The sequence below is a fragment of the Pollicipes pollicipes genome, unplaced genomic scaffold (genome assembly GCF_011947565.3).
Source record: "Pollicipes pollicipes isolate AB1234 unplaced genomic scaffold, Ppol_2.1 Scaffold_3087;HRSCAF=3621_pilon_pilon_pilon, whole genome shotgun sequence".
Classification (NCBI taxonomy): Eukaryota; Metazoa; Arthropoda; class Thecostraca; order Pollicipedomorpha; family Pollicipedidae; genus Pollicipes; species Pollicipes pollicipes.
Window position 1 is genome coordinate 20162139 of NW_023596225.1, and position 126266 is coordinate 20288404.

Consider the following 126266-nt stretch of genomic DNA (forward strand, 5'->3'; position numbering starts at 1 on the left):
CCGAGCGTGATCACTCGGTCTCATGCTACTACAGGAAGTCACATTCAGACCCGGCAAACACGACACCCGCTAATTGGCCACCCAGTCTTAAGTCAGTGTGGGGCATGGAAGCACCCAGTCCGGGTCAATTCGGGACATGGTGTCCAAGTCTCGGTTCAGCGCGAGGCGAGGCAGCGCAGGTCTCACAATCTCACCAGCACAGGGCTAACATCAACGAAGTTTCAAAAGTAACATATTTGCACATTTACTAAAATATTACGCGGCTTTGCGTGTGATCTGCATATCAAGTTATGGGGCATACCTGCAAAAGTCAGTTTGCGCTGTTTTTTATCCGAAATGTGCGCCGGCCCGACGAAAAATTTCCGATTAGGAGCGCCAACGTCCAGCCAGACAGCTATCTGGACGCCGCGTCTCTACGCCCTAGCAGCGGGGTCAGTGCTGAACTGCCACCCGCTATCACCAGGCCCATGACACGGCCGCGTGAAGCACGGATCGCCAGGCACGTGAGCATGGTGTGTTTGTGACAAAACGCCTGCATTGTAAGTACACACCAAAACAATGCAATTCCAACGCGAGCCCTGTACTCGGTCTGTGGGACCCCGCCCCAGACAAAACGTAAATGTATATCCGAACATGCATAGGTGTGCGAATCACGCGATATGTGATATCCAGTCCCCTAAAACACGCGCACGCCATACTCAGAAGCCCGAGATCCGCGCTGATTTTAGTGTTAGTAAAAGTGAGAGCACACGGCGATCATAAACAGTCTGAAAAACTGCCCCGATGAGCGTAAACCGCCTCCGGCTGTCGTTGCAGCGCAAGCGAGGAGAAATCGAGGGCACGGCTCTCTGTAGCCTCCCAAGAGCTCACCCCGTCGGTCTTTTTGTCCGCTGGCCGAGACCTACTTTTCCTCCGGTACGGACCGACTGCAACCAGACTCGGAGCGCCAGTAGTCGTCCATAACCGGCGCAGCGACGCTACGGATCGCCGGTTTCGTCGTTTTTGTCCAGGCGCCGAGCTGCCGTGTTTTGCTGGCGTCACGGCTTGCTTTTTGCCGCGCCCTCGTCAACAAAAACACGCCGCAGTCGGCGGCGGCGCGAGCGCGCGCCTCGCGTCGCCCGTCCGCCGGCTGTCGGCGGCGCGTCCGCAATGCGTGACCCGCGGGCGGCGGCTCCGCAGCCTCGCTCAGCGTCGTCAGCCGCGCTCTCGTGGTCCGTGCTGGAAGCAGGCCGTCGTTAACGGCTTCCTCCGCACGTTTGGTACGGCAGTTGGTTCGTGAGGCGGAGATGTCCATGTCGCTTTGGAGATGCAGAAGGCTTTTCCATGATTCGGGTACCGACAGGAAACATCGCACCCGCTTCAGACTTATCGTAGCGAAAAGCGGTAGCGTGGCTTGAAGTATCTACTAGACATTCCGTACACGTAATACCATACCCGGGCTGATGCCCATAATTTCCCCACAAGCCTTGCCAACCCCACCCGTTTCCAATTCCATGTAAGAAACGAGCCCATTTTACGATACCCATGGGTTTATCCAACCCTTCCTTTAGTTCCTTTAATTTTATTCGGTCATGTCACGGGATCTGACTTATCTAGCCCTGGCCGAAGCCCTTTTCCTCTTAGCACATCGACCGCCCTGTACGCAGAGCAGCTTGCTCGCGCTACAATCCTCCTCCCCGCGCGTTCCCCTACACGCCAGCGGCCGTCGGTAATAAGCTCTCCTCTGTTCTCTCTCCTCTAACCTCTGCCTACACAACGTCGCCCGCGGCGTGCGCTATCTTATCGCGCATTCATATCCCGCGTCGGCGAGCCATCCGATTGCGTCCAATCAAACGCCGGCGATTGCCCCGCCGCTGACCTCCCGTCCGTCTTTTTTGCCGCCCCTCCCCCCCCCCCCCCGATGCGTTGCGCGCGCCGATGTGGCCAGAGTGACCATCGACTTCTCGGTGGGGGAAGCGGCTGTGCTGTTAGTGTGCTGAGGCCTGTTATGAACGATGATGGTTAGTCTGCGTCATGTTCGTGCTTGGCCAATGGATGTCTCATCTGTAAAAGTTTAAACGTTTCTTTAAAAAAGCGGATCCTTGGTAACTGGTGAGCCCTTCCCTCATAGGTAGACCAAGAATAAAGTATCCTCTTCCCTACCGGCAAAAGTTTTTACAAACATAAGTCCTGACCGTCAGCCTCGTTCTGGCCTCAAGTTGTTCCAAAATGCTTATACGGGTGGCGTCGGATTTGGAGTAAACGCCAAGCAAAGCCTGTGTTGTGAGTGGCGGAAACCTCCTACCCAAGTTTTCTCGCCACATTTAACGATTTTTAAGTTTGCCTCCGCCCTTTCGCCAGGTACGACTGCGAAGGTTTCCACGCGCCGCACAATGCTGCGGCACGGCTGCCTCATGTTTGGGTTGAACTCGTTGGCCAGTTGCCAGCTGACTTTTCCGTCAGTCGGGCCAAACCCATGCTCTGGGATTCAGATACGTAGTGCCGCAGAATAACGCCGCCAGTCGGCGTCTTTTTCCAGACCGCGGAAGCGACCGAGTGTCGATGATCGCGCAGAAGAAAATTGTCTTCAGAATATATTTCTCAGCTTGCTTTGTGATGAAAACGGAAAATGGGAAAAATACTGGGGACACTACACATCCTCTGAAATGTTACACATTACCAAAATCTCACAAGAAGCCTCAACCCTCGGTCGCTCCCTGGTGCGTACAAGCTTTCAAATATGTGGTTTTCTCAACAACCATTGTAGGTGAATTAAATGTACATAGGAGGAATATCCTACGATTCACTCCCCCCGTCCAAAATAGAAGGGACGTGTTTTAGAAACGGACTACTTGCGTCTCACCGAACTCATCCCGCCTTCTGTACCAAAGTGGTGTGTACCGCTGTATCACATTTGGAGAGGCTCGCCCTGTACACGTTTGCTGTCACAAGGCTTCTGAGGAGAATTTTAAAAGTACGTATGCTATGATTACTTTTTCACTCTCCGGTATGGCCACAAAAACGCCTTAGATTCAAGGAGGTTATGACAGTTTGTAGGAGCCATTGACCTGTCTACATAGCCGATCTCTGTTAACTAATGAGGGTGTAGAATCTTGCATACGTTGTGGTTGAGCTACATCTCAGGCCCACCGGACCAGTTCTTAGTCTATGCGTCGTCGTGCCCGTCTGACTTAACCGGTCATCGGTAGGCGGAAATGTGCCTGGTCCCAATGACCTTCAGCTGAGAACTTCAGCTTGTAAAAACTGGAACATCGCGTTTAACGAAAGATGACATTCAGAACCGGACCACATAGCCTGTCCGTCTCGGCCACCCTGCCCGTTTCCGCGGCCGTGACGACTTCGGCCTGCTAACTGTCCGTGGTTGCAGTCCTCTTTACAGAAGGCGTCAGCATGAAATACCCTCGATGAAGATCACTAATGCAGTGACGAAATTCAAACTTTTAAAGAGATCAAACAAAACTCCAAACTTCCCGGGAATGTTTGGTACTGCCGTAACCTACACTCCTTTGCGCCGCTTCGGGTGGCGGGCATGACACGACCCACTGCTTCCTGCCGGGCCCCCTCCCTGCTCCCTATAAGGCGCTCTCCGGTCGGCGGACACCCATCACGTGCGGGTGGCGGACATGGCACGACCGACTGCTCCCTGCCGGGCTCCCTCCCTGCTCAGAGATCTCTGCAGGGCACTCTCTGGTCAGCGGACATCCATCACGTGCGGGTGGCGGACATGATACGACCGACTGCTCCCTGCCGGGCTCCCTCCCTGCTCAGAGATCTCTGCAGGGCACTCTCTGGTCAGCGGACATCCATCACGTGCGGGTGGCGGACATGATACGACCGACTGCTCCCTGCCGGGCTCCCTCCCTGCTCCCTGCTCCCTCTCCGGTCAGAGGGCACCCGTCACCCTTCAGGCAGATCTGCTGACGGCCGGGCCACGCCCAGCCACATGCACCCGGGCGCTTCTGGACGTGCCGCCCGCCTAGCCCTCGTTTGTGTGACCCGCTCATCACAGCCCCGTCACAGGAGCCGCGCAGATCGTGGACCCTAGCGCACGCACGTGCGACGCTCGTAACGCCGGTCACCAATCCTGTCTTTATTTCACGAGTGAATTAAAAGTACAACAGACATCAATAACTGCGATTACCTCCGAAACAATAAGATATCCAGACTTATCTCAGAGCATTCATTTGCAACTATCACAATATGGTAACAATTACCGAACGCGACACCCAGGGTTAGATAACCAGTTGAGCACTAATCGTTGATATGGAAGCACACGCGCGTGCCTCGGGGCCGAAGGTGGGGGGCGAGTGACATCTGACGTTCAGTCAACACCGGAAGAGACCATTCGCGTACTAAAAGAGAAGACATCGTTTCAGCAGCTCATTGGCACTATAAAGACGACCCTGGCACACTGTCCTGCGCACGGTGGCGCGCGCATCTCTGCTCAGGCGACTAGACACGGGTGAACACCAACCGGCGGCTGGACGGCGCGCCGGCCGCCGCCGCTCGGCGCGAGTGGACATTGCAGGACGGTCACCATCCACCCGGTGAACCGAGCCTCCGGCGAGTGGTTCCAGAGACGAGTACTAAACAGCGTACTAATCGGGCCTAATATCCGTCGATCCCCAGGTGAACAGTCCTACAAATGGATTGAACAGCACGCCAGCACGGGCAAGCTTGGTTTGACTCCATCAGCCCCATGAGAACCACTGGTAACACGACAGTGGGCATGCGGCGCGCGGGCTTGAGCTCCCGCGCCTGGCTCGCCTGCGCCGATTTGTACTATTCAGCTTTGCACTACAGTCCCAGCTAGCACTACGCAAAACAGCGGCGCCCGGCGCCCGGCGGCGGGGCTCGCGCCAGGCCAGCGGCAGGGGGCGAGCCAATCACAGACGGTACCAGAGGGCGCTGCGCGCTCAGCTCTTCCTCTCAAACACCGTCAGCTTGTCACGCACGGTGCCCTCGGAGATGGGCACGCGCGGCTTGGGGCGGCAGCGCGCGCCGCCGCCACCGTCCGACCGCCGGTCAAACAGCTTGCGGCAGTCGGCCACCAGCCGCTCGGGCACCTGGGCCCGCTCGGCCCGCTCGAGCCGCTGACGCGCCCGCTCCAGGCTGAGCCGGTCGAGCGCGCGCTGCCGGCAGCCGAGGCTGTGGCGCAGCGCGCGCCCCGCCGCCGCCGCTGCGCTCGAAGTACTCGACGATCTGGCGGATGTCCTCTCGTAGTGGTCGGGCCGGCGCCGGTCGCGCTCCTCGCCGTCGCAGCCCACGCTGCTGACGTCGTCCGACGAGTCGGTGTACACGGACGACGAGCGCTTGGCGAGCGCCGGCAGGCCGCGCGCCAGCTCCTCCTGGCTGTACTCGGAGAGCAGCGACGCCGGCGACAGGTCTGAGGCCGAGGCGGCGCTCCGCCTCGCCCACGCTGAAGAAGCCCGACTCGCAGGAGCCGAGGCGGCGCAGCGCCGGCTGCTCGCTCACCACCAGCGCCGGCGGCGCGCGGGCCGGTGCCGCCCGCCGCCGCCACCGCGGCGTCCGCACACGGGGCTGGCCGGCAGGCTGAGGCAGGTGGCGCGCGGCGCGTCCGGCAGCGGTGAGGCGGCGGCGCCCGCCGGCCACGGAAGCTCCAGGCACGAGCTGAACAGCTCGCTCCGGTACTCCAGCACCTTGCGGCCGTGCCGGTACCGCTGCAGGCTGTTGAACGGGTTGGCCGTGTCGCCGGGCCGGTAGGCCGGGTCGCGCGCCGCCATGAACTGCGCCACGTCGCGCGGCGCGCGCAGCAGCGGCCGCGGCCGCAGCTCGCGCCGCCGCCACGGCCGCCGGTGCACGCGCGCCTTGTCGCTCGGCGAGCACGTCTCGGCCAGGATCAGCTGCGCCAGGGCGTTGTCAGAGAGCGAGCGCCGGTCTGCCGAAGGACGCGTTGGTCAGCGATACCATGACAACCGCGAACACATTGCACTTGACATTGTGTGGCGCTACTGGAAACGGGGACTACAAACGGAGATAGATACAACCTCACAGAGCACAGATTTGGCATGAAGTGGACACTTTGTGGACGATCCGACACAATCAACTTGTTTAAACTACGAATATACAAACCTGCCAATAGATGGCGCTAGTGCACAGCCACATCATAGGAGAGAACGCACACAATGCCCGAGTTGAAGGAGGGACTCATGCTACTGCCCGCAAAATATCATACACCAAGTACTTCAACGGAGCCACACCGACGGCAGACAAGTAGGACATCACACAGCCCGTGGTCGCAAGATGAATTACAATGACATTCAATGGAGCCGCACTGAAATACGAGACGCTTTCGTTGTCGCTATGACGACATCGGAACAAGCACCATAAATCAGCACAGCGACGAGGCTCGAGAATGAATGTCAGGCCGAAGACATCGGCATGCCGACAGGCGCCAGGCGTCTCACGAGGCGCGAAACTCCTACCTCGAAGACCGCCACCCAATGACAGCGACTGTGTGTGTTTACTCGGCTTCAGATACCGTCCATCAATCCGCCATGCACCCAATCTCCGTATCAGACCACTCATACCGCCAGCGCCGAGTGATGCGTTTATCAGAAGATATCGGGCCACGCGCGCCGCGTCAGGCCGCTCGGACGCTCCCCTCCCCTCCCCAGACCATCGAGGAGATATCTGCACACTTGGCCGAGGTCGCCGTGCCAGAGGCGGTACGAAGTGGACCATTGGCTGACCCCGGGACGGCATGAGCAGGGCACGAACGGTGCCCGGTGTACACTGCCCAGTGGGGAAGCACCAGCTATATGAGAAGGACACGGACGGTGCCCGGTGTACACTGCCCCAGTGGTGAAGCACCGGCTACATGAGTAGGACACGGACGGTGCCCGGTGTACACTGCCCAGTGGTGAAGCACCGGCTACATGAGTAGGACACGGACGGTGCCCGGTGTACACTACCCAATGGTGAAGCACCGGCTACATGAGAAGGACACGGACGGTGCCCGGTGTACACTACCCAATGGTGAAGCACCGGCTACATGAGTAGGACACGGACGGTGCCCGGTGTACACTGCCCAGTGGTGAAGCACCGGCTACATGAGAAGGACACGGACGGTGCCCGGTGTACACTACCCAGTGGTGAAGCACCGGCTACATGAGTAGGACACGGACGGTGCCCGGTGTACACTACCCACTGGTGAAGCACCGGCCACATGAGGAGGACACGGACGGTGCCCGGTGTACACTGCGCAGTGGTGAAGCACCGGCTACATGAGAAGGACACGGACGGTGCCCGGTGTACACTGCGCAGTGGTGAAGCACCGGCTACATGAGTAGGACACGGACGGTGCCCGGTGTACACTGCGCAGTGGTGAAGCACCGGCTACATGAGTAAGAAAACGGCACGGCCGAGGAGCGGAGGCCGTCGGCTATCGGAAGCAGCCGATATGCCGACAAGGAGGAAAGTACACCTGCATCCCGTCTGTGTCACCCGGGGAGTTTGCATGGGAGCCTGACAGCTCAACACTGATAGCTGGGCAGTCCGGCAACGCCTTGCACGTGGCCGGACTCCGCACTGCAGGCGCTACAATTCAGTGGCGTTTCGTTCGGGACGGAGTGGCGAATCCAAGGACAGGCAGATAGAGACTGTTTACCATTGTCCCGCTGTCGCCCTTCCTGACCAACAAGCGTGCAACCGAGCTCCAGGAACTCAAAGGGTCATCTTGCATGAGGTCATAATAACAATACGGGGCTGCACGCGGGTGGTGCTTGAAAGTTAATGCCGGCTCATACCCGACCGACCAAGTCGCAGCTGGCAGAGCGAGACTCAGTCCCGACGAGCAGAGCGAGACTCGGTCCCGATGAGCAGAGCGAGACCCAGCCCCGACGAGCAGAGCGAGACCCCGCCCCGACGAGCAGAGCGAGACCCAGCCCCGACGAGCAGAGCGAGGCCCAGTCCCGACGAGCAGAGCGAGACCCAGCCCCGACGAGCAGAGCGAGACCCCGCCCCGACGAGCAGAGCGAGACCCAGCCCCGACGAGCAGAGCGAGGCCCAGTCCCGACGAGCAGAGCGAGATTCAGTCCCGACGAGCAGAGTGAGACCCAGTCCCGACGAGCAGAGCGAGGCCCAGTCCCGACGAGCAGAGCGAGATTCAGTCCCTGACGAGCAGAGTGAGACCCAGTCCCGACGAGCAGAGCGAGGCCCAGTCCCGACGAGCAGAGCGAGGCCCAGTCCCGACGAGCAGAGCGAGACTCAGTCCCGACGGGCAGAGCGAGGCCCAGTCCCGACGAGCAGAGCGAGGCCCAGTCCCGACGAGCTGACTACCTCCGTCGACCGGAACCCCTAAGATTACCAATGAGGAGAACAACAATAAGTGACGAGCGTGGAGTAAAACCCACAGCAGACTGCCGCAGCCTGGGCCAGCAGCGAGGGGCCCTAGCCACAGAGCTGAACAGTCTCTCAGTCTCTTAGTCTCTCATCAGTCTCAGAACCAGAGACGATGTGCCCGCGGGGGGACGGGGCGCAGCATAAAGGGCACGGGTGTCGTGTGTCGGTGACGTACACAGCTGCCGGTCGTTGGTGGGCAGGACGGGCGGCGCGGCGCCGGTCGCCTGCGCGCGCAGCGCCGCCAGCAGGGTCTCCAGGCGGTGCACGAGCTCGCCGAACGACGGCCGGCTGCTGGCCGCGTGCTGCAAAAGACGGGGCGGCGGACATCAGGCGAGATGAAGCGGCACGGCAGCGCCCGTCGGCGCGAGCGGCTGACACGGACGAGGCAACGAAGGTCAAAAGGGCTGGCACACTAGTCCCAACACAACCAAGGTGGCCTCCTTGCGGAATGACTTGCGCCAGTCGGGGATTTCTTACGTCAGTACAGACGGGACTGCCATTTGTCGGGAAAAAGGCGAATCTCATCGCATGATTTACGGTACAATAGAACACCAGGGACGCCCCATAAACAATTCAGAAGCCTCAGACGCCACACCATACGCTTCTCCGCGTTGAGGTATACGAGCCTCGGCGCAGCTCATCACGAGATAGCGCGCGATACGGGCTAGCCTCCACGTCAGGGGATGACGAGCCGGCCGTCCCGATCCCTACATATCCGGCCGACCGCTTGCCGTGCGGGGTTCCGCGGCAGTCAACCGGTGTTTAGTTTGGACGCCCCCGGGCTGGGCCGTCGGTAGAGTCGTGGGCCCGCTCCCCTTGCGGTGGCACGGCGCCAGAGCTCGGGTCCAAACTGGCCACGGCAGCGTTTACAGTCGGCGGGCGGCGCGGCCACTGGCCCGAACCGCCGCTGATCGTGAGGCAGAATGGTTGCCGGCGTAAGTAGTTTTGTCCGGTAGCGCCCCGAACCGCCCACGTGGTGTGCCGGGTCACCTCCCCACAGCGGTCGCGCCGGCAGCCACCATCCACCACACCCGTAACGCCAGTTAATCCGACTAGCTAACCTCACGCCACCGAGGCCATGCGGGCGCCTGACAGGCTGCTGCGGCAGGGACAGCATCGTCTTTTAAATTGCAAAGCCAAATGCGTGGACAGAGTTTGTACTACTGAGTTTGTGGCGCGGCACCGGAGGGCAACATGCGCCAACGTGGATGGGCGCGGCCGGTGTGGCACGGGAGGGGAGTAAGCGTTCACGCGCACGTGAAGATGGGGCTGCACGGGGCTAAGTAGACAACGACAATGACAACATCCCAAGGCGACTAATCATCTCAGAGTTAACAAATCATTACTCGCTTTCGCAATGATTAACGACGACAACGGGAGCTTTAATGATGATCGTCCCTCCGCTGGTCGAAGTAAGGAGCTTCTCATCTGGTCAGAGGGGCTATTGATCAGACAGACAGACAGGCTGACTCACTGGACGGCCAGCTCAGTCAGCAGAAGACATGCACGCTGGCCAGACAGCCCGACAACAGCAGCCCCACACACGGCTCAGACCACAGACCATTCAAATGATCAGTCAACAATGAGACAAAGGCAGCTCTAAATGACCGATCAAACCCGCTCATACTCGCCCACCTTAAACTGACCACAGACACCGTTCGGAATGAGCACAGAGCCGACCCAAGCTCTTCCCACGGCTCAGACTGTCCAAACAGCTGGCTCAGACAGTTCGCCCAGCTGGCGGCAGACTGACCAGGCAGCAGGTGAAGGCGATCAGCAGCAGTTCGAGCAGGCAGTCCGCCGGGCAGAGGCCGGCGAAGGCCAGGTAGTCGACGCCGAAGGACGGCGTGCGCAGCAGGACGTCCGGGTCGGCCGACAGGCGACCGATCATCTCCAGCAGGATGACGCCGAAGCTGAACACGTCCGCCCGCTGGTTGTACGGCCGGTTGGTGATGCACTCGGGCGCCATCCACCAGAAGGAGCCGACCGTGCTCAGGCGGCTCGGCAGTCTGCCGGCGATGGGGAAAGCGGTCAGAGCCGGCGGACGAGCGTCGACAGACGGGGGCGCGGGCGCCGGAAGCAGGCACGACACGGGGCCGCGACGGTGGGATCGTCACCGGAAGGCCCGGCGACGGCGCCACCGGCCCTCCATCCATCAGCATCAGGCCTCAGTGTGAGTCGCAACCCCTGAGACGTGTTTACAGCAGGCCGGCGCCGGAGGGGCGCGGGCTGTAATCCCCAGAGCAGTGTCTCACTCCCTTCCGGCGTGCCAGACAACAAGCCCTGGAGCTAGGCCGCACTGCAACACGCCTCCGTCTCCTGGCCGGCACACCGGGCCAGTGACGGGGCAGACGTGACGAACGGCCTCCACGCTCTCGATGAGAATAGCTCTCTCAATAAGGTCCCCACGATCAGGAGGGGGGCTGGGTCACCGAGCGGCGGGCAGGACTTGGCCATCAGGACCAGAGAGCGGGTCAGTGAACGACCGACAGCCCCGCGCGATCGGGACAGGCTGGGCCGCGCCGCAGAGCGGCCGGCACGGTCCGAGCCGGCCCGTTGTCGCATGCTCGGACCACCGCGGACACTATCTCGCACCTGGCAAACGCCGTGTCATCGTCACAGGACCGGGGCCCGCTCCCCGCAGTGACTCACACACGGCCGCCGGGCCAAGGTCCCCGGAGGAGGGGGAAGGGGGCTCTGGATGTGTGGTCGGCACGGGCCGACGGGCGCCAGCCGTCCGCCGCCGCTTGGCACCGGCGGAGGCGCAGCGAGACGAAAGGTCACGAGACACAACCCTGGCACGCCGCCAGGTGGCAGGCGTCGGCGGACAGGCTGCCGCAGATCTGCATCCGCGTACGCCTGGTGTTGATGCCGCAAGCGCGGCGTTTACACGCACAGGCGGTGACGTGCGTGACACGCATGAAATGGTCGAGCCAAGAGCAGGTTGAAGAGAAAAACTATGCTCTAATGCGTGAAGGAACGGATAAAGATCAGGCTCAGATCAAATAATCTGACCTATGCATTTAAAGCATACGCTGCCAGTCAACATCTGCTTGGGGGAACGTTCGAGTAAGATAGCGCAAAAGTGCAATTCACGCTAAACACGAAAGATGCCTGTCACCGAGTTTGTTTTGGCACGGAGACCCCCTCATCACCCACAAGAAACGGCTCGTGTTCGCGGCAGTTCCCCCCCGACTTGTTGAGTCATGATGGCGGGCTGGATGGCCGTCATCCACGAGCGCGATGATGACCGACCGATTACAAGTTTTGTCTTGGACCCTCGACAACACATCCAACCGCGTTATTGCGCTCATTTGTGGCGGCAGCGGATGATCATCACCAAGCTTTTAATGTGAACGATGCAGAGCGCTCGTAGACAACGAGGCTTGGGAATGGCGATACTTTTCCATCGGTCGTTCACGCCAGCCTGTCCCGGTGGATGATGCAAGATCTTGGCACTAAGTGGAACCGCTATGGATTTTACAACTTCCACGTAGTCGTTTCACGCGCCAGGGCACGTGACCAAGAACTCGAGAAAATAAACACAGCACCCCTGAAGTTCGCGCGCCGGCACGGCAATCAATATTTCAGACAAATTCGGTCTGGAAATATCACGCCAGAGAAGCGCTGTCCGCCAACTGCACACAATGAGGAGAAGGGAGCCGGCGCCCGAGTTCGCTCTAGAGAAAACACAGATATCGTGCGCCCCTGCCTCGCCACTGCCCGCGGTCCATCGAGCAAGCCGGTCGATGACGTGGTGCTAGTTGGAGGCGTTAAAACGGGCGATTCATATTCTGGTACAATCAGCAGCATACAGGGACTTACAGACCCCCCCGCGCAACAGGACACGGTTCGTGACGCACCCTGCCTATCACAACAAGCGGTCAGCTGCCGGACGCGTCACTTCCGCTGCCGGTCAGATCGCTGACGATGTATCGCGCTGAAGGCACGGAGGCGCTCCCTGTGAGTCCGATTGCTCCCTCAGCGCCGAGGGCACGGCAGCGCTCCCTGCCAACCCGGCTGCTCCCTCAGCGCCGAGGGCACGGCAGCGCTCCTCGTGAGCCCGGCTGCTCCCTCAGCGGGCTAGTCTGTCTGTGGCCGGCGGGCGAGCGTGCCGGGGGCGGAGCTCACCGCTCGGAGCGCTATACACGGCGTCCGATATGGATTACCAGAGCCCATCGAGGAAGAGGTGAGACGTCTCCGAAGTCGGCCTGCCGTGGGTCTGGCACTCGGCCAGCCCGAGATGATTGCTCTCAGATGGGGCGTCATCGCCGCGATGCTTACCGCCGGCGGCGAGTCCTCACTCGGGGGGTGTGGTACTTAAGAGGGCTGGTCCGCCACTCTCACGGAGGTGCGGGGTACTTACAACACAGCAGACGGGGAAATTTGGACGGCGGCGTGGAGACGCAGACACTCAGTGCACACCAGTCATTGGTCGCGTTTCGGGCAGAGCGCCGGACGACCTCGCTATACTCACAGCGGGTCGGGGATGCGGGCTGCCAGTCCGAAGTCGCCGACGACGGCCGTCATCGAGCCGTCCTCGATGCGCCGCACCAGCACGTTCTGAAACAGCCGGCCACCACGTCACGAGCGCGGCCCGGCCGCCACACGGCTGCATCCTTCCAGCACCGACAGCGCAATGGCCGGGCCCTGGATCATTGTGATGATGGCATCTCAACGCGATGTACCATTTGACGACCGCATCTCTCCGAGCGCTACCGTCGCCTCTCGGATGAGCGTGCAGTTGTAACGCTCGAGCTCGGGCGTTGTCAATCAAACATAAAGCAGGCCCATCCCGCGTCTTGCCAAAACTATTCGGCAGCGATACGAACGACCACATGACCATTGTCGACAGCATAGTAGCATACGCCTGAGGACCGCCGACTGAGAGAGCGCGCACAACCCCACGGCTGGCAGCGCCCGTGCTTCATCGGTCACGACACTCTCCGCGAGAGTCACCGCAGGCTCTCGCATAAGTGGCGGCCTCCTTCACACGTCCCGCCTGAGCCCGTCGCCGGCTCCCAGAGCCATCTCGGGTCACGAGTGCGGCCGCCGCGAGTCACGGCCGACGCCGGCCGGCGCGCTCCCCGCCGCGGCCCGCCATTGTCTGCACGTCTGGGCGACCGGGCCGGCGACCTGCCGGACCCGCCGGGCCGGGCGCGCTCCGGGCGGCGGCGGACACGGCGGGGCGCGGCAGCACGCAGTCCGTGACCTCTCTCCGGACCAGCGACGCTATTCGCTGGCTAACGGCCACCGGCTGTCTTCAGTGAACGAGATGTCCCGAACACGACCCGCCGCATCAGGTGCACGTGATACATCAATTTGAGGTCCGCTGAGATGCTCCGGGATTTATCTCGGACTGAAGTGGCCGGATCCCGGCCGGGCCGCCGACGAAGGTCACAGCCTATCTTATCAAACTGGGCAGTCTGCGCGACACAAACCTGCCGACTAACGCAGGTATTCCGCTATCAATTGCAACCCGCATCAGGCTCTGAACAACGCCTGCTCTTATCATCGCGATTCCAACCATCCCAAACAGATGCCGTCATCCGGTCGCTGACCGCCGCCGCCCCAAACACACGGCGCTGGACCGCGCCGCGGACCGTCAAACCAGCACGGCACAAGTGGCGCCCGCCTCTGACGGTCGGGGCGGGCGGACCGGACCGGCGTCGGCGGCAGGCCGGCCGGCCCGGGGCTCACCTTGCTGGTGAGGTCGCGGTGGAAGACCTGACGACTGTGCAGGTAGTGCAGCGCCTGCGCCATGTCCAGCGCCAGCGCCGTGCGGCAACGCCAGCCCAGCGACTCCGGCGACTGCACCAGCTGCTCCAAGCTGCCGCCGTTGATGTACTGAAACGGAGCCGAAACTCAGGCGCGTCGCGCCACGTGCGTGCCTGCGTGTGTGCTAGTGCCCGGAGCGGGGCACCCATCACCCCACACCAGTCGCGTATTCAACAGGGCATGTACGAACGCGATGGTGGCGTGTTAGAAATGTCATGCCGTGTGTCTACTGATAAGTAAAACTCCGAGGATGTGAACAAAGCACATAATTGGGGCCCCAAATCGTCATGCCGCCATTGTACGACAATAATGGCATATGAAACGATCAATTAAACTGATCCGTGTGCACGTGCCATACACCGAATAGTGTCAATGGCGTCCGCCGCTCCCATGAGCCCGGACACTGGCGCGATTACAAAGGCACGACATACCGATACAGCGAGTCTCACATAAACAGAACTGACTTACCGTATCTTGATGATGACAATCTCTCCACCCGGTCCGGGGACATAAACAGCTCCACATAGTGTAACGCCATCATGGCCCACAACGAACGCTGGTTTACGCAACCAACGTAGATTCTCGACTATCAACCACAAATCACGACCAGCCTAAAACCGGTTGTACCTGAACGCTGCGCTTATGAAACCGCCTAAAGGTCGTCACAATTCCACGCCGCCGCGCCGCGATACGCCGCGCCGCCGCGTATGCAGAGCGCAGTGAGCCGGATACGCCGACACGTCTGCAGGCGCCACCGCTCTGCTGCAGCAAGCAGGAGACCGGCGTTCTGCTCGGACTTTACGAAAACACTCGAGCGTCAACCGCAGTCATTCATCGGCCGCATAAATCAGTGACAGGCGAGATCTACGTCGCATGAAAGAGGTAGGGAAAGGGCGGAGAGAAGCCAGCCGGAATGTCCGGCACTGCGAGGCTGGGGGCGACGGTCTCTGAATGGGAGAAAGGGCTCCTCGACTCGAACCTTCTGTCGTTCTCTCGGTCAAGGATCATGAGTCAAGGGTCAGCCCGCAACAGCTCCACGCTTTGGACACCACTCCTGCCCCGACATTCCAGCAGCCATCGCCTCCCAGCACAATTGCCTCCAAGCAGCTATACGCTGCAGGCATCCTCTCCAAAGAAGACGTCGTTGGCGTTGATGATGGGGGCGATGGCCAAGGACGACATGCTAGCGGTCTGCGATGCACCAGCAGACCTATGCTTTCGCTACAGCCGTCCACAATAATGCGAAGCCCTGTCGGGTGGGCGGCCGCCTCCCTTGAGAAAATCGCTATTCACGGTAACAGTGGAAGCCATTGTAACGCAACTGTCGCCCACTCATGCTTCGTTAAAAGAATTCGGAATAATTCACGGCACGGAACAAAGGAGCTGCCTCCTCGGCATTCAGCGAGCGGACATGCGCTGGATGCCAGGGCGAGTCACAAACAGACAAGGGAAACTGGATACAGGGGAGACGGCGGGAGGAAATCACGGGGATGATGTATAAAACAAGAATGCCTGCAAAAGCAATCGTGGAAACGGCCTTTGAAGAATGCTTTAAGGACAGGGTAGGGGCGGAGGCAGAGGCAACTGCAGAGGCAGAGGCAGAGACAGAGGCGGAAGCAGCGGCAGAGACAGAGGTAGAGGCAGAGGCAGAGGCAGAGTGCCCACCAGCCGCTGGGCGCTGCTCTCCTTCCGTGTCAGGCGGACGGCCGGCACGCCAACGCACAGTGCGCGCGCGAGGCACGCCCGGAATGGCGGCGTCGGCTGGGGTGCGTGAGCGGCGCTGGGCGGCCGGCTGGCCCGACAGATGCCGGCGAAAGCCCGCCGTAGAAAGGCCGCCAGCCGGAGCGATCGGCGCTGGCCCAGCCCGGCGCAACGGCAGCCGATCCGATCGCGATAGCCGCAGCGTGCCGGGCCGAAAGTAAAAGCGCGACGTGGCCGATGCACTGGCTGCACGCGCGCGTCACGGCCGGCCGGGCGGGCAAGCACGCGTGCCGGGCCGCGATCACGGCGCCGGCGCCGGCCGCTGATCAGGCTCCGACGGAGCGTGACCTGGTGCGCGGCGACCCTAAACCGCCACCGCCGCCGCCACCGCCGCCGCCGGCGCGGGCCCCGACCCCGGCCGGTGGCGGCGGCACCTGAGGCAGCGCCCCGGGCGGCGCCCGCGGCTCGGCCGCCGGAGAAAGTTGTCGCGCGTGTCGGGGGGGGGGGGGGGGGGAGGGGGGGCCGTGACTGGCGCGGGCCTGCGGGCCGGGCGAGGTCACACATGTCACCCGCCCGCCGCGGGCCGTCGTCAGCCGGCGGCCGGAAGCGTCCCGAGCCGTGACATCACCGTCACAACACGGCCCAGAGACGCGCCACGACAGGACACGGCAGGACGGCCAGCGGTCCCGGCGGGACAGTGGCGCCGCTCCAACTGCGCCAGCCGCGCCGGCGGCGGTCCGCCCAGCGTGCGCGCGGCGGGGGCGTTTGTTTGCCGCGCCGGCGGACGGGCAGCGGCGATGGACAGCGGCGGGCGGCGCACGGCAGTCGCTCCCACCGCCGCCGACAGTGGACACACTTTCATCCCGCTAATGGGCGCCGCACATCTGGCACCGCCCGGCGGCCTAGGTTTTTACCCCGTGCCGAGTTGGCGGTGGAAAGGAGGACATCGAACGGCCCGTGGACAGGCGGCCGGTCAGTCACCGCCACCGCAGGGGCTACTGCGTCACGGCCGGCCGACGGCGCACGGCTAACCAACCGACGCCGCCGGCGCACCGCCCACACTGCGCCCACACACACATACCGCCGGTAAGGGCCGGGCCAGCGCGCGGCTCGTCGTCACGCTTTGAGACGTGACGGGTGACAGACGCGGCCGTATCTGCCGGCCGATCGCCGTCCGCCGTCCGCCGTCCGCCGCCGCCCTCTCGCCGGGCAGCGTTTTGACGGCCATCAGCCGCGCCACGCACGCAGCCGCTATAAAACCGATCTCTCCGCACCACGCCAAGGCCGTTAAACGCACATGAAGCGCGAGTATATCGGCCACAACGGCCCGGCCCCAGCCGCGCACCGGCCCCAGCGTCGGGGGCTGGCGACGCTGAGAGTCGGGCCAAGCGCAGGCGCGTGCCGGGCGGCGGCAGGTGCCCCCCCCCCCCCCCCCCGCAGCCGACCTTGCCCCGATCTCGGCTCGACCCGACCGGGGCGGAGGCCGTGCCGTATCAGGAAGACGCGCCGCCGCCCGCTACATGAATGCATGGAGCGAGGCCGCCGTGCACAGCAGCTACTTAGCCAGAACAATGTGCACTGTGCTGGCGTCGGCTGGGACAGAGCAAGCGCGCTGCACTTACGGAAGCACGGCACGGCGCCGCGAGCCCAGCGCATCGGGACATGTGTAGACCCCTCGGGCGGCGGGCCGCGCCGCACTGTCGGCGCACAATACGCAATCAGCGCAATCTGGTCATGCGAACAAGGCGGACATGCCCGGCTGGCCAATTCACCCGCAAAAAAACGGCCGAGGAGCGTCATCCAGCAGGGCAGAACGGAAGTCTGTCAAGTGCTTGAGGCCGAGACGGCGGCGGTGCCTGGGGCTGAGACGGCGGTGCGCGGCCACACGCCCCGTTCCGGTGGCCGGCGCGTGTTCGCGGCGCGCTCCCTTTCCCGTCCTATTTGAGCCTGCGCGTTCCCGTGGCCGGCGGCCGGATGACGCAAGCCGGCCCGACAGACCAACACCCCGATCGGTGACAGACGACAGCGGCTCCCGGCCGGCGGTGAAAGGTGACCGTCGCGGCGCCGCTCGACGGCGGCCGGGACGCCATCCCCGCGACACGTCTCCGAGGGACGCGCGGCGCCACTCTCCGGCGGGGCGCGCGAGGCCGGGGCCGGCGGGCGCCAGCCAGGCGTGCGGCGTCGCCCGGCGGCCGGCCGGTCGTGGGAGAGCTGTCGAACGTGACGGCGGGGGCGGGGACCGGCGCTGCCAGCCAGCCCGGCACACCGGCCGGCCGTCGGCGAGAGCAGGAAGGCCGGAGAAGTCGGCCGCGGCGCCGGCGATTGTCGCCGCCGGCCGGCACGCACGCGTCGGCCGCCGCGCGAAATTGGCGTCAATGAGGAAGTCTTGCCGCCGGCCGGCCCGCCGGCGGCGTGTCGTGAGGCGTGACGGACGTCGGAGGGGGGACGTGACGGCGCCGGGCCCAACTGGGCCGCCGGCCGGCAGACAACCGACGGCGCCGCGTGGTCAGGCAGACCTCGGCCGCGACAGATGGCGCAGAAGAAACGCTCCAAGTCGGACGTGAGACCGCGAATACGCACTGCTCTCGCCATTACAGGGAAAGTGCACGCAGCATGTACGCTTCAAGACAGCTGTATGGACATCACCTGCTGCACCACCTACAGACTGAAACGGAGTTCGCGATAAAACAAAAGGAGCACGGGTTTACAATGAGATATGAAACCGCCGTCCCACAAGTGTGCTACCAGAGTTGTGTGACATGGCTTACAAGTCACAACGAACCTGAGAAGGCACGCTGCAGCCGACGAAGCCGTCCACTGCATCGGCAAACATAAGTGTCTGTAGGTCACAGTGTTGATAACATCAAGGATGCGAGCGTTCCGCGCTCATATCGCGCTACGCAGAACGCGGTGGATTCGAACGCAGGACCAACGGCACGGCCGGCGGTCGAGCGTGGCTGACGTGCGGGACATGACTCAGCGGCCGCCGCCGGGTGCACCGCCGCACCTCGCACTGCCGTCAGCCCCGACCGCGCCGGCCGATCGCAGGAGCCGTCCCCGCGGACCGCCGCACCTCCCACCGCCGTCAGCCCCGACCCGCGCCGGCCGATCGCAGGAGCCGTCCCCGCGGACCGCCGCACCTCCCACCGCCGTCAGCCCCGGCCGCACCCGGCCGATCGCAGGAGCCGTCCCCGCGGACCGCCGCGCCGGAAACGGCGCACACTGAGGCGCACCGGACCGGTGTGTGGACAGGGCTCTGAGCAATCCATTCCGCATTGGGAATTCCCCGCACAGCGACCGCCGCGGCGCTGGGACGCCGACCTCCAAGAACAGCCCGGCTCTGCTGGCACCTCGTCCGACCCAGCGAGCCGAGCCTGTGCTGGCGGAGGAGGCGGAGGTCGGTCGGGACACGGCACCGGCCCCCGCTCCGCGTGCAGTCGGGGGACGGCGACGGCTCACAGCTCACGGCGGCAGCTCACGGCGTCCGCTGACGGTCCGCCGCCAGCCGTGCAGCCTCCGCGCGCACGCCACCGCGCGACGGTGCCTGCCGCTGGCCGCGGACAGCGTGCCGGGCGCGACCCCTCGGTGGCCACCGCCGGCCGACCGACTCCGGGCGCCGGCCCCTGCACGCCGGCGCGTGGCGCTGATGAATGACTGGGCCGCCCAGATTGCGCCAGGCGACGACGCGGTGGCGGCGGCGGCCGGGCTGCGGCCGCATCACGTTACGGTCCAGCGACACCGTGCTCACGACACCCCCATCCCCGGCCCCGCCGCGCTGCGTGGGCACCGGGAAGCCCCCGTCTCGCGGCGCTAGCCTGTCACGGCGCTCTTGCACAGGGTTGTTGGCACATATCAGCACCAATCAAACCCCCAAATGACAGCCGTCGGATTCACAGCTAGGCAATAGGTGGTCTCGCAGCTCAATTTTGATTCTCTCAGCCGGAACAACCCGGTGAAAGGAAACACAGCTGCAACTGAGGTTCACGAACTCCACTCGTACACGGAGGCACACCGAGAAACGGCTATTACATGCCCCTTTCTTCAACCCTGACCTCGCCGCGTTCCGTGCCAGCGCGCTGTTCCAGCTCCCGTCGTGAGCCACTCCGTGCACCCTGTCAGTGGGTGCGCCCCGCCTTCCCAGCGCCGACCGGCGCGGGTCGCCGGCCTCGCCGTGTCACTCACCTCGGTCAGCGCGTGCAGCTGTCCCTCGTGCACGCACACGCCCATAAACCTGCGGCAGAGGACACAGTGTCAGGGTGCGGGCCGGCTCGACACGGCGCGTGCTGCTCGGCGCCGTCATCAGCGCGGAGCGTCGCCGCCGACGCCGCCGGCCGGCTCCAGGCGACCGATAGCACCGGTTTAAGTCGATAGACGCCACCTAACAGCACCCCTAGCCGCCTGCTGTGAGGTAGCGTTTCGTCAAATATCCGTCCCACTGCTGGGGGTAAGTTTCATTTTCACGGTGCGACGAGCACCGCGTCGCAGAACCATACTCTAAAACGCTGATGGGTACGTTAACGCGACCAGCCTCTTCGTCGGACAGCGCCATACGTCCTCTAGAGAGGACAGGCGCGGAGGGGGCGTGGCAGGGCGCCCGGGACCGTCGGCATGCCTGCCGGGGGAGCTCGGCGTGCCAACGGCGCAGAAGGCGGCCGGCGTTGCCGGGCCGGCGGGGTGCCGGGCTCGCGGCCCGCGCCAGCGCCGGCCGCGCCGCCCCGACTGCCAGCTGGGGCCCCGGACGGCGCTCCGGCGGCGGCGGCGGCCAGCAGCCGGCCGTCAAGCCACGGGCGCATCGAGATAGGCGCACCCGCTACGCCCGTTACCCGTTCTCGGCTGCCACGTCCGCGACCCGTCAGATGCCTAGCACACGGGGCAACCTTCACAGTGTGTGTTTATGTAGGTGCGTGTGCGTGCGTGCGTGCGAGAGAGAGGGAGAGAGAGGGCGAGAGAGAGAGGGATAAAGAGAGAGAAAGACCGAGAGAAAGAGACAGAGGCTGAGAGAGACAGAGAGCGCATAAGAACTACAGCACTCCGACCAGTGTCTCTTCAGATGGACGCACGGGTCGCCGAGTCGCTGTGAGAGCGCGCACGAGTCGTCAGGCCGGGTTGACCCCTCGCCCTCAAACCACCCCCGCCGAGTCCCTAAACGGCGCTATCCATTAGAAAGGCCCACCGACAATAACGTCCGCCATTAGCCGGAACAGCAGTATCTACTTTAAGCGCGGCCCGGCCGGCCGGCCACGTTACGTCGCGGCCGCGGTTACGCCAACAATGGTGTCAGCGCGGGCGCGTTTCCGTGCCTCGCTGCGCTCGCGCGCCACCGGGGCGATTTGGACGGGAGCGCGCGCCGCCCGTTTCCAGGGCGGCAGCGGCGGCGGGCGGCGGCCGCGCTGGCGTCGGACCAGCGGTACAGCCGTTGGGCCTCGTCGGTCGGCTGTCAGCCGGCGCTGGCATGCGCCGCGCCGGGCCTTCCCATGAGAGCGGGGGGGGGGGACTGGTTATTACCTGCCACCTGGCCGGCAAGCCGGACGGCGGCGGCGCGGGGGGCGTCCGCGGGTGGCCGGCCGCGCCGCCGCCGCCGCCGGTGGCCGGCAGGCGCCGCTGCCACCCTGAGCGGCGACGGTGCGGCCGCGGCCGTGCGCCCTGCGCTAGGGTGGGACGGCACGTACGAGGGGGCCACGAGACGGGGGGTCCTGCCCACGATCGTAGCCAGGCTAGCAGACCAGACCAAGGCCAGGGACCGCGACTCGCCGCTCCATTCACGCAGCAGCCACGCTTTCAAAACCGAACGCTTACGGTGTAAGGAGCCGGTCCGGCTGGTTTCCTTATGTTGAGTTTTAAACCAATTCCGATCGTCTGGCATCCATCCAACAGCTATCCGTCAACAGCTCGGGTGATCACTTCCACTCGCACCCGTGACTGCTTGCTCAAGCCCTTGGCAAGTTCTTCCAATTAGCCTCGCGTTCGCTCAGCAGTTCACCAATCCCCGAGCGGATCGGCGGCGTCGGCGCCCGGGACCCTGCCAGCCAGGCGCGACAGGCGCGAGCCACTCGGCCGCCGCCGCCGGAACAACGCCCGCCGACAAAACACTCGGCCGCCTCGCGGCTGTGCCCCGCGCCGACGGTCACCCGGCCGTGTTTGCGATCGTGTCGTCTAAGCGGCGGCGGCGGCGGCGGCCCAAGACGCTGACGCAGCGGCGCCGCCGCCGCCGCCGGCAGTCCTATCGCCGGCCGCGGTCCCGGAGCGTGACCGTGTCGTCACCGTGCCGTCACCCGTGCGTCCGCCAGCACGCGGCGACGTCACCGCCCGTGTCGCGTCGCGCGCCGCGGCGCCGCCGCCCGGCCCGGCTCGGCGCCCGGGACGGTCTCACCGTCGACGGCAGGACTCGCTGCGCCGCCCGGGGACGGGGCAAGGGACTCAAAGGTCACGGTCTCCAGCACTGTATTAGTGGACCACTTGAACCAGCGGCCTGTGGTGTGGGGCGCACGCCACCTGTGTCACAGCTGCGTCCCGGGCGGGTTCAGTGTGATGCAGCGCGCCCACAATCAGCCGAGCCGTCCGCCTGCGTACATACCCGCCCGCCCCGCCACATGCAGCCAGCAGCACGACGTGTCACTGGTCGTCGGGCATCGCGCCGGAAGCCGCCCCGTTTTGTCAAGGCCGGCGCGAGGGCGGGCCCGGCTGGCCACCGGCGCCGCCCAGCCGCCAGCTGGTGCTCGTCTCTCCTCACGCGGCGCGACGGCGTGCCGCCGCCGGACAGCCGGCGCCGGCGCGCCGCTGAATCAGACCGGCCCGATAAACAAACTCTCTACCCGGCCGCGCGCCACCGGCGGTACCTGCAGCGGGCGGCGGCGGCCGCCGCCGCTCGTGCCCCGGTCGCGCTCCACGCTGCCGGCGCGGCCCGACGCCGCACCGGTCCGCCCGCCGGAAGCGGCCGGCGGGTCGAGCGGGGCGCGGCGCAAGGTCGCGCTCCCGTGATCCGGCCGCCGGCGGGCGAGCGGCGGCGCCCGGCCCGCCGCCGCACCGGTTCGCCCGCCGCCCGCGGCCTTGCGAAACGCCGCCGCCCGAAGTGAGCGGAGCAGCGCCAAATGACAACATCGAGAGAGCAATGAACGCCGCCAACAGCGAAGTGGCGAAATGGATCTTCCGCCGCGTCGCTGCGAGCGCGAGAGGACTCTGAAAGAATGCGGCCGGACTAGTGTAACGGTAATGTCCGACCATTGACCAGATCTCCAGCGTTGCCGGCGGCTATGGATTTCTCATGCGCCGCCGAGCGACGTGTAAAACAATAGCGGTTAGCGCGGCGGGAGCGCGAAGCGGCGGCGCTCCACTCCGTGAGAGGCCAGTGAAACGAGCGCGGCCGGCGGCGTCGGCAGCGCCAGGAAATGAAATGGACGCCACGGCTGGCCGGTCAGCGGAGAAACGCGCCGCCGCCGCCGCTGCCGCCGCCGGTCCGCAGCGGGGCTCTGGGCCGTGTCGGCCGGCGGGCGGCGGCGGGGGCGGCGGGCGGCACCCGCCGGCCGCGGACAAAGCCGCCGCCGGCGAGAGTCCGGCGGCTGACACCGGCGACGGGGCCGCCAGGTCACGTCATCGGCGATTCCGGCCTGCCCAGTCGCTGCGCCGGCCGCCTGGGTGGTCGGCGTCGGAGGACGCGCCGTCACCCGCCGCGGCCGGCCGGCCCGACCCGCCGCCGCGGCGGGGTGTCCGCAAACAGCCCCGGCCGGACCGCGCCGGGCCGGGCCGCGGCGAGACGACACGCGCTCCCGGCGCTCCGGCGCGACGACCAGCAGCGGAGCCGCACACTGCGCCGCGTCGCCGTTATCTGGCGGTGTCGGCCGCCGCCGAGGTCGGGTGATAGTCCGTTATCTCGGTCCGCTTCGAGCACTTCATGGTGGCCGCACTCCGCTTGCCAAGTGCACCGCATTTGGAGAAATCAGCCAAATGGAGGTCTTGGCCGCGGGCGAAACGGGCCAAGAGCGCCGCGCGCCAGCCCGCGGCCGTGCACGTGCGCCGGAGCGGGGACGCAGCGCTCGCCGCCGCTCAGCAGCGGCAGCTTATCGAACGGCGATCTCTGCGCGGGTACTGACCCTGGCCTCTGAGGCTGGAAGTCAAAGCGCCGATGCCACGCCGCCTCGCGGCCATGACCTTGCTGCCCATCAGGAAGTCACCTGCGCAGACCGGAAGGCTGGCCATGCTGACGAGAGCTGCCTTGCCCGGCGGCCAGCGCGGCGGGCAGCGTCTGTGTGTCTTCACAGTGTAGTGCCCCAGAGCGCTCGCCGGTCGGCGGTGTCGTTCGGCCGTTCTTTCGCAGACCGTTAGACCGGTGACGCGTCTGCGCAACTCTGAAGTCGTGTCGGGGCTGCGACCGCAACACCGGCTTTTTTGCCACAGCGGTATGAGGTGCCAGCGCGCTGCAGTGAGACGGGGACTGCCAACTGCCGCGGCAGTCGTGCAGTTCAAGTTGACGAACGCATCTCAAGCGAATCGGAGGATTTTGCAAGCCGCCGTGCAGAGGATACGTCATTGCCGTGATAAGCGTTCTTTTAAGATTTACGGTCAGTTGTCGAGGAGATCGGAGCTAGTTTGATCAGTTCGATAAGAGCAGCGGTCTGACAGATGACTCTATCCATAACTGCGGCGGCGGGTCTGACGCTCTAGCTGGGCGCCTCTGCTCACCTGAGGATGTTTGGGTGGCTGAGCTTGTTCATCAGCTGCACCTCCTTGAGCATGTTCGATCGGTTCGATGACCGAAGATTCATCTTAAGTACCATCACTTGACCCGTAGTTTTATGCACGACCTGAAAGGGGGGAAAAACGTCGTCATCACCCGCGATTAGCGCGGCACGGTAGCGCAAGAAAACAACACACAAGACACCGCGCCGCTTTTTGTTCAGCCGTCGCGACATAAAAGAGTCGCACGAGGACACCGCAGGCCGGGCCGCAGCGGACGGAGCGGCAGAGGCGCGCGGCCCTGACCCGGCCGGCCGCCGCCGACACTGTGGCGAGGTCACAGCCGAGCGCAGCCCGCAGCCAGCCTGACCGCCGCAGGTCGCGCCGGGTCAGCCGGGCGGACGACCCGGACGGCCGCTCCGCCCTGGTACCAGGGGACCGGCTGCACGCGCCGCACCGGTCACCTAAGGCTTCACAAGCCTCTGCGTGAGACCTATTCCTAACCGACGCGTCACCGTCTGTTGGCCGGACACTGGCCCTCGCAGGTACAGAGATGCCATTCATCCTGCCATTGGCCGTCAATTTCAGATCTAATCAAAACCGGGAGAAAGTGATTACTTATGGTAAGCCAACTGCCGCGGGATTAACATCGCGGCGTGACAGATCGATCACGGAGCCGACGCGCCTGCCGCTTCTGGCGTCGGAAATAATCAAATGAACACAGTGCCAGCCACTAACGCCTCTTAACCCACGCCCATACTTGCCTTACCAGCAACTGTATGGTTAATTCCGAGCAGATAGACCGCGTGCTAGTAGTATGTGTGTATTACGATACCACACATAACATACACGATCGTTGAATCCGGCCGGTAAATATTTACAGATTTCGATAGGCCCTCGCGAAGCCTTGAGCGTCCCACTCATGCACGGACTGTTGCCTTTAAATCACCGAGGTTTACGACGCCGTTGGCGCGATGTGGACGGCATCGGCGTGGGTGTCAAGTCGGCGCCGGCGTTGATGCGGCCACTTTAGAACACCATCCCAATGCACCAGGGGTTTCAAGTTTGGATGGACCTTGTATCGCATTTGCTTATAGACTCACCGGCATGTGGGCTTTAACAAAGTGGTTGTGCAGAACACAAATTGACTACAGAAAATTCGCTGGCAACACTGATAGTGTTCCGCGAAATCAATTAACGTCTGCTTGTTACCAGCCGCGGATGTTGAAATCCACCATTCATCTAATGGACGCGCCGCTATCGAACAAGACCACCATCACAGCTTAACGACGTAACTCCAACGTCCGGCGCCCATTTCGGGCGCCGCGCTGGCCGGCGTCTGTGTACCGTCGGTCCGGAAACGATCGCGGAGCGGGCCGGGCCAAGACCGTGACCCAGTGGGCCGAGGTCGCGGCGGCAGTCAACAGAGCGGCCGGCGTCACCGGACCACCTCCGGCACGTGCCGGCCGGCCCGGACCGGCACGGCGGCTCAGGCGGAGGCGCTCGCGGGACCAGCCGGCCGGCCGCCTCACGAACGATCGCAAAGCGCAATCTGCGACTGGGAGACAGGCTGCAGTCTGGAGTTTGCGATCTGACGGTCTTCGGTACAAACACCACGCCACGGCAGCGTGCAACAGGGCACGTCCTGCAGCATGCGTGAGCGGCGATTACCATCTCGGCAGGGCCAGCTCCGGCCCGCTGCAGCCTGTCCCAGCGCGGCAGTCTGCGGGGCGAGCCGCGGGGCGGGTGGAGGTCGGCTGCGCGTTGCCGGCGCCCTCACTGCGACCGGCACGCGCAGCCGGCCGGCCACAATGGCGGGGGAGGGCGTGCGGCGCGGCGGGCGGCGCCCGCCACGGCCGGGGGCACGCCCGCGATGGACGGGTCCGCTTTCGCCGCCGCCGCCGCCGGGTACGGCGGCTTGGGGCGGCGCGGCGCTGCACGGCGCGGGCCGCCGACACCACCGGCTCATCCCTGGCCGCGCCGGGCCGGGCTCTCTCCGGCCCAGCCGGACGCGCGGGTCTTCCGCCGTCACGGAACCGGCGGCTAATTGGCGTGGGAAGCGCCCGGCGTTCTCTCGTTTTTTCTTTTGCGAGGAGCGAGGACCCCCGGTGCGTCGGTACAAGACGACCTCGTTGGGGCATGTTTCTCATGATAAACAAGTCCAAGATGTCGACGTATCCGCCAGTGCCAGCACGGGCGCTTGAACTGCACATGGGCACCTTGACACCACACACCTGTACAGCGGGCGAGCTCTGTCTGCCCGACTTAAGCGGAGTCCGACCCTCTCGGGGAATCAGGCGGCGGGCCACTAAAAAGCTCATCTGCTCGCCGCTCACTGGCCGGCGGGGACCGGCCGGCCGACGGCGCCGATCCCAAGATAAGCCCAGCCCGCCGAGGAACGCAGCCCTCTCGTGCCAGCGGCACACAACCTCGAAACGGGACCGCGGCGACCGGCCCACCAGCCGCCACGACCGAAATAGCGACGGCTAACGAACACGGAGAGCCGCCACCGTCGGCGGTAATCGCATCGTCAGCTAGGCGATCGGTGGGTCGGTGCGGCGCTCAGGGAGATCGCAACCCCCGGCCGGCGGGCGACGGCGCCGTCGGGCAGCCAGTGAGCGCCACCCGTTAGGCTTGCGCCGGACAACGATGGTCCCTCCGGCCGCCCCTGGCAGTGCTGTGGCGGCGGCAGACCGTGGGAAGGACGGCCCGCGACGTCAGCACATACCAACCTCGGCCCGGCCCACCCGGACGAAAGCGGCCACGCTCAGCAGCCGCAGACGGGGGAAGTGGGGCTATCGAAAGCTACTGATGCCAGACGCGGAAGACGCCCCCGGCTCGCTTTCCAGACGACCGTTAAGGGAAATGCAAAATCGCTTGCTTCTGCATTTCGCAATGTCAATAGCGAATACGAAAGGCATGACACAAAACAAGGCTCCCGGGTGAACATGCTGCGCCGCGAGAGCGCAGCAGCCCTTTCCCGCGTGGCCTATCTCCTGGAGGCAATCGCTCGCCGCTTATGGTGGCGGACGTGGCCGGGCTCATTCAAGTGGAACAGCTGGGCGGCGTTTCACACAACTCGTTGCTGCTCGGGGCCCGTTATGGCGGCCTTGCGCGCGGCCCCGGCGCTGGGAGCAGACAGCCGCTCCGGCGTCCGCTCCCAGCGCCGCCGCCCCAACGGCGCCGCAGTCACGAGACGTCACTGACCTGTACGGGCTGCACCTCGCCGCCAAATGGATTTGCCGAATTTCGCCACATTCACTGAAGCATTGCTTACAACACGACTGGTTTCTCAACATGACGGGGCCGTACGGCTATGCCAGTCAAGTAATAAATAAACGAGTGTGGAAACAGCACGCACAATCAAACAAAAGCTACCGAGAGTCGCGCACTCGGTGAAAGACTCGCGCTCGCGCACTGATTGAAAGACGGCAGCCATCGCCCGTCGTGAGCAGCCATTGCCACATCCGACACAGATCGCCCGGAGTCCTACTCCCGGCTGCATTCGGCGCGACAGCGTGCGTCTGACAGACCACGCGCGGCCGACAGGCTGGCGCGTGACCGTCAACACCAGGTCACCACCAGGTCCTCCGGCCGGCCCGGCCCCGGCCCGGCCCCGCCCCGGCCCGGCCGAACGACGGCGGGCCCACGGCCGGCGACAGCAGATGCCGGCGAAAGGCCGCCGCCGCGCCATATACGACAGCGGTCAACAACCCGGGCGGCGGCGGCCGGGAGAGCGCACCTGTGCGTCTGACACACAACGGGCGCGCGCGCGCGCCGAGCGCAATGAATAGTAATACCTCTCGCCGGACGGCCACCGACCGGCGGCAAAATGCTTGACCTTCTTCTGTCAAGTGGCCTTGGCTGAAGTGGCCGCCCGGGCTGAGATTCCGACCGCTGTGTTTGGTCTGAGGCCTAATTGAAAGCGTCGGCAGTGAACAATAACTCAAGACGTCACCATTCCGACACTGAGCATTCAGGTACCGGCCTATCGCCCGGCGCTTGAATCTCGGAAACTGTGTCGGCCAGTAGCCGCGGCGATCTCGGCTCATCAGCACCGCCTCAAGAAGACCTGTCCCCGCCCACGCCCACTCCCGCCTGACCATCCCGGCCGCACAGGCTCTGACGCCACCGCCGCAGCCCTGGCGCGCGGCCCCCCTTCGTCTCGCGGCGGCCGGCCGGGGCACGGCGCCGCTGAGGCCGGCCGGCCGGGGCACGACGCCGCTGAGACCGGCCGACCGGGCACGACGCCGCTGAGGCCGGCCGGCCGGGGCACGGCGTCGCTGAGGCCGGCCGACCGGCGGCCGCGAAGCCTCCGGCGCACCGGCGACGAGCGCCATGTGTCGCGGGGGCCGGCAGGCGCGGCGGCACACCGACCCACATGCCGGCCGCGCCGCGGCCGGGCGGGCGCGCGCGCCCGGCGGCCCCCAGCTGCCGCCGCGGCCGGCGCCGGCGCTGGGCGCGCCGCCGAGCCGGGCGGCCGGGCCCGCTCCGGACAGCTGGCTCCGGACTCGGGAGAAACCCCGCCGACGATCGCCGACAATCGCGGCCGACTCTGACGCCGCCGACCGCACCGGCTGGCGAATGAGCGGATACGGCCGCTCTGTTACTAGATCAGACCCGGCTCACCGATCACCGTAACAGCGTGGCGGCAACGTGCTTCCGGTATAAATAGGTGCTGCTAATGGCGTCGGACACCAGCGTACAGCAGATACACAGCAGATGGCTGGTGCAGAGCGGGGCAGGGGGACGCCGTGTACACATTGAGTATTTTCCAACGGAAAAAGGCTTATCGTCTGATCAATGGACTGACAACGGTGAAAAAACAGATGTCATGGGGGGATTACGACACGACAGTTCGCGACTGTGGAGAGCCCCGCTCCACGGGATCACACATGCCGGGATACCTGTCCCACGAGACCACGCATGCAGGGATCACTGCTCCACGAGACGACACATGCCGGGATCTCTGTTCCACGAGACCACCTGCACGGGATGATTGAAATCTAATACCATTTGGTACAGCTCTCAGTAAAAGGACAGCCGATTGGACAAACATCGGCTGTCTCTGGCGGAAAACCGCGTGAGTATCTACTCATAGGATATCCAGTGAGAACATGTAACCGTGACGTCGTGGCAGAACGGCTGTCACTCAGCAGATGGTCTGGCTCACACCTGACCACTGCTGACCCTGCGGCGGACAGCCCGGCCCAGATCTCACCCCTGCTGACCCTGTGGCGGACAGCCCGGCCCGGACCTGACCACCGCTGACCCGGCGGCGGACAGCCCGGTCCGGCCGACCGCTGCTGACCGCCGCTGACCCAGCGGCGGACAGCCCGGCCTGGACCTGACCGCCACTGACCCAGCGGCGGCGCCGGCCGCCACGCGACAGAATGGGTACACGCGACAGATGGGCGACAGGCGCGCAGATGGCATCTCGGCGCGTCCGAGCGCGCCGGCCTGACCGCGGCGTGGCGTGAGCGCGGTCAGCACCGCACGGCCGCCGGCCGGTCGGCGCCGCGCCGCTGCCGGTCAGCTGGAGCGAACCACCGACTCCGTGCCGGGCATCACGAGCGTGCCGAGCGAGCCGCACGGCAGACGGCGCCGCTCGTGCCGCCCAATACCGCCGCCGGCAAACTCGGCGCGCGAGCAGCCGGCTGTGGCGCCTGGATGGCGGCTGGAGTGTGCGACATACTTGCTCGCGGCGTGCGGACGCGCCATCGGGGTGCTTAGTCAGTTTTAAGTGGCTGTGGGCATACGCTGAGACGGCGGTGCTGACTTCCGTCGAACGCCAAGCGGAGACGGCTGGGCCGATGACGGTCGGGTACTTTCACGGACCGGGCGGAGAGGGAACGGCACAGCGTCGATGCACCGCCACCACCCGCCGCCGTCGCGGTGGGCACCGCGCGCCTGACATCACCGTGGGCGCTGCTGACGGAACATCGCGGTGATTTCTCGGGGCCGGTGGGCTGCGGCGGCGGCGGCGGCCGGGCTAGGCCGCGCCGGGCCGGGCCGGGCCGGGCTGGGCCGCGGCCGGGCCGGGCCGCGGCCGTTTGTGGGCCACGACTGGTCAGCCGTGACGGCCGGATCCAGCGCGCCGGGCCGCGCTTCTCTGCCGGCACAATCATCTCGACACGGGGTTTCTCCGAGCGGACCGTCCAGCCCCCTGCTGATGGTGCTTTCCCAGATGTGCGCGATCGCCGGCGTCGGCGATAGCCGACGCCGGTGGCGCCGGCTATCGCATTGTGCCAGAACGGCCGTCACGGTTTCTTTTCTGATCTTCCGATATCTGTGTAATACCTTCTGCTCCTCGTCTAAGCGAATGGACAAGAGGATTGTTCATAGCGTACGTTAAATCCAAACCAACCCAGCCCACGCTATCTCTTGATGTCATCCACGAAATCTGTTCACGCCAACGACCTCTGGATTCGCGACAACCCGTATTGCAGCCATTACAAAGAGAGCAGATTATCCGCAGCTGGCTGCAGGGCGCCCTCCTCCATCACTGGCGTCCCGGCACCTTCCATCCCGCCGCCCACTCCGCGGTGCATGCACAGCTGTCTCTCCCGCCGGCAGCCGCTGTGCAGCCGCCGCCCAGCCCATCAGCTGGGGAGCCGACAGGACTGGCACGCTGCGGCGGCCGCCCTGCGCAAACATTCCAGCGCGCGCGCGCGCGGCCGGTGCGCGCGGCGGAAGCGACGCACGGTTCGGCCATCCTCATTGTCGGCGGCGGCGGGCCGCGCGCCAGTAAACACCTGCACTATCGCGGGAGGCGCGGGCGGCACGTCGCTCGGCTGTCGGCCAGCTGCAACCGCTGGACGGACGAAGGCAGCCGGAAGGAGGGGTCCTGCGAGCGGCACCGCCGGCCGCTCAGGATCGGCCCGGCCACCGCTCAAATCCGGGGCGAGCACCTCCGGCCCGTCGTGACGCGCGGCCGGGCGCGGCAGGCGCAGCGGCGAGCTGTGCGGGCGGGCTTACGTGGCGAGAGTGATCTCAGAGTTGGCCGGCGCACCGCGGTCCGTGATCCCGTAAAAACAATGATGGAAGAGTGAGACCGGATTCCGTCAGAACGCAAATAATCCGGAGGCTACATTCCAGTGTGGTGGCGCCTGAAGATGTTAGCAGAAGCGACAAACAGACAGCGCTCAACACTGAAGCAAAGACGCAGCAGTACCGCTGCGAAATCCCCGAAGAGTCCACTTCAGGCTCAAGCTCACCACCACTACGGGCTGAAAGCCACGCTGTTTACACAAGTGTATGAAGAACGTGGTAACCTGACGCAAGCAACTGACGACTGAAAAGTGTCAGTTGACTCATTGATCGCATAAGCCACGCAGACGGCGGACGGGGGTGGTTTGAGCACAAGCAGCATAAGTGCCAGAGGCGCGACGGGGAAAGCCAAAACGAAATTCAGAGTGACACTCGTCAACAGACAACCCATTACACATTATCACTACTACCCACGCCCTTCAGGGTCACCAGCCAACGCTGCTCGGGCCCGCACCACGTGCCCCGGCCAGGGGCTATCAGCCACATCACTTACCCGGTACACCTCTGAGAAGAAGCCGCGGCCGATCGCCTCCATGGTGAAGTCGTCGAGCCGACTGAGCCCAGCCACGGCCAGCCGCAGCGCCTGGCACGAGGCGCCGGGCGTGCGGCCGCGGCCCTCCTCACTCTCCGGGTATACGATGGCGGGCCGCGCGCCGCCCTCGGGCAGCACGCAGCGGCCCTCGCCGCCGCCACTCTGTCGCCGCTCGTCCATGGCGCGCGGGTCTCGCGCGTCCGCTGCTGGCGGCGACCGGCACAGCACTGGCCGGCCGCCCGGACGGCGGCGCTCTCTCCCGGTGGCGACGGCGGCCGCCGGGGCTGACTCACGCCGCCCGCTGCCCGCCAGAGTAAACAGGTGAGATGTAGGCGCACGCGCGCCGCCATCGGGCCCGAGGCCCAAAGAAACAGGTTAGTCGAAAAGTTCGCCATTGCTCCCTCTAGAAGTCTGGTATGTGTACTAAACAAATCATAGCATCACTTGTCTCAAAGCTCTTCCTGGCATACTCTCATCTGACAATTTAACATGCATTTCAGCTCTAAAAATCAGACAAACTGCTTATTCAAGTCCACTTAATGTGCAGAGCAATTCAGAAATACTTCTGGTGACCAGTTGGAATAATTCACCGGATCAGTTCTTCGCGGGCGTGTAGCTCAGAAACCAGAGAGATTTACGTCTTAGGAAGGGCAGGGCTGTGCACTGCAGCGAATTGTCTTCAAGATAGTCATTTCAGTTAAAAAAAAAACATACAACTGTGGAACGCTCTCCTTAACGACACTTTCGCCCTTATGGCTAAGGTAGCGCGGACGCAAAACACACTTCGACACACAAAGCCGACTTCCTTTTTTTAAACGACTCGCACTTGACGAGATAATCCCTCCGGCACCATATTGAGAGATAAGTTGCATCTTCAAACGTCAGTTGATATCACACTCGGCAATAAGAAAACACCATCGCCACCAACAGCGCGCGCCGTGCCGCCTGGGAGTATGTGCGAGCGAGTAGGCCTAACGGTAGATCGTATTTTCGCCTTTAAGGCCAACGGTACGGGCCCACACAACACACTGCAAAAGCCGAAGGCAACGTTCTTTTTCAGAAAAATCTACACCGGCTATAGAGATGAAGCCTGAATATCACATTGGGCTACAATTTGCGTCTTAAATCATTACAGGGAGTGCCCACCTTTGCGGTTTGTTTCAAAAACATACTCCGGTGAAAACTCAGAGCCAGCCACGTCTACAAAAAAGCGTTGTAAATTGTCACTGCAGCGCCGTGGAGACCATAAGGATATGAATATTGAGTACTCCCGCGTCCGAATTACGGCCGTGTCTAACGTTTTAAAAACAAACTTCCCAATACCTCAATACCTCGGAAAGTACCAAGCATTCTGACCTTGGAGGCGAGGGTTGCAGAGCTCAGGGTTCCACGGATTTCGACGAAACAAGTTCTTAAGAAATTGGGGCCGTTCTCGGTCTTATATCACGGAACATATGGCTGGGAAAAACATCTGCTAATGAGCGCTACACAGGCTGTTTGAAACCTCAAAGGGGCTAACAAATTAGTGGCCCGCTGAGATAATTTGTCTAACAAGCAGTCATCAATACGAGAGAACCACGCGGGTCACCACCTTCAGCTCAAAGTAAAAACATGTCGGGATAATTTAAATTGTTGATTTCAATTACTTAAGCGAGGCTTGATAAAGCCAACCACCACAAAACACCGCCAAGAAAGGCAAACGATCACACATGTACCAAAATGAAGCAAACAAATAACAAAGGAAAACAAATTAGCTCCACACGATGATTAACATGGCGGTTCAAAGTCAGCTTTAATATCAAACAGCGTCGGCGAAAACAAACAGCAATAAGAAAATGAAACGCCTATCCACTCTACTACATCGTGTTCCGCCTTTCTGTGGGTGAACCTGCCACCATCCAATTCATTACACAATCGCACAGCGTAAAAAGACGGCACACTATTTTTGTGGCTCGGAACATTTAACCGCAGGAACGCATGGTGAACGAACGAGCCTCGCATGAGAATGACCATTCGCAAAGCATGAACGACGATGACCAGAAGACGTAAGCTTCAGTCTGATTCCCATCAACCATCAACATCAGCCATCAACAGCTTGGCAGGGCGGCCGACCGTCAAAACCCGAGGATTATCATTAGCATTATCATTATCATTCCCGACGTGCACCTGGTGCCCATCGACAGCACCACCTCGGGACTGAGACTGGCGCTCCGGCCGCCGAGACACAGCTGCTCGCTCCGCGATCCCGGGCGCCAAGAATGTTCCGCGCGTTCCGCACATAACGTCCTAACCAAGATAACTGCACATAACCCGCGTGACGTCACACATCCGATGGCCACTTTTTCCACCTCCCAGATGCCGAAAGCCGACCATTTGATCCAAGGTCCATTTGCCCTTGCCATCCTGCAAGTCAAAACCCATTTTCCCAGCCATTTGTTTCGAGAATCTACGTTCACGATCGCCGGTCCTTAGTTTTACGACCAGAGACGACATTCCAGACCAGTCATCGATTATTGCAAGGGCGGACAAAAACATGCAATAAATTGGAATATTCGTTTCCCACCAGCCAAGAATGTCATATGATTAGTGTCAGTCGGTAGCTAAAGAGAGATTAGTGTCATTCCCGGGGTACTGTGAAATACCTTCCGCTCATCGAACCGACCCCGCACGAGTACATCCACATGCAGTGTGTGTGTGTGTGTGTGTGTGTGTGTGTGCGCGTGCGTGCGTGCGTGCGTGCGTGCGTGCGTGCGTGCGTGCGTGCGTGCGTGCGTGCGTGCGTGCGTGCGCGCGCGTGCGTGCGTGCGTGCGTGCGTGCGTGCGTGGTGGTGTGTGTGTGTGTGTGTGTGTGTGTGTGTGTGTATACACAGATACACTCAAGACTAAGCCTAACAGCCTCATCACTGCTGCTAATGCCATTGTTGATGGCATACACTTCTCCCAGATAACAAGTGAATTCATGACTGGTTACACTTATGGGTCTGTGATAACTTACAAAAGTGGCAACTGGCCCATCCAGCAGTTTTGCAGATCCCTTCACCAACTTAAAGAACTAACTGCAAAGGGTCTTAATGGTCTTCTGTCCCCATATCTTCCCATGTCCCAGAGATTATCATCAATGGATGAATTTGCTGACATCATGCCATCTCATCAACCTTATTGTCTGCCAGCCTCTCTAGATGTTAAAAATAAATTTAAAAACACTCCCACTGATGTGACCATATCCATCATCATCAACCTCATATACAATTATCCTGAAATTCCTACTCTCAAAATGTCACTGTGCCTTCTTGGACATTTCCTTAAAGCCTGCACACTGTTTCACTGGCCTGAAGGATGAATGTATTGCTGAATTGGGGGTGTGATAGGCTCTTCTCCTTGACCTTCATTCTCTATATTTCTATGGGGGCATGTAGAAGCTGACATACTACAAAATGACAACATAAGACCAGACTTTACTGTTATCATGTACACAATATATTTGCAGAGGTCAGGGACACCGACAAACAAGAACATCCCAAAAATGCATTCAAAGAGCTGTATGGCTTGACATTCACAGCAGAACTAAGAATGAAAAATTTAGCACATTTTCTTGGTGTGAATGTTAATGGTCAATAAAAGCAATTTGGAAGAACTGTATAGCAAAAGCAACTACACAACAGACAGTGCTTCCATCCTAACAGTAAATGTCCCTACAGACTACCAATTAGTGTCATAAGATCATTCCTTGGATATGCATTCAAGCATTGCTCTGCTCAAACAGGCTTACATTCAATACTGGTATGAATCAGACAGATCTTGCTGAACAATTTTTTTTAAAATTTGACATTGAAAACAAAATACAACAGCTTATGACAAGACACTTTGATAACAAACCATGACAAGACCAACAAACAATCAGTCATTCAACTGTATCATCAAAATCAAATGGCATTGCCCACAAAGAAACAAAAAAAAAACTAGGAAATCATCTCTTGACATGTAAGAGATCAGAACCATAGAACTTACATTTTCATCTATCATCACAACAGAAAAAATCCCAAACTTTCTTATGGGAAACAGTCCTGACAAACCCAGCATGCTTCAATGCATGCATGACATGTATCATTCAAATGTAGCCTAGAAGGCTGCAAACTTTGGACAATACACTACACTCGCCTAACCACAACACCACTCTCACCATGTTTGACAATACACTTAGGCAACAGGCAACTCTGGAACATGTGGTGCAAACATGACAGGAAATTAACATCAAAGTATCCACAACAACTGCAACAATGCTGCCACTCTTGGAAGTGCAATGACAGAAGATGCCTCCTATTTAGAATGTATTTATCAATAAATTCTCTCCAGCCTTACACAAACAAATTCTTGCGCAGCTCTTGGGTTAGTTAAGAGGAAGGCATTAGCTACTGTACATGTGATTGTGGCTTTGTCTTTGGAATGTTTTCATTACAGTTGTAATTTATACATATCCAAGTAACAATAGCAAATTTTGTCCAGTTAATACCAAAATGTTCTTCGTGTAGTCATGCACAACTTCATCCACAAAACTTAAAACTTGTTGCTTGATGACAAGATCTCCTTACAAACATGTGTGAAAATATGTATGCTGTTTGATGACCTAAATATGGCAGTTGCATGGTAAACAAGAGACGAAAATGGACACAAACTTCCCGTTGCTCTAAACTCACCTAATTCTGAAGCTAATTGATATCCAGATAAGGCCACAGCACTGATGAAATCATGAAACCTGAACTATACTTGCGAAGCACCACAAAACCATATCACACTAAAAATAGCGCCACCGACGCGTGCCACCCCCGCTCTTGCACACAATACACCAACACAGATATTTACAAAACTACTAGATCCCATTGGCGCAGATGGGACGACTAATCCAAGGCATGTCACCACCAAATCCATCGTTGCTGCCGACTGCATGCCATTTTAGACCACTTCGTGCTTGTGCCAATTCTCCTGGAATAGACGAGACACTAAAAGCGAAATTTTTACAAGACCTGTCCTTCCATTTTGCTATATTTGGAATCATTTGATGTTAGCTTACACACATCGCTCAGCATTTGTAAAACCAACTTCTCCAAGTCATTAGAGTAATGGTACATTAGTTCCTGCAAAATCCTATGAGAAGTAAGATGGCAGCACTTGACAGGTGAGCAGGTGGCACCACCTGACCAGCGCTCTTTTATGGTATCAGGAGCAGGATCTACTCGGGTTTGCAAGACCAACACTGCCCGGCATGATTAATCAATAAATAGGCATAGGAATTAAGTGCAAGTATAAAATGACAGGAATTAAGGGTACAGGTCAGGGCGCGGAAACTATGTTCAAGTTCGGGCGGTTAACTCCAAAACGTCAAAATGGGCTTTCTAGGACAATATATTGGCCTCCCCTATAAGGCCTGAATGGGCCCTCCACCGTCAATAAGAGACCGTCTAGAGATCAGAATAAGCTTCTACAGGACAGAATGGGCCCTCAATAGCCAATGATGGTCCTTCTGCAGGTCAGAATAAGCCCTCTACAGGCTCAGATTACCCTCTTGGTCAAAATGGACCTTACCTATGCCAGAATGAGTCTGACAGGTCAGGATGTACTTAAACAGGCTGATATAATCTCTTAAAAGTTTATAATGGGTCCTTCACATACCAGAGCGGACCTTTCACAGGCTCGCCAAGTTGGGGGATGCTGTCCCCTAGCTTTCAAGCTGGGGAACGAGCTGCTCCCACGCCCCCCCCCCCCCCCCCCCTCCTCGGTTTCCGCATCCTTGGATCCTTGGTACGGGTGTGTGGGTGCGATGGCTCCCCACTTTAAGAGAATGCTGGGCATTAATCTTAGGGGAACGCATTAAAAAGACTTAACTCTAAGTTTGCTTTGGAATCCAACTTTCTGAGACGCTCCCTCGCCTTTGGCGCCCAGCGACCTCCACAACGCTTGCCTCTGAGTAGCCGTACGCAGCGCACCTGAAATGCACAGGTTCGTTGCCCGTCGACGTGTTTCACGCTAGGCATAATTACGCCAGTGTTGCTGATACTGAATCAAACAACGGAGCCAGCCAGGTCCAGAAGCACTGCTATAGTCATCTTTTCGTTTGGACATGTGAGAATGCTGAACGACTATGTCGAGGCAATAATTTTCGCACTTTGAGCCAAGATTCAGAAAACTGCAAATAATGTGCATGGCAGTCGTACTCCCCTCAGGTAGTTAGAATCAAATTTAGAGATCGAAATTTATTTAGAAGTTTATTTAGAAATTTAGAGTCGAAATCAACCCTACGCACCGTCTGGGTCGGGATAAATCCTGCTGAGGCAAAACAAAGCAAGCGTCTGTTGTTTGAGCACCATGTGCCGTTGCCCCCCCCCCCCCCTTTGACAGGTGGTGAGAACACGCACGGGTTGTGGGGCACCGAAGCGCGAGATCTCGGCTCCGGAACCGTCACGGCCCGAAGGGAACGAGGGTGCTCATGCAAGGCAGATATGCCGGTGGCGTAATACGCGGCACCGCGCCGCGCAAGCGCGCGGTGACAGAAGCGGAGGCCGCGGGCGACGCTGCGGTATCCGACGGACGCGCCAGCTGATATTCACAAGGTCAGCTGTTATCCGCGCCACGTCCGGAAGTCAAGCGTCGCGTGGCTTCATTGCGCAGCAGCGTCTGTCCGTATCGCCCCAGGGCGGGGCACGGAGAGGCGACCTGTACAGAGCCGGGTGGGTCGCGTCCCACACATGTAGAGCGACGCCCGTCAGTACCGACACAGCGGCCGGTACATCGCGCGGGCACGGTACCGATACCGCCAGCACAACATGGAGTGTTCATGTTGACCCGGCAGGATCGATGCGTGAGTCCCCAGCACCAGCAAGCGTGCCGTCACGTGACGACAGCCAGTCCCAGCACCAGTTAGCGCGCCGTCACGTGATGACAGCCCAGTCCCAGCACCAGTTAGCACGCCGTCACGTGACGACAGGCCCAGTCCCCAGCACCAGTTAGCACGCCGTCACGTGACAAAAGCCCCGTCCCTAGCACCAGTCCGCAGTACCAGTCAGCATGCCGTCACGTGACGACAGCCCAGCCCCCGCAAACACGCAGTGTCGAGCAGAACTCAATTTATTGTAATGCCAAATCATGTCGGACGAGTGTGGACATGGATGAAAGAGCGGCGGCTGCCGGGCGCCTCGGCGGCCGTTTGTGGGTGGGACGAGAGATTGGGCGGCCGGGGCGCGTGAGTGCCTGTGCTCCCAGACAGTCCGACAACACCATCGCGACGGCGGCACGACTCGCTGGCACCGCCGCCACACGGACGGCCAGAGATGGCGGACAGGCTCGCTGGCCCTGGTCCGGCCGGTCGGACGCGCCTCTATTGCCTCTCCCTCTACCCCCTTCCGCTCTCTCTCTCTTGCTCTCTTACCCTCTTGCGCTCTCTCTCTCTCTCTCTCTCTCTCTCTCTCCTCTCTCTCTCTCTCTCTCTCTCTCTCTCTCTCTCTCTCTCTCTCTCTCTTTCTTCCTCTCGCTTCTTCTCTCGTTTCTTCTCTCGCCTCCTTCTCTCCGCCCTCCTCTCTCTCTCTCGCTTCTCTCCCCTCTCTCCGCTTTCTCTCCCTCTCTCGCCTCTCTCTCTCCCTCTCACACAAACACACGCATGGACACGTCGACAACAACCCAGGCGGCCGGACGACATTCTGGCATCACGGAATGAACGGCTGCGCCTGGCGACCTGACGGCCGCGGACCGACCGGCCCGCCGACGCAAAACAAGACCACAGCGGCGCACGCGCGCCACACGGCATCACAAGAAAACTCCCCCGCCCCCGAACGCAGAGCATCACCGAAACGTGCGCAATCGAATTAACCTGATTTATCGCCGTGTACAATGTCACATAGATAAAACGCCCAGCCGCGCCACAGGTACACACGCACACGGAGCGGGTCGAGCGGCGGGCGCGCGGGCGGCGCGCTGGGGCCGCCTCCTCGGGCGGCCGCACTGACGCCGTCGCCGCCTCCCAGCTCAGCCGGCGACGGCCCGGCCGAGCCGCCGCCAGCGGGGACGGCCGCGCGCACCACGCGCCCCGCGACGGCCGACACTTGGCGGCGCGGACGGACTGACTCTTCTCCGACGCCCGGCGGCGCGGACGGCGCGCCCCGCATCCCTGCGAGCCGCGGCGCGCGGCCACTGCGGCGCATCACTGCAGGCGGGCCGCTCGTATGGCCCTGCCGACCCGCCCGACCACACAGCTGTCCGTCCGGGCGCGCCACGTAACATAAACCAGGTTTAAAATGTCTCCTAGATCTATCCGAGCGCAGAGTGGCTCACATCCAGCTCGTCGTCGCCCCTCTGGCTGTGGACACGAGCGGCGGCGTCAGATGCGGAAGCGTGCCGACGGTTCGCCGCGAACGCAACGGAGCAAGCGAAATCCGCAGAGCGGTCGGGCAGGGAATACGCACCGCTAGCTGGGTACGAATGGCCGTACATGATGACACAGTGGGATTTTCGGAAGCAGTGAAAATGACGACGTCCGGTAAAAGTCAGTGACAATACATTTTACCCTACATTTTGGGGCACTACAACCGATTGCGCATGATAACGAAACATCTGAAAGGAATGCACGACAACATGGATAAAAAAACCAAGACGTCGATCAGTTAAGAGAACATCCGGCGCCACTGAGGATCACTGGGTATGTGTCCAAAATGTCAAGAGGCACACAAACATTCATGCATTACATTTCGATAACAAGCAATTGCCATAAACTTGACCACAAATTATGTGCCATGGAAAACAGCCTGCAGTGGACACCATGGTATTTTCGAGAATCCCACACAGCCACGAGCACTACAGCCACTGCAGCTGATGTACCTCAAACTAACCCGGTAAGTGAGACAGGTCAACTTCAAACATGACACATCCCTGCTAATCCGCTGTGTATCGAAATCACTGGTGTCATCCCACCGGTTGGCATTTGTTTTCCTAGCTATATTGGAGGCGAGGCGGGAATATAGGGGGGCAGCTATATAGATGGCGGAACGAGAATACAGATGGTCAGCAATAAAGGGGAGTTCAGTGCAGACATCTGCTTGGACCCCAAGAAAACACCCACGCCCAACGACTGCCAAAGATGGCGAAAAATCACCGATACCACGAAATCCTCCAATAAAATTAAGAAAGTAAACTTGGACACCGCCGGATCCTTCCACGAACCGCCCTGCCGCCGCCGCCGTCTCGAGCCACGTGGTCAGCGGCAGCGCGAGCCGACTTACTTGCGGTACCTGTTGGGGTCAAGGGTGTGGTGCGGACGGCGCGTTGCAGGCCGGCGGCGCCCTCGTCGCCGCCGTCGGCCTCCATCTCCTGGCTGCCGGACGCAGTCGGCGGGGGTTGTAGTTGAGGAAGTCCCAGATCAGAATGGCTGTCGTCGTGCGAGCTGCTGACGATCTGGAACTCGTCGAACTGCAGACGGAACACCCTGCCCGTGTGTTCCTGCCGGGCGGCGCCGAGCGGGTCAGGTCAGGTCAGGTCAGGCGCGGGCGGCAGCCGATGGACGAGACACGCCCGTCACAGGACGGAGGTGAGGGACCGCAGGTGAGCGTGGCGGCCGGTGGACGAGACACGCCCGTCACAGGACGGGGGTGAGGGACCGCAGGTGAGGGCGCAGCCGGTGGACGAGACACGCCCGTCACAGGACGGGGGTGAGGGACCGCAGGTGAGGGCGGGCGGCCGGTAGACGAGACGCGCCCGTCACAGGACGGGGCGAGGGACCGCAGTGAGCGTGACGGCCGGTAGACGAGGACAGGCCCGTCACAGGACGGGGGTGATGGGAACGCAGGTGAGGGGGCGGCGGCCGGTGGACGGGACCAGACCCGTCAAGGACGGGGGTGAGGGGACCGCAAGTGAGGGCGGCGGCCAGTGGACGAGACACGCCCGTCACAGGACGGGGGGTGAAGGGACCGCCCAGGCGAGCGCGGCGGCCGGTGGACGAGACACGCACGTCACAGCACGGGGGTGAGGGACCGCAGGTGAACGCGGCGGCCGGTGGACGACAGGGCACGGTTAGAAGCGACACTTAATGCAGACCAGATTCGCCAACGCTGGCAAACAAACCAGATAAGAAGTTCTGACGCAAACAGCAGGCGGTGTCATATCCTCTCACGCGGGACGTGTTTCCAAAACATGCTGCCTCACGCTGGGCAAAAAAGTGAGCAGTATCATTCCTCTCGGGGAATACTACTGTCCAAACAAGGCTTACTTGCGTAAACCAAACACTTTCCGAACAACGATGGACAACGACCTCACGACGACGAGCGGTCAGATACCACGGGTCGGGTGACACAAGGGTAGCAGACAAACATGCACAGAAGGCGCCCTCTGTTCACAGGTGCGCGCGCGCCGCTCGCGTCCTCCCTAGACCAGCCAATCGGTGTTCCACAGGATGGCGGGCGTGTTCATGTCACACGCGCCTCAGGCATGGCTGTGTCCAGGGCCACGCGGAGCCATGGCCCTTGGGCACAAAGCTCGCGGCTGTGACGGCCACTGACTGAACTGGCGAAGACCAGCACCATGCTCCACCAGACCACGTCACAGACGGGGACGCGGCTCTGGCCATCCCCTCACACCCGTCCGATGTTCCACGGCCACCATGTCCGCATCTCCCGCGCCGGCCGTGCCGCACGAGACCGACACTTACCACCAGAAGTACGGAAGGGCAGAGCGAGCCGACAGGGCCTGCGCGGATTCAGCGCCGCTTGCAGGTCCCACACCTTGATTTTCCTGTAACAGGGCAGAGCGGCGTGTCACACGCACCCCCGGTCTCCGGGGCGACGGCCGGCACACCAGCCGCCGGACGGGACGGCACGTTCTCCACTGATCGCGCAGTCGAACGGGTCGGGGACTGGGGCCGGCGGCGTCACAGGCGGGGCAGACGGGTGGGCGGGCGCGGCTGTATCAGGAGCCGCCGGCGAGCCGCCCGTCAACGCCGCTCGGGTCATCACGGACACCCAGATAGTTGAACAGTTGAGATTGATTCCCAGACAGATCAATGGCAGACTGTCTGCCAGACACGTCGTGCCGGCCGCGATAACCAACGACGGAAGGGAACCAGCTCAATTACCGCTCACACCCGGCACGCAACATCCCGAAACGTACACCACAATCTTTCTACCACAGAACACGAAGAAACGTGTCATGAAGCACGAGCGAGCCGGGCGTCAATCCCGGACCAGGTGAGCCGGGAGCGGCTCACTCAGTAAACGGAAGACTCCACCCGTCGTTACGCGCCGCTGACAATCCGCTTCGAATCGAACCGGATTGCCAAGCGCACCAGCCTCGTCGTGGCCCTCCAGCACGCGGCAGGCAGTCACCGCCGAACTCACTGTCCCATAGCCTGCGCGCCGGGCCGGTTACACGTCAGGCCAGTGGGAGGGCGGACGGGACGACCCGGCGGACACGCTGCCCTCCGGTTGGAATCGTCCGAGAGATACACGCCAACCCGGGGGCTGGTCCGCGGGGGTTCCGCAGTCCGTCCAGCCGGGTCATTTGGAGGCGGGGGGGACCACCTGATCCCGACCCCAGCCGGGGAACCAGGCGCCTGCGCAAACTGCAGCCAGCCTGCACCGGGCGTGACGTGTCCGCCGGCAGCCACAACAAAACAGGAACGGCCAGAGAAAACACGCCATCAACTCATAACGGGTTTCACAGACATCGCTACGCTTCACTGGGCGGCGTCGGCATCATGGGCCGGGTCGACGTCACCTGGCGGGTGCGGCGCTACCGCCGCCACTGAGTGCGTTCACCCTAATGCGAGCAAAGTCCCCAGCGCCACCCCGTCTGCCGGCGGCGGCCAAGGTCGCCGGCCGCCTCCGGTGGGCGGTCGTCACGTTTCGTCACGACTTCGGCATCTACATCACATCTCATACGATCACATCCGGGAGCAGAGGCCGCTCTGAGCGCCGTCGCTCGCCGAGCGATGCAGACGCCGAGCAGGCGCGTACCCAGCAGCAGCTCACGAGTGCCGGCTCAGTTGAATATCGTGGCGAGCAAGCCGAATTCCCGCCCTGTCCAAACTAGACGGCGGCGATCGACACTTGTCGACGTGATAGCAGCGCCTGACGGGGCCACGCCAGCGCCTGGGTACGGCCGTGCCCGCCCCCGCCCGCGGGCGTGGGCCCGGCTGACCTGATGGTGTTGTCCGAGCTGCGCTGACCACCAGCCGGTCGCGGTACTGCAGGCAGGCGATGCCCCTCTTGTGTGGCCCCGACAGCGTCCGCACGAACTCGCACGTGGAGTGTTCCACACCTGGCCGGCGAGCACGGTGTCAGACGGCGCCGCCGGCCGACGCCGGCCGGTTTGCGCAACGGGGACGGATCTGGACAGAGGCCGGCGCCGCACAGATGCGCTGACAGAGCGTGACTGAGCGGTGGAGGGGCTGGGCCGCCGTTGCACCACACTCACCCAGCGGCCGTATGACACTGGCTTTGTCACTGTTCGTGTCGACCGATGTCACCGGTCGACGCAATGAAACCACACCGCGAGACGTATTGGTAACGGCAGAAACAAGGCGAGTTCACTCTAATCGCACCTCCGGAGCCGGAGGCCCGCCCCGCCGCTGCTTCCCCTCCTCGGGAATCAGAGCCCGCTCCCTCCCCCCCCCCCCCCGCAGCCAGAGCCCCGCTCCTCCCCCCCCCCCCCTCCAGCCCTCCCTCCGGAGCAGAGCTGCCCCGCTCCGCCCCTCTCCCTCCGGAGTCAGGGCCACTCCGCTCCGGCCCCACTGAACCCCAGTCACACGTGTCGGCCTCCCAACGGCGGGCCGGCCCATCACATGCGCGGCCGCCTCCCCCAGTCCCTCCCCATCGCGCCCCCTCGGCATCGATCGGCCGGCCGGAAACGCTCGGCGCCGGCCGCCGTGACCCCATTCGAGGGCGGCCGCCGGCCCGGGCGCGCTCCCACCTTGATGGTGCGGTCGCCCGACGCGCTGACGATGTACTTCTCGTCGAAGTCGACGACGTTGACGGCGGCGCGGTGGCCGACCAGCACGCGGTGCAGGTTGATCTCGGTCGGCGAGGACCATGTCCCAGACGGCGATGGAGCGGTCCTGCGGGCGAGCCGGCGTCGGCCGTCACTGGGCGCTCGCTCACATGACACGGTACGCGTGCGGAGACACGGACAGGCGTCGCAGGCTACTCACGGGTATTATCGACTCTGATGATGTTGGGTTATGCAGTCAACACACACAGATGACTCAATATTCCCACGCGTTACTGGCGCCCAGGCTGAAGATAACCATCGCCTTGGTTGAGGTTTTGAAATATTCAGGGTATGAATACCCGAGCATTCCATTAGAAAATTAGGCATCATTGCCACCAATGCATCTGGGTGAGCGCATGCCAACCGAGACGGATACCCAATCACCCAATTTTCAAATGCGCTGCGGATTGTGAGAACATCAGAACAATTAAATAAACCACTGCCGAAGGCCAGTTCGGGAATCCATCTCTTTTTGCCGCGTATACACGTCAGACAACCTTCAAATACTGAGCCCGGCGGAAAAATACACGATATATGGGTAACACATTTTGTTATTCCTCCCAAATCCCGGCAATGTTAAAATGTTATGCCATTAACACGACCCTTGTCGAATTTCGGACGAATCAGCCGTCCACCGACATCGTGTCCCAGTTGTCTCTCCAGCAATCCAGCCCACTACCAATGAATCAGAAGTACCCGATGTGATTTGCGCCAAAGATATCAGCCGATATAATTTGCCCCTCGCGCCCAAAGAGCGTCAAACTTCCAGCCAGCTTCGGACCATTTTGCAACTTTTTCGCGCCAGCAACTATTTTTACAACTACATTGGTGTCTTTCCGGCAGGCACTAGAATACTCTGAACATTGGAAAGTTGTTGCGGCATTGGAATACCCGTCGACCGCATATTTCGGCTCCGAGTAGCCGCCTGCAGTCGGGGCCACAACGTTGCCAGCAGTGGCGCCGATCCCGGGGAGCACGAGTACAGGAGACGGGTGTCGCCGGCGGCGCGTCTGGTAAGCCGCACCTCAGTACGGTCACACAGCCACGGCGTAGCTTACAAACACTAACACACGAACCGTACCAATTCGTAACTTGCACAAATTGCGATCGCATCTGTCGATTCTGGAGGCATTTATAACAGATCGCTTCGGGTAAACTACGTTGTTTTCGGCGTACGAGCCCATGCGGGCGACTCAATGTGCGTAGGTTCGTATGTTCGCCTTCTGACACTCAACACGGGTCAGACGGGAGGGGCACGCCGTCTCTGGCCCCAGACGGCCGAGAGCGGCACCAGGAGGGTCATCCGGCCGACACCTACGCCGGCACCGGGGAACCGGGTGGATCCGCAGACGGCACAGCCGACACCAGGACATGTGTGCAGACCAGCACCGGCCGCACGTCACAGCCGCGTGGATCCGCAGACGGCACAGCCGACACCAGGACATGTGTGCAGACCAGCACCGGCGGCACGTCACAGCTGCACGGATCCGCAGAAGGCACAGCCAACGACACCAGGACACGTGCACAGACCTGCACCGGTGGCACGTCACAGCCGCGTGGATCCGCAGACGGCACAGCCGACACCAGGACACGTGCGCAGACCAGCACCGGCGGCGCGTCACAGCCGCGTGGATCCGCAGACGGCACAGCCAACGACACCAGGACACGTGCACAGATCTGCACCGGCGGCACGTCACAGCCGCGTGGATCCGCAGACGGCACAGCAAATGACACCAGGACACGTGCACAGACCAGCACCCACGTCGCAACCGCGTGGATCCGCAGACGGCACAGCCGACACCAGAACACGTGCGCAAACCAGCATCGGCGGCACATTACACATCGCAGCAGCGTTTGGAGCAGACGTAGGCTATTGCCTCAGGTGCGATACAGCTGGCGCGATCGGAAAACAGCCCGCCGTAGCTGTTGGTCCAGTACCATGTGGCCCAGTAGCGGACCACCCTACGCGCCGACAACAGGCCCCAGCACGCACCCAGGCATATAGAGGAGCCGCCCAACGTGAACTGAGAATCCCTCGGCAACCGGGCATAACGCGATCACCCCCCGGGCGAGGCAAAAAACGATAACCCAAACCCTGCCCCAAACGCCGCTACGCTAGCCGCCGCGACAGACCGGCGCCCAACACTTCAACTGATCTCAACTAACAACCCAATTCGCCGATTTTCATTGTCTGAACGACACTCGACACCGAGTGTCCACATTCAGCCGTCGTCCCCCGCCCTCGGCCGTAATGACACACGCTTGAGCAGCCCCTCCGCCGGAGGATCACGACCTCCGGAGCGCGTGACCCGGGCCGGCCGAGCGTGACTCACCTTGGAGCAGGTGACCATCATGCCGTGCGCGAAGCGGAGGTGGAGCACGGCCTCGCAGTGGTGGATCAGCGTGTTGACCAGCTCGCCCGAGTTGACGTCCCAGACGCGCACGGTGGCGTCCGAGGAGCCGCTGATGATCACCTTGTCGTCGTATTGCAGGCAGAGCACCGAGCCCGTGTGGCCGGTGAGCACTTGCTGTGGGCACGCCGCGGGGGCTCGGTCAGGCCGGGGCACCGTGCGAGGTGAGCACCTTCTGCTCAGCAGGCGCGCCGGGGCTCGTCTGTACACGGGGGCCGGGAGGTGAGCACCTACTCTGGAGGCGCCGCCGGGGGTTCATCTGTACTCAGGGGTGGGGAGGTGAGCACCTCCTGCTCATCAGGCGCCGCCGGGGCTCGTCTGTACCCGGGGCTGGGGGAGGTGAGCACCTTTTGCCCTGGAGACGCCGCGGGAGCTCGGTCAGTATCGGAAAGCGATGGGAGGTGGGCACCTTCTGCTCATGAAGCGCCGCGGGGCTAGATCAGTACCGAAAGCGGTGGGGTGGGCACCTTCTGCTCTAGAGACGCCGCCTGGGCTCAGTCAGTACCGGGGGGGGGGGGGGGGGGGGGGAGCGGTGGACACCTCCTCTGGAGGTTGCCACGGGGACTATGTCAACACCAGCGAAGCCAACACGCGGCGGATGGGAATGAGGCGAACCCTTTCAGTGGCGGGTTGTCTGGGCGCCAGACATGTGGACAGAGACCTGAGACAGACGGCGCGGGTGACGGAGGTGCAGCCAGACACCGCACGTGACCGCCACAAGCCAACTTCCCAGATCGATATCTTAACCGTACGGCAGCAGCGGGCTTCTCCAGCCAGTGCTGACGAGTGGCAAGCGTTTGGAAGCTGGCATGCTTATACGGCTGACCGTGTCAACAAGAAGGTGCAATAATTCATAACCTTTGTCGGGACTGTGCCAGCTTCCGGTGTTTAGACAGGGGGATCCATTGTCTTAACGAGCGTGTGCACAGTGATGGTCACAGCGATATCCGGCTGCCAATCTCGTGTTATGCTCGAGGGGTCTGTTGTACGCAAGACACCACGCTCTGGGTGGAAGGGCCGATCCAGTTATGCGGCCCGTGAGGGCGGCGGCCGCCGAGCAGCCCACCTTGGTGCACTGCAGCGAGTCGCGGTCCCACATCTTGATGGTGTTGTCCCGCAGGCCAGAGACGATCTTCTTGTCGTCGTACTGCAGGCAGTAGACGCCCTTGGACGTCTCCGAACGACAGTTTATCCGCTGCAGGTTGTGCTTGCCCGTCCTCCAGTTGTTTTCTATACTCTGAGAACGCGATGGTCAGCGAAGGGTCAGACTCCCTCCCACAAACTGATGTCGCATGGATCGTGACTGGCAACAATAAGCTGCTAGCTAAGGCGAAGAGCAATATAAGGTATCGACCATCGCACGGGCCTGGTACATTACTACATGCGGGTGGCATAAAAGTTGCTGAAGTCGCGGCCAAGATGTTTTATGGAAGCATGCTGGCGACACACCACGATTTTCACACGATCACAAATATGTTTTTCTTACCTCAATGTCTTTAATATTTTGGGGTATAGTTTCCTATATTTCTGATGATCTGGAAGTGCTTGGCCGGGTTTTGGTTTCCCTAAGTATTGCCCCCTGAAAAAGAGCACAGTTCTCAGAGCCACTAGTTACACATGAATCAATGTGCGGCAGCAACTGATAGCGTACTATTGCCGGGCAGTCAGTGAAGTCCATTTCAACCTGACCACGGAATTGAACAAAGTGCAGGCAGTAGAACCCGCAGTCAACTGTTCAATGGCCCAGAGCTGTAGGACAGCCGCGCATTTGAGCGCGGACAGCATCACAGCGAGTCAACATCAGGAGCGGGAAGTGGAGGTGGGGGGAGGGGGGGGGGGACGTACCATCCTCGCCGCTCGGCCAGGCCCTTCCAGAGCGGGTCGGTGCGCACTTCTTCTCGATGAGCTTCTTCCAGAGCATGCCGTCGCTGATGACCCGCTTCCACTCCTTGCAGACTAGCTCGGCGGCGCACAGCGACCGGTCGTCCAGGTACGAGAGGATGCTCTCGGCCACGTGGTCCAGGCCCTTGTCTGCGGCGGAGCGCGGCGCGTGGCGTGCGTCAGTGAACCGGCCGGCACGCGCGACGAACGGCCCCACAACCCGGGTGTCGACACAGAAACTGATCTGGATCCGGCAATGAAAGGACGCTACGACTGCCGAGGCGTGAATGTTGGCGGAGCTCCAATAGTGAATGCTTTATACTGCACACGCAGACGAAAAATATCGTATCAGAATTGATTACGCCATCAAAACACGGCTGAGCTGAACGCGAAATGAAATGAACCGAATATGACGGAACAACTCAAATCTGCCAAACAACAAACACCTTGATGCCAAATTGTCCATTCCCACGAAATGCCATCATTCGGAACAACATCACACATATGCTGTACATGTAGCCATTTATCCAACGGCACAGCAGGTTGAAGAAAAGTGATGTTCCTGTGACACAAGGCGAACCCGAGTGTCACTGCACTCGAGTGACATCGGTCGCCACTTTAGTTTCCATTATGTGCTGCTGTCAGGAATATCATCACACCTACATGCTCTTTGCAAGATGGTTTGAACTTCAATGTCGAGCGACTTTTTCGGCACAGTCAAATAAATATCCCATTGAGATACCCGGCTGCCTTCAAGATCACCTGTGCTTTATTCCAAGGGGGGAGGGGGGGGGGGGGGCAAACGATATATGTTGGCAGGTGGCCACTACGCTGTTCGTTTGCTGGCTAACCGCACTTCACTCGCCACAGTTACATCATTACAAGTCAGAGACCAAACGCCATGCTACGCTGCGGATTTCGGGACCGTCACTCACGGCGGCTTGTAACAGCTGGCCGCTGTGCAGCCACTGGTGCGTGGTGGAGCTTTGGTGTTGGAAACCTCTCACCAGGAAGCCACGTGTGTAACGATTCATCATTAAGCAATTATTCGCGCATCAAGTTTCTTTGCGACACACGTTCACCATGAGAAAAACGGTCTGCAGTCCAACACGCTGCGATGTGTTTACCACGCTAAAAATCAAACCGTATTACCATCATGATTACAGAATGCAAGACGGGGGCTCCCAACTCACATAAAATTCCCGAGCCGCCACGACTGCGGCGTCAAACCGGTTTCACGCCATGAGCTCTGCTGCACATGTGACACGAAACAGGTGGCTCTTTTTCGCCCCAACCGTAGTTCGCTATCTAAATGCACCGAAGCGACAAACGATGCCATACAACAACAATTCGCACACACAAGTGTCGACGAAATCCGATACCCATCGCACCTGTAGCAGCCAGCCTGCACAGGGGGTAACGGCCTGGCCTAGCCAGCGTTTCGAGTACAGGGCATGTCCTTGACAAGCCAGCCGAGCGTTCCGCGGCTCATTCCCGCCCCAGACAGACACACGACGATGACAAAAGACAATGAATGCCCTTCGATCAGGAATGGGGACGAAGACGGAGGCCATGCATGGCGCCGGTAACGCCGGCTGAAAACAGCTCCTGGGAGGACAGCCTTTCGGCAAGCCCTGGCCGACATACCCGACTTCATATGGCATGCGCAGAGACCCGACCTTCCGCTGCATATATAGAACCTCATTTTCTGGCAGATTCCGAGCACAAAGAAACTCCCAAGATATTTATCCACCCGGAAATCTGGCAGCTCAATGTTCGAAATGGAGGGCACTCGTGTCCAACCTCATCTGCATGCAGTTAATCGTCCGGTCCTGATACTGTAATCGCAACTTGCAGAGCCGTAATCCTGAGTTACCGCAAACGCAACACGGAAGTCTCCAGCTCACACTGTCATTTCGTCGCGTTCTAGCCTCATCAAGGCGTTCACGCAAAACATAGTGCTAGCCAGGTGATTCCGACCATAGCTTTCTGGACTTTGCCTGCAGGTACGACTGAAAAAGTTTAAATTGCCGCCTTGCAGATGGCTGCAAAGACCGTTACTGAACACCACGCCGCCATCCCTGTTTGTGCTTTGCTTTCCTGTGGTACGCACGGCCAGCACGTTCTGGAAATGACCTGTGCAGAGGCTTGTTTGTGACTCACCCACGCCCTACACCGCACGGAGTCCGCGACAAAGCAACGCGAGCAATGCTCCCTATAGCCGAGGGGTACGCCAGTGCCTCACAACCTCTCGGTCGTGCTTGGTTTCCAGCCACGCACAGGATCTCGGACCCAATGTGCGGCATACTGTTCGGTCTCCGTATGTTAACAGGTTGTGACAGCGTATAAAAGCTATGGACCGGTACCCCCCCCCCCCCCCCCCCCCTCCCCTTGACTCTCCACGGACGATAAGGTCACCGCCTCGGGTTGGCGTCGCCCTGTGGAGCTCTCAACGGGCTTCCGAAATGTTTTTTTTTTTTAGACCTGCCTTGAGCGTGTCAAGTTTCGATGCCCGCGCCTCCATACTCTTTACGTCATATGTGAAGTTTGAAGGCCCAGTTGTTACTTCAAATTTTCAATATTTCCCCCTGCCCCCACCCCGCCTCCCCGCCTCCCGCCTCCCCCCCCCCCCCCCCCCCCCCGGCTGTCGTGGAGTCCTACACACCTCTAGGCGTCAAATAGCCTTCTTGTTTGCCTAAAATGCGCTTGTCTAAGCAACGCTCCGTATTTCCATGCCCTAATCAACGTAACCACGTGATGACACAGACAGTCCCTGCAGTCAGCCAAGGCAAATGCAGAAAATGATTACATTCTTACATCACAATATTTGATGTCTAGAAAAATACTTTGGCAGCAATTTGGCATGCCTTTTTAAAATCCGTCATTTCATTGCCTTAACGTGCTTAGTTTTGAAGCGAGTGACGGGCCTCTCCACACACTTGTCTTGAACTTTTGAGTCAATTTAGGATGTTAAAGGCCACAGCCGCCGATGTGTGTGCGATGCACGTGTCGAAATCACCGATACACACGCATGCTGCAGCAGTCAACCCGTAACTGCACCGCGCCGTTTCCCCCCGTGCGGTAGTGCGGCTCTTGAGATAAAGCGAGGGTCCTAGATACACCGATATGACCACAATAGCCTGCATTAGCCTATTACAGAAAGTGTCAAGCAGCCCCCCCCCCCCACGCCACTTGGCATTTAGTTCTACGTGGTTCAGTTATCGAAACAGCGGGGACGCCTACGAGCCCCTGCATGCGACGAAGACGGGAGTGCCGGGCTGGCGAGCTGGCATATGTCACCGGCGTGTGTTTTTAACCGGAGAAGCTGACGCGACACGGGCCGGCCATGTAAACAGAGACAGTGCTGGGTGCGTTCATACAATGCTGATGGTGGGATTCATACAACCGCTATTGACCAGCACTGCCTGGCAGCATAACTGGATGGAAAAAGATGTGGCTTCCAGGACGCAGCATCAATTGTCACTTATCTATGGGGTGGTTGTGCTGTCACAATTGATATTGCCAAACCACCTTCACACAAATCGGCGATGCTGATCATCTTGAGATGATAGCTCACAAAAGTGGATGTAATTCTGATATTTGATCACTCATATGACAGAAAGGTAAAGAATGTACCGGTGCCGATTTGGAGATCGAGCGCAGTCCTGCGACACGGCCACTCGGCCTTACAGGTCTCCATGACATGACCTGGTGCTGGCCTAAACAACATAACTCGAGGGGGTTATGGTCCCACCATACCTGCCATACCCATAACCAGCAGCAGTCCTGCTCACAGAAAGTGCCTAATGGTTACAATGTATCTGGTGGTCCATCACACTTGACAAAGAAAAAATGTGATCGAACTTTAAATGAATTATTTTTCCTGGTACAGGAGCACCTTTAAACTAGCTTTACTTGAGCACCAAAAACATTTTGTAGTACAGAATATGTCCCAGCATCACCTGCTGAGAGGTAGACAGTTCTTCAGGCACTCACCTGGCAGTAGCGAAATGAAGTCCCGCTGCAACATGGGCTTGAGAAACGTGTCGATGTTGTTGTGCTGGTAGTGGCACATTTGTGAGAGCAGGTATTCCACGAACTCGACCTGGTCTTGTTCGCTCCATTTTTCAAAGTACTTGAGGCAGGCATCCCGCTCGGTGAGATACTGGGGCGTCGGCTCCCTCCGCGGCGGGTCCAGGCTCATCACCGTCATCGGCAACTGCAGCAGCATGGTCGCCATTGTCACTCCCACCAGTCTGCACTATGCACCCAGTGTCATGAAACATAACAAGTCCCACTGTTGCCAGCAAGGCACAACACAAGGTGAGCTCTAAAGGGGAGATGGTGGATGCTTCATACCTCATGGCTGTAAGTCTGTTAATTCTAGTGATGCATTGCATGAATCAACACATTGCACAGGCCCTGAGGTACTGCAGATCAAGGGCAATAAATGATACAATGGCTGCTGGATACTGGGCAATCTGTACTGGTTACCTATGCAGGCATTTAAGTATGTGAAGGAAACATATTTCGGGCTATTCATAACACATGGAAACCATATCTGCAGAGATGTCATTGATGTACACACAAAATATCTTAGCAAAAACATGACAAAAATCACTGGGCATTGTTATGGTAATGCTTCCTGCAATCCTGTTAGGTTGACACACTATTATTGTTATGCAAGAATGATAATATAACACAAAATAGAACCCATTTTATTCTTATCAGTTCTGAACACACAAACCTTTTTGAACCAATCTTCTGGTGTTAAGCATGATTTCAAATATGAGGTGAATATTGCATATCAAGTTGAAACTCCCTCTTTTCATCAATGTTTAATATTCTCCTCACACAAATTGAACAACAACACTGCCAAAACATAGGATCCATAATAAATCATTTTTAGAATCCATAATTTATGCACCAATAACACCATGTAGATTTCTATCTTAGAAATGAATCATATACAGAGTGATAGGGACACATGAACACTAGGGAAAACAAAGGTCAGGCCAAGTTAGTTTAGACCTGCAAAATTTCATCCCATTATTTGACTCATCAAGGTTGATCAGCTGGTGGATGGTTATGGGGAAAGAAGGCAGGTAACAATGACTGACAGTAAGCCATACTGACTGGAAATGCTTTGCTGGTATCTCAGGACCATGTCCATGCTGATAAGCTATCTGTCCTTAGCCAAAACTCCAATCCCAAGGGTGTATTTTTGTTCATGGCAGACAGTATTCATAGGCTATGACTGGGTGCAATGCTCATCAAATGCCACATAATCTGCTCATGTGAGCTTACATGACCATAACATATTTCATCTTTGGCATGATAAATCTGGCTAGATCTATTACAAATCCATAATACACATAATGCATGCTTAATTACTTTTTCATATGATGGTGCTATGATGGTCAACAGCAATAGGCCAGCTACATATTTCCTTTTTATTCATCATACCCATTTTGACTTTTGCCACATATTTCAGAAGAATAAAAGGTCATAATGACAAGATTAAATGGTTGAATGACACACAATCTTAAGAGTGACACAATGTAGGCTTACAACCACATCATCATTACTATCTATCACTCTCATATATTACCTGAGCTATATGCATTAGCATGAGCACATCTCACCCCAATTTGCTTGCATTTACAGCCTTAAGACTGCACTGATGCAGGCACAATATATTAGTCAAAACTTATTTCATGGCACAGGATACAGATTAGTCTCAAATAATGCAAACTGAAACCTAAACAAATTCCAAGTGTTTGAAGTAAATTTTCCAATAAAACACAGCATGAATCTGTAACAACATGACCAACTTTAATGCTTATTCTGATCATACTCATCTTATACAATGCTACTTATGTTAAATTGCTCATAAACACACTACATCACTTCCACAGTTGGGCAATATAATCACATCAATCAAGGGCACATGCTGAGGCAGGTAGCCAGTAATAAATATTAGAGAGAAATAAGACCTAACAAAGAGATTATGTCATACCTGTTAACTACTTTGTCATGTTGCAATGTTAGCAAGCCTTTATCAAGTTTTAAGGAAAAAAAACAATGACGTGAGAATAAGCCACACTTCGCAGCTTGGATGCAGAGTGCAACAAAAAACTGCAGTGACCACAAACCCCAATCTGCATTTGGCACCTTGCAAGCTTCATGACTGTCATGAAGTCATGTGGACTGCTGACTTGGTATTGGATTCATGAAACATAATCTATCTAGACAAATCAACAAAGAAAATCATATTCTGAGGCAACATATGTCTATAAGTGGTAAGGGAATTCAAACAACGAGGCACCTAATAATCAATTAAATGCCAGACAAATTTACGTACCTGGTCTTGTAGATTTCTGTGCACATGACAAAAAACACATTTCTACAGGCGAAGCACTTACCACGTTTTTAGATTCATTTTTCTGTGTGTCCCGAACATCGGGTCTCCATCACAAAAAAAATACTGGACCAATAATGCCCATCAAAGTCGGGCGCAAGTTGAAGACACGATTTCGCCACGTGAACTTGTTCCGAGCTTCACATGCACTGTAAATGAAGCTGACTAGGACTTATGCGTATCAAGGAAACCCCAGTCCTTCCGCTATTGCACGAATGCTGTTTCGCTTCTTCAACACGTAGCGTAAATTTACGACGGAAGCACCTGTCGCGATCCACAACAGCGAGGTGAAACCGTAACAAACGCGGACGAAAAGACGGCAGGGCGCGACCTCTTTTTCGTGTGACGTCACATATGACTTTCATGCACCAGAGCCAACGATATCGTTAAAACTTTCATATTGCCATCACACAAATGACGTCTATTTTAAGAAGAAATACAAGATAAGCCGATAAATCCTATTAAATATCGTAATTATGACACTCAAACGTGTTAAAAATATTTTTTTACATATACAGAGCAAAGAAAAACGAGAACGAACATGAATACTAAATGCAAATTACGAAAAGTCATAAGCATGACATGACAGCCAAGTACGGCACATAGCTATCCACAATTGTCGCGTTATGTTGTCCGCCCTTCCGGAAGCGTGGATTGAAACACTAGTTGAGTTAAGCATGACTGCCTAAAAATACACCACAGACGTGGTGCAAGCCATCTAAAAACCACTACTTGTCGCACTACAGGTGGAAAAGGGTATAAGAGAGCATTACAGAACAGCCGACTTCCTCTCTAAGACTCAGGCACCAAGGCCAATAGAGATGGAACATGAGCGATCGGGGGGTTGTCGCGGGCAAACCTACAAAGAGGCTTCCATCAACAAGAATAGGGTTTTAGAGCAAGCAAGAAGAACCAAGAACAACGTGGTGGGTCTCTGAACGATCGCCCTTGGGACAGCGTAATGAACAACATGAAGGGCCCCTGAGCAACCGAGAATCCCCGGCAGGTTAACATATAGAGACCCCCGTCTTTTGAGTGCAGATCTTTCGGGCGAATGGAAAGAATCCATGGAAGACCCTGATTGACGGAGAGTGCTCCGGCACGTTAGCAGGAAGGGGCCCACCAACAGCGCGGGGGGCTCTCCGAGCGAATGCAAGAAAATCAAGGGTAGCGCGTGAAGCTGTATCAGCCTTGCTTGCTGGATCTTGCAGCAGCCTCGCTGGATCGAGTTGACCCACAAGTGGACATATGGGCCCTCCGGAAACAGCGTGGGACCTCTGGAAAGCGTAATCAGCCTTAAAACCTCCCAATCACCGCACTATCAATCAGTAAGAAAAGTTTTGCTTGCGCGTGGGCCCTTCACATTTGCTTGTGACTATCATTGGTTTCATGGAAGCACAAAGTTGCCCAATCTTGTTGCGTTTTGCGTAGAAAATGCGTCTGTTGGGCTGGCTACGGACCCCTTCGAAGCCCAAGGGAGAGGCATGGCCCCCGTGACCCCCCCCCCCCCCCTCGCTCCGCCCCTGCCGTCACAACGCCTCAGGGTGCTCACTCTCAGTACCGCGCGTCGGCCGCCGCGTCGATGCTCAGAACTTGGGGACCGGCCGCTGGGGCCGCACCGTCGGTGTCATCATCGGCATGAGACAGCGACGGGCCTGATTAGTGAAGATACCAAGTCTCCGCATTTAGTGTACGAAAAGGGGGGTTCCTGATACCGCGACGTCCGATGCTGATAAGCGTAGCGGGGCAGCGGCCGACTGTTGCTTCCGGCGCGGGCCCAGAGACCGCCCGCCAGACGGGGGACTGTGGCGCCGCGGTTGAGCCCTGCTGCAGCGGTCGTCAACGCCGCGGGCCCGCAGCAGCCGCAAGTCCGCTGGGACGCGGGCATATGCCAGCAATAGTGTGAGGGCGGTAGCCGTAACTGTGCTTCAATTTGTTTTCTGTGGCGCGTGGTTGTCGTTGTTTGAGGACGAAACGCTCAACGTTAGAGCGAAAGTTTATGGAGGAGGTGATATGACATAAGTCCCCCTGCACGGGGTCAGGTGACCTATCAGCTGACCTGACGGGTTACCAGCTGACCCGTGTCCGAGCCCGCCGAGCGAGGGTTAGTCCAGACTTTTGCGCGCACACAATCACTATTGTGTCATAATAGACGAGCTGAAGTGAGATCCAGCCGGTAACAATAAAACATCAAGGTTACCCGCTACGGTGAAATTCGGACACGCATCACCAAAATTTTACCGGCAGATTTCACATCTTCATGCATTGGAACATTCACCAACCGCAAGACTAAGGCTTTTGTAAAGGTCCTGACCTCCGATCTATGGTCGTCTTGCAAGGCAAAATTGAGGCCAAATGGACGGAGAGCTCCAACAACCAGACAATTCCCACCCGATTTTAACTTTTCAAACATCAGAATATACTTTTCAAGGTAGATTGAACCATTTTTTTGTTGTTCAGCTCCTCCTCCAAACTCATGATGTGAAATTGCACCCCTGTGCTCGGTCATTTATCAGTTTGAGAGCCGGCGATGATTTTACGAGCTCTGGCTGGTCGAAACCTGCTGGCGATTTCGTGGCTGCGCGTGGTCCGTAATCCGCCCGTAGTGTGACAGGCAGTAGTTTAGGCCGTTTGCACCATACCCGTGGTGTATTTTTTAGGTCGTCATGCTTAACTCGGCCACTTTTTCAATATACGCCTTCCGGAACATCGAATGCGTATCAGGGCAATTGGAATGTGCGGGGATTCGGAGATTGGTGGGGATGTCCGGCATGCTCATAACATTGTGGCCCTATAAATTCTGGTTGAATTGAACATGATGGAAAGCCCCGAAAACTGAAGCTGGTTGTTTTGAAGCACCTGCCCCGAGTCTTGGTACGATGTGTATTTTGCCCGTTAGGATGGACGTCAGTTACGAGCATGTCATGTTGTTTTGCAGAGTTGTTTTCACACTTTACATTGTGCTCCTTTTACCTACACCCAAGTTTGCAGAGAAACAATCTATCCACTGCACTGGGTGTTTAAGTGACCTTGATGCTCTGAGCCTGGGCAATGGTGGAATTGATTTAGGTAATATTAGACTACCCTGAATTCGTAAATTGGTTTAGTACAGAAGTATAAAAGTTTAAAGCTATGTATGTGAAGTATGGGGCAGACTGGGTGTAGGGTATGGTGTAGTCTGCCCCATGAAGCTAGGCAAGCTTCATGGGACAGACTAGGTATACTTTTGGTATTGCATCCAGTCATCAGTTAGGTAGCATGGAAGTGGATTGGTTGTTCTGGTGATTTTCTTATTCAACACAGTTTTGGTGCCACAACATTTTAAGGATGTCTCATGTTTGTTGACATAATATGAGAGATGTAATATGAGACTCTTCCACATGGTCTTTTACTGGTGGTAACCCTTTTCACCAATTCCTGGCATCTATTATGGAGGCAGGCCCAGCATTGTACATCTCCTGCATGTTGTAGCTTACAAGATGTTCTATGTTTTCCTGCTGCATGTTTCCTGCATGAGTGGAAGACTGACCTAAGGACTTTTAAAAAGTAATTAAATATCTGTGGTTTTATATGGACTGTAAGGCTCTCAATACAAGGTTTGTATACTGTGAAAACTGTTCAGCAAAGCCTGTGCACAATGTTGTAAGGCTTTGTCTGACTCATACACATCAGATCAGTCATTGGTCAAAACTATCAGCATTTCTCCAATTGAGATGCAGTGGTGCCCCAGCTCAAGGAGACCAATATGCATTGGATGACTGGTACATGCTGCATATGGATATACAACAACAAAAAGCATGGGCCTGAGGACAGGTAGCTCTTGAAACCATTGGATACTAGAGATCATAAAGGTTTTGCAGACTTTGAATAGTTGGCAACATTTTTACTTCTTTAATGTACCAATATGGGGCATGTGATTAATGGAGGATATGACTGACCTCGCCAGTTGGGTCAGCTAACTTGCCTTGCCAGATGACCCCACTCATGCACTGGACCCGACTGGCGAGAGTCAGCTGGCCTGGCCCGCCAGATGGCCTCACACGTCGCGCTGGCCAGGCTGGCGAGGTCAGCTGGCTAGCCTGGCCAGGTGACCTCACTCACGGGCTGACCAGGCCGGCGAGGTTAGCTGGCTGGCCCCGCGAGGTGACTTCACTCTCGCGATCACCAGGCTAGTGAACTCCTGCTCTCCTGGCAGGCTTGGCTGCCCTCTGTTTGCGGCGTTAGATCATGCTTCTTCGGCGTCTGACGGAACGACGATGTTGTGAATGCGTATTACTGTGGTGCACGTTCCCGTTATGTGTTGGTGTTCGTGCGTGTGTATTTTCACCATAAATATGGAGCCGGGGCAGCTTTAGATATAACCAAGCTGCTAATTTCATGGATTCTAATGTGTGCGATGAAATGGCGGGTCATTTGAAACCACTGGGACTAGACCAATTGTTTATTTGTTTTGGGCGCTTGAACTTGTTCAAATTAATCAGAGTTGAGTGCGCACGCGCATTATCTGTCCTCGGGCTTCGGCGTGGAGCGGTAATGTGAGAAGACTTGACTCAAGTAGGAATGGTCGTTTTCCGTTGTAAGCTGTCAGTTGGCGCTTTTTATTATGATATGTTTTTTATTTTGTTCTGTTCTGTTGTTGTTTCTGGAAATACAATATGAACATTGTCGATGCCATTGAATTCACTGTGTAGCCTTTGTGCCTTTTTACAATAAAACTCGCACAAACGATTACCTTTTATTTTGTATATGGTTTGCGTATGGCCGAACCGTATTTGTGTATCCGTATATCCGTAACCGTATAATGTATTGTGTATCGCCACAGAAGTATATTTTTGTCGCATTCATAATCAGTGTAGCTGCTGAGTCCTACTCCGAGCTTTGACAATGTTTTGAATTTATATACACAGACCTATCGGAACCGCTTCTGCGCAATAAGGTCACCTTGATCTTTTATGTTGTGTGACGAAGGAGACGCGAACTAGACAACGTCGATCAGGATCACGAGACGTTGTTCTCTCCGCCATGACGGACAGCACGCGGACAGGAGATGGCACGGCGGCTCATTAGCGTTGATCTCCATCTCCGGTGGGATCACACGTCACTGCCAATGGTCGAGTTAAGCGAGTCTGAGGCTCTTATGCATCCATCCATCAAATGGGACACAGCGGTGGCTGGTCCCCGGGTATGCCTTGGGCTCGACCTGAGCCTCAGTCGTCATCGTCAGACGCCAAACCCTCCACAGCAGGCCAGGGGTATGGCGCACTCTATCGACAGAGTGCTTCCTCAAGAACTGGGGCTGTGTCCTAATCCTTTACGTCGGTCTGGTGGCCAGGGATACCACAACAATCGTCTGTATCTCCGACCCCCCCTCCCTCGCCAACTTGGCGCCCCCGCCGTCACCGAAAGCCGCCCTCCATTCCCCGTTCCGGTTCCCAGGGTGAGCGGCGGTACCCGCGTCGCCGACGGGAGACCATGTTGCCCCTCTTTACGCTGAAGCTGAACCACAAGCTGGTGGCCGGGCCTGGTATCCCTTGGCGTGTACGACGGCACCTACCCCTGTCTGACGGCCGCACCAGCGGAGACAAGGTCAGTCCAGGTGTCACGGGTGTCCGCTAAGGTCTGCAACAGCCTGTACTAGAATAGCGAAGCAAATGGAAGCTCAACCCTTCCTGCGGCTACGTAGTTGTGATAAACCGCTGCGACGCGGTTTACGACGAGCTGAGCTCGCCCGAATGTCACCTTGTAGGCTGCGCGACGAGTTGGCGAAGTGGATGGCGGATTACGTGATTATGGTGGTCAGATCGCGCCTGCCGCGTGAGAAGTGCTGCATGCCGCTCGGCTCGTGCTGCGTGAATACGGACTGACCGAAGGCTGCTCGGTCTTGCGCCACCAGCTACTCGTGCACAACCCGCACGAGAGGAGCGGCGAGCTCGGTGGACGACTGCAGGGCAGTAAGGCCACCTCGGACGTCTCTATCCTCAACATCAACCAACAGGTAAGCCACGAGGAGCGGCGGACACTCAGGCTGTGGCGCTGCCCCTCTGCCGAGTGAGTTCGTGTTTGTTGGTCTTCAGTCTGAAACGCATCACCGGATGTTGCGAGGGAGTGCTGTTGGGGAACACTAGCGCCCTCTGCGCTGCCGCCAGGTGACGTCGCTATGCTGCGGCCGTCTGAAGAAGTCGACTACAGATGGCAGTCCGGTCGGCGACGTTGCTGTGTGTGGGCACGCCCGCCAGTCTGCAGGTGTACGACGTGGCCAATAACGCCGACCCTCTTCTACAAGGATGTAAGGGTCACGGCGGCGCCCGCGCCTCCGCGTGAGATGACTTACGGACATATCGTGGTGACGTCATTACGGCTGGGTGAATACGAATGCTGGGTACTAGGCTGCAGGTCATGAGTCGCTGGCGATAAACGTGCAGCCCGCCATATGTTTAACGAGTGTTATCGCTTTAGCCGTAAACAGCCAAAGACATGGTCGATGTGCCTGCTCCGACCCATGCTGGCTGATCTTGTCGGGTACAGCCGATTACGAAACCTTGAGCCATGCCCTGCATGGCCGAGTTTGAAACGCTACCGTAGCCATGACAACGTCTCCAGCGGTGTGGGGAAAGTGTCACGTGATATCCACCAATCAGCTGTGGATACAACCACGCATTTAATGACACAGGCGCTTGCTTTCTGTTCTGCTACCGTTTTATATGGCAAAAACAAAGTAGTACATCCTGCTTAAAGGTTACTGTTGTCCAGACCACGTCGCGAATTCGTTTGTGATTACGCCACGTCAGTGCACATCATCCCTCATCATCCCTTCATCACCCCATCATCGGGCACAGTCAAGTGGTCGGGTCTCAGGCAAAACAACGCCGGGGCCCAGCGCGGCCTTCTGCTGTTTACGGCGGCGCCTGGGCCAACCGCGCTTCGTGTGCCCACGGATCGCGCTTTGCGGCTCCCCAGGCCGCTCGTCTCCCTTCCCACCTATTCTGACGTTATACATGCGACCCTGCACCGATCGGACGTGCTCTGACACCGTATTGGCGCCGCGGGGACGTCACGGTGTCAGAGAGTGACCAGGGCGGTGCCGCTCTGGCGGAGATCGCGTGACGCTCGGTGACGGGGCGTTGTCCGCCGTCGGCAGCTGCCGGACGGTGCCAACGCGCTGGTGGCCGGCCGGCTGGGTGACCGGCCCGAGCCGCTGGTGCTGGTCGGCGGCAACTGCGCCCCTGCAGGGGTTCACGGCAGGATGGCAGCGACCCCTACTGGAACGTCACCGGCGACCACAATCCGCTCGCTGGCTCTCCATGGACTTTCAACCCGACCGGCCGCAACCAGGTGCGGAGTAGCAGGCTCTGTGGCCTTGTGTGAGACCGGCCTACTCCACCCGCCCCTCTGTTTGCGAGAAGGGCCTCCAGATTGAACAGGAAAGGGGGCGGGGTGGGGCTCCAGTCGCCAGTGAAAGACTGGTGATGCTGGTTTTAATGTGTGCACTAGACTGCATCGTCTCGGGTGCAGTAAATGATCAGCTTATTTCCTGATGGTAGCGGAGGTCTAACACGCTAGCGAAGGTAGCGGTATAGCTGCGTTGCAGCGGGGTAAAGCTGGCTGAGCTCCCTCAGCGGCGGCTGGTCGGTCGTGTCTCCGGACCGTGGCTGAAGACCGCACCGCTATTCCAACAGCGGGACTGCCGCTGATAAAGAATATCCGACAGCGGTCTTTCGGTCAGTGTAGAATCATAGACTGCGACAGTGACTGAGCCGCCGTTGCGCCAAACAGCTGCTGGTCGGCTCGGATGACTTCGACATCCGCATCTTCAACGACGACGACATCGCGCACGAGGTGACGGAGACGGAGGCGGTGACGGCGCTGCAGCCGCTCTCCGGCTCCCGCTTCGGCTACGCTCTCGCCAACGGCACGGTCGGCGTCTACGACAAGACCACGCGCTGGTGGCGCATTAAGGTGTGTGCTCCCCAGCTGAAGAATGGTGGGACGGTGAGCTGTTGTCGCCAATTTCTTATTCTCGCTGTACATGGTCTAGCCCGGGGCTTTTTAGGATTTATCGTGTCTGATTGCAATAGACCTTGTCATCGGAGCCCGTATGGTGTTTCGGTGACCGTGGCGGGTGCGGCTGGTGGCCGTCCAAACCCCGAACCCGGCCCGACTGACGGCCGTCCAAAGCCCGACCCCGGCCTAGCTGATGGCCGTCCAAAGCCCGAACCCGGCCCGACTGACGGCCGTCCAAAGTCCGACCCCGGCCGGGCTCTGACCTGACCAGCCGGTCGGCCGCCATCCCCAGTCGAAGAACTCGGCCGTGGCGCTGCAGAGCTTCGACATCGACAACGACGGCGTGCCCGAACTGGTCACCGCCTGGAGCAACGGCAAGGTGGACGCCCGCAGCGACCGCACCGGCGAGGGTCGTCTTCAAGGTCAGCGGCTGGGGACCCGGAGCGATGGCGTAGGGGTCGGCGGCTGGGGCCCAGCGGCGATGGCAGAGGGTCAGCGGCTGGGGGACATGCGGCAATGGCGGAGGGGTCGGCCGCTGGGGGGACCCGCAGTGATTGCGCAGGGGTCGGCGGCTGGGGACCCGCAGAATTTGTCACCCGTCATGAACATTCGCGGAAATTGTGTTGATTTCACGGGGCTGGAGGATCATTGCCAGCTCTCATGACGCCCCTCGTGTTATTGGACTGCTGAATGGAACTGACTTTTTTCATCTTCATGAATTCTGTTGTAAGCAGAAGTTTTCCGTGTGTCTTCCGCGACTGTCCACAGCGGGGACTGAATGACAATTTGCTTTGCAGGACAACTTTAACGTATCCGTGGCTGGCCTCACCGTGGGGCGACTATCGGATGGACGGCAAGGATGCTCTTATCTCCTGCTCCGTGGAAGGCGAAGGTGGGAGCCACCCCGTACCCCTGAATTCCCAGGGGTATATAGGTATATATATATATATATATATATATATATATATATATATATATATATACACCTATATATATATACACCTATATATATATATATAGGTATATATTATAATATATATATATATATATAAGCATTATATATATATATATATATATATATATATATATATATATATATATATATATATAATGCTTATTGCTGGCTGTAGCAAGTTTTGGAGTTCGGTCAACGCACATGCGGGTTGATGTTTCCTTAAAGTTACCACCACCACCGAGTCTTCATACCTATGCTGCCAGCCGGAGGGGCCCGACACAGTCGGTAGTGTTTGCCTGCGGCCGTTCTGCAGCGTGTGCCGCCTCTGATGCGCGCCGTGTCCGCCGCCCGGCAGCGTGTCCACGCTTCTGACGTGTCTGCCGCCCGGCAGCGTGTGCCGCCTCTGACTCGCGCCGGTGTCCGACGCCCGACAGCATGTGCCGCCTTTGACTCGCGCCGTGCCCGCTGCCAGGCAGCTTGTGCCGCCTCTGACACGGCGCCGTATGACCAAGGTAGTCGGTTGCCCCCGAAAGCCCAAATCATCATCGACACGCGCCGTGTTCGCGGCCCGGCATTGCGTGCCGCCTCTGATTCACGCCGTGTCCGCCGTCCGGCAGTGCGCGGCTTCTCGCCGTCCAGCAGCTCGCAGCGGGCGGCCAGCCAGGCCACCGACGGCAGCACCATAGAGCAGCAGACCATCCACGAGCTGTCGCAGCGCGCCGCCAGACGCTGCTGCTCGAGCTGCGCAACTACGAGGTACCGCGGCCGCCGAGCCGGAGCTGCCCGGCTGAAGGTGGTGCCGGAGCGGTGTAGCGATACAGCGACTGCTTCGGACGGGTGGGGCCCACAGTGAGCCTGGCTCGGGTCTAGCCTGCGGGGACGAACTAACGGCGACGAAACAGCAGACTCCTCGGACTCGCCTGAGCTCGGTCTGCGCTTTGTGAGGGAGAGGGCACGAGTGGGGTTTATTGTTACGGACGCCGGTCAGCCGGCGGTCAACAGTCAGCATCGTCGGCCGCTCGCGTCATCACCCCTGCCGTCCCACAAGATCACCTAGGAGTAACATCTCCTCAGTGTGTTGTGTCATTAGCCTGTGGGCCGACGGCTATGCTTTTGTCTGGCAGGAGAACTCGCGGGTGGACCAGGCAGTGCGAGTCAGCGGCACGCGGCAGACGGTGGAAAACGTCGGCATCATCCCGGTAACCGTGGAAACGCTGGGTGTCAGCCCGGTTTGCGAATGATCTCTGCTGGCGGAATCAGCCCGTCCCCAAGTGTTGGCTGAAATTGGTGCTTTGCGTTAGGCAACGTTGGTCGTAGCCATGATTTGTGCGATGTTTCTGTGAGCCAATGGTGATCACGATGCCTGCATATTTCTGCCGTGAGGAAGAATGTGTCAGAAAGCATCCAAAACGAGTGCGCCGCAGGAGAAATGTAAGGGTTCAGCCTGGCGTGCAGCTGAAAACGGTTTACATGGCCGTCACTTGTGATCGTTAAACGTCTTTGAAGCTGTTGCTGGTGGCTGCGGTGTCAATACGACACTGACGCGTCACTGTGACGTCACGGTAGGCCAACACGCAGCTACAGACGGGCCTGTCAGTCAACATGGGCTCGGAAAACGTGCCGCCGCACGTGGAGATCACCCTAGCCACCTCCAACGACACCGTCATGCGGGCGGCGCTTATTTTCGCCGAGGGTATTTTCCAGGTGAGAGCGGGTTCACGCGTAATATTAAGACAATGTGCACTACCCACCGTCACTGGTAGCCGGGCCTTGTGTCCAGGCGAGCGTGTTCATGTGTGATATTGGAGACAATGCGCACTACCCTCCTTCACTGGTAGCCGGGCCATGTCTTCAGGGCGTGTCTCTCGCAGCGGCCGCTGTTAGTGCCGGTCCGGTGGTGTCTGGCTTCTGGTGACCGCCTGCCAGTGGGCCACGTCCCGCCTGTCTGAGCTCAGACAGCGCAGCACGGTGACCGTATGGTCCCCAGGGCGAGAGTCACGTGGTGCACCCGCCGGCCGGCCTCTGCTCCAACACGATCCGCGTGCCGCTGTTCCCGCCCAAGGACGTCACGTACGACCTGCACATCAAGGTGCGGTGGCGCGCGCTCTCCGCTACCGGAGGCGCCGGCGTGCAGTGAAGTAATGTTTTAGTTAGAGTCGGGTGTCCCTTCCCATTTGGGCCATGGCTTTACTTGTGCGCTGCATGGTTGCCGGTTTAGGCGTGACCGCCGCGAGTACCTCGGAGCTACTGAGTGTGATTTGACGCCAGCTGACGCTGTCCGGTTTTGAGCAGTGTGCGCATGCGTTCGCTGAAGGTGCGACCCCTGTGTAGCTGGCGTCTGCCGTGACGGTGGTACTGCGGCCGGCAGGCGCTGGTGGGGTACGCCAACAACCAGCACTACCACGTGTTCGAGCTGACGCGCCAGCTGCCCCGGTTCGCCATGTACGCCATCACCACCGAGCCCGTGCAGCCGCCCCGCGGATATGTCACCTTCAAACTCAACGAGCGCGTCCAGCGGGTGAGTGTCTGGTCTGTCCAGAGGGTGAGTGTCTGGTCCGTCCAGAGGGTGAGTGTCTGGTCTGTCCAGTGGGTGAGCGTCTGGTCCGTCCAGAGGGTGAGTGTCTGGTCCTTCGAGCGGGTGAGTGTCTGGTCCGTCCAGAGGATGAGTGTCTGGTCCGCCCAGCGGGCGAATGTCCGGCCCGTCCAGCGGGTGAGTGTCCGGCTCGTCTAGCGGGTGAGTGTCCGTCTCGTCCAGCGGGTGAGTGTTTGGCCCGTCCAGCGGGTGAGTGTCCAGCCCGTCCAGCGGTTGAGTGTCCGTCTCATCCAGCGGGTGAGTGTTTGGTCCGTCCAGCGGGTGAGTGTCCGGCCTGTCCAGCAGGTGAGTGTCCGGCCCGTCCAGCGGGTGAGTGTCCGGCTCGTTCAGCGGGAGAGTTTCTGGTCCGTCCAGAGGGTGAGTGTCCGGCCTGTCCAGCGGATGAGTGTCTGGTCCGTCCAGAGGGTGAGTGTCTGGTCCGTCCAGAGGGCGAGTGTCCGGCTCGTCCAGCGGGTGAGTGAGTGTCTGGTCCGTCCAGAGGGTAAGTGTCTAACCCGTCCAGATCAGCGGCGCTGACTGGCGGTAGCTCCGGAGCCGTGCTGCTGGTCTCGGGTGGAAGCCGGATATGTGTCTCCTCTCCTATCAGCGGCTATCGGTCTCAGACGCGGTTGAAATTCATCGCTGCGGCGGATTGATTGTTGATTGTGGTGGTGCAATGTCGATTAGCGCGAAAACCCATAAGCTGTGGGTTTTCGCGCTGCCAGTAATCGACCTTCGATATGCCTGGAAGTACTGGTGAGCAAAACTGGAGGCTGGAAGTACTGGTGAACGAAGCTGGAAACTGGAAGTGCTGGTGAACTGATTAAAAAGTAGTTAACATTTGGATGCGACAGAAGGAAAATGACGTAATCCATCATCGAATTGCTTCATATTTGGAATGATTGCTTGATATCAGTGTTTGGTATAATCGCAATGATTGTTTGATATCCTCTTTTGACCAGAATGCCTCGTGCGACACGGAAGGTCGGTGATTGCCATTATAGGGCCACAGTGCCGAGCAACCAGGAGTTTATCGGCTGTTTACTGACATCAGATGTGGCATTTGTGCCGGGATGGTGGAGTTGGCAGCGGCGGCGGCGGCGGCGGCGGCGGCGGCGGCGGCGGCGGCGGCAGGTTCGATGTCGCGGTGACGTCGCGCCGTGCCCGGCAGATGGTGCTGTGGCTGAACCAGAACTTCCTGCTGCTGGAGGAGCTGGCCGTGCCAGGCGACATTGACGTCACGATGTCGTCGCTGCGCACGTGCCGGCCGCTGCAGCTGCAGATGAAGCAGTCGGGCCAGGTGACGATCCGCGTGGACGACATGGAGCTGGCCGGCGACATCATCCAGGCGCTGGCCACCTTCCTCAAGGCCGAGGACATACAGGTCAGCCCAGCCCCGTGTTCGGCCCGCAGCTGGATGTAGTGGGGTGGCTGGGGCTTGTATTATGTATGGGGTAGTCAAGGCTGCCGCGTGGATGCACATGTGTGCTTAAGCTCTGTGGTATCGCCGCTTAATGCAATTTTTCGCATCGTCATGGGAGTGAGCTTAGTTGCTGAGATCATTCGTGTTACGTAATAAATAATTGCTGAGAACTGGAGATCCATTTAACTGACCTGTGTAACAATCGCCGTAGGGGAAGTGCTCCTGGTCGGGCCCGGCCGTCGGGGGGAGCCGTTTGGTGGCTGATGCATGACACTATGAACTTAACAGGGAGAAGCTGCCGCTTGCGTTGGAGGGGTGTGCTTCTGCCCGAAGCGCAGTCAGCCGGACAGCTGAGAGATGTGCGGTTGTGAGTCGCTGTTCATTCTCCGCTGTCGGCCGCATGTTCGGGCGGCGGGTTCCGAGGAGGCTATCGGGGCGGGGCCGCTCTGCCCGCGCCGACAGCTGACGCCGTGTTTCAGTCGGAGGCCGACTTCCCGGCCGAGCTGGAACAGCTGGAGCGCACGCTCTCCAAGGTGGTGGAGTACCAGTCAGTGCGCGAGCGGCTTAGCGCCGAGATGGCCGACTACTCGGGCATCATCCGCAGCCTGGTGGTGCGCGCCGAGGACGCGCGTCTCATGGCCGACATGTCAGTACCGCTAGCGTCAGGTCATCCGCCCCCCTCCCCCCTCCCCCCCTCCCGAGAATACCCGAGGCATGTCAGTACCGCTAACGCCAGGTCATCCGCCCCCTCCCCCTCCCCCTCTCCCGAGAACACCCGAGGCGTGTCAGTTCCGCTAACGCCAGGTCATTCCCCTGACACTACCGAGACATGTTGGTCCCGCTTTTGCGAGGTCATCTGTCCACGACATCACCCGACACGTCAGTCCCACTAACGCCAGGTCATTCCCCTGACACTACCGAGACATGTTGGTCCCGCTTTTGCGAGGTCATCTGTCCACGACATCACCCGACACGTCAGTCCCACTAACGCCAGGTCATTCCCCTGACACTACCGAGACATGTTGGTCCGGCTTTTGCGAGGTCATCTGTCCACGACATCACCTGACACGTCAGTCCCACTAATGCCAGGGCATTCCCTCCCCGTCCCCGGCACCGCCCGATGCCTGTCAGCCCCAACGAACCGGCTCATTGTGGTTGTGTGACCACAGGTTAATGAGTCGGCAATGGCGCTCGGCTATCCTTTAGTGTGTGGTAGGTGTACGGTAAGCTTCAGTGTGCTGGGGAAGGCGGCAAGGACCCGGTGGTCGTGCCACCCGCGGTGGCGACTCTTCTTTTTTCTGAGGCCTTAGTCGGGAAAGTCATGTCTTGCTAGTGAATAATTTGCAGACCTTTTTCATATGCTAGCGACGCGTGTATGTCGATAGGATTATGTTGTTATCGACGAGTGGGACGCGTCGAGCGGCGCCACCAGCCGCTGCTGGCCGCGGCCCGCGCCCGGCCGAGTCGGTGCGCTGAGTTTGCCGCGCTCGGCGCCGCAGGAGGTCGATGAAGCGCTGGTACATGGAACTGTTCGACGTAAACCGCGACCTCATCAGCGACTACAAGATCCGCTGCAACAACCACGACGAGCTCATGACGTGCCTCAAGCAGGTCAACCAGACCATCCAGAAGGCCGGCAAGCTCAGAGGTGGGGCAGATGTGGCTCATTAGCCGCGCAGTGCTTTGCGGCACTCCTCGCTTACAATTATGCTTCATTCATTTATTATAGTACGTTGCAGAGGGTTAATCAAACATTCAGTGTATCAGTGTAGTATTTACACGGGCGATATGTGGAACGCTAGCCCGGCCGTAAACGGTCGTTGCGTTTCTTGATTCGGCTACGCTGTCTTAGTTTCGGTCGAATGTCAATTTGATTGACTTGATTGACTCAGATTGACTTGACGTGCCTCAAGTCCCGGGAAATGTAAGTGTCCGGTCTGCTACTGTCCGGTCTTGCGTGCGGATTGTGCTTGCTAATGTTGGCTGTGCGATGGTGGTCTCCCCCACACCTCGAGTCACTTTTTCTCCGACATATCTGCGTGTTAAGCTCCCAAGCTAAAGCGAGGCAGGGTGTCTGCCGGCCGACACCGTCGTGGTGTGGCCGTCGCCGCCGCGGCCGAGCTCCGAGGGGACCGCGCGCTGACCCGACGCCGCCGGCCCGCAGTCGGCAAGCCCAAGTCGGCCGTGATCACCGGCTGCCGCATGGCCTTCAAGAGCAACAACATCCCTTCCCTGCTGAAGATCATCCGTACCGGCGACTCCTAGCGGCGCGGCTGTCGGCGCCTGATCCCGGCCCTCGCCGCCGCCTCATCCTCCGGGCGGCGCGCTGAGGCGATAGCGGGCTGCTGTGGCGGCGCCGTGCGGAGACTGTCCGGACGCCTTTGTCGGAGGCCGCACCGCCGCCTTCTCAGCACTGTTTGGTGGGGTCTACATGGATGTGTCGGTCCCGCCCCAGGACACGCGCGATCGCGGCCCTAGGGCCTCACCTGTGTCTGTCACGTTGAGCGTCTGGGATGGGTTTCAACTGATCTCTACTGGTCCCGGCCTGGCGCCTCAAGGCTCCCCTGGAGCTGTGCCTGGTTCTCTCCCGAGAACATTGTTGGACTCAATCTTCCTTGTCTTGTCTTTCTGCGCCGTCTGAACCATTCCTGAGCCGGCGCAGCGGCGCAGGCGGCGGTCTCGTGGTCCGCCGTCGAGCTGGCTGGGCTCCCCTCCCCTCCCCGTGTACCCCAGCCGAGAGTTCACGGGTGCCCGGCGAGCGGTGCCGGGCCGCACAGCTGATCGCGGCGGCTGCGGTCTGGCAGCGACGCGCCACAGCCGGAGCCGCCAGTCAGCGCCAGATCGATCGCCAGCCCCGGCCCCGGGCCGCTCCCCGCCCCGCTCCGGGCCGCTCCCCGCCCCGCTCCGGGCCGCTCCCGTCCCGGGCCCCGCCCGGGCCGGGCGGCGGTCTGGTGTCGGGCAGGTCAGGCTGCGCACACGGCGAGAGGCCGGTCGGTGTGCCGTGAAGGTGGCGGTCGGTTGCACCGGTCGTCATCCTCGAAGACCGCCGCCAGGCTGTTGTTTGTCACCTAGTCACGTGCCCTCGCTGATCTCGTGTCACCTAGTCACGTGCCCGTGTTGATCTCGTTAAGGTGCGATGCACGCTAAGGCACCGATTCCGTCCATGTTCCGTCCATGGCTGTCTGTGAACCACGTGGGTTGCGTGCAGATCTTATAAAGACGTCGGAAAGCGATCTGTCCGTGTGTGTTGCGGATCCAAGGGTGGCAGGTTGTCGGCTTAGTTTGATGACTGAACTGATACGTATGGACCAGTTCACGTGGTTTCAGCGGATTATCATCCATGTAAGCTTGCATGCTCATGGGAGCATGAGTGCGTGAGACAGGGCTACGAGGTGAGACAGGTCACGACTCGGCACCGGGAATTCGACGAGAAGCGAGCACGTTACAAGTAGCGCTGCAGGGAATGACACGCGGAATTTGATTAGAACCACGAAGCACCGGTTTATTTTTGATTAGATTTTGATTTGATTAGAACTACGAAGCACCGTTTTGGTCGCCCGTGTGAGCCCACAGCAAGTCTCCCGAGCCGGGCCGCCGTCGCGCTGCGTGCCTTTCGCCGAGGAGCCAGTCCATACCACAGGCCAGGCTCGGACGGTACTCGCCGACCAAAATAGTTCGTGTGAAACCCGTGCTGGCCCAACGACGTAACGCCTGCCGGGAGCGTATGAACCTCGCTCCGTCAGTAAAATCTGTGACGGGACTCTGACAGTTATAGATGTGGTTCGACCGAAACATTGCTTAAAATCCACAGTCGTCTCCTTTGCCATGAGTGTCCTGATTACGCGTGACAGCTTTGCGCTGTTCTCCCGTGTGAGGTGGGTAACATCTTGGTTCTTCCATGACTGCGTCGTGTTTGCCCATAGCGTTGCGACGGGGGCGAGGTGTAAATCTGACCATGATGCAGACCTTCGTGACGCACTTCCGCGCCCTCTACCGTGAAGGACTACATTGTGCTTCGCATTCTAGGCAGACGGTATTCCTCACATGGCGCAATACACATTTATTTCCCGGTTCCGGCATCCAAACATGACAAAATGACGTTTTAAACTGATTTCCAGCGCCGAAACAGCCTTAATCGGCCCTTAGATTAGATACGACTCGTCAATATTACGTGTTCATACATGGGTACGACGTCCCCACCGACGATGTGTATTTGGCTGTTCCGAACACCCTGTGGGGGGACGGGGGGGGGGGGGCATGTTAGTACATGCCACGTCCATTGTGCACACCAAGTCCGCATGAAGTTTGTACCAAGAGTGACGGCTGGAGCTCGAGGGCGCATCAATTTCTAGGTCCACAGTGCATCGACCTAAAACCACCAGTGTCGTCCCCGAAAATGGATAAGGGACCACGGGAAAACTGGTGCGTAAGCACGAACGCAATGGATGCATTCGCAGCTTTGAGGAAAACTCTGTCTACAACGCAGCGTTGGGAAGCCCCGGACCCGGCTACGAATAACGGTGAGATGCAGTCAGACACAGACCTGGGGTCTGGCCGGGCGCAGGCTCCGGTGCTCAGCATGACATTGACGGGTGAAGGTCAGCACGACCCCCCCCCCCCCCCCACCCCGCTGCCACCCCCGTTATTTGTTCCACTGAACTGGAGCAGCGCTCCACCAACGTTACGCACCTGCCCAGAAATAAGCCTCTTCCGGCCCGGCTGATTCATTACGGCGCATTCTCACGCCATCGTCATTGACAGTGAAACCCAATCCGTTCCCGAAATATTTGTATGAAATATATAACGTCTCAAACAAGCATGTACAAATTACACAACATTCATCTCGAAAACCATGTACAATGTACAAACTGCAACACTCGTAAACCAGCGCCTTGGCGTACAATGTTTAAGGCAGCTTTGGAGTTGATATGTTAGCAGCCTGATATTAAGTACGAGTACCGGCTCCAGCTCCTGCGCGCAAGCGTCTGCGCGGGTAGCACCTGGGACCCACGGCGGTCTGCTGGACGCGCAGAAACATGGACAGAACCGAGTGGGCAGTACCAGAGCCGACCTTCGCTCCGTGGCGGCAAAGTGAGACATGTGACTAGGAGACGAAGCCAGAGGAGACTACAACTAGGGTCCGCGGTCCCTAGCCGCTGAGGGGTGGCGCGGGCCGGACCGGTCGAGAGCCGCCGGCGCGCGCTCCGCGACGACCGCCCCGCCACGGCTCGGAGGCGGTCCAACAGGTAAACAGAAACTAGGCACGACGCTACCGTCGGTGACCGCAAGCGTACGTCTCTCTGGCGACACTATGTACAAAAGTCCGGCCGGTCGGTCGGTCGGTCGGTCGGTCGGCGGCGGGCGGCGGGCGGGCGCAGGTCGCGAGTGGCCGCCGGCGCCGCCGAGACCGCGGCCGGGCGGCGCTGGCGCATGGCAGCTTGTGAGGTATGACGGCGTCGATTTGGACGGGTACCGCGCCACGCCCCGAAGTCCCACCCCGCCAACAGACAGGGCCACCCGCGCGGCCCCACGCAAAACACCTCACAGTACAACAGGCGTTGCCACTTCATCGCCAGGCACTTGGTCCGCACTCGGAATGCCAGACGTATCAACAAGTAACTCGGAATTATGCGGCAACTCGGAATTATGTTCAGCAGGAAGGCACCGCGTCGCAGCGGGCCGGCGCGGCTCGCTCCGTCCGTCCGTCCGTCCGGCAGCACTGTGTCCCGGGCGGCGGTGGCGGCGGCGGCCGCTCACGTGCTGCTGGCGTTCGACGTGCCCGAGTCATTGGCGCTGGAGCAGGAGAGCGCCGCCGCCGGCGAGCTCACGGCCATCCGCTCGTCGTCGAAGTACGGGTGCAGCAGCGCCTCGGCAGCCGTGATGCGCCGACTCGCCGAGAACGACAGCATCCGCTGCAGAAGAGGCGGCCGTCAGCGGCGCCGCACGAGACGAATGCTTGGCTCCGTTTGGATTAGAGCCCTTTCAGCTTCTATGACGACCGGTAGTGACCATTTTCAGGGTGATAGGATAAAGCACGGCGGATAATGGTGCAAAATGCTGTAAAACTGCATACAACTGGGGGGCCTCCATCAAGGCTTAGCCTCCACAGGAAGCCCTATACGGGGTATGTGCTTGGGCACCCGGACGGAGCCCAACAAAGGGGCGCTTAGCCCACACATGGCTGGGGCATGGAGCTTGTCACGATAAACGGGGCGTCCCCAGCATGCAGGATGGAGCGATGATGAGGAAGGAAGGGCGGGATGAGATGATTGTGCCAAGTGATGTTTGACATACACCGGCGGACGCACGCACCAGATCAGCCGGAAGCCGCGGTCTGCAGAGCATGGCGACTTGCAACTCGCAGCGCCGGTCTTTGGCGAGCTCTGCAGGCGCGTTGTCAGCTTCGACGCCAGGGACGGCCGAGTAACGTTCGGAGGGAACGGGGGGAGTGGACGGGGAGGAAACTGGTGTTCAGGGACGGGGAAAGGACCGCCAGGGGAGGTGCAAGGCTCCATGAGGAAGTGGCCCCCTGCCCAAAATCCATCCATCGGTGAAGCCACTGCTCCTCTAACGATCACAGCACACCGGCACGATGGCCGCTGGCCAGACCAGCGACGTCCGAACTCCCACCTGGAGCAGGTCCTTGCCGAGTTCGTCGATCTCAGGTACAACCTTGTCCAGAATGCCGTCCCGGTGATGGAACGACGACCAGAGCACGGCCACGTTCTCCGGCCAGTCCGACTCGGGCGGCGTGCCCATGATACTGAAACAGCGGCGCAGGTTCGCTCGGACGCTCGTGCAGCGACGCATAGCATGAGGCACAAAACACTTGTCATTCCGGACGCATGACGATCTGCTGGAAAACAGCAATGTCGCAGACACCACAAGTCTCTTCGTTTAAAAACCAGTTACAATTCATTGTTGGACCAACTTTCAAGGCGAAACTTCGCCTTAAATGAACGACCCCTACTTTAATCTCTGATACAACGCAGATAACACCTTAAGCCCCAAATTCCAAGTGGAGTGCGAACGATGCGTGACACGAAAAGAATATTTAGTAAAAGCCGACCTGCTACAACCCGAGAACCGGCTAACAAGACAAATATATCCAACGAAAGATCCTCAAAACATAACCTTATCAGAAGCATCAACTGCAAGCTTGTTGTCATTCCAATGGCAAACCAGTACCAACCAAACACCTGACGGCTACGTGTAGGCTAGTCAAATCAGATCAAGCCTCACCATCTGGTGCCTAGCAGACTGACAAACTGTCACCCTCCGTAATCCGTCGCCTAGCCTCGGTCGATGATCAAGAGACATAGTAGTGGGTGGACCCATTCCAGCAAGACCGCTAACCACATCCGGCACAAGCAATCCAAAGCGAAGTGCTTACTGCGTGCGAGCGAGCTGACCAACAGGCTGCTTACTCTACTGCGTGAGCGGGCTGACCAACAGGCTGCTTCTCACGCGTGAGCGGGCTGACCAACAGGCTGCTTATTCTACTGCGTGAGCGAGCTGACTGCTTACTTACTGTGTGAGCGGGCTGACCAACAGGCTGCTTATTCTACTGCGTGAGCGAGCTGACTGCTTACTTTACTGTGTGAACAGCGGGCTGACCAACAGCTGCTTATTCTACTGCGTGAGCGAGCTGACCAACAGACTGCTTACTCTACTGTGTGAGCAGCGGGCTGACCAACAGGCGCTTATTCTACTGCGTGGGCGGGCTAACCAACAAGCTGCTTACTCTACTGTGTGAGCGGGCTGACCAACAGACTACTGCTTACTCTACTGCGTGAGCGAGCTGACCAACAGACTGCTTACTCTACTGCGTGAGTGGGTTGACCAACAGGCTGCTTCCTTTCGCGCGTGAGCGGGCTGACCAACAGACTGCTTATTCTACTGCGTGGGCGGGCTGATCAACAGGCTTGGCTTTACTCTACTGCGTGAGCGGGCTGCCCAACAGACTGCTTACTCTAATGCGTGAGCGGGTCCGTTGACCCAACCGGCAGCTTACTTGAGTAGTCTGGGCGAGCTGGCCGGCGTCGTTTATTGCCCGCACCAGAATGAAGCGGCCCGTCCGCCGCCAGCAGAGCTCGGCGAAGATGCAGCCCCACGGACCAGATGTCGAACGGGGCGTGGCGGTAACGAGGACTGCAGCAGCACTCGGGCGCCCGGGTACCAGAGCGTCCCACCTGCGGGAGCGGCGCGCGTTCAGAGCACCAACCGCACGGAACACGTGCGACCCGGTACCAGAGCGTACCACTGCGGGAGCGGCGCGCGTTCAGGGCACCGCCGCACGGAACACGTGCGGCCGGGGGCGCCGCGGCCGTTGCGTGCCGGGCGGGGCACGCAAAGCGGCAAGAGCACGGGACGTCAGGTGAAACGCTTTAAAGTGAAGTCAGACATAACTCACTGCGAGGACATTCGGGAGGGCGACGACCAATAACAAAGCGGGAGGACCGGCTCTGACGACTTCTTGCAGCTCCCGGGACATGACCAGGATCATTCACCCCGCTATCCACCAACGTTCGTTTCAGGTATACAATCCGCTTCACGGCGGCTTTCGCTTATCATATGCCTAAAGGCCAATATTCTCAAAGAGCCTTGCCAGCGGGCGCCCGCTCCGTGCTGGTCAAGTGGGGCCAGCCCCTGGCCGCTGTACACTACACAGACACAACACTCACCACGTTGGTAAGCGTCATCTGGTAGTCGTATATCCGGGCGAGGCCGAAGTCTGTGATCTTGATGTCGCCGCTGTTGGTCACCCAGGATGTTCTGCGGCTTCAGGTCCCGGTGCACGATCCGGTTGCTGTGCAGGAAGTCCACGCCAGCCAGGATCTGGTACAGCATGTTCTGGAGGCGACGCGCCGGTCAAGAAGCAACCGAGTGGAATTCGCAGGTTAATTCTTACGGCTGTCTTGCGTATGTATTTACAGCCTCACAAAACTACGTATTCAACAGAACACAATATGTATACCAAAAGATCCAGAAATGTGACTGCATAGCACGATCCACAGCCCACACTTCTGAAGCTGGTCTGAATAAGACGCAAATAAATCCTAAACCGACATACCACTACCAAACCAGAGGATGATCAATTCATGAAAACTCGCAAACTTTGCCCCACAGGTGGGCCACTACGACACTGCCCACTTCAAGCGGCGCCTACCCCGTGACCAGCCCCCCAGCGGCAGTCGGCATGCGCACCTTGATGACGGCCGGACTGAGTCCGGGTGCCGGACACTTCTCCAGGTACGCCGCCAGGTCCTGGTCCACGTGCTCGAACACCAGCACCAGGATCAGCTGGTTGCCCTGCTCAGAACGCTGGCCGTGGCAGATGTCCAGCAGCCTGCCGGGAGAACGTCACGTCAGGAGGACCGCGGATGGGACGACGGAGCTGGCGGCCGGCAGGGCCGGTCAGGCGCCGCCACAGGTCAGTCATGAGAAAGATGTTACGAAAGGCGCCACCAACAGGCCCGTCACGGGAAAGATGCTACGAAACCACGACGGTACTCTGAACGTGACACGTAAAAAGAAAAAACGGGGGCCAGCTACAGCATATTTTGGAAGAACACCGACATTCACTTTAAAAAATATATGACAAGTCACAATTTGAGCACCGGGAAACTACCGACGGCCGTGTCACGATATTTGATACAAACCCCCCGGTGGCAAAAAATCAGGGCAAGCTTGCCAACGCAGCACAACCGTCACAATTATGCTTATCGCCTGCCTACAGGGGGTCCTACGCACGGCGCCGGAATCCAATGGCATCAGTGAGTCCCGCGCGGGCGCGCCGTGTCGCGCCCGCCGCGGTCCCTTCGCGGACCCCCTGATCAGCTGGTCCCGTGTCGCGCCCGCCGCGGTCCCACGCGGACCCCCCTGACCAGCTGGTCCCCTGTCGCGCCCGCCGCGGTCCCACGCGGGACCCCCTGGGCAGCTGGTCCCGTGTCGCGCCCGCCGCGGTCCCACGCTAGCCCGATGAGCAGCCGATCCGCCAGCTGACTGGGGACGCCCGCCGAAGATTCGCGGGGACTCGCAGATGAACAATGGATGGACTCTCGGATGGACTCTTGTTCTCGTGAGAAGCGATGTGATGTTCAAAATAATTGCCACAAAGTCTACCCACGACATATTGGATCATCTTCTTTATGAATGAAAAAACAGCAAACGAATTGCAACGACCTTGGGGGGGGGGGGCCGGCGCGCCATGGAAGAGAAGCATGGACAGTTGGCTGCCCTCGGCACGCACGCCCGGGGCGGCTGTCGACGCGGCACCGGGGTGGCCTGGACACCTCAGGCAGATCTGTCCATGGCGCCACCTTCACGGGGCCCGACATATCACAGCCGCTGCTGCTCTGGCCGTTCCGCACGCCCCTAACTCGTGCGGACATTCAGCCCCGCTTCGTGATGAGGAAAGCGACGCCGGAGTGACCACGCCATTCCAAAGTCACCAAGAGCCTCCGCACCAGGGGCAAAATGCGACCGCTAACACCAAATACGGGACGGTCGCCGCGCCAGGCAGTCCACCTCAAGCACGTTGTCATTCCAGCGGACACTGGCTGGCTGCTGTGCGGCCATGCGACCAAATAGCGGCAACAGGAATAGCCATGACTTGCAACATACAGGCTTGGGATTGTTTCACAACGCGAAGCTCATTTGGACTACGAAGAACTTATGCACGCAGTTATGTGCACCTGTTTCCTACCGCAATCTCCATCACGCAGGTCAGCTTCCCACTGACGCATCGTGGATGTACAACCAATTTGTTGAAGCAGCTGCCAGACCGCACCAAGAGCGTTTTGGGTGGAACGACCTAGTAGATAGAAGACAGACCTACGACCTAGTACATAGTAGACAGAGAACTTTCTCTTATCCCTTAGGAACTAAACACTCTTTGTGGGACTTACTAGGGCACTGACGGTAATTTGTTCCGTGTAACAAAGGCCACAGCACTGGCCCACTGAGAAACCATGGGCCGCCGATGGAGCTGCGCTGGGTGCGGCGCCACAGCTGGGGGTCGCGGCACAGACGCGGCACAGACGCACCGCCGTCGCGCCGCCTCGCTCAGGGTTATGTGCCAGCGTGCCACAGGGTGGCGCATCCCTCTGCCGGTGGCAGGCGAGACCACGTGGTTTCCCAGGGCGCCAGTGCTGTCGCCTTTGCTATACGGAACAAATTACCGTCAGTGCTTTAGTAAGTCCCACAGGCAAGAGTGTTTAGTTGCTAAGGGATAGGAGAAGGTTCTCAGTCTGCTATGCCAGCTCGCATGCTACCCGTCACCTCGCCCGACGCGGCTCGGCTTTCCTGCAGTCCAGCCGGCTCACGTGTTCGGTGCGGCGCCGCCGACCACGGATTTGTGGACTTAAGATTTGGAAGCGACCGCGCGAGTCGTGTTTTGGCGCTGGTTCGCGGTGTAGTGGGACACATGGAACGTGCAGTTTTTCGGGCGATAACCGCAGGCCCAGCTGATGCGGCTCCAGCGGCATGTCTTCACGAGGTTAAACAGCATGGTTCAGTCCGAAAACCTGACTTGGTTGTAGAGATGCTAGATAGCGTTCGTCACCGTGGCATCTTGTTTTATGTCGACAGACTCTGAGAGTCTGGATTAAAAGCTAATTACAAACCAATTAGGGATCAGTAGAAACAAAATCAGATCGGTTTCATCATTACACCGGTCTGGTGGGCTTCATGATATTTTGTTTCAGAATTGTTTGCACATAAGTATGCGATGAGCCAGCTTCCGAATGTGCTCATTCCCATTGCACATTCCGATTGTCGTGGGGTTCTCCTGAGCCCTCTGCGGTTTCCCCCATCTCTGAGACCCGTCGGCGGATCAAGAGCTTGCGGTAGGTCGGCACCGCAAAAAGGCAGCTGAACTTAAGCCATCCATCCATAATTCATGCCACACGCACCTCCCCAGGATAAATCGTATCTGCTATTGACAAAACCGATACCTTGGGGTCATTGCTCAACGCCACCGAACAAATCAGCCCCATCGAGGGCACCAGCTTAATAAAAAGGTCTCCCTGATAACAGGCTCCGCCAAAAACATCTAGGCACAACAAGGCGACCCCTGATTTCCGCGTCGACTGCGATGCAATCAGCGGCGGCGGCGACAGCGGGTCGCTGTCGACCGTAGACCAGCGGCGGCGACAGCGGACCACCGTAGGCCAGCGGCGGCGAAAGCGGGGGCAACAGCGGGCCGCTGTACATCAGCGGCGGCGACAGCAGCCGTTGTAAATCAGTGGCAGCGACAACAGGCCGCCGCAGATCAGCTGTAGACCAGCGGCGGCGACAGCGGGTCGCTGTAGACCAGCGGCGGCGACAGCGGGCCGCGGTAGACCAGCGGCGGCGACAGCGGGCTGCTGGAGACCAGCGGCGGCGACAGCGGCCGTTGTAACTCAGCGGCAGTGAGGCCGCTGGCAGGCAGGCCGCTGTAGATCAGCTGTAGACCAGCGGCGGCGACAGCGGGCTGCTGGAGACCAGCGCCGCATTTTTGCCGCGATCGGCCCGCTCAACGCGGCAGGAATCTGCCCGCCGCCGTGGCAAACCAGTACCTCAAGGACAGCCGATGCATTCCGGCCGGCCGATGCATCGCGGCTGGCCGGCCGGCGCGACGTCCGCAAACAGCGCGACGAAAAAACGGCGCACACACGGCGGGCGGTGCTGCCGGCCAATCCGCCGCGTCACGGCGCCGCTGCGACGTGCGCGCGGCGCGGCCGGCGCCGGAAACGTCGCGCATTCCCGGCGGCCGGACCCGACTCCCGGTCCCGCCGCCGTGTGCGGTGACCCGCGACGACGGTGGCGCACGAGGCGGAGGGGACAGGCGCGCGCGCACCCGCGTGCAGGCGTGAGTCAGCCCGGTCGGCCGTTTGGGGGAGAGACGGACGAGGAGGGTGGGCCGTGATGACCCACCTGGCTCCTCCGTTCCCACGGCAGAGGCCGGATATTGCTGGGTCGGGAAGAACCAACAACACTCGGAAAACAGCACGAAACCGGTCAGGGGAAACAACCTCGGCGTGCCATGCACGTGCAAGATCGTGGAGCACCATCCGTCACGTCTGGTGCATCAGAGGCGGCGGACAAGTGAGATCATATCCGCTTTTCGCCTGTCATAACCTCGGTAAGGGAACGTTAGTGAAAACACCCGAAAAACTCTAACGCTGGCTCGTCACATAGCTCACATCCAAGCAGCTCAAGCGTCTGGTGTCGCCGCTAACGCCGTGGCACCAGTACAACAGAGAGGTGAATTCCACATACAGCTCGCTGGGCGCCGGCTGCAGAAGATAACGAACGTATCCTGGATGCCACGTTAGATTATGTCTGTAACATAACCCCATTAACATTTACATGATTTCCACAACATATCGTTAAATTTTTCCGCGGTTTTACATTCAGGCACGAAGGTCGGCTCTGCTCTGTGCTAATCCCGAAGTTTTGGGCAAAAAAGACAAGTGACAGGAAAATAACCCGAAACTGTACAGGTGCACCTTATGGATGTGATCCCTACGCCCGACAGGCTTTGGCCTAACAAAAATGTATTCACGAACATTTGGCTGTTGTGATTATACAATTGGATGTTTGCATCGCATTAGAGAAGTGAGCTGCATTTGAGCGCCTACACAACATGCTTATTTCAACACTGGCCAAACTAACGGATAACGGTTTGAACCATTTCTGTTACATTCCTGGAAATTTTCTCAATTTTGCCTTGGTAAGCATGAGACTCTGACCGCCTTTCCCAAACATTTTTTTAACATGTTGACGCCAATATGTCTCTCTGGGTTCTGCACGCCAAGCCACTTACACCGAATCACTACTTTGATCACAATGTCGTCCTAGTCATTGCGTGGTGCTACCGCAGACCTGTTCCTTGCGGTTCACATAGCCGCATATGAGGCACATTTAAGGGAATGCTTCACATTTGAAGATATTGGAGCAAGCATCAGATGTGATGGAACGAACCCAATTATCACTAATGGTGTACTTTTTAGTGGAAAGGACTGCCGACCGAATACAACAAACATCTCCATTTAGTTGACATGCTCCCCAATGCGGTATTTGTTTTTTTGTGTATTTGTTTAATTATGTCATGGAACGACTTTACGACGTAGAGAGGTACGCCAAACGACCCCGTGCGAAACCGACACTTACTTCCAGTACTTCAAACTCATCGAGAGATGGCAGCACGCGCTAAAAGTATTCGTTGAGCCCAATATTGTTATGCGCTCATGTTTTCGGCCCTTTCTCGGGGTGTTCTTGCGTATTTGTCCGTGAGTTTAGAATGTGTACCTGGATTCTCACCTGTATTCACATACTCGCGGATGGCGTTATTCTCAACTTACTCTATACAGGTCCTATTTCCATAATAACTAGCAAGTGAAAAGCATGTCCGACTCAGCAAACGTGGCATCCAGCACGCACGGTTCACCACAGGTGCGAATCGGAATACATCAACTAAACACAGAGAAAGAAATGATTATATCGCAAGTCACGGCGTCTGAAAAAAGCGAAAGGGGGAACTAACCGGCACTACATACTATGGTACTTGAAACAAGAACAGTGACAATAAGCCCGTCAAATGTTTGGTTTCTACCGATTCCTCTCATCACGCGCCGGTTGACCGCCACATGGTGGGGGGGGGGGGGGAGGGAGGGGGCTGAGCAGCGGCTCGAGCGCGGACCTCGGGGCCACCCAGCTGTGGTCGGGCGGCGCGCTCCTGGCCGGCGGCGGCGCCGGTCCGCCGCTGATGGCCGGCCAGCGGGCAAGGGTTGCGCCCGCCCGCCCTCCCCGCCGGCCGGGCGGAAGGGACGCGGTGGTGCTCCGGCCGCAATCGGCGGCGGCGCCGTGTGACCGGAACCGGGCGGCGCGCGCCGCTCGCACGGGGTCGGCCGCGGGTCGAGGGCACCGGATGGCGCGCATTACCTCATACTGATGACACCGTGTGGAGGACGGCCGACCGCTCCCGCCGCAGTCCGATTTAGACCAGCGCATGCACCGGAGCTGGTGTCCCGGAAGCCGGGAGTCTGGGAGCCGGGAGTCTGGGAGCCAGGGGCCGGGATACAGGGGCTGACAGTCTGGGGGTCAGGGATCAGGAGCCTAGAAGTCAGGGAAGTCAGTCAGGCCCGGCCGCCTGGTACCCAGGGGTCAGCAGCCTGGGAGCAAGGGGCAGGCAGCCTGGGAGCCAGGGGCCGGCAGCCTGGGAGCCAGCGGCCAGCGGCCTGGGAGCCATGGGCTGGCAGCCTGGGAGCCAGGGGCCGGCAGCCTGGGAGCCAGCGGCCAGCGGCCTGGGAGCCATGGGCTGGCAGCCTGGGAGCCAGGGGCCAGCAGCCCTGGGAGCCAACGGCCGGCAACCTGGGAACCAGCGGCCGGCAGCCCGGGAGCCCAGGGGCCGGCAGCCCCGGCAGCCCGGGAGCCAGGGGCCGGCAGCCAGGGAGCTGAGGCCGGGAGCCGCCTGGCGTGAGGGAGGGGCTCCGGCACCCGTAAACACCGGCGCCAGTGAGTCAATGAGACGGAGGAAGGGCACCTGTCGCGGGCAAGACGCACGGCCCCCGTCGACTCGTGTCAACAGCGCCAGGCGTGGCTAATGCGGCGCAGAGCCTCGCCCGTCCCGCCCGGCACGACAGCGGCAGTTTTGTGTTCCATCGGCGTGATGCATAGGACCCCAGAGTGATCTCCTAAACACAGCGCATAATGGAATTCCGGGGACTAATAGCCCGACCGCCGGCATGAATGCTAACGAAGCCCGGGTCCGTGGCGCAGCATTCAGTGAAAACTCTCGAGCCACACCCGGCATACCTCGACCCGTGCACGCGGCCGTGAGGTCACGGACCGCCGCTAAACATGCGGAGAAGAGAAACAGTTGTCTCACGCAGCGGGACAAGTCAACCACCCACCCGCCGACCGTCTCGCACTCCCTGACGTGCAGCATCGCGCGCATCGAACAACGCTCGCGACCTGGGACGTGGACCCGCGTCCGCCGTTCAGCAAGCGGCCCGGTACGCGACGGGGGAGCGAGGCGGGTCCGCCCACGAGCGCCTGTCGCCGCGGCCGGCGGCCGGTACCACACGGCCGGCCGTCTGGCGGCCTGCCGGCGGCGCTGTTTTCTCATAGCTCTGTCGTGACATCACGGCGTGCACCTGCATGCAGCATGATCGGGCGGATTGCAATGTTTGCGCCGGGCGACGCCCACAGCGGCCGCCAACAGCGCCGGTCACGGGGGACCGGTCAGAGGCGGTCCCGGACGGTCAGCGGCGGCTGCCGACCAAGGTTGGAATTTTAGCGCTTTCTCAGGGAACTCAACCCTGAAAAAGTTGGTACTCCGGATTTCATACTAGAGAGTATGAAACCGCGAAGGTCTCTGTGCACAAACCACACAATCGTCGTCCACGCTAAGTAAGAAGTATCAGACACGCACACGTCACACTGATTTCTATCGTCCAACAAACCATCTCAAACGATTGTCTTGCCGACGTCCACCAGCGATACCCCTACTCGTCCTCGTCCCTACTCCACTCGGAAAGCCTTTCAATCGGACCTCGTTTCCTGTGCTCTCTTTGTACAATATCATATATACCACATCTGCGCCAACCTTGTCTACATTCGTGTCTCCGCGCGCCGGTATCGGGCCCGAGACGTCCCCGAGACTCATTCATCCATTCCCCGGGACGCCTCGCATAGGCCACGCTATGGGCGGGCATTTTCTGCCTTGCTCGGGGTTGCCTCGGTGACGTCCACGCTCCCCGGGCTCTCCGGCGCGAGATCGGCTACTGCATGGCGCGGTGCGGCGCCAATGCTCGGGCCGTCAGTGGAATCTGTTCTGAAAAAGTTGCGCACGAAAGCGGGAACGGACAAATGATACTGTGCATCAGCCCAGGTTCTGCCGACTCATCTGAAACCGAATATGGTAGAAAAGGAAGAAGCGCGAGACCCATCCTGATGCGTACTGTCTCGACGCATGGGGCGCGTGCAAGGCCTTGTAACAACCGGGAGTTGAGAGGAAGGATTACAAACGGCGAGGTGTAGGACGAGAAGGCGCATTGGGATCACTTTTAGTACGTCACGGTCGACATTTTATGCATTCATGTATGTGCATGCTTAAAATTTCGCGGCAGATCTTACAAATAACCATCGGGTATTTCGGGTGCTGCACAGTACCCCATGTCAAGCTGCAACAGTCCAACAGTGCATTCCATGTGCTCAAACGGAATGTCCTTGACATGGGAGGGCATGACATGACATGCCTTGGTTACATGGGAAGACGGGCCAGCAAGTTTGTGTTTGCGGGATATGTATTAAATTCAAGGCTTACTTAACATGAGTTGAAAGGAGCCCATTACCTGGAAAGCACGAATACAACATGACGTACTGGATAAGCACAACTAGTTGAAGTAGTTGTTGAAAAACAAAGCCTAAAAAAGCTTACACCAAATTCAAGTTTGTCAAAAGACGCTAATGCCAACATACCAAAAGCTTCGTTTTTGCTAGATCGTGCATTGCAGGCGGATGAAAAAATCCTTTTTCGACCTGGTTGGAAAACAAACACTAACCCTGAATCCCCACATCCGGAATTCCCCTCTGCCACGGGCGGCTTCCAGAGGGCCACAGCGGTGCGGGTGCCGGCGGTTCAGGAGCGGCGCCAGACCTGGCGCCCGCCTCTGCCCTGCCAGCCGGTAGCCGGGCCCGCACGAGCGCCTGGGTCGGTGTCGGGGGTGGGGACATGGCACGGTCAATGGCGCAGGCGGCACCATCCTCCACCCACTCGCAAACAGCAGGGCGCGGCGTCCCCTGACGCATGATACCGACCCGACACGCAGGGGATCGGCAGACGACAACTTCATACACAAAATCACAATGCACCCTCCTTAATCTTGACGTGTGTAGGCGCCGCGAGTCAGTAACTGCTTAGTCCAGCCCTCCAAGCATCAGTACCAACTCGTGCTACCCGCCAACGATTTTAAAATCCCAATCGTAAACACATCTACGCCGTTTTTGGCCCCATGCTGGCTAAAGAAAGTCCAACTAAAACCCGGCGGCGGAAGTCTGGCTCTATGAGCCACATTCCGGCGCTGCACGAGCTCGTCTGCCACGAGCTGGTCGCGGACGCGCCTGGCGGGGCGCAGCGGGGACTGGCCGTGGTCCACCGGTACCGCCACTCGAACTCCGCCTAGCCGGCGCGGCGCGGCCGGCCCGGCTATTGACAGCAGCTCGCCGGACGGCAAACAGACCGGCGGCCGGCCGGCGCCCGCCTAATCACGGTCGTATCAAGAGGCCGCCGGCGGCCGGCGCGCTGCCTCTAGGCCGGCGCGCCGCTGCAGCAGCGCCGGCAGACTGCAGGATGCAGCGGCTTGCAGCGGGCCCCGCCACCGGCCAACGCCGGAAAACAACGGCTTCCGGCTGACGGCGGAGCCCGGCGGGAGGAGCTGACGACTGCGGGGGGAGACGGCGGAGGAGGGCGGTGGTCTTCACACGCTCCCTCGGGGAGCTGACGACTTGCGGGGGGAGGCGGCGGAGGATGGACGGTGGTCCTCACCCCGCTCTCTCGGGAGCTGACGACCGCGGGGGAGACGGCGAGGAGGAGGGTGGTGGTCCCCACACGCTCCCTCGGCGACACCAGCCGAAACACGCGGCGCGGAAGCCAGCCGGCCCCGTTTACTCATCACGGTGCGTAGGAACAGATAATGCAAAACGGCAATGGTATGGACAAGGACCCGAAACGGGAAGGAGACGAGGTGGAGGAGGTCTGGCGGGACGAGCTCGGAAGGAGCTCGGAAGCTCGGAAGCTCGGAAGCTCGGAAACCCGAGCTCGGAAGCTCGGGTTCCGGGGTCACTCAGCAGCAGAGCAGTACTGACCCCGAGCCGCCGACAGACCCCCGCCAAGGCCACACCAACCCCGGCCGATGGACCACGCCCCTGTTGCCCCAGGTCCGCCGAGCAGATACGGCGGGCGAGAGGACTGCCGCGGACACGGAAAAGTCCAGCAATGTTTCATTCAGCACACATCCAACGAACGGCTCACAATTGTCGCAAGCAACTATCGCAAGCCGACGTCAGCGTCGTAACCACACCTTTTTATCGTTGCCGACCGTTCTGCGCCCATTCTACGGAGCCACGATCCGTCCAAAGTGCGCCCAGTCCCTGCCTTTTCCCCAGCCCCACCGAGGCGCGCCGGCGCCGGCGGCGGGCGGCGGGCGGGCGGGCGGGCGGCGGCGGCGGCGGCGGCGGCGGCGGCGCTCGCCTCCCCGGCGCCGGTAGGGCACCCCGGACCGGAAACGGCCCGCCGGCCGCCCGTTTAAAGGGCGGGCCGGCAGCCCGTCTGGCCGCCGGCAGCGGCGCATTCCTGGTCCCTCGGCCGGGCTCCCCGGCCCGGCCCGCCGAGCCATGGCGGAGCGGGCTCCACAACAGTGCTACTGTTGCTACAGTGAGGAGTGCTACAGCAACTCCTACTGAGAGGAGTGCTACAACTCCTACTGAGAGGAGTGCCTATAGCGACTCCTACTGAGAGGAGTGCTACAGCAACCCCTACTGACAGGGGCTGCTACATTTCTTCCACTGACAATACATATACACATTAGTGCTGCGCGACAAAACGTAATCTCAACAACTTCTGCTCGTCATAACTTCAGATGTCAAGTGCATTTCAGAGGAGAATTATGCACATAGTTTAACACTAGTAGTAAAAGCCTATCCCTAAAAAACCAACAATAGAAGGGAGACATTGATGCGTTGATATTTCGACACTGTCTCTGCTGTTAAGACTTATACATAACATTAATGCTAAAGGACAAAGCTTTACTTCAAAAACTTATATCCGTCATAAATCATTCTGCAAAACGCATATGGACATTGCTTATACACGGTATACTTCTACTGCAAAGACCTCTACGCGACATTGGTTGCTATAGCTGAATTGTGGTGAGCCCTATGTTGTAGAAGTGATAACCCGTACATGTTTTTGCAGCATAAGTTCTATGGTTAAGTACTCAAGTCGGGTAAGAGTTTTGCAGCAGAAGACATGCCACGTATAGGTGAAGAGTGTATGGGTTTTTGCAGTAGATGAAATGACGTGTACAAGTTTTTAAGTCTAAATTTTGTCATGCGGCGCTTCATGTCGTGCTTAAGTCCCCTGAAGTCGAAGCAACGTCGCGTATTAGTCAATTCTCGTTTAAGTTTTTGCAGTAGAAGTTTGTCGCATCATAACGATGTCGTAGCACTCCAGTCGGTTAGTAGTTTTTGCCGGAGCAATAATGTCGAGGACACGGCGGAGCGGGCGGCAGCGACTCCGGCGGTGACGTAAGCGTTTCACCAGGGGGCGCCACCGGCTGGTTCAGCGGACGCCGCGGAGGTGTCGCGCGGCCGGTGGACGGACGCAGAGCGCCAAGACGCCATCAGAATAGGGCGAGGGGCGGCGCGGTGCAGCACTCAGTTTCAGACAGTGCCCTGGGCGGGTAACGACCGGTCACAGACCACATCCCATGGAAAGGGCTGTCGCTAGTGAGACTGACAGTAGTTCTGCTGATAACCGGCTACCACTAGGGCAACAAGGAGGCGACAGGAGAGCACTGCTCTCCATCGGGAGCACTCGCACACCGTCCCTGGTGCAGCAGCACCAAACAGGCGTTCGACGAGCAACTCCGGCGCCCTGGCGCCCCCGGTCCTGAGTCAGCAGCGGGCCGGCGGACCGCTGGCAGCGCAGGGGCCCCGCATCTGGTGCGCGGGGCCGGGGGTCGGCTGTCGCCGCCACCCCCGGCTCTGACGTCACGCGCCGGCCCGGCCAGACGGCAGTCAGCAGGCGGCGTTTCCGGCGGGCGGCGGCGGGCCTCGGGGCGCCGTTTAAACGTGACTCACGAGCCGGAGCCGGCGGCGCCGCCCGGCGACCGACGGCCGTGCAATGAGATCACCCGGACGGCGCGACGGTACAGTCAGGGCGGGGCGGGGGCGGAGCGGGGGCGTCCTGCAGCACCGCGGCACCAGCCGCTGTCGGGTCTCGCGACGAGCCGCCTCGCCCGGCGTCAGCAGCACCGCTCCTCGGAGGGCGGCGATCCGGCGTGGCCCGGACGGGCGACGGCGGCGGCGGCGGCGGCGGCCACCTTGCCGTCCCAGCCACAATGGAGAGCCGGCCCCGCTTTGTGCGCGGCGCCGGGCCGGGCCGGGCGGCGCGGGGCCCTCGTCGGGGCGCCGTCTGCCCCAGTTCCCCGCTGACCTCGCGACTGCCGCCCTATCGCCGGCAAACGCGACCGAATTAAAAACAGCGCGCAGACGTTACGACCCGACGGGACGCGTAATGACACATGGCCGCCCTGTAAAAACGACTCTGGCGTCGGAGCGTCGGAGCGGACGCCGGCGGCCTGACCGCCCAGAGCGTGAGAACGCGGGCCCAGACTCCGCCGGCCGGCAGGGCGCCGCGCATGGTGGCAGACAGGTCGGCGAGTTGGGCCAGCGGCAGTCAGGCCGGCGAGGCGGCAGACAAAGTAGTTCGGAAGTTCAGACAGCCGGCGAGGGGACGCGAACTGTTGACAAGAGGCGGCGGCGGGCGCAGTGCAGGTTCGAGCGGAAGCCGAATTTGCCCACGGCTGCGGCGGGACGGGAGAGAAAGGAGCCCAGCGGAGGACAGCAGGGAGACGAGTCGTGAGGGAGACAGCGCGAAGGGTTAGAGCCGACGGCCCGGGGAGCAAGGCCAGCGTGTTTTTGCCCGAGTTTTTTCGGTCGTCAGTGACAGGGCGACTCGCCGGCTGGCCGACCCCCAGCCTTCGCGCGGAGAAAGACAACCGATCACAGGGCGCCCGATTATCGCGGCCCAAGTATAATTACATTCAGACTCTGGGGCATATGCGGCGGCTTTTACATTACACACAGCCCATGTGGTCCCCGCGAAAGAGTTTGAGACCTCCATTTAGTGGCAGGTCCTTTTATTGGCTTTTTACGCGGTGACGGCGCGGGGGAAAAAAACGCGACCTATTGTAGCTGAACGAACGTAGGGCCTCCCGCGGGACAGAAAACGAGCCGGCAGATCGATCAGCACCCTCTCGAAACGGTCTAATGTGAATTAGTGTGGGGCGCTTTTTACTACGTGTGTGATCTAACGCTATTGTAGATCGTGCATTGATTGCCTCTGATAACAATTGATTCTAATCGGCCAATCAGCGGCACTCACGCACCCCACGTGGTCCAGTTCGCACGCCGCCGCGTTCAACACGCCAACACGTGGATCGGAGCCGAGCCTGGCCTGGGACGGGGGCGGGGGGGGGGGGGGGGCGTGACCGTGCCACGTGAGGCGGTCCGCCGCAGCGCTCCGTGACTCGACCGGCGCCACGTTCGTTACACGCGCTCGGCAAGCGGCGGCGGCGCCGGCCCCAAACTGGCACGTCCCAGCCCTGTGCCGCCCGTCGACGACAAAAACGCCGCACCAAAAAAGCCAGACGGGACGCCTGTGACCCGTTGAGATCAGACGGGACGCCTGTGACCCCTTCAGATCGCACCGAGATCACTTTCATCCCACATTTCACGGCGAATCCAAGTCGGCCAGGTGACGGGCGCCGGCCGGCGGCGACCAGGCCGTCTGGGTGGCTGCGCGTCCGGCCGGCCCCGGCCCGGCGGCAGCCGTCCTCGCGGCCGCGGCCCGGTGTGTCCGCCAGTCGCTCCTCCCGACCGCGCCGCCGCCGGCGCCCGGTCGCTAACCGATAATTGGTTTCTAATCACGTCGTAAAATAGTGCCGGCCGCCGACATTCCAGCGGCGCTGTTCCCACTGCGAGGCGTCGGCATTTCCCGGCGCATTCCAGCGCAGCGCGACTGGTCGGCGCGACACCTGGCGGCGCGTGGGAGCCGCCGGCCGGGAGGAGGCTGCGCCGACCGCCGGGCGCGGGCCGGAGCCGCGCGCTGGGGAGCGGCGGCGCCCGCCCCGGCGGATCCGCCAGAAGTCGGCGTCCGTGTCGAACGTGCGCGGCCACTTTCCCACGCAGGACGTCGGTGACCACGGGGTCACCGCGATCCTATGGCGGCCACGGACCGCCGGCGATCGTCACATTGCTATCAGGCTCACTGGGCGGTCGAATCATAACGAGCACAATGCTTCCTTTAGCTGTAATTTCACAGCAGACGAAGCTTTCGAGTCATCTTCCAGTTCGAGGGCGTGTGAATGCGTGACCCCGGCCACAAATCCCTCTTTCTCATAATGAAACTCGGCCGCTCCAGGCGCGCTATTTAGGCAATTACCCGCAAATGGCGGCTTCCGCATGAATTCCCGGCCTGCATAGCTGGAGCGATGACTCACGGAGCCGGGGGATGACGGATGACGGATGACGGTCCGCGTCTGACGGGCGACGGTCGCCGTCTGACGGCGGGCCGGCAGGCCGCTCGGTCGTGCCTCGCCACACACGCGCCGAGACCGGCGCGGCGGCCCGACGGGCTCGAGCGTGCCTGTCAGCGACGGGTCAGCTTCCGGCCGGCGTGCACACCGCCGGTCGGGGCCGCCGCCGACACCGGCGCTGCGTCTAGCCGCGCCGCGGTCGACCGCCCGCGCCGCGGTGACCGCGCGGGGACGGGTTTCTGTAGCCCGCGGCCGGCCGGCGGCGCCGCCGCAGCGCTGACCGAGAGCGGCTCCGGACGGGTGAGACGCTTGGAACGACGGGACCCGAAGATCGGTTCTTCGCTGACAGAGTATTGAACTAAGCTGGTCGTCACCAGTGACGTCAAGGACAACAAATAAAGAAAGCAATTAACGGAAATAAAACGAAATACGCGTAATGTCCAAGTTCAACGTATTGGACCTAACGTAATCGGATTTTTAAATCCAGCACCAGGACTCGCACTAGGACTGGGAGTAGGGCTCCACGTCTTCCCCACGCCTGCAGGACGCCGCGCCCGTGCGCAGAGCACCAAGCGCCGCTGGCGCTGGCCGCCGCAGGCCGAACCCCGGGGGCAACAGGTGGCGGCTCGCCGCGTCGGCGGTCGGCAGCGGCGGCGGCGGGGAGCGGGCGGTCGGTGGTCGGCGGCGGCGGCGGCGGCGGCGGCGGCGGCGGCGGGGCGCGGGCGCGGGCCGGTCGGTGGTCGGCGGCGGCGGCGGCGGCGGCGGCGGGGTGCGGGCGCAGGTGACGGGACGCGTCAGGCGGGCCACGCCGCCAGCTGACGGGCCACCGTCCCACGCCGGCGGCCGGCGCTGGGGCGCCTCGCTCTCAACACGCGCAGCAGAGGGACGGGCGTGGGGGTGCGGAGGGGATTCGCTATCTCACTCAATCAGTCACGGAGCCGGGCGCGAGACGGGACGAAATCCACCCCTTCCTGTTTTTCGTACATATCTCCGTGGTCAATAGGTATATTTGTGTATATATATATATAATATATATATATATATATATATATATTGTCTACCTACACATGAAACCCTAGCGCGTCGAAAAAATCGGAGAAGAAAAAGAAACAAGAAGAAAATCGGCCGGAAAGTTGCTGAGGCTACAAGGTGACAGAGTCAACAACGTAGCCAGCGTGCGTTCCGGAGCGAAAAATAGGAAATAATGCGATCCCGGTGTATCTGCAGCGATATGCCCCTTTTGAAGCACACTGCTATACGTCGTCACGTTGGGTCGCCGAGATCAATTCAGGTCGAGTTAATAAGAGGTCAATGGGTCCATCTAGTTCAACATCATGGCGGTCTGCAGTCATGCAGTCTGCAGGTGCAAACAGTGGTGAGGTGACCATTGTATGCCGTGAGAAAGTGCCAGCTTGCTAGCTAGCGTCATCAGCTATTGCCCTGTTACCGCGCATACTGTGTGCTGAACCACAGTGCATTTGCCCCTCAGCGTGTGAAGCCCCTCAGCGTGTGAAGCCCCTCAGCGTGTGATGATAAATCATTCCTAGTCAATGCATCCATTGCTGATGTTTTCTCAAGCAGTCTGTTTTTCGCTTTATATGAATTGGGAAGCATATTAAAGCCGAAAACGTCGTCTAAAAATAGCTGAATACTAAATCCGGTGTTACGAACAGCCAGGTGAAGCCACATGATCACAAATTTGGAACATGCACAAAACGGTTCTCAATGGTAAGCACCTTTTTGCAACTTTGTGAGCACTCTTGTGGTTCTGCCCGCGGACACATACGTCGTGACTCGTCGGTACATAAGTGACCGAAGGTCAAATGCATAGCAAATAGCAAATAGCAAATGCAAGTCAACAACATAGCTTTGTCCCATGTCAATGCATTTAAACAAATTACGGCCACTGCACAAAGTTTGCAAGCCAACCCGTGCAAAATATTCAAAACTTTACATGTTGGACTTAATTTGACCCTGAAGATCTTGACTTGTGTCGCGGCTTTTTCACCTAAGTGAGTTCCCTGTAGTACCCACTGACCCTTTGAGCTCCCGTTACTCTACCTCTTACGGTTCTCGAGATGGTGGAGGGGGCGAGATCCGCCCTCCTCCCCCTAGCGTCCCAGAGTCCCCTCCCTGCGCGTGTTGAACCGCCAGCGTCGGCGGTCGGCGGCGGGACGCCCGCAACGGCAGGTGGTGAGCGCGCCGCACCTGGCCCTCCCGCATTTAAATGGCGGCGCCAGCGTCCGATGCAGTCGGCCGGCAATCAAGCGACCCTGCGGGCGGCCGAGCGTGGCCCGGCGGCAGCCGGCGAGGCCGAGGGCGGCCCGGCGGCAGCCGGCCGAGCAGGCCCGAGCAGCTGCGGCCCGCAGCAGCTGATGAGCCGACAGCTCAGCTGCTCAACCGCGCCTCTGTCGGTCTGAAGACCAGGCGGACTCGGCGGTATAGAGGCAGTGCGTTCTGATGGGTGGTTTCGGGCCCGGGGTCAGCGCTGGACCTGAAGCTTCACGCAACAACCTAGCGAAAAACAACGCCTAGATCTGTTGTTCCACGACCTAATGCAGGCCCATCTACAAGGATTGGTGTTAACATGTCACGGACTGCTAGCGAAATGTAAGCGTAATTGTACCATGCACCCTAGTGAAGTTTTTTTTTTATAAGCCTCGAATGCTGCAAGGGCTTCATTTGGCTACACGTACCACCGAAGTTAGAATCGAATATAAACGTCTGCGTTGTTTTCCGTGTTGTTTTTCCTAGTTTGGAGGTGACCACGAAGGCAGAGAGGTGGTTCGATGGGGTGGGGGGACCTTAGCAGATACGGTGACCCCAGCTGCATGGGCCCCTGCGCCCGCGACCGAGCCCCGCCCATTGAGGCGCCGCTTGCCACCGCCGCCACCGCCGCCGCCACCACCGCCGCCGCCGCTTGCCGCCACCCGCCGCCACTGCTGCCGCGGACCCGACACGAGCACCCCAGCGCGACGCACGGGCGCGCGCCACGTGCTCCAGCGCGGCCGTATCTCGACAGCGGCCGCGCAGTTCTGCGAACCCGCACCGAATCGGCGTCACTTTATCGGACGCGTTCGCCGGGCGGAAACGGCCCGCCGTGACGGCGGCGCCGGCGTCGTTTCATCGCCGGCAGCCGCGGCGTGAGGAGCACGCCCACGCGTAATGACCTCCAGTCAATGTCGAACCCTGGACGGAGCGGTACGCAGACTGAGCGGCAGACAACACGGGGCCTGCGGTGGAGTGTTTTCCATGGACGCCCTCAAGCAGCTCGGCGATCAGAGTTCAACGATAGTCCAACTTTTTCGCAAGCACCCGGGTAGGTTGTGAAAATCCTGACGCGACTTTTTTGCATCGTGTGGCGAGCAAGATACAAGGAGTATGCTAGAGGACCAGAGTGCCAAATCTGTCGACGGAACATAACGCCTCAGCAGAAGAATAATACAGTCTGGCGCAAGCCTCCTGCGCAAATTGGATCACTGTGATGACTAAATTGGATCATTATCACCAAACAATAAAGAACACGAACTCCGACACCAGCGATCAACTCCAGCTCACTGCTTCTTTTAGAGCTAAGGAAAGCTGTAATAAAAAAGGAAAAAACCGAGTTTGATTCACACCAGTCCATAACAATCAGTGGCCGGACATGACACGTGACGATCGGAGTCCAAAACCCGGTGTTTATGAAAACAGGCGCCCATTCAGCAGACGTAAGCATCCACTTCCAAAGCGGGAAGCGCCTTTGTCAACGTCTCACGGTGCACTGATAGTCAAAAGCACCACCGAACAATCTTCACGCTCAGCAACAGCCCAACAGCGAAACGACGGTATCTTTTACAAATAGCCGGCTCCGGGGCCTGACATTGCAATGCGGCGGAGCGAGCCGCACGTGTCGGCGTGCGGCAGGGGGCAGCGGGCTGCCCCGTGGACCGCGAACGCCACTGGCTCGAGACAGCCATGTGCGGACCCCCGCACTGTGTGTGAAACAGAGCTTGTGCTGAACCCCGATTAGGAACAGTCACACGATTAGGAAAACCGCCCACACGGATGAGAGAGCGTCCTAGTTTTTTCCCATAAAGCTAGCAGCGCTGCATACTGCACTTGTGCATCGTGCCCAGGGGCACGCCAGGATTTTCTACGGGGGGGGGGGGAAAGGACGGGGCGGATCTTAGTGAGAACTCCATGCCGCGGCTTATAACTTTCTGTCTAGAACCAACTATGGTGCTAAGAGCAAAACTTCCGGGCCCTAAGATGGGGGGGGGGGGGGTCCCTTGGCTGCCGCTTATTTCATTGTGCACTGCCCCTGAGTTTTTCCACGTTCCACCCGAGTGTGTTATGTCCAGCACTACAGACAACCCCTACAGATCCCTGTAGACCCCTGCAGACCTCTGCAGACTCCTGCTGACCCCTCCAGACCCCTGCAGACGACCCGTGCAGATCCCTGCAGACCACTGCAGGACCCCTGCAGACGACCGATTGTGTCAGCACTGGGCGTCTCTCGGGCCGTTCCCTCGCTTCGCTCCTGGGTGTGATTAGCGGAGGACCCGGAGGCACCGCCCCCCAAGCCACGGTCGTCGACACCGCAACCGGTCATCGGCGGCGGGGCGGGGGTAGGGCGCGCGAGGGGGAGGGTGACCTTCGCGGCATCAGCTGGTCGGTGCAGACCGCCGCGCAACGGCACCACATCCCTGCTACAAGGCAGCGTCGCCGGCGGCATGGCTGGCGACATACCGACACTTTTTACATTGGTGTGCAGCGCGCTGACAATCCCACAAAATTTACGTTCGCTCTCGCCCAGTTGAGACGGAGACCGGAGGGGGTTCTTCGCCAGCCGACGACCTCCTCCGTCCATGTTGAGGCCACAGACATCCGGCAGGGGGTCGGCGTGTACGGACAAGCACCGTAACACCCGGCGCTGCTCTCGGCCGACAGCACGAGTCGCCGACGGTCCGCGCCGCCTTCCAGTCCGTCGACACGTCGCGGCCCGTATTTGGCGCTGGGTCGGCAGCGGCGCGGTCACGGCGGGGTCACGGCGGGGTCGCCGTCCCGGGGGAGAGGCCCGGCGCCAAAGACGGAGCGGCGCCCGGCGCCGGCCACCGACCCAGCCGCGGCGCGCGCCTGACCTCTGCACGCTCTGCACGTGCCGGCCGCGCCGCCGGTCGGGCGCCGGCGGCTCGCCGCAGCGCCGCGCCCCAGTCGCTGGTCCGACTCGGAGCGGGCAGACATCAGCGGACGCGGATGCGCGGCGCCGGCGCCGGCGTCGCCGCCGAGCGGATCGGTATCGGCGATGCCGGGGTCGCAGATCGCCGGAACGCCCCGTAGTGGGCCGTATCGGAGCCGTATTTATTTTCGAGCGGTGGGTGGGCGGCGCCGGCGCGTGGGAGCCGGGTGAGGCGCGCCCGACGTCGGCGGCGTGGCGGGAGATAGCGGTGCCGGCGGCGTCACGTGCTCCGTCCCCGGCCGGCGGCGCGACCGCTTCTGGTGAGCCGGCCACGGCCAGCTAGCTGGGCCACAGTAGCTGAGGCACGGCTACCGCGGCCGGACAGGGGACGGCCGCAGCTCACGGCGAACCCCACCTGACCATCCGCCCGGACAGCTGGCCGGACGGGAGGCCGGACAGTGACCGGACAGCCAAACTTGCACCAAATACAGCTGTCGGCCCCACAGCCGGACCTCAGCAGTTGACCACAGCACGTGCGGCGGGTCAGCCGCCGGTTGCGCCCACGCAGCCGGTGCCAAACACCCTGACATTCACGCCAGCCTGGGTCAGGCACGTCCCGCGCCGTCATCGGGCCGTCGGACATGAATACCGAGCCGGTACGGCGGCCCCAACCAGCTCGACCGGTGCCCACCCATCGGAGGCCACTGGTAATACCGAGCCGGTACGGCGGCGCCGACCAGCTCGACCGGTGTCCACCCATCGGAGGCCACTGGTCATACCGAGCCGGTACGCCGGCGCCGACCAGCTCGACCGGTGCCCACCCATCAGAGGCCACTGGTAATACCGAGCCGGTACGGCGGCGCCGACCAGCTCGGACCGGTGCCCACCCATCGGAGGCCACTGGTAATACCGAGCCGGTAAGGCGGCGCCGACCAGCTCGACCGGTGCCCACCCATCGGAGGCCACTAGCAGTCAACTCCTGTTTATTCAGCGCCGCTGCCCGGCCCCACAACAGCTCGGATAGTGAGCGACTCTGTCTTTCGCCCTCGCCATCTCGGGACACGCTGTTTGTCCTCCGGACATAGCGAGTCGGCTGTTTACCATATCGCGCCGGGGCAAAGTGCAAGCGGCCGTTTCCGCGCGGAGCTTTTCCCACATCTGTTTTACGACGGCCCAAACGGTGCGTGTACCCACCCTCCGTTCAGAAAAGCCGTTTCATAACCAGCCCCGAGGCGGCACACAACGTTCTGGTACACAAACAACCTCGGCGCCCGTCCATTGCGCGTCCTTACCGAGATAAATGAAGCCAATAAAGTGCAGAACAAAGTGGAATTAACTAGGGAGGACGGGCAAAAGGCTCACTGCCCAAGCAGACGGGCTACAGAGCTCGCCGACCCACTCAAGAGCCCCGACCGGCCCCAGAGCCTGCACGGGGAGGAAGTGAGAAGGGACGCTCGCCGACCGACCCCAGAGTCCACGCGGGGAGGGGAGGCGAGTCGAGACCACGCACCGACCGGCCCGACAGCCTACACGGGGAGGAGAAGCGAGTCGAGACACGGCGGGGGCCCGGGCCACCGGCGGTTCCACGAGGAGATCCATCTGAACGTATGTACTATGCTGTAGCACGCATTGATGCTGCCAGGAATGGCACTGAAAGCAATGCATGGGAATGGAAACGTGGCACGTCTGACCGAGTTCTGCCCACTGACCTGACGTTGGGGTGCTTGGCGCTCGCTCCCCACCGACCGGCCCACGTCTGACCGGGTTCTGGCCACTGACCTGACGATGTTGGGGTGCTCCGACTTCTCCAGCTGGCGCAGGGTGGCGATCTCGCGCAGGGTCGACATGGGCACGCCCCTCGTCCGACAGACGCACCCGGATCTTCTTCAGCGCCACCATCTGGCCCTCGTTGCGCAGGTCGCGCGCCTTGAACACCGTGCCGTACGCGCCTGTCGGAGCGGAGCGCGCCGGAGTGAGACGGCGGCCACGGGAGTGCAAACGCACCCGAAACGCTGCTGTCAGCCAGCAGCCCAAGCTGGAGGGTCGGGATGACTTAACGCTGCGACACACACGCCGAGAATAATCTATCGCTCGCGGAGGTCAAACGAAATCGTACGCGCTGGGTCACAGAAATTGCAAGCGCTGGGTCAGAGATTGTATGCGCTAGGTCACAGAGATTATTCGCGCTAGGTCACAGAAATTGTACGCGCTGGTCGCGGATTGTTTGCGCTGGGTCACAGAAATCGTATGCGCTGGATCACAGATATTGAACGCGCTGGGCCACAGATATAGTTAGTTATGGAGTTCTAAGGACGCGTCAGCTGCATTGGTCATTTACGCCCAGGGTCACAGATGTAGGCGCTGGGTTCCAGAGATTGTTCGCGCTCCGGCACAAAGACGTAAGCGCTGGGTCACAGAGATTGTTCGCGCTCCGGCACAAAGACATAGGCGCTGGGTCACAGATTGTTCGCGCTCCGGCACAAAGACGTAGGCGCTGGGTCACAGAGATTGTACGCGCTGGGCCACAAAGTACGACGACGCCGCGGTTGCCCCATCGGCCGGTCTGTAACGCATTCTCCAACTGGAGCGGCGGTCGGGGAGCGTAATTGGAGGTCACGCGTCAGCTGAGTGCGCGCCGGCACGATCGACACCTGCCCTCACGATCAGTAATTAACCCAATCATATCGTGTTGTGTGTCTGGACGGCGTTCCAGAAGATGGAGCAACGCCATGCCACTTAAATTATGTTCCCACAAGAATTGGATAAACACAACGATACATACGCGGTGGGTGGCAAACAAATCGGAGGTATTAAATCAAACCAAGAGACAACACTGTCCAGAGATCACAATCAGTGTTGTAAAAGCAGGGAAACCGCTGCCCTCAACTCTGATTTAAATATTAATGGGAGCGTAAAGCAGTAGACCTTGACAAGTGTGTATAATTGGAGCTCATTCCACTCCAATTATGACCTAATTTGGAAACTCTGGTATAATATTGGACATCAGGAAAGATGTGAATAGATAACCGGGAGCACATATTCCGTCCGCCTTCGAGCTACAACTCGCCGTCACTGATGAGATAAAAATCACTTAAGGGTCAGCCACGCCTGTTACCAAATCGGCCAAGTGTAACGGGGTCGATTTCAGTGGTAACGTGAGGGACGAATGCTGAAGATAACGCAAGGGAACGAGTACGGGACAAATGTTAACGGTAACGCGAGGGGACCAATGCTGAAGGTAACGCAAGGGACGAACGCAGGAGCACTGTAGGCACACATCTTGTGAGATTCGAAACAAGCGGAGGGAACGCTGCCCTTTACTGCATGCATGCTTCCGTCGCTGGGGTTGTTTATGACGCACACAACTGTTGAGGTTGCTTTAAGGCGCATCGACTGCACGGACGCGGCCTCAGTGCTTTCAGATTCAAGCGAAGGCAGGACTAACAGTTTACATTATTCGCCGGACAAAAACCAAAGGCGTCAAGAATGCGGTCTGAGCGTCAGGACGTGTCCAGCTCCAAGTCCGCTCAGGCGGCGACCGGCGGCTCTTCCACTGGGGACGGCCGGCCGGGGGTCGGCCCGGCTGGTCAGGACGGCGAGCGAGCCAACGGAGGCCCCGGTCCGCTCCTGGCCGGCCCGGACCGCCTCCTTTATGGCCGTATTAACATTCCTGACACGCCGAGTCGTCAATTACGGCCCAGAAGCTGAGCTGAGCGGCGCTGCCCCGACCGCCGGCCGCCGGCTGACCCGACGGCCACAGTCCTGCGGCCGGCCGCGTCGGGCCCGGCGCAGGGCGGCCGGCCGCCGGCCGTGTCGCCAACGGTGTCGACAGGGGAACGGGGTTAGGGCCGGGCGCGTCAGACGCGATTTGGATAAGATCGGCCGGTAGTGGCGACACCCGCCGGACGGCCAGCCCGGCGCCCGGCACCGACTATCCGCAGCCTCCAGCGGCAGGGCATCGACGCGGCGGACTGGCCGCGGCTCTCCGTCCCCGGCGGCGTCACGGCGAGGAGCCACCTCGCCGCTCCGCTCCGGCCGGGCCTCGCCGGGCCGGCGCCCGCACCCTCGGACGTACCCCGGGACCGGAGCCACCAGACCCCACCGGCTCCGGGCGCCGCCGCTCGTCAGCGGCCGGCACCGGCCGTGTGAGGCGGCGCAGATGGTGCGTCGGGCGCCCCTCACCAACAGGAAGCTCCCGGCCGGGCCGGGCGACGGCCGGGAGCGCACTCCACCGCCTGCCTGTCCCGGCCGCCCGCCCGGAATGGGGACGGACATTCCTGAATAGCATCAGCCGGCGCCGCGGCCGGACGGCCGGCGCGGCGCGGAGGAACAACTGAACAGCGGGAGTGACCACGGCCGGCGGCGCTCTACGGCCGCGGCACGCCCGGACCGCAACGCGTGGCATGCTGTGCAGGGGCCAGGGCCACTGTGCAAAAGCGGAAGGGGAAAGCTTGTGCAATGTGGCAACGCACTGAGACTAGGCCTTATCCGACGGTAAGTGGCCACTTATATCCACTGGAGTCACCTCTGGTTGGCAGAAGGCAGCTTACCACGAGAGAAACATTAAAAAACAACTACTTTTATTGCAAGGGATTGCCCGTTTATAAAAGATATACCGACAATTGATGCAGCCACACCGACCAGTAACCGTAAAGTAAAACCTTCAATAGCGTAATATTGTCAACAAAGGTGTGAATCACTAAATGAACGGGCGATAAAACGAAGGATACGGGCAGAATCTTGCAACCACCAAGCACGGCGGCGGTTAACACCTTCACCAACGACCTGGCCGGGCCTGCAAAGGCCGTCTGAATGACTGGCTGGCCACCCCGCTCTCGCGGGCGGCCTTGGCCTGCCATGGCCTGTTTGAACGTTTGTCTGGGGCGCCTGCTGTCCAACGGCCGGCGGCCGTCCACCCATCAGTGGCGTCCACCGGCACTGACCGGTGGTCACCCCCCGGCCAGTCCGTGTCCACCCAGCGGAGACGTCCGTTGGCCAGCAGCAGACTGTCCACCGGCCACCGGCACTGACCGGTGGTCATCCCTCGGTCAGTCCGTGTCCACCCAGCGGAGACGTCCGCTGGCCAGCAGCAGACGTCCACCGGCCGCCGGCTGATCACCTGCCGGCGGCTGCTCCGCGTGACGCAAAAAGGGCCGGCCGCGGCGGCCGCGCCAGACATGACCTGGCATACGTCGGTGGGCAGGCCGGCTGGGCGCGGCACACGTGCGGCGGCCGTTGTCAATGACCGGCGGCCGGGCCGGGCCGGTGACCGGCCGCCTGCAGCAGCCCGCCCCGGCCCGCCATTCATCGGGGGCGCGCTCCCACAGCCGGGCCCGTCTGCAGCCGGGCGTCGGCCGGAGGGCCGCCGCCGCCGCCGCCGCCGCGTGCTGCACAAGACGCCGCCGGCGGCCAGCCGCCGCTGCATTTTCTCACGGCCGACCGCAGCGGGGCCGGGCCGGGCCGGTCTGGGAGGACCGGGGCCGGCAGAGGCTGGGAGGACGGGGCACCCTCCCGAGGGGAGAGGGCAGCCCCGCTGGACATAAACAGGAGGAGACAGCGGCGATAACGGCGCAGGCGCCGTACAAAGAAAAGGGCAGGAGGACGGGAGAGCGATGCGGGAGGAGAGCTGGCGGGGAGTGCGCGCGTCGGTCAAACAGGGGTAGACAGAGGTTAGACAGCTGACGAGAGGGCGAGAAGACAGAGATAGAGGGCGACGATCAGGGAGAGGGATACATGACGAGAAGAAAATGACAAGAGGAGGCAGATGGAGGACGTGCAAACGCAACGGAGCGAGCGAGAGGGAGGGACGGTAGGATACTGAGAAAGGGAAAGGACAGGGAGAGCTAGGGCAGTAAGAGAGTTAGCGGTGACAAATACATGAATGCAGTAGAAAGAGGACAGTATGAAACGAAGAAGCAGGGACAGATGGGAGAGGGAGCGGGGTAGGCTCGCAGGCCCACGCCACCCCCGGCTCGGCGGCGGCCAGACGAGCTCGCCAGTCGGCCCGCACCAGCGCCTCGGGCCCACGCACACGGCCGTAATTATGTCGAACCTCTGGTATTTGGAAGCCGGACGGGACAGCCGGGCGGACAACGGTGCTTTGACTGGGGTCAGCCGCTGCGGGAGGGCGGGCCGCCGGCCGGCGGTCGAAGGACGAGCGAGAGCCGCGCCGCTCCGGCCCGGAGAGCGAGCGAGAGAGAGCGCGCGACGCCGGCCGCGCCGAGTATGGACAGAGGCGGCGCCGGGCCGGCGACGGCCGAGGATGGCCGCCGGCGGGAGACGCATGGACTGACACACACGCATGCGGAGCGAGAGATACACACGAGATAGCCCGCGACTCACGCCCCCGTACGAAGACGCCGACTCCTGGCGCGACTGTCGCACAAGAGACAGCTGATCATCACGCGTGGTGGGGTGAGTCGTGTCCAGAGTGTTCGGTGGAGAGCTCGCCAAGCTGGCGGCTGCCTCAGGAGGCGGGGGGGGGGGGGGGGCAGGCTGGCAAGGGGCACTTGCTGAGCTGCTCGGCACGATACAGATGCCGTCGCTGTTTGCTACAAGGTTGAGGACAAAATTCTGCCAAAATAGAATTACAGATCTGGGATGGTAGGAGCCGGCGTCTCGCAGCGAGTTATACACACCAAGAACCTGTATTCGAAAGCCCTCCTAGAAAAGCGCTCGGTCAAAGTTACAGAGAAGAGGTGCGCATGCGAGCAGAGCCGCCGGCGTGGAGCGCCAGCCACAACCGGTCTTCCGGCGGCCGGGGCGCTATTGCACCGCGGAATGCCGCCTGTGACGTCATTCACCGATCATCATTTGACATCATCTGTTCATCAGCGGAGCCGCCGCAAGACAGCTGCGGCCCCCCACGCGGCTGTCGGCTACCTCGACTCCGCCCGAGCGTGGCAGGCGGCTGCGCCGTTCACTCCATCCTGCATCGCCACCGACAACAGTGCATGCATCGCGGGCGTTTCTCACCGCAGCACTCCGTGACAGCAACGCCCCACCATTTTCGTCATGCGTTCGCTCTCTACGTCACGTGGCTGGCTGCTCTACTGTATACTCCCAAGCGCTGGCGCTGGCACTCGGTCGTGCCGCCGCCGATGAGAAACACTTGCGGCCGCCGACTCGTGGAACAACAAACAGACGCGTCAACAGCGACCCACCGTTTCCGATCATGCCGATCTCCTCGTAGTTGGTGGCCTGGCGCAGGAACTCTGTGCCGGGACAGACGAAGCCGGCCGCCGGGTCGGTGCTCCGCTCTCGGCCGGCCATCGCTGCTGGAGCCGTCCGCCGGCGCTAGGACATGCTGACTCCTGGAACGGACGGCGGCCCGCGTCAGGCGGGCCGGCCGACTCCGGCCGTACGGACTCCCGGTGGACTCTGGACGCGCGCCGCCGCACGCACGACACCGGTGACCATGCGTGAGAGCGGCGGCGGTCACGTGGCGCGCGGCCGGCGCCGGGGAGCCCCCTGAGCTGGCACCACGTGACCACCGCGGGCGCGGGGCCGACACATCCGGCGGGAAGATGGAGGGGGAGGGCGGGGGGGGGGGAGGGCGCTGACCAGCTGCGCCGCCGGCCGGCCGTCTGGGCTCTCCGGCAGGCGAGAGGGCGCCCGAGCAGGGCGCGGCCAGTCGGCCCGCGCCGGCCACCCGGCCGGCCGCCGCCTTTGTCCAGGGCCAGCCGGGAAAAAGAGCGGTTCAAGGACCCTGGGGTTCATCATCGCACCCCTCGGGCCGGGCCGGGAGGGCGCCACAAAGGCTGCGCCGACGCCCCGGCCGCGACCTGCTGACGCCGGCGATTATTTTCGGGCCAGGCTGTATAAACGGAAATAGAATGTCGCCGCAGTCGGCCCGTTTCCACAGACTATTTCTGAACACACGGCCATGGGTGGTGTGGTAGTGAGAGGTGCAGCAAACGTTGAGCTTTAAAATAGCTGGCTGAAGGTTATATGAGCCTGTATGTGTTGATGACATCAACAGTGGACGGCGATATCATCGGTTTCAAGCCAGTCGACCGTTACGTATCAGCGCAGGAGGTACTGGAATAGCGTGCTAGCTGATATATGCGCAAATGCCTTGCTCTGGCCAAGCCGTCCCTGCCGGCTGAGTGCATAGAAAACCGGGAGTAAGCCGACTTCTCCCCTTTTAGTCCGGTACTCAAACGCCCACGCATCCAACCGCAGAATCAAACACAGCTCAGATGCATCCACCAAGCAGGGACTGCGGCAGCAAGGGAAAGCAGAGGAGGAAGGCGTTACTCCCATCCCGGGATAAAGTAGCACTCGCCCTGATCCGCCGTTCTTCGTAACGCGGACTGATAGGGGGGGGGGGGGGGGCTGCGACCCCCTGGCGTTCTCAAACTAATGAAGGTCAAGCTCAGCAGGAACACCGGTGGGTCGGTATTAGCAAGATGTCGTGACTGGTGCTAGTTTTTAAGTCATAATGTCAATAATTGGCCTGATCATGGCGGGCCAGAGGTCGAATTTTCCAAAAATGGCCTTTTCAGCTTGACATCACTACCTAGGAGACCATGTCTTGCGGCGACAGCACATCTGACAGGCGCGTTCCTTGCTCAACCGAGTACAGCGGTGTATATTCCTCCGTGTTTTGGCCGCACATTTCTGATACATGACTCCGTTCAAGTGGCAATGTCGCCCCGCCGCGTGCTATGCGGCACCGTCGGTAACCGCCCGCCCGCCCGCGCAGGTCGTACATCGCCGCGCAGTGTTCTTCAACTGATGCTGCTCCGGAACTAGACAAACTAGGAAGACGTTTTTGGTGTAAAAAAACACGCCCGATGCATGTATCATGGGCTGCTGAAAATGTGGGCGCAATTGCGTAGCGTGACGGAGAGGCATCCTCAAAAACCTTAGGACTGCATCCCCCCCCCCCCCCCCCACTCCCAATATCCTGGCGAGTGTTAATATCTGGAACACTGGCGTTGCATGATCAGAAACGACGTCAAACAAAACCTCAGCTTGCCCCGTCCACCTCCAGATACGACACGGCGGGACTGTGACCACATCTCCGTAATCGGAAGTTCGTCCAAACCTTTGTTAAATACCGTTTAATGCTAAATAATTGAAAGAAATCAAGGTTGTTTATGTTTAAGCCCGAGCTTCTGGGTGGTTTACATCCTTCAACGCCCACCTAGACATGCCTGTCGCAAAATATAGGCAAATAGACCCCACAGCGAGGTGGGCAACAGTGTGCAGAACCTGACGTCCAAAGAACGGTGACGGTGCAGTGAGCGGAACACAGACTAGCCCGTATGCCAGAGCTGTCGCCTGGAGCATTCGCCAGTCCCAGACTGGTCATGCTCCGGGTGCACCTTTCTCGCCCCCCCCCCCTTCGGCGGGATGACCCGGTGTCACCAGTGAGGCGGTCACCAGGTAGATCGCACGACAGCCCAAAAATCAACCGCCAAATAATATGCTGTCAAACTGGATAAAAAGAAGATATTTACGTGATATCGAGTAGCAGAGATCGCGATCGCGACCACCCAATCCACTAATTAACGTTCCTGCGACGGGCCTCGGTCGGCTTTCTCACAGAGCCGGCGACGTGCCGTTCTCCGCGGGCGGAGCGCAGTTCTTACGGACGCACGTGTTAAAAAGCCGGAAAAGAAAACACGCGGCCGGCGTGAGTACGCGACGCCAGCGGCCTTCCCACAGTTCTGGGTTACCGGGAAGTTCTCGCCGACGTCCCCCCCCTCCCCCCCCCCCCCCCCCAGGCGTCCAGTCACGCCGCGGCTTCAGCACACAAGATGGTGTGACATTTGATAGCAGGAACGGAGATCGTAATTAGACGATAGTTGAGCGGAAATTGCGAATGTTGCATTTTCCAGCTGTCCGTAATCAGCGGATATTTCATTCACGTCTCGATCACATTGCGCGGTGCAACAAAGTTTCCGTGCGTTTGTTCTTACGCTTACCCTCCGCAACACGATGCAGCGCAGGACCAGTTCACAGCAGCACTCCAGGCGGCCACTGTTTCACGAGCTTCTCATCCTTTTACAACGTTCGCCCTCGTCTCGCAGCCTCAGTCAGCCTCAGACTCGCGGACTCTCGGACTCAACCTCAATCCCGGCGACATTTCGACGAGTCACAGTTTGTCCGAGACAACGAAACGTGTATTAGAGGACGAATGACCCTCATTCAGCATTTACAAACGAATGGCGTAGCCTGTAATTTCACTTGTCATTACAGATAGATCACCGCTGGAGGTCAGATGGGATCAACCCCGTGTGCTCGTCAGCATCGATGAACCGGTGTCAAGGGTCACACCTGCTTCACACCGGGTGACATTCGTGCCGTGACACGACCAGCTGCCACCGCGCGCCGGCCAGCAGCCGGGGGCGCCGCCCAGCAGCTGCTGGACGCGTGTGGTGTGTGCGCAGACGACAGCTGGTCTGTGAGCTCCGGCAGCAACAGCGCCCCTGCCGAAGCAGCACCGTCGTCTAGCCAGACCCCAGCAGCCCAGCGTGAGGTCGGCCGCCCCACACATCCGTCCCGGAGCGGACCTGCCCCAGTGTCAGGCCTGCAGACCGGTCCGACACAGGCGACCCTACGCACCACCTCGACCTCCATCTCTACCTCGACCTCGACCTCGACCGGAGCGATTTTCAGGTCGCTGACAGGCGACGGCTAAGCGAAGACGACAGCCGGCGGTACGACAGCGCTTGTCGCGTGGTCGGTGTCGACTCCGTGCCCATGGCTGTGCCTTTGCTGTTCGTTAGGGATCCAGTTACACCCCGGATATGTCATAGAATGAAAAGTAGGTATATGATGTTGCATGAAATCAATTAAACGCGACACCCTCCGCCCAAATTTTCACACCTAAACCAGGGTTTAGTTTCCTGTTCAGTAGAAGATTGGGAGTCATGAGTTGTTTCTCCCCCCCCCCCCCCCGACTAGGACGCCCCTAACTTTAAGAAGAAAATGAGTCAAGTCCGTCGGTAAGCTCGTTTGTCGGCCATATTGGGAGCACGTTTGTTCACTTTTTCACCGCCTAGCCCCCAATTCATTTTGAGAAACTATGCTTCTGACCCTAAACGCTTTTTTCGCTATTCTAGAAAGTCTCGCTTCGGGTCGTGTCGCGAGGCCTCGGCACCATCGTGACCTACGGCGACCCTGTGGCCCATGACCTACGACCAGATCGAGACATTGGTGGAACTTTCCGGATGTCCACCAACTTCAGCGCCGGCTTGTTCGTCCGGCGACATGGTAAATGTTTACTGTCGTCAGGTTCAGCGCGATACGGCAGACCCGGCAGACGCAGCAGCCGGCAGACATGACCGCACGAATGCGCGGTGGATTTCCGGCTCTTTTCATTGTGGTCCCGAGATGGGAAGAAAAAAAAGGATGTCAGAAAATAAAACAAAGACGATTGAAAACTTAGAGGACGGCATAACCAAGGAATCAAGCTGGGCGGCCTACGCACGAAATGATTGCCACACTTTCAGCTCCTTTTCACCACTAGATATGTAATTTTCATACTTATGAATACCTAACCGTTAAGTTTAACGAGATCCAAAAAACGGGTATTGAGTGGTTAAAACTGAATCCCGAGACGATTGTGACGGAAAAACGTAGGGCAAAAAGAGATAGGAGTTAGCTGATGGCTGCTTATTACATAAGCACGTGGGCATGACGGTGAACCGTCCGCATGCTAATTTCCGGAGAATGTTCTGGTCTACATTCTCACGGTGTGTGAACTGAATCAAATTACGGACCAAAAGACCACAGATTGATATATAAACGCGCCGTATAATTCCTGAATTAATGATATCGTGAATAAAGGTTTGACCAAAGTGTAGTCTATGCTTCGAGACATTAAGGCCATCACACCAGGCTGTTACGAATACAGATGCACTATCAGCCACGAAAAGGGGACTTTGAAAATGCAAAGGTAACGTCGAATTCTTGCGTCGAAAAACGGGCGCAAGCCATTACGCTCTGCCCGAATCGAGCCCACCAAGTACCTCCAGCATCTCTGCAAGAGCTGCCAGCGAAAGTCAACATGCAGCGCCGGATGCAGAAATGCCGTGTCACAGCCTGGCCCGCCAGTCCCCCCCCCCCCCCCCTCCGCCCTCCCTCCTAGATCCGCACCAGCGTTCCACAGCGCAGCATCCCTCCCAGGTTAGTGCTCCTTCAGCTCAGCACCACCTGGTAGATCAGCGCAGCACCGCCGGCTCATCATCTATCTGCGGAGCGCAGCACCAGCGTGTCTGACCGGCGGCCGCTGAGCCGGGCGGCGGGCGCGGCCGGCCGGGGTCGGTCAGTGCCGGCCGGCAGACGCTGGGCCGGGGTCGGCCAGCACCGACCGGCAGACGCTGGGCCGGACAGGCGCGGCCGGCCGGGGTCGGTCAGCACCGGCCGGCAGACGCTGAGCCGGGAGGCGGGCGAGGCCGGCCGGGGTCGGGGTCGGTCAGTGCCGGCCGGCAGACGCTGGGCCGAGGTCGGTCAGTGCCGGCCGGCAGACGCTGGAATGCCGCCCGCCAGCCGGCACGTCCGCGCCGATGAACTGATCGGAATGCCGCACTGGGTCATGCTAGACTGCGCCGGCGCCGCTGCACGGCCGCCGTGATGGCTGCAGGTGGGCACGGCACCGGCGCGGCGGCACTGGCGCCCGGCCGCGCCCCGCTCGGCCCGGTCGGCGGCACGGCTCGCGGTCCGGAGCGTCTCGGCGCCGGCTCCGCTGCCGGACGGGCAGGACCAGCCTCCCCCGGCAACACGCCCGTCCGGCAACGCTCCCGGCGGCCGAGCATCGTCCTTGCTTCACTAAACACCACCACCGCTGAGATCAGAACCGCCCTCGCCCAGTCACTAGCTCAGGTGGGCCGCCTGGCAGTGGTACGGAGGGAAGATCAGGATCGACAGGGAGCCCAGACCAGGATCAGGAGACGGAGACTGGGAGAGCGCACCCTCCCCAGCTCCCCAACCGCGCTACGTCACCGCCCCCAGCTCTTGTGACCGCGCTCGGTCAACTGTCAGCTGCTGCGAGTCACTATTCCGGTCGACAGGGATGGGAATGCCTGTACCGCAGAGTCCCGCGGAGCAAAAGCCGCTACCCTGGTGGCCGGCGCGACGGAGCACAAGCCAGCGCCTGGAGCACCACACAGGCTCGCCGGGAGCGCCCGTGTCTCACAGTGCTCGACCACATACCCGGCGACGTGCCTGTGCGCTATCCTCCCCTCACTTGTCACGGCGGCCAACGCAGAGATGACAGCCGGCAAAGGATAATATTATGGGACTCAAAGCGGTTTACAGTTCGCCCACGTTCCCAGCATAGCATTACTGCCTGTAAGAACGACCAGAGGAATCCATCGCGAGCAAAAGCAGGCAAGGTCATGGCGAATCCAATTTCTTGCGCCCGTAGTTAAAAGGAGCCCGCACATTTGACGCAGCGGAGTGGGGAAAGCTAACAGTAGTGGCAGCTGTAACGCAGCGCCAGCCGATATTTTGCGCATTTCACCCGTGGTACAATGGTGGGGGGGGGGGGGGGGGAGGAAGAGAGGGCAAGCAATGACTTTGGGGACAAAGTAAAAAATTCTGAATTTTCAAACAACCATCGTATTTTACTTTGTGAGCAGTGCTCAGCGCTACACGAAATTTCCTACCTAAAAATGCTTAGATTTTACCGAAGACTAGAAAATGTTTATTTTTAAAGCGTTTCCCTCCCCTCACTTGAGGTGGGAATAACCCGATTGGCATGCTAGAACTCGGCGGATAGCCAAAATCATCACTAGAATATGCGAGAACACTGGAATTTGGAGGTGCCAAAAAACACAAGCATTTTCAAAACCACTCAATATTTACTTGGCATGTTATTCTAACCGTTATCCATGATGTGCATGTGGCTGAGACAGCATCGCTTGGTCTCTTCACGCTGGGGCCAGTGTCGGACAGAGCGAACTATACCGCAGAACCGGTACACCACTATGGTATTGGGCTCCTGCAGAACCCGTATTAATAACAATGGAGAGACAGTATACGCGCGGAATATCGCAGCGTCGCGATGGAAAGGGTTGCGGGACATGTGCTTAATACTAAGGCTACGATACACAATATTTCTAGAGATTACCAGAGGCTCAGTCCTTGACTGCTCTATTTGCACATGTCGCAAAACAGCGACGGCATTCCTCCGCGGACTTCCTGCAAGGACAGTTCCTCTTATGCCAACATGCTTCGAATAGCCCACACAATTGAAAAATTCTCAGTGGCCCCACCTGGCTACAATCACCTGAATATGCCTTTGCCGACCTATCGCAGGCTCCAAAAATTCGAGCACAACACAGCTCAGGTCTGGTTTCGTCTGTGTGCTGGAGCGCAGTCATCACGTCTTGTCGACAGCAATGGGGCTCAAAACGCCAGACCAGCATTTGGTGAGAACACAACGTCGGATCAAAGGAGCGCGGTATGGTTCCGCCACCTCAGCCGTGGAAGGTTTACCCAGACCACCCAGCGCCAGCCGCCACAGCGATCGGGTAGAGTACGAATATCGCTGAGGACAAGACCTCGTGCGAGACACAGACAAACTGTCTCACAATGCAACCCCAGTGACCTCCCACGTTGCCTGTGTTCCCAGGAGCGTTGGGGCGTGGGACTGTCAAGGTCTCTGTGAAGCACCAATGGAAGCGAAGCCAGAACCGCAGCGTAAATGTGGGAGGCAGCGTAGCGCGTAGGCGTGGGAGTAAGCAGATCGGAAGCATAACACGGCGTTGGTGCACGAGTGCCCTAGGCGCTACACCAAGACTTTGTAACGGGTCATGCTGTCAAAGTCGGAGCCCTGAGGACGTCCAGAGCGGTCAAATGGTGGGCGGCTCTACCATCCGACCATCGCTGAGCCCACCACAGCGTTCCGACCAAACACTCAAGAGAGCGGTTTCGAGAGTCCGCTCTGTCGCCGGTGTCGGTTCGTGACCCACGGCGCCGGCGGGCGCCGCGTGGCGGCGGGTCGCGCGGCCGGCGCCGGCAGGCTCCCGCTGCATGGCAACACGCCGGCTGGCGGCGCGGGCAGCTGTTTCGAGAGCCCGCTCTGTCGCCGGCGTCGGTTCGTGACCCACGGCGCCGGCGGGCGCCGCGTGGCGGCGGGTCGCGCGGCCGGCGCCGGCAGGCTCCCGTTGCATGGCAACACGCCGGCTGGCGGCGCGGGCAGCTGCATTTACAAGGCCGGCAGCGGCCGAGACGGGATTCCAGGCGGTGGCGCGCGGCGGCGGCGGCGGCGGCGGCGCCGTCCGGGACGGCACGGCACGGGGTGAACCAGGGCTCAGACGCGTCGTCAGCACGTCCGGCGCTGCCACAGCGCAGGTCGGTGCCCGTGGCCCCGACTTTGGCCGGTGCCGGTGCCGGAGACGGCAGCCGTCTGACCCCGGCTGACACAGTACGCGCACCGGCGCCGGGCGAGTACAGCCTTACTCCCGAGGCGCCGGGGTCGCAGGGTGCACACCACGTGACGAAGGTGCAGGACGAACCACTCCATGGGCGGCTAGTACGCAATCGATTTTCCGGGTCTTACAATGAATACCGACGTGGGGAATATCCCCATGCAAGTCCTAAAGGCGAGCATAGCACGTGATCGCGATCGGTCTCTGTCACATCTAAAGGCTGCTGTAGTGCGGCGTCATCCCTCCGAGTCGACATTGTCGCGCCGGCACCCACTTCACAGATGTTCAGCAGTCCGCCAGGACCAAGTGCAACATGCAGGAAGGGTCTATACAGCATCAATACCATGGATGACATGTAGATAGTTAGTAGTGCTATAAGCAAGATGGTAAGACTAATTTTGAGTCCACAAATACCCTGCAAGGCAGACCATATAAAAACCTCATATATCCAATAAGCTTTAACCAGTCTGCATGCCAACAAAAGCATAAATTACCACACAAAACTAAATGTACTGCAGTTAGGGATGTCTTTGCCAATAAAAACATGCTGGTTGGAAAAACAGGCAATCTGAATGATGCAGGAAATGTCAAACAACAATTAAGTAATATGAATACCTTATCACAGCATAAAACACAGGACCAATGTAAATAGTTACAAAATGATAATAAGATGCAGAAGCGGTGAATGCAAAAGGTGCGTAAAATCCAAATATATCACAAAAAGAAGCAATACTTACAAACCAATGATATTTTTTAATAAATGGCCACTGAGTAACTATATGATAAATGGGTGTGCATTACCATCTTTCATATAGTACAATTGGTAGCACACATGAGTTTGTTAAAACCAGGAAACCATCTCTAAAAACTGGTATAAATATCACACAGTCAAAAGTGGAGAGCTCAACACACCACACTCATCCTGCACTAAAACCTGTTATGGTGCAATCTATCAAAGAGGTGATCATAAGTGCATTGCATCTGCCCAGTCCAGTGGTACTCATCAAGTGTAAAGCATCAAACAGGCCTCCAAAAGGGGTGGATGTTTCTCAAACACCAACACAATCTCCAAGGACACAAGCCTTGCACCTTTCTGAGGCTTAAAGCCTCTCCTTTCCAATCTATATCTGGCCATCCTGTCCCTCAGGATATTTGTATGGCTATTTGCCAGCAAGCTCTACTTCCTTTTTATTTGGCCTTGGCTACAAAAGGATCCAACCATGATTTTAGTATGAGTCCCCTGATTATTGACAAAGATTTTACATTGAATACAAACGTGACAAGTTTAAACCGCATGCACAGACACTCTCTAATATCGCAATGACGTGGATGCACAGCGCACGCATGTCTAAATACATAAGTATATTTTTTGTACATGTACTCGACTCGGTCCTTAGTATCTAAGCATAAACATTCTGTAGGTCGCAGAGTTCTCACCTCAAGGCCTGACCAGAGTATGCGCCGGAAGTCGAAAGAGCGCGAAAGTATCGATGCTCGAAACGTCTGCTCCACGTGTTCTGCTTGCGAACCAACGCTATCCCATTTGTCCACGCGCGAAGACGGAGCGGCACCCTCCCTCCAACACTCGCCAATGAATGAAATTCCTCTACGTCCACAACCGTGCAGCTGATTGGCGGCATTTGGTAGCACCCAACAGCTTCAGGCAATTTTCTTCACGTTAGAGGGCACCACTTTGTCCGGGAAAAGGTATCCTGTTGACACTGGTTATCCCTGCTGTGTCGATGCATTTAAGTTTTGAAAAGTACTTAGTTGAGTTAAATGCATTCAAATAAGGCAGGAAGAGCCAGTTTCGTATGTGTCCGGCGTTTCCATTTTTTGGAATCGTAGTTATCAAGTGGCAATCGCTCACAGCCTAATAGTGGTGAATAAAGTGCCGCTTCTACGAGGCCTTTAGTCTTCCGAGATGAAATTTATTCTTTTAACATCAATATAACTAAGTTTCTAAAAAAGGTCCGTTGAAATGTCATTTCTGCACGAGCATGCCGCAAGTAAGCAAATGGAACATAAAACTGCAACAAACAAGGATGAATTTTCCCTGGTCAGGCTAAATTTGGTAGCAATAAGTGCTTTGCCATACATGCTTTACTTGCGGCGTTTACGTGCATGGCGTGCATGAGCAGACCATGTGATCAGGAAGTACTGACCTTATCGGTAGGCGAGTTGGCATTCGGCGAGGAAGTGGAGGAGATTTCAGGAACTCAATCGCGCATAGTTCCAGCTTGTATTATCCATAAGGTACGTTTTTGAGGCTGTCGCTGTTAAGATTTGAGAACTCGGTGGGTGCTTCTGGAGGAGGTCCCGCCATGGCTTTGGTGGTCTAGACCTGAACCCTGTCTGGAACGCCAACATGTTCACGTTATGTTGAGGATAGCCAACGCAGCAGCGATATCGTGGCAAAAATTTAATCGCACATGCTTCATAAATGTGGTAACTCAAAAACAATGTTGGTGGTGGTGAAGTAATTTCTTCAGAAACACTCAAAACATTTTTCTCAGAAATAGATCCAACACAATGCAATTCAGTCTGGCCTGATTTTGCTACTGGTACATGGTACTGTCTGGCACATACCCTGACTGATATAGACATGATGTGCAGAATGTGTCCAGTATTTCAATGAATATTCTATGAGCAACTTCAGTGCATACATGCAGTGAATGCAGAAGCTCAGAGTCAGGCACATGTCTGCCACCAATATCATCACATGAGAGTCAGTGCCTCAGGGAATTATGATGTTGTCAAGATAGTTGCACCCAAAATTTCTTGAAAATATTTTTCAAGCAAGAATAATTTTAAAAGTTCAGTGCCAGTGACTCTGGCCTGAGTTTATTGCATACAGACTCATTTTTCATTGCATCCATGCTGTTTGTGTGTATCTGGTACTGAACAGATTTATTTGCAGACTGGGCTGTTAGTGAACATCTGAATTAAATTGTATCAACATGTTAAATGATATAGAATTTCAGTGCACAAGAAAAATTGCTACAGCAAGAGTAACTCAGTGCATCACAGATCAAGTGAAAAGAATGCATGTTGAAATGGAAGGAAGACTCTTGATGGTTAGGGTAGTGCATGTATTGTCAGCACTCTGCTGTGGTTTTAAATGGGAAATGGGGTGCTGCAGCCTATTATCATAAGTATTATATTCATACTGGCTTCAATCTGGCAAAGTAAATGGTATTTTTATAGCTATTAAATTTGGTTTTAATGACAGCATTCTGCAGGCTGAATTCTTGCCATACAATATTATGTGATAATTATCTGCAGTGCATGGATAACATCACAATTACAATATGAAGCAATGCATTGCATTAAAGTGGATCAAAAGTTGCACCTTTTTGAACCAATTAAAGGGTGCTAAATTGGGCAGGGTGATTGATCTGACACAAATTTGGAGATAAGAATGTGGTCTGAATATGCAAAGTGAGTTCCTGGAGCCTGTCATCATATGCTCCCATGAGATCCATTATTCATTCTTTCTGTTATGCATATGCTATTGCTATCACCATTAAGCATTAAAAGGATAAGGGACTGGGTAGCTTAAGACAAGCATCAGTTGTTTGTTGGAGTTATTTGCTGCTGACTGTGAATTGTGTGATAGATCATGATATCAGCTGCATGGGCCATGTGCTTCAGTTACCACTGATCTCTTTTTCTGGGGTCTTATGGTGTTGCATTTAGCCACATATGCTGTATGGGGTTACCTACTGGTGTCTATCAGAGTGGTCTAACAATTGACAGTGGTGCCAGAAGCTATGCAGCCAAGCCTATCCAGAAGGGGCACAGATGCTCAAAACTGAGAGCATGCTGCTCTCTGAGCCAAGTTCTAATTGGGAATAGAAATACAGGGTGCTGGTAGTGCAGTGGTTAACATGTCTGTCAACCCCTGCATGTCTGGGAATCCAGAGGTGCGGAGTTTGATTCCCCGCAGTGCCCGCCCTTCCTGCCGGAGTGAGAGGCAGGCGACGCCATGTAGCCCAGCAGCTGAGTGCGTCATGAAGCCCCAATGACGCAGGCCAATTGGGAAAATCAGTTGGGGGTCTGATAATTGGATCTCAAAATTTAATTTTACCCCAGGTAATGTTAGGTGGTCCATCCCAGCTCTCCTGTCCATCTCGTGCATCTGTGTGTAATGCTACTGTTCATGAATGCCCTAATGCATTGAATCAGAGCGTAAGCAAGACAGGAATGTGAAAATGATAACCCAATTTCAGTTAGAGCAGAGGTCTTTGAAGCACAAATGCCAGCTTTCCTGTATTTGAGGGGACTTCTGGGACCTACCTGTCAACTTCTAGTGCATTGGTTCACTCATGTAAAACTAAGCAGGGCTATGGGCACTATGTTGTGCTAGTTGTCTGTCTGTGTTGTCCAACGCCAATGTCTGTGCTCGTTAGATACAGCATATGTCGTTCCCATACCGACCACACCACCTCGTCAGCTCGTCGGTTTTGTTGCAGCTGTCGGCGCCATGGCGAAGACAAAAAAGCGTGCGCAAGCGCGCATCAGCTCGAAGCCCAGTGGGTTCAACCCGGCCGGGCACAGCATGAACCCGGACCGGGCGTCGGCCAAGGTGGACCTGCGGGGCGCGCCGTTCGCGCGCGACCGCGCCACCATCAAGCGCCTGCAGATGTACCGCAACCAGAAGGCCAAACGGGACAAGCACGGCAAGATACTGCGACCGATGCCGTTCCAGTCGAAGCTGACGCCGGGCACGGTGGCGCGCGTCGAGCCGAATCAGCGATGGTTCGGTAACACGAAGGTCATCTCCCAGGGCGCGCTGCAGAAGTTCCAGGAGGAGCTGGGCGCGGCCGTCAAGGACCCGTACCAGGTGGTGATGAAGCAGAACAAGCTGCCCGTCACGCTGCTCGGTGAGCGTGCCAAGACGCAACGCGTCCACCTGCTGGAGACGGAGAGCTTTGACAGTGTGTTTGGACCCAAACGGACGCGCAAGCGGCCCAAGATCACCACCAGCGACCTGGCCAGCTACGCCGAGCGCGTGTCGGCAACGCAGGACCGGTACGCGCCCGAGAAGGACCGCGACCTCGTGCGCGAGGCGCCTGACGTGCGCGAGGGCCAGCGCGACTGGGTCATGGGCGCCGGACAGAGCAAGCGCATCTGGAACGAGCTGTACAAGGTGATCGATTCGTCGGATGTGGTGGTGCAGGTGCTGGACGCCCGCGACCCGATGGGCACGCGGTCACCCTACGTGGAGAAGTACCTGAAGAAGGACAAAGCGCACAAGCATCTCATCTTCGTGCTGAACAAGGTGGACCTTGTGCCGACTTGGGTGACGCAGAAGTGGGTGGCGATGCTGAGCCAGGAGTACCCGACCATGGCCTTCCACGCGTCGCTGACCAACTCGTTCGGCAAGGGCGCGCTCATCAACCTGCTGCGCCAGTTCAGCAAGCTGCACTCTGACAAGAAGCAGATCAGCGTCGGCTTCATCGGCTACCCCAACGTGGGCAAGAGCTCCATCATCAACACCATCAAGACGAAGAAGGTGTGTAAGGTAGCGCCGATCGCCGGCGAGACCAAGGTGTGGCAGTACATCGCGCTGATGAAGCGTATCTACTTGATCGACTGTCCCGGCGTTGTGTACCCGTCCGGTGAGACGGACACCGAGAAGGTGCTGAAGGGCGTGGTGCGTGTCGAGCTCATCAGCAGCCCCGAGGACTACATCCCGGCCGTGCTGGAGCGCGTGCGGCCCGAGTACATGCGGCGGACGTACGGCGTGGCCGACTGGACCGACTGTGAAGACTTCCTGGAGCGCATCGCCAAGCGCACCGGCAAGCTGCTCAAGGGCGGGGGCCCGGACGTCAACACCGTCTCCAAGCAGATCCTGAACGACTTCCAGCGCGGCCGGGTCCCGTACTTCGTGCCGCCGCCCGGCTGCGGCACGGCTCGCGAGGCGGGCGCGGCCGACCCGCGGGCGGAGCAGGCCGGCAGCAGCGCGCAGGCGCAGGCTGAGCAGGCCGGCGCCAGTGGGGAGGCGCAGGCGGCGGACGGCGAGGAGCCCCAGGCGCAGCCGGTGCACGCCGTCAGCCAGGACCTCAGTCGCGTGCGCACTGACCTGGAGTTCGAGGGCGACGACGACCAGCCGCTGCAGCAGGACGAGGATCTGTACGTGTCGGACGACGAGCCGGACGAGTCCGAGAGCGAGGACGAGAGCGAGCCGCTGCAGGTGGAGCCGCAGCCGGCCACCGCGGGCGCCAGGAGCAAGCGGAAGTCGGGCAATAAGAGGAAACTCGTCGAGGACGACGGCGATGGTGCAGAGAAGTCTGCCGACAAGAAAACAGCCAAGCAGAGGCGGAAAGAGGAACGGGAAAAGAAAAGCAAAAAGATAGGATCCAATTTTTACGACGTTGTTAATGTCAAGAACAAGAACCGAACGAAGCCAAAGGCTTCTAACGTAGTACCAGGAAAGCGAAATCAGCAGAAGAAAAAAAAGCGAGCCTCCTGATTGTTTTTTTTTTTTTTTTTTGGTGCGATGGATTGATGGTGACTTGTCATGTCTTATGCCTTGAAATGGGAACGATTGGGATAGCATGCTGCTAGACCCAAAGAAGTGTAAGATCCTATTGATAGGAGGGTGTCTCAATATATGTTAATGGGCCACGAATGCTGGAAAATTTGCTGCGGTACCAGTAACGCCACCACACTGTCACAATGCCCTCAGCTGATCGGCATGCAACAGCGATACAACGCAGACACTATGCCCTTTTTCTGGGGATGAATCACCACTCTGGAATTGAAACGAGAGTGACTTTTGGACCTGGCCAAACTTACGACGCAACTAATGCAAAGTTATTGCTCGAGAAGCAGAGTTGTCATTTTGTTAATCGGTTGAGGCCCAGCTGAAAGCAGGTACCTAACATAACCCACAACCTTATTTGTACCCGGATTTCGGCCACTTAAATTTGCATCTTCGGTGTTTAAACAGAAACTTTTGACATTTCGTCGATTCGGAATTGTTTTCCGGTGCAGGAATGACTTCCCATTTCGAGTTCTTGCGAGCTGCCTTCTTGTGAAAATCTTAGAATGTGGGGGAATACCCTGCAAACATCTTAGTAAATGTTAAGAAGGAATCTTTGATGGCTGTTGCTGATCGTGCTGTATAACCATCACAGCCATGGTTATACAGCAATCGCACCGTACAATTAGACTCGTCACTGCTGGTAAAACATGCCATGACTTTTAACTGGGCCACTGTGCTTTTAAAAGCTGTCGCGTATTGCAGTACATTGTTTTTAATCCCAATCCAGGTGCTACCATGTGAAGAGCTCGTTAAATATTTGCAGACTGGCTTAACGTATGGAGGAGTTAACGCGACAAAAACATTAGGTACCTAAAGGACACTGGCGAAAAATTAGCATATTAATAATGATGTTTTTAGGTACCTTCTGCCTAGTATACCAATCAGTAGCACAGGCAGGGCGGCGCAAGGGAATCGTGACCCCCTCCTCCTCCCCTTGGAGTCCGAAGGAATCCGAAGTAACTCGCGAGTCCGAAGGAATCCGAAGTAACTCGCGAGGAGGTTAGTCCCGAGTTATTGTGTTAGGTTAGTCCCGAGTTAGTCCGAGGGGCTCTTCAGGCCTCTTGGGACCTACGATTAAGGGCCCAATTTCGGGGCCTGATTTTGTTCCCCGATTTAAGGGCCCAATTTGTGGGCCAGGGACCACTGAACACAGAGCAGACCACGAGCACAGCTTCCTGTCAGTCTGAACACTAGGGGCCCATTTCCCAAACAGAAGCAAGGCCGGGGGTCACGATCTGTGTTGGCCTGTGTCGGTCAGGGGGTCCTCAGTGCGTAAGAGAATGAGAATAAGGGTCGTGTGTCGCTAGTGGCCCTGAGTCCGTCACGGGCTTTGAGGAGGCTCGAAGAGGGACTGAGCGGCCCCTCGGTACCAGAAATAAGGGGCCCGTTGGACTTCGGTACGGCGCCCACCCCCCACCCGCAGTGACCTGACCTCAAATGTCAGTTAGAGGGCTTCTATAAAGGGCCTTATTACTACGCCAGGACCCGCGATTTGCAATGTTCAGGGTTCCTGACACAATGAGGGACTCCTGTGTCGGTCAGGGGTGACAGTGCTCATCAGGGGTCTTGTGGCGGCACCTGGTCCCGAGTCGGCCAGAAGCGGTATTTAAAGGGGCCATGCATGTCACATTAAGGACCACCGCCCGCAAAACCGTGATCTGAAATGCCAGTGGGAGCGTCTCTTGCACCGAATGGAGACCACTGAGACAGAACATTCCTCTGTTTCGGCCAGAGACCCCCAACACCGAACAGTCAGCTCCGTGTCGGTCTGAACTCTAGGGACCCACTTCCCAAGTAGCGACACGACTGGACCCGTAATGTACATTTGTCGGAGCCCCTGTAACTATGCGAGGCTCTTGTATCGTTCAGGGACCCACAGTGCCTTACAGTACATTCCGTGTCCACAAGGGGCCTCGAGTTGGTCAGGGGGAGATTTGCTCACAATGGACCGGGATGAGACCCTGAAGGACAAAGGGTCTCTGCGTTGGCTGTGGCCCTCTGAAAATGAAAGGAAAGACAAGGGCTTATGATGATCGGTCGCATTGGGGCAATGGAAGGGTCCTGTGCCAGTCAGGGTCGCCAGCACCGAACGGAGGACCCTCCACTATAATTCCAGCATGGGCCCGTTAAGCCGAACTAGAGTCTAAGTGCCAATTATTGGACCGCCTGCAGCGGTCGGGGATGTTGTTGCGTCAATGAGGGGTTCTACGTCGATCCGGTGTTCACTATGGCCTGTGCTGGTCAGAAGGCCTCCCGGGTCAGGGAGGGGACCAACGTGATATGAAATACCCCTCCAAGGGCATCCAAATCAACCAGGGAATCCTGCCCCATGTCTCCAGAATAGCAGCCGGAACACCGCGCGGGTGGACGGAATGGCCCTTCGGCCCTTGACCGTGAGCAATAGTGTGCCCCCTAATGTTCTACTCAGGGGGTCGTCGCCTGCGAAATAAAGGGTCTCAGAAGTGTTGAAAAGAGCGTTTCGAAATGAGTTCAAAAACGAACAAGATCGTCCCATGTTTGTCTGATAGCGTTCATTATGCGTAGTTGATTGATGATGAAGCAAATCACATCAAAAGGTTTGAACCTGTGCGTCCGCAATCTCGGAACCAACGGCAGCGAGGGCCTGGCTTGCAGTTTCCGTAAAACTGAATGAGTAACATCAGGCGACGGATGCCGTGCGCGCGAGAACGACCGTCGTGGGATAATTATTCCGAATGTTTTTCAAAATTGAATCGTACTTTTAAAAGATTAGACCAGGTGTATCGTTTTACAGTTCCCAAGTTAGAGCTGTAAAAGCTGCTGCCATCGTTGATCTGCTCTAGACATATTAACAATAACAGTAACACGTAAAAGAGAGATTCTACCTTTACTCTTCCAGTTCCACTATCAGATGATTCCAGCTCCACTTCGTGGTCGTGTCAACGCCAATTCGTTATCATCATCAATGTAGAAATCGTACGGATGAAATGGACGTCTGGACGACTTTCAAAATTTAAAATTTGATGCCCTGAGTGTTCAAAGGTACTTTCTGACGCGTCACCATTTCCGTCCACTTGTTAGCGACGACGTGGTGTTGGCCACGGGACCAACGTTGCGCTGCCCATGGAGACTGCAACGCCTGACATCTTGGTTTTGTTGTCAAAATTTGCTATCGCGCATGCTCAGAACGTTGGACATAATTTGTTTAACCCATTTTGATCTAAAATCATTGGAGGGCTTCAATACAGTCGCATTGGAGGGCTTAGCCCCCCCCCCCCCCCCCCTGAAAGTACATATAGTGATACCCCTGTTGAAAAGTGGTGCTGAAAACGGTGCTTGGCATGTTGGCAGTGAAGATGTTGCCCCATTGCACTTCAGCTCCAACAGAGTTCAAAGCAGACGTATTCATGGAATCCGCGGAAGCCTGCGAGGTGGCACAGCTATACTCGTTGGCCCTCAGCAACCCGCCCCCTATTACGATCGACGGCACTTGCTGACTCCCTTTCGGCATCGCTGTTGCTCACTTCGCCATATGATGCCCCTGTGACAAAAAAAATCTGCGAAGCTCGTTGGTACCGAGGCACACACACATGTTTGTGTTCTATGGCGGTATTGACACGGCATGATGGAGGATACACATGATGGTGCTGACACGATATGCCAGTATCGACACAACATGACGGTACTGACACGGTATAAAGTATTGTCACGGCGTGACGGTATGGACACGATATGCCGGCACTGACACGACATGACGGCATTGACACGGCATGACGGTATTGACACGGCATGACGGTATTGACACGACATGCCGGTATTGACACGACATGACGGCATTGACACGACATGACGGTATTGACACGACATCTTGGTATTGACACGACACCTCGGTACTGACACGACATGCTGGTGTTGACACTTGACGGCATTGACACGACATAACGATACTGACACGATATGACGGCATTGACGCGACATGATGGTATTGACACGACATTTCGGTAGTGACACGACATGCTGGTATTGACATTTGACGGCATTACCAGGACATGACGGTATTGATAAGACATGACGGCATTGACACGTGACGGTATTGACCCGACATTTCGGTAGTGACATGACATGCTGGTATTGACGCTTGGCGGCATTGACACGACATAACGGTATTGACGCGACATTTCGGTAGTGACACGACATGCTGGTATTGACATTTGACGGCATTGACAGGACATGGCGGTATTGACACGACATGATTGAATTGATACGACATGAGGGCATAATCCATGTTTGTATTCCATAACGGTGCTTCTCAGTATGCATGGACTCACGGGTGTCGATGTATGCTCGTTGTGAGAGCCCTACCCCCCCCCCCCTAATGTTGAGTTGGGTCACCCAATGTTCGTACCCCCCCCCCCCCCCAGCATACACACAATATTGAAATAGTTTATCATAACACAAAGACGATTTTTATCATTCCTCACAGTGACGTTACAATGGAGGCTGCAACTGGCAACTTGTAGCCGCAACCTCAGTGTCATGTCCTGAATTGAGGGGTAGCTTTAACTTATTTTAGCGCGGCATCGATGCTTCACCTTGTGGGTTAATTTCAGTTACAAAATGAGAAACCATACAGAAAAAGAAAATTTGCTGGGACATTATTTTGATCTGATTCCGCGCTGAGCGTGGGTAACTGTTAGCATTCTTAACGTATCATTCCATAATTGTAATACATCTTCAACTGATCCAGTTTGCCTCGGTCCCTTATCCAAATAGCATGAAATGACCTTTACCGTGCCATGCGACTACACAACTGTCGGCTGCCCTGTAGCCAGGCTGACACCATGAAGCTAATGGCCTCGTTGACGAGCCATATAAAAACACTTTTTTTGGAAGGCGAACCTACCGCTGCGCGTTTCGCCGCATCATGAATGTGGTCAATATGACTTGATCGCTGTACGAAAGTTGGACTTCAGCCACGACAATCGGTGTTTCCGCGCGGCGATACGCGCCCTTTTTGCGGGCGTTGCACGCATTGCAGCTAATGGGCTCGTAAAAAGGCGACGCCTGTTAAGTGCCTTCTCACTAGCTTTTGTCGAACGATATCACCTGTGACGTACAATGCAGTCACGCTTAGTTAAACTCAGATAAGTACGTGGCACCATTAATTGAAAAAGTGGCATTGTCTTTGACAGCCTTACTCTTTTCCCGGGCAATATTGAGAGAAAGTTTGAGCTTCCTCTGGGATCATGTGGTTAATGTGTTAAAAATAGGCATGTAGCTGCGTTCTAGCATCATTTTAGAGAATTTATTTCAAATCTAGACTAACTGCTGCTAGTCTATAGCTGTTGCAACTTGCACGGTTACTCTGCGCAAACGAAATCACTTCGGAAAAAATCACATTTGTCGGCCTTGTTTTGGGCATGAAAATATTTCTGAGGACGTGACAGGTGAAATGTCAGTCACAGGTAAACTGTGGCAAAGCAAGGCATTTATCCAGCTGACTTCGTGATAACTTCGTGACAATGACCTTACTCCTGCATTTCGGGGAACTTTTATTCGCATTTGAAACTTATTGAACACTGCTCTGCGTCAGGAATGCGTAAGATCTGGCGCAAAATTTGCCCTCTTTCCTCCTTTTGGTGTGCGGTAATAAACCGAATCCCAGTAGCTGGAGGCGAGGCCCTGTACTACTCTCGGCTGGCCCAGCAGCGCCAGTCGGCGCAGTGGCGCGCGCCGGCCCGCGCGCTCCAGAATTCGGCAGCCGGCTCGCCATAGCAACGGCCGAGTGTTTGGCCGATATTCCCGACCCGCAGTTAAAATCTGTAGTGCACGCAGGCGTCTAGTCAAATTTTTCCTGAGTTGATTGCGCGTACTTGATTAAAGTTGAGGTTTTCTGATCATATTAATTCGCTTTCTGAAGGCCATGGCGACCCTTGGAAACCCAATTTCAGAAGTTCTGTGTGTTTGGTGCCAGTCAAGGTTCAACGTCCGGTGGTCCTCAGATTGCGCTGTCCAATATCGACAAGTGGTTCAAGCAGGGCCGGCGTTTTCACAAAGAAGTTCACAACGACCGACACGGGGATTCACTTTGGAAAACTCAAGTGAGCACATCTGTCCTCGTTGCTGGAGGCATGAATTTCGTCGAGGTATGGGCTGAAATGATCGCGCCCTTGCCTCAGTTCGGGGCTATGGCATTGCCAACCACGAACATCCACCAACCATGTTTGTTACTGTGATGGCATCAACCCCTTGGGGCAGCCTAGACGCTGAAAACAGGATCTGGCCATCAAGACAGATGCATGGTTGTGTGTATACGTTTTCCTTGTGCTCCCCGCGTTAATTCAGCTCCCAGAATGACTTTCAGATCTGTGAATGGCATGCCCCGCTCATTCACTGCGACGTCAAAAGCTTTAGCTTGAGTGACTTTACCTCTATAGGGTCATAAGATAGCAGCAGAATTAAAGCGAACCGTAGATCGAATACTCCTGCCCATCACGATCTAGCTGCAAATGGATGACTGGCACAACTTGGCCGATGTATCGTCAACAGCCCCAAAGCTCAGCGCACATACCAGACTTGAGGAGATGCAGGCCAAAGTTGAAGATCATTCAGAGCCTTTCTCTTTGATCAAGCGTAAAATTTGCAGGTTCATAGACCATGACTCCAACTTTGCAAACCTGAAGGCTAAGTTGAACATACAAACTTTTCTAGGCATTTTGGACCAAAAATCAAGGTCCGTCGGAGCGGACCATTTTCGATTGAGCTGAAAATTTACAGACCCGTGGGGACTAGCCAGATACTCAAAAAACTCAAACGTTAGGGTAAATGCACAAAACTTCAAAATAGAGGCCAATGTATAAGGTCGACCAGAGCAGACCCTGTCGACTGAGCTCAAAAATTTGCAGTCTCCAAACCATGGGGTAACCATTTGATCACCTCAAAGAGTCATGGGGCAATAAACCAATATCCAAGACGTTATATGTCAAAGCTCAGTGTTGATAAATGCAGAATTTCCCATTAATCTGAAAATTTGCAGCTCAGACCAGCCATTTTCCCAATGCCCGAGCATGGAAAATCTCCAAAAGCTGAGGTGGAC

At 58.7% G+C, this 126266-nt stretch overlaps 2 protein-coding genes, 1 long non-coding RNA gene and 3 pseudogenes across 3 annotated transcripts; 3 read left to right on the plus strand and 3 right to left on the minus strand.

Annotated features, from left to right (window-relative positions):
- Window positions 1-4916: 4916 nt before the first annotated feature.
- On the minus strand, window positions 4917-36915 carry LOC119089854 (dual specificity testis-specific protein kinase 1). Its single transcript, XM_037212666.1, has 12 exons — window positions 36790-36915; window positions 32057-32396; window positions 24520-24641; window positions 20026-20074; window positions 14065-14211; window positions 12842-12927; window positions 10118-10373; window positions 8540-8666; window positions 5829-5899; window positions 5645-5747; window positions 5208-5386; window positions 4917-5066 (listed from the first exon to the last, which is right to left on the minus strand). Exons 2-12 carry the CDS (start codon window positions 32273-32275, stop codon window positions 4917-4919), a joined length of 1509 nt encoding a protein of 502 aa, XP_037068561.1. The 5' UTR covers window positions 32276-32396; window positions 36790-36915.
- A 4461-nt stretch (window positions 36916-41376) lies between these two features.
- LOC119089855 (F-box/WD repeat-containing protein 1A-like) lies at window positions 41377-55867 on the minus strand (annotated as a pseudogene).
- A 5533-nt stretch (window positions 55868-61400) lies between these two features.
- On the plus strand, window positions 61401-62036 carry LOC119089655 (uncharacterized). The gene is made up of 3 exons (XR_005093174.1): window positions 61401-61414; window positions 61722-61823; window positions 61975-62036. It is a non-coding gene; the product is annotated as an uncharacterized LOC119089655 (long non-coding RNA).
- An 11-nt stretch (window positions 62037-62047) lies between these two features.
- LOC119089856 (Bardet-Biedl syndrome 2 protein-like) lies at window positions 62048-71606 on the plus strand (annotated as a pseudogene).
- A 2926-nt stretch (window positions 71607-74532) lies between these two features.
- Window positions 74533-114239, minus strand: LOC119089858 (cyclin-dependent kinase 6-like; annotated as a pseudogene).
- A 554-nt stretch (window positions 114240-114793) lies between these two features.
- LOC119090618 (nucleolar GTP-binding protein 2) lies at window positions 114794-119275 on the plus strand. The gene is made up of 2 exons (XM_037213458.1): window positions 114794-114894; window positions 117114-119275. The coding sequence occupies exon 2, from the start codon at window positions 117125-117127 to the stop codon at window positions 119114-119116; it is 1992 nt and encodes a 663-aa protein (XP_037069353.1). The 5' UTR covers window positions 114794-114894; window positions 117114-117124; the 3' UTR covers window positions 119117-119275.
- The last annotated feature ends 6991 nt before the right edge of the window (window positions 119276-126266 follow it).

Coding starts and splice junctions, on each gene's coding strand:
- LOC119089854 (XM_037212666.1), bottom strand. CDS start 32,275: ATGGACGAGCGGCGACAGAGTGGCGGCGGCGAGGGCCGCTGCGTGCTG. Junction 10,374..12,841: donor GCCCGCATCCCCGACCCGCT/GTGAGTATAGCG, acceptor CATCGCCGGCAG/ACTGCCGAGCCGCCTGAGCA. Junction 5,067..5,207: donor ACCACTACGAGAGGACATCC/GCCAGATCGTCG, acceptor GAGCGGGCCCAG/GTGCCCGAGCGGCTGGTGGC.
- LOC119090618 (XM_037213458.1), top strand. CDS start 117,125: ATGGCGAAGACAAAAAAGCGTGCGCAAGCGCGCATCAGCTCGAAGCCC.